The sequence below is a fragment of the Denticeps clupeoides genome, unplaced genomic scaffold (genome assembly GCF_900700375.1).
Source record: "Denticeps clupeoides unplaced genomic scaffold, fDenClu1.1, whole genome shotgun sequence".
NCBI lineage: Eukaryota > Metazoa > Chordata > Actinopteri > Clupeiformes > Denticipitidae > Denticeps > Denticeps clupeoides.
The window spans coordinates 904622-1036738 of NW_021629971.1; the positions used below are offsets into that span (position 1 = coordinate 904622).

The window sequence follows — 132117 nt, forward strand, 5'->3', positions numbered from 1 at the left end:
AAACACATCTAGCACATATGATAGATCACATTAGATTACATTAGCACAATCATTCTAAAGTCACAAGGACCTCTGGGTAGGGTCCCACAAACACACCCAAACACACCTTAATGAAAAATATATATTTGCGTGTGGCAAAAGTATGTGGAGAAAAGAATGCGGTTCTCTTCTTTTAGGATGTTTCAGGTTAACTGAATTCACCTGGTATGGTGACTGGTTATTTTCGCATCTCAGGTAATCGAAGTTCCGTTCTTCTTGGAACCTGTTGAGATGAGTCTGAAGCAATGCTAAGAAAACCCAGCAATACCCTAAACTAAACAATACTAATACTTAGTGGTAGCAGCAATATTTGATTAATTCTTCCAGCTGAAAAAATATACAGCATGTACAAAAATAGCTGAATAGAGCTGACATTATCAGTGTAAAAAGTGTAAACTGATCGACCACTTTTGTTGTTTTCCATGTACTCTGCTAAAGCAAAAGATTTGCAATTTAGTCATTTGTTAATAAAGGTGTCACGGGTGGGGCTGGACATGGCAATGAAGGAGGACACATTCGCACGATTTCACGCGACGGGTTTAATATAGACCACACACGAGACAAGGGAACATAAACACGCACAATGACCCGACTGCGAACAGACACAAACAGGATAGCTTTATATGCTTTATACAATTATATAAATAGACACCAGGTGAACACGATCAGGGAACATTACACGAGAATAACATGAAACTCCGGTCCGGACTGCGGATTCGGAGTAACCCCTGCCTGTCCGGATCATGACAAAAGGATTGCATCAGCACTTTGGACATTGAATTGCCATTTGCAAAATGAATTTCCTTTTGAATAAATATGTAGAAAACCCATGGCAAAACGGAATGCAATTGAGTGAATTGTTATTATATTTTTTATTAAAAAACCTTGAAATGATCTAAAGATTACATCAGTTTACATGCACTAATTGAATATTGCATTGGCAATTGCCCATTGAACTTACATTTCAATAGTTGTGCTTAAAACCGTCCATATTAAACTGGTTTTCTGATCATGACAGTGAGTGTACTGCAGAAGGCAAAATGGTCTAATGTGGTACTGTTAAGGTGTACCTAATAAAATGGCCGGTGAGTGTATAATGTCACTAAATATAAATGTATATATTTTTAATAATATTCAATATTATTAATATAATATTATTAATATAATAGCAATATTCAAGCTGGGGATCGTCATCATACATCATAGTTATATATACATATTTCACACGTGAAAAGCAGTAGCGCCTGTATTTCTCTCTTGTGGGAGTTTACTCACAAATTTCCGAGGGCAGAACGAATATTGATTGATTCAGAGAGAGAACCAATCAAATCGTAGAGGAGGCGGGTCTAACGAAAGTGATGGGGCAGGTGGGAGTTTAAAAAATAAATGTCTCTGTGGCAAGATCCGTGAATGGATTTTTCACTGCGCTTAGTACAAAAGTAAGATTATTTAAAATGTATTTAATGTACAGGCTTTACTTTGAGAAATTGGTTTAAGGCTTTGAGCATTATTGTTTTGCTTAAAGCAGGTTAGCATTCACTTTGCATTAGCTATTAGCTAGCATTATTAGTAAACCAACCACGAAAATTCTGATGAAATGCTGATTGCATGTGATGCATGACTCATATTTGCCTATTTATAACCAATTATGAAAATCAAAGTTTGCTGTAAAAACGGAGATATTATGTTTTTCATTTTGCCTGCAGCCATCACTTCAGGTCAGGTTTGGTATTTGAAATGGCTTTTTTGCTACATTATTATGATCTCTTATTAGTGGTGTAGGGTTTTGAAGGTCTGGGGAAGACTGTTTGTAGCAGTAGTTAATATTAGTAATGTAGGGCAAAGCTGTTCTGTCAGCATTATTACTGCTGGTGGTTCAGATTAGTTATACAGTAACGTTATTGCCCTCGAATAAAGAAGGTTAAAGATCCTGGGGTGACACACAATAGAAATGTTCTGTATGTTGCGCTATGAACAATGATAAATAACTGTACATAACAGAAGCATTAAGGGGCATACCTTTAAGAAGTGTGTGAGGTGATAATGGTTGATTTGGAGGGATGTCAGGAGATCAAAAGAAGGACAGCTTTGGGAACCAAGGTGATTTTCCTCCTCTGTGTTTTCCAGTCAGCAACATCGGAGTCTGCGTTTGAAGGGGAGCCTGACAGCGTTCTTTTGCCGGTTTGTGTGCTGCGTGCTGGTGGAATGGATTCAGCAGATGATTGAGAATGATACGACACTCTCTAGGAAGGAGTAGTAAAAAGTCCGTAAAATTTCTTTCCTGACTACAAAGGATATGAGCTGCCTGGTGACACTTTCTGAGAATCTCCTCTGTGTTGGAGGAGAACTTCAGCAGGGGATCGAAAATGATGCCCAAGTATTTATAATCCTCAACTAGCTCTACTGGCTTCCTGTGGATGGAGGTAACTGCTGCAGCCAGGTCCCCCTGCTTGGTGGTGAAGATCACCACCATCTCCTTGGTTTTACTGATGTCCAGTTCCAGACATGAGGTGTCACACCAGTCCAGAAACTCATGCAGAAGTGTCACACCAGTCCACAAACTCCTGCAGAAGCAGACCATGGTTGTGTGAGGGGCCTGACAGTCTGGAGGACTGTGTCCTTGGCGTCCTTCACCGGGTGTCTGTGCCTGCAGTCATCTGTATATAAGATGAGGAGCAGAGGAGAGTGCCGACCAGGTGGCGGTATAACAGATGGCGGTATAACAGAGGTCAGAGAGAGTTTTGTTAAGCAGTACTCTCTGTGATCTGTTGGTCAGAAAGTCCAATATCCACAGGATTGTCTCGTTGTCCAGATGAAAGTTGGAGGAAAGTTTATTAGCCAGGATGTGGGGGTGCAGGGTGTTGAAAGATGAGGACAAGTCAGCAAATAAGAGTCTTAGTGAAGAAATAGATTTATGTATACAAAGAAATTAGATCATTGATTTTCAGTTGTCAGATATAAATATATTTTTAATGTATTAATTATTTAAATTCTGGTTATTCATATATATGCACATATCAATACTGAAGACATGATCCTTACTAGAGCTTAATACTTGCAATGTCTGTTGCAAAAAGGTTCATTGTCCACTTTGTCCACCAACACTATTTAAACATGCACTACTTGTCCATCTTAAAAATTGAAGGTTATGTTTTATTACTTTTTAACAGCAATGTACAATTAGATAACTAACTTTACCAACTGTTTCACTGCTCAAAGGATCCAAAATATGCAGATGCAACCTCAAGTGCAGAACCCAGAGACGTTTCCCATGATATTAGAAGACAATGCTGTGAAGGGACAACATGGTAGACCGTATACGGTAGACTATAGACCAACTCCTGATGCTCTGCAGGCATCATGGAAGCGCTTACAAACTGTTGAGAATTTGCCTGCTAATGTTTACTTTATTACAGTGTAATACAATTTAAATTTGGTACAATACATTAATGTTGATGTCCTGTGTTTCTTCTTGCCTGGAACAGGTCATCAGCCAGGAGAGAGACATCCGCGCCAGAGAAAGAATACAGGAAGCAGCGAGAGGTCAGTACGCCACCCAACATCCCCAGACCAGGAAAGAGGTGCACTGGTCCGAATCTTGGACTCACCCAATCAGTTCCTCCACTCTTGTCTGTCCCCGTGCAGATCAGCGGTATGTCATGCAGCAAAGTCCTCAGTTCAGGCTGCACTCTTTCCCTCCTCTCTTCCGCTATGTGGAGCAAAGTGAGGAAACTCGGGGTGCGGTGGCAGCAGTGGGGTCAGTGAAGATGGACTGCTGTTTAAATGGAGTAACCTTAAAGATGCAGTTTTTTTATTCTGGATGACATTAATCGTCCATTTCAATGTTTTTGTAAAATCTGGCGCATGGGAACGCACGCTCCTTGTTGCTGGTGGGAACTCAAAGGCGATGCAGCTAGACTGCTCTGCCCTGTCCATTTGAACGCACTTATTATAGGGAACCTGTTGTCCCCAGCATGCGGATTAACCTGAGGGAGGAAGATAAACGGCGCTTCTGACCCCAAGAAGAGCACAGCAGGAGGACCCGTCCCTGCTAGCCCTGTTGGATTGAGCAAGATACGCCGTTAAGTACAAAAAACCATATACAGATACAGTACCCACCTTAAAGTATCACTGACAATTTGCTATATTGAAGGACTCAGGCTCCTGTATAAAATACAACTGGAAGACAGAAATGTTGCAGATTGATGAGCTCTGGAGCCCTTTTTAATAGACATATCCAAAATTAAACAGAGGAAACAATTTTTTTAACTTACTTGTGACTGTAGTTATTCATTCCAACTAATTACAGATGTTTTGGGACAGTTTTGAAAATATCACATCATATGTATATTCCCCCATTTTTATGTTTATATTTTCCAATCAAAAGAACAACTTACAAAAAAAACTGGCTAAACAAGAACAAAATGTATTGATTTGAAATTTGAAAAATAATAAAAGTAATACTAAAACGATATAAAATATAAAATAACTATGTTAAATTCCAATAATCGCTGGGATAAATTAACTGTATCCACATTATTGTGTATCATGGCATTGCTTGAAGCAGTTTTTTTTTTTGACGTGTGGCTCCTGGCACTTTCTGCAGTGTTTTCACCCTTTGATCACCTCGTCTTGCAGTATCTCATCGCCGCTTGGCAGAGAGGTGGGGGTAGAAAAAATATGAAGTAAAATGTATTCATTTATTAGCCAGCAATTTCGATTATATAACTAATTTGAAATAAACAATGCTGTACTCAGCAAATAAACAAAGAACATCACACAATTAGAGGGAGAAAACATAAAAAATATATAACTGAAAAAATATGAAAAATATCGTAAAATAAATTATACAACAGAGAGTACATACCTTTCAGAAGAAGGGATCCGAAAATACCTCAACCTCTTCTGCACACAGGAGATCCTCTTCATCAGATGAAGATTGAACAGTACAAATAGCTGGACTGCTGTGTTGCACCAGAATGTCCAGCACTTCCTCAGTCGTAAAAAACTTGCTTCTTTGCTGCGCCATCATAGTTTGGTCTTCTTTCTGAATCTACAGAAACAGCGGCGCCTGTCTTGTGTTGTGGACTGTTTTGCCTGTAATTCTGTACAATACGCGCAGGCATATCTCACGATCGCATTGATCGATTTGAATAGTTTGTTTTAATCGTCTGAGCCTGTAGAATTGTGGGAGCATTTGTGGAAATAACACCATTCACCACACACCATACGTGCGGGCATGAAGGCTGTGTTACGGTATGTTACGTCCCTGGTCTAGGGTCAGGGACATAACAAATGGGACATAGGAGCAGCAACAACACTTATGGCTAACCGTTTATTACAAACAAGGACATTGAAACAACAAAACACACACAAAACAGGTCTGGGCAGTCTAAGTTATTCTTGTCTTCTGGTCACAATCCTTCTTGCTTCACACCAACACTCTCTTCGCATCACCAACAACAACATTCTCTCCTCACACCACATCCTCCTCTTGTCCCAAAGCAGACGCCATTTTGAGTCCTCTTCCCTATTACAGCCCACCAATCATGGCAGGAAGTGGGAGGAGTCCAATCATGGAGCCACCTGCAACATTACGGAGAGAGAGAGAGACAGCAAGAGAGAGAGAGAGAGAGAGAGAGAGAGAGAGACACACAAACAGAACACACCCATACTCTGCCACGGGACGTCACAGGTAATGTCTTTGCCCTTTTTAGGCGTGCGGCAGGTGTGCGATTTTTACGCTGTGTATCGGGCTGCCGATTTATTTGGAATTTATTAATCGTCAGACATGGTCAAGCAGAGTTTTTTGGTAATATTTGTTTATGTGCGTGCTTTAAATGTGTGTTTTGTTTACGTAGTTTTGATATAAAATAATTTTTAAATAAATAAGTTTTTCCTTGATAAAATTGTGATAACCACATATATTCATTTCCTGTTTCTCTGTAGGATGATGAGTCTCAGCTTGTGGAGAAACTACAGCAGCAGATGGTGGATCAGGAAGAGGTACGTTTACACCCGCCCACTCCCCGACACACCCACCCACTCCCCGATATTCTTCAAGTCTTGTGTAAAAATCACCTACTTTCTGAAAATGCTGAGTGATTCTTGAGGTGATTATTTCATTTTTTTGCTTTTATATCAGTGTTAGTGTCCCCTAATACTGTATCTGAAGTCCCTTTGTGCATAATTACAACCACTTTGATCCAGTCCAAAAATGAGATTTCTGTTTGAATGTCTGTAGCTTTCAAATGCTAATGAGGAGGAGAGAGGCGGGACGAGGAGGGGAGCGACCTATAGAAGTTGAGTGGACATTAGTGGAAATGACATCCTCACACCATTCACCAATTACAATGTCTGGTGCAGACAGTTTTAATTCTCTTCATTATTCTAAAATCACTGTTTTTACAGCCTTTTGCATGAAGTAACTAAACAAATACATTTGTGCTCATTTTCAGAGAGCAACTGCAATGATGACATAAGGGAACAAATTCCAGATCAGACTGTTTGAACTGCCGCTCTCTTCTTCATCATCTGGAAACGACTCTCTTGCTGCTCATTTTTCTGTTCCAGCAACATCCTGAGTGTCGCAGATATGCTGGACAATCTAGGGATAAACTAAACATCTAGGTCACCATCCCACATGCCTCACATCCTCTTTGCATTGTGGTCTATCCATATCAGCTATGGCTCATGTTTTTCTTCAGCCAATTAACATTTATTTGTTCAATTTCAGGTTGACAATTTTTTTTTTGTGAAGTGATTGTCAATGTGAAACCACAGCACAGCACATGGTGACACAACAAAATGTGTCCTCTGCTTTTAACCATCACCCTTGGTGAGCAGTGGGCAGCCAGTAGTGCATGCCTGCAGGAAAGTTCCATTTGCACTGAGAGAGAAATTTAAGAAACAAACTTGCATGCATGGAAAGTTATTGAACGTTATAAAGGAAGATTGATGAACTGACTGATTGGGTGAGATCTCATACTGCAGAAGACAAATGATGAATTACAAATATGTTTGGATGCTAGAGATGCTGTGACGCTAGCTGTGATTTCTTATTTTTCCTCTCCGCTGCTCTTAGTTCCCTTCGACTGCTGTGCAACGTCTCAGATAGCCAGAGAGCAGGGGGAGAAGTTCTTTTGGGTGTGGAAGAAAGAGGGCAGAGATGATCCATAGAAAGGAAAAGTGAGGAGAATGTTAGTGGCGGTTTTCAGGGGTAAGGAGCAGAACGAGTCAGAGATATGAAAGATGTGAAAGAGTGCAGGAAGGTGAGACCGAGTGAAGGTTATGTAGAATGAGTAATTAATGGTGGTCAGTCTTGGATCCGATAGGTAAAGTGAGGGTGAAGGACAGAATGTGGTGGTCAGAGATGTGAAGTGGAGTGGAAGAAAGGACGGTAGGTGGAGAGGGACGAATGAAGACCAGGTCCAGGTCCATTCCCTTTCCTCTTTTGTTGCTGTTGGCCCAGGATAAAGAGTGGAGATTAATGAGGCCCAATATATGGTGCGAGGCATGTAAGACATAAAATATCCGTACAGGTTGCATCAACAGAAAAAAATGCTCACATTCCCTTTAAATGTTAGTTACTTTTACCTGAGCATGCATGTCATACGAATATGTGAAGCGCTATAATAAAATTTCATACTGCATCACATGAACTAATATAAAGTTATTCCGTCAGGTGTTTGTTTTTTTTCTAGCAAACTCCATGCAGGATTTCATGTGTCTTGCTCCGAGGAGAGGCTTTTGTCGGGCCACTCTTCCTTAAAGCACTGTATATGGAGAAGATCCGTAGAGAGGATCGTGAGGTCCTGGACGTAGCTGAGTTGGTCACTGTAACATGGATGAGATGCTGCTGCTGGGGTCTCTGCTGTCTCCCAGTGAAAACCCTCAGGTCTAGCAGAACTACATGATGGACCTCCTCCCTCCTGCTGTAATCCAAGACAAGTTGACAAGTTAGGCCTTATCAGGGCTCTTAGTTTTTGTAACCTCAATAGAAATCGAACGAGAATTGCTGGTGTCTTCCTCCTGTAAGTCGCTTTGGATAAAAGCGTCTGCAAAATAAAGTAAATTAAAGTAAAGTAATCCTCCACTTGACATAGGAACAGGATGATGCTGAGTTGATGTTAAAACTCACTGGCGTTTTAAACTCTTCAGCGTTTACAGCGGTGATCCCCTAATTCTTTATCCCCCTAATTACAGAATTTCAATAATCAACCAATGTCAGTATGTAACTTAATCATTCAAATGTTACATGAAGCACCAGGTTCCGGAGAAACGTTATTTCCTTTCACTATGTACTGTCTTAACATGTATATAGCTGAAATGAGAATAAAGCTCAACTTCAACTTCAATGTAGTTGCATTCAGTGACATGTAAGTTCTGTATGTTACTTTATAGTTTTATTGTGGCGTCAGGATGATAAGACAGGAGACGCTTCAGTTGTCTTGAGGTCCGTAGATGGAGCCAACAGACAACTTTTACCCCCTGCTGCTGCACATCTATCCCACGATGTCCCGCTTCCAACACACACACACACACACACACACACACACACACACACACACTAAAAGCAAATTCCCTTTACATACAAACCCGCAAGGCATGCTGGTCTCATTCACTTGGCCGACCCTTTTCAAATCATCCTGCTCTACACAGAACAAGCTGCGCTGTAAAGAGCTGTGTACACACACAAACACACTCACACACACCCGGACAAACACATAAACACGTTGGCACACACACACACACACACACACACACTTGTAAAGCATCTCATAATACCAATGTCTGGTAATTTCTTTTAATCTTTTAGATGAAATAGTTTAAGTAATGAGAGGAGATTTGGAGATTTTCTGCTCTAATGTTTCACTTGATATTAAATTACCTTATACTTATAAATGTTCACCTAACCTGCATATGGTCTGAAATTTTTTCAGAAAACATATTTCACGTGACCACCTATCAACTCCCATATCTGACCCAGGACTGTATGTAGAGGCATCAAGTTCAGGCTATATCCAGTGCCAGCAGAAATTAAGGAGCCCTGTGTAGGACTTTATCTTGTCTTCAGATCATCAAAAAGGACTATCTCTCAGAACATCCTCCATATTCTCAATGTCATACATCATTAGTGGGGAGCAAAATTCATAATAATCTGAATTGTTGTGAAGTTTTTTTTTTTTTTGACAAAACATGCAAGTTCTCTGGTACATTTATACAGGGTGTCCACAAAACATCTATACAAATTAAAAAGTGTATTACAAGTAGCAATCAAATTGTAACTCGGACAGGTACTCAAGCAAAATGATGCACAGAGGTGTATCACCACAGGGTGGTGCCTGCTTGGCACGTGCAGAGTTATCTGAATACTTAAGACCGTTTTAAGACCATACTACCATATGAGTGTTTGAAAGTGAAGGTCATTGTGAAACGCAGCACAGCACACGATGACAGTGTATGGAGCAGTGTGTGAGGACGGTGCTTTGTTCAGTGGGACCACAGTGGAGTGAGACACCTAGTGGACATAAGAAGTCATTGCATTTAAGAATGCTTAAAGTTGTACTTTCCCTCTTTTGAGTAGATATTTTAAAATAGATATTTCAATCCATGAATCTATGAAACCTCTAATAGTTTTAGATCACAGTAAAACTAAATAAACGAAATAACATTGAGTGACTAAAGGTTTATTTCATTTATTTGAACATGTAAAATAAACATGTAAAATAAAGTGAAGTGATTGTCACATGTGATACACAGCAGCACAGCACACGGTGCACACAGTGAAACTTGTCCTCTGCATTTAACCCATCACCCTGAGTGAGCAGTGGGCAGCCATGACAGGCGCCCGGGGAGCAGTGTTTGGGGACGGTGCTTTGCTCAGTGGCACCTCAGTGGCACCTTGGCGGATCGGGATTCAAACCGGCAACCTTCTAATTACAGGGCCTCTTCTTTAACCGCTAGGCCACCACTGCCCCAAATGTTGAACATTTGTTTGCAAAAAAGATATACATTTTCAGTTCTGATGTGTAATTGTGCAAATGTGAATAAATAAAATATTTCTGCTTTAATATGTGGCTCCTGATTGGCTGCTCAGTGCTGTTACATGTGAAGGTATGTTTACAACATACAGTTGCTAGGCAACACCGAATGAGCCAGTTGTTATTTCATTACTCCTGCTTTCTTTAGACAACGAATAGAATTTTTTACCCCAAAAGCCTTTTTAAAGGCTAACTTCTTATACTTTTTTAGCATTGTTATTAATTAGTGTTACTGTTTAGACTTAAATTAACTTAATTTAGTCAGTAGTTTCTTCATTTTAGCTTCTGGTTGAGAGATTAGCTTAGCATAATTTAGCTTAGCATAACTTAGTTATAAAGAGATATTTTTCCAGGTGAAGGATGGGCCGCCCTCGGAAGGCCAAGGAACCACCAGTCGCCAGGAGGCCACCGCGCAAGATCCTGCCAAAAATACCAGCTCACATGCTTCACACTGGTAAGACATTACATAACATCACACTGGTAAGACTCCACATAATACTGTGTTTTCTCTTGACTATTCTACTGATTTCCTCATAATTCATAACTCAGGATCAATAAGAAAAACAAACAACAGTTGCAGCTCACTGTAAATCCTGTATTTGTGTATCCAGTAAACATATATGGTCCATTGTAAGGTATCAAAGTCAGTAAATTATCACCAAAAATCTCAATGTATTCATGTCAGTGTGTTTCTCAGGTATACCGTGGGCATGTGTGAGGGACACTAACTCCCCTCCAGCTCTGCTGTGGAGCATTCCCTGTATGCAGCAGCTGCAGGCTACTCCACAGCCACCCCAGCAGGAAGACACTCAGGAGGTTGTTCTTCCAGAAGACGTTGTGGACGAGCTGAGTTCTGTTCCTGGAATCTGGGACCTGGCTGTGGAGATGGGCATCTTGCTTCCATGGAGCAGGCCGCAGGTCCAGGATGGTCCTGCCTCCCCTCTGCCCGGTGTGGTCCCTGTCACCTCCGTCACCAGCGCTCATCAGCCCTCCACTAGCACATCATCCATGGAGTTTGAGAGCATCGAGGACCGCTGGATTCTTCAGGACCAGATGGAGGTAGAAATGATGACCAGCGACCCAGCAGCAGACAGTCCACAGGGACCCCAACAGGAAGCCAGTCTGGAGGACTTTGTGGAGGAGCTGAACAACATTCCTGTCATCTGGGACATGGATTTCGAGATGTCCCTCCTCCCTCCACCTTACTAGTACCACTATTAGTAGCACAGCAGCACCAATAGTGATCACTAGTACAGGTAAGCATGAAGGTAAGTATGAAGGTAAGTACTTAGTGACGGGCGGCACGGTGACATTGTGGTTAGCACCTTGTCTCACAGCAAGAAGATCTGAGTTTCGGTCCCTTCTGTGTGGAGATTTGCAAATTTGCATGTATCTCCCCGTGTCAGCGTGGGTTTTCTCCGGGTTCTCCGGTTTCCCCCACAAAACAACTAGGCCAATTGGAGATGAATTGGACACAAATTGGCACCAATTTAACCTGTAGTTCCTTAAACAGTTTAATAATTAACAGTAGAAGCAAAAAAAAAGCCAAATAAAAAGGCTCCAGTGGTGGCACTCTTGACCTTCAGGATCAGGGCGGGGTTCAACTCCCTGTGGAGTCTGTTTTCAGAATGGCTGCTTATCTAATGTCTAAATGTTTAAAAAAAAACCTTGCTGTTTATTAAATGATCTAATCTTGCGTCCTTTAACTTCAGCAAAGATTCATACTGTCCTCTGTATCTGTGAAATTCTTTTACGTTGCTATTCAGCAGGTTGATGGATTATAAAACCAGCAGTTAACGCTAATAATGTTGATCACTTGCCTGATTTTATGTCCCCCTGGCCCACCCATTTCAGCAGTTCTGTAGGCGGTCCTGGGACATGTCCCTGAGGTGCGCCAGCCAGCTGGTCAGCACTAATTTTGAGGGAGAAAGAGGAGACCCCGTCTATTGAAAAAACAAGTATTCACTACATATAATGTGTGTTTTAATTTAAACCTGCTAAAAAATCTTAGCTGCCTGAGCACATGTTGAATTGTAGTTAAAGGTAGGGCATTTTTGGAAAACACCACTTTCAGAGTTCAATTAAGCAAAGCTGAAGAATTTTATGCATGAAAAAGCACATTCATTACTTTTGAAACATATATGTGTCAATAAATATATTCAGACAGATTTTACTTTAACTTTATATTTTGTGATATGAAGATGACAGAAGTTCCTCTCAGATACCACAAGGGAACACGTGTGACTCCAATGGCTCTCTAGTACACCCTGCATGGCTATATATCCCTCCACCAGATTGTGAAATCAGACTCCATACAAGTATTTCAAAGTGACTTTTGTGACTTCAAATCACAGATTGTACAGTCTGTGTAAAGTCAAAGATGACAGGAAGAAAGTATGAACCAGTGGTTGGATTTCTCAACAATTTGAGGAGAAAAAGAAGGAATCAAGGACTCACAGCTCCCATTCCGAACCAAAATGTCCACATGACCAATACTTCACACTGGCCAATAATGTTTGACAAGAAGGGAAGGTGCAGGGTTCCTGGGTGCACAGAAAAAAAACAAAAATGCAAAATACACCTTTTGTTTCACAGCACAGTAAAATGTATGTAAAACCATAACATATTATGCTCTACAAGTCTTGTAACAATGGAACAAATGGAATATTTGTATATCTACGGCCGCGGCCTGGAGTGTCTGTACGTGCTGATAGAGCAAGGCCACTTTAAACTGAAGGGCCTGCATGACCTGATCTTGACGCTGCTGCTGCACCTGCTGCTGTTGTAGATTTCAATAAGGAGGTTTGCCTTTTTACTTCTTTACCAAAGGAAAAGTACAGCAGGCATCTTAGACAAGGTATTTTAGGCGGTGGTGGCCTAGTGGTTAAGGAAGCAGCCCCATAATCAGAAGGTTGCTGGTTCAAATCTTGAACTGCTAAGGTGCCACTTAGGAGCCACTGAGCAAAGCACCGTCCCCACACACTTGCGCCTGTCATGGCTGCACACTTTGTGAGCGAACATCCTCTTCAGGGTTTTCATGTCCGCTGCCCCCTGCTGTCAAGGCCGGGCCGGGGGGGCGCATTCACCGACATGGGGCTGGAGCTGAAAGCAGACTGTGGTTTGACGATACGTGCAGGCAGAGATTCGTGGAAATGAGGCAGGCGCAGAGGTGATCTGGAATACTTATGTTTGCCATGTTGGTGCTCGTGCAGCACGGCAGGTACGTGAAAGAGTTCAGTAGCAGGCAGCGGCACGCACCAGAAACAGGTGGAAAAGAGTAGCTGGTTACCGTGGTGATGTGCAGGCTGAGGTGTGCGCTGCAGCGAGGAGCCGGGCAGGAGATGAGGTAAGAAGGCGAGTTGTGGGGGTATTAGGTGCCACAGCTACAAATAGAAAAGTTTCATTGTTCTTTCTAGAGCCATTCATCCTCCATTCATATTTAATATTACTAAAAAAAAAGAATGTGGATGTCTTACTTCAGTATTAGGTGCCTTTTTTGTTAAGTACATAACTCCACATGTGTTCATTCATAGTGTTGATGCCTTCAGTGAGAATCTACCAATGTAAATGGTCATGAAGAAAACATTGAAAGAGAAGGTGTGTCCAAACGTTTGGCCTGTACTGTATGTGAAGTTATGACTGGAACGTCTGGATTTCTCAACTTTAAATGTTAATCACAAAACATTTTTTGTTAATCACAAAACAATTTTTTATATCAGATTACAGTGTCCCTGAGCAAATCCTAGATTCTCATAAATCCAATATGTTGAACTCATATACCACATATGCATGTGGTATGGCAGATTGAAAAAGCACTGACAAAACATCTCCATCAAGTGTCAGGACATCTTTGAACCTGTACCTGGACAAGATAAACTCATCAGAACTGTTGAAGACCAAGGGTTCATTCTGGGCAGAAGCAGCATCAAACAAAGACATATAGCTCATGCTTGTGCTCCCTTTCTGGGAAATGTATTTGGTTGTCTTAGTCAGCTTCTGCTGAACTTCCACAAAAATGAGTTCTTCATGAAGAGGATCGGTGATGAGGCTCAAGCAAACAGAATAATCTCCTGCATGAGATAAAGGAGCTTCTACATTATGTGGCAGCGTTGCATGAGAAAGACAGTAAATAAATCCCCAGAAATCTGACTGAGATGTTCGCCCACTTCTTTATCATCCAGACCTGCATGAAGAACCAGAATTATGATGCCATTATCTTGAAATTTAAACAACGTCTGATTATATGAAGCAGACCTGAGAAAATATGGCATAGACGTCACTGCTGCATCGGTCTATGTGTGACGCAAACACAAGTTCAAGTGTAATGTTTAGGTGTGCGTTTTCATTAAGGTTTAAATGCATTATGTCTGTATAAGATGGAAGGACACTTGACACCACTTGAAAGGAGATGAAGGACACTTGAAAGGAAAGGAAGTAAAAACTGGGTGTCACAGGCAAATTTAATCTAGGTATGTGACTGGGATCCATGTACCAATGACCGCTGCTGACAGGGTGGCCTTGATAGTGGGCAAGCAGCTTTCGTAGGCCTCACAAAGAACATGGACCATGCGGTTCTTCAGGAGGTTCTTGGCCATAATGCTCTGCAGACCTTTCAGGATGTCCACCCATTTTCTCGTTTCTGTCACACCCTCCGCCAGCACCAGCTGTGAAGCGGCCTTTGCTGGTGAACTCAGCAGAGATGGGGTCACCTGATACAGAAATGGCCACCTCTCCAGGCTGGGTGGGCGTCCCTTCTGGCGTTCCTTCTTTACTCCAGTGGGCTCTGGAATAAATAAACAGCATGAATTTATAAAAATGTTATTTTGCCTAGCAATTTTTAAAAGTTACTGACCATTTCTTTTCATGGATTTTAATGAAGAAAGCAAGAAGCATAATCCACCATGATTCATAACTTTTATGAAGAAGAATTTTCCAAGAATTATATTAATAATCAAATTATGATTTTTATCTTTCAGGGGAATACTGAAAACATTATCTTTTAAGGAGAAATCTGGAAGTTTGGGAAATAACCAATAATGAATGTCAATCCAGAAGGCCTTATTATAAATGCACTCCCAGAATAAACAATCTGTTGTTTCAAGAACAATTTAACAAAAAGAACAACTTGAGCTAAACTGACCTATCCTAGCCTTAGTGAGAGAGGTAAAGAAGAACCCAAAGATCACTGTGGCTGAGCTCCAGAGATGCAGTCAGGAGATGGGAGAAAGTTGTAGAAGGCAAGCATTACTGCAGCCTTCCACCAGTCGGAACTTTATGGCAGAGTGGCCTGACAGAAGCTACTCAGTGCAAGACTGCATGGAGTTTCCTAAAATGAGAAATAAGTTACTCTGGTTTGCCGAGACCAAGACACAACATTTTGGCCTTAAATCTAAGAGGTATGTGTGGAGAAAACCAGGCACTGTCCAATTCAGTCCCAACACTGAAGCATGGTGGTGGCAGCATCATGCTGTTGGGCAGTTTTGCAGCTGCAGGGGAAGACGACTGGTTGCAATCAAGGGAAAGAGAAATGCAGCCAAGTACAGGGATATCCTGGACAAAAACCCTCTCCAGAGTGCTCAGAAACGCAGAATGCGCCTACGGTACTGCTCATCACCTGTCCAATACAGTCCCAACAGTGAAGCATGGTGGTAGCAGCATTCTAACAAGACAATGACCCTGAGCACACAGCTACAATTACGAAGGAGTGGCTTCACAACAACTCTGTGCCTGTTCTTGAATGGTCCAGCCAGAGCCCTGACTTAAACCCAATTGAACATCTCTGGAGAGACTTAAAATTAGCTGTCCACCAACGTTTACCATCCAACCTGCCGGAACTGGAGAGGATCTGCAAGAAGGAATGGCAGAGGACCCGTACCCACTGTGTTCTGGCCAATGCATGTCTCGGTCTACACTCCTTCTGCAGTTCTCTGTAGCCCAGACACCTCATCAACCTCGGTCTTATCCTGAAGTCACAGATACACAGAGTGTACGAACCATCAGCTTGGTTAAAATTTCAAGTGAAAGTGAATTGATCGTTGAGCACAAATTCATTACATTACATTTACGGCATTTATCAGACGCCCTTAACCAGAGCGAATTACAATCAGTAGTTACAGGGACAGTCACCCTGGAGACACTCAGGGTTAAGTGTCTTGCTTAGGGTCACAATGGTAGTAAGAGGGGTTTTAACCTCGGTCTTCTGGTTTATAGGCAAGTGTATTACCCACTAGGCTACTAACACCTTATTGTCATTGTGATACGTTGCAGCACAGCACATGGTGACACAACGAAACGCGTCCTCTGCTTTTAACCATTTACCATTAGCAGTGTGCAGCCATGACAGGCGCAAGTGTGTGGGGACGGTGCTTTGCTCAGTGACTCCTAAGTGGCACCTTAGCAGTTCAAGATTTGAACCAGCAACCTCCTTATTGAAAACTATTTCCTCGTTGCACAGACGTTCTTCAGGGTTCTTTGGTGGGTTCTCATCTCTCTTTGCTGCATTGTCCCTGTTCAGACAGTACAGACTGGCGTTTCTCCAGTGCCGTAGTCTGGATAATCGTACTTAGATCGCCGTTCCTGGTGCAGCAGACATGAACAGCAGCCTCTGTGGAAAAGTCAAAGAGTTTCCCATGAGCGTACTGTGACCTTGTCATGACCTGCTTCTGCTACACAGAGATTAATGTGCCAGCCACTCGCATCACCGAGTCACTGCTGCCATCTAGGAGCGGAAATGAATGTCGCTCTTTAGGGTACTGAAATAGGAGCAGGTGGAGATCTCTCTCTACTCCTGGAGCAAGAAGTATTTTGAACATGAACCCCCCCCCCAAAAAAATCTGAATATAACGATGGGGAGACAACAACACACACACACACACACACACACACACACTACCTCTGTTATATGGAGTAATATTAATGTTTAGCGCTGTCTGTCTCATTGTTGTCTACATGTTTTTTGTTAAATATTACTCTTGCACTGCCTCTGTCCCGTTTGCACTTTATGTAGCCCAGTTTGTCTGTATTGCACATGTGCACTTTATGTCAGTATGTAACTTTGTTTAAATGTTTGAATGTTACATGTAGCACCAGGTTCCAGGGAAACGTTGTTTCGTTTCACTATGTACCGTCTAACATGTATGCAGCTGAAATGACAATAAAGCTCAACTTGAACTTGAACCTGATTCAATGATGCAGTTGATTTAGATTCAGGTTGGGGCGGTGGTGGTCCAGCGGGTAAGGAAGTGGACCCGTAAACAGAAGGTTGTGGGTTTGAATCCTGAATCGCCAAGGTACCACTGAGCAAAGCAGTGTTCCCACACACTGTTAAATGGGCGCCTTTCATGCTCACTAAGGGTGATGGTTAAAAGCAAAAGACACATTCCATTGTGTACACCATGTGCTGTGCTGCAGTGTTTCACAATGACAATCACTTTGATTTCACTTGTCAACTGTAAAGAATAAAAGAGCAGTTGGTACATTACCAACCAGACTGGTTTTGTTGCCACAGTAAAAGCAGTTCTAGGTAATAAATTACCGGTGTTGCATGAATGTGGTACCGGCCCCTTGTCCGCATGCACCCGCCGCTCACGGTCAATCTCCAGCACGCCCCGCTGAATGGCCGCTCCTCACTTTCAACGCCACCAGACACAGGACCGAATTAAGGACACAGAATTAAGCCATGGAAGGGCATGGACAAGGAAGCTGGGGGCGTCCTCCCGGCGAGTCGCGGCTCCTTTGATCTCAGCGAGGCTGCGTCAGCGGCGTCCAAATTGTCACAACCATGCTGGCATGACGAGGCAGGTGCATGGAGGAGAGGACGAAGAGGTGACTAGAAGACGAGGAAGGAAGGACCCAATCGCGCAATGTAACGAAATCAGGGTTTAATGGTGAAGCACAATACAGGGGACACATCCGAGACACTGGTCAACATGGAACAAAACTTCAAACAGAACAGAAACGAACAGCTTTATACATTTTAGAGAGGTGAAAACCATTAGGGAACATTACACAGGACAACAGTGAATCTCCGGTCCGCATCCCCGTAACCCTGTAATTAGTTCAAATGAATACTTATAGTCACAAGTAAGTTAAATAGTTTTCTCTGTTTAATTTTGGGTATGTCCATATAACACACTCGCCTATGAACCAGAAGACTCGGGTCCAGAGCTCATCAATCAGCAACACTTCTGTCTTCCAGTTGTATTTTATACAGGTGAGGAGCCTGAGTTCTTTAATATAGCAAATTGTCAGTGATACTTTAGTGTGGGTACTGTATCTGTATCTATAGTTTTTTTGTACTTACCGGTGTATCTTGCTCCTTCCAACAGGGCTTCCTGCTGTTTGCTTCCTGGGTTCAGAAGCGCCGTTTATCTACCTCCCTCAGGTTAAGCAGTGTAGCTGCATTGCCTTTGCCTTCCCACCAGCAACAGTGCATTTCCATGCGCCAGATCATAAAAAAAGATGGAAATATAAGATCACTGTCGTCCAGAATAAAAAAATGCATCTTTAAGGAATGGAGGAACTGATTGGGTGAGTCCAAGATTCCGACCAGTGGACCTTTTTCCTGGTCTGGGGATGTCGGGTGGTGTACTGACCTCTCGCTGCTTCCTGTATTCTGTCTCCGGCGCGGATGTCTCTCTCCTGGCTGATGACCTGTTCCAGCCAAGAAGAAACACAGGACATCAACATTAATGTATTGTACCAAATTTAAATTGTATTACACTGTAATAAAGTAAACATTAGCAGACAAATTCTCAACAGTTTGAAAGCACTTTCATGATGCCTGCAGAGCATCAGGAGTTGGTCTATAGTCTACCGTATACAGTCTACCATGTTGTCCCTTCACAGCATTGTCTTCTTATATCGTGGGAAATGTCTATGGGTTCTGCACTTGAGGTTGCATCTGCAACCCTAACCCTACTTTTGGTTCTAGCATAATCTATGTAAACCACCACACATTTACACCATTACATTTACACACATTTACACCATTACATGGGGCAGTGCTGGCCTAGCGGTTAAGGAAGCGGCCTCGTAATCAGAAGGTTGCCGGTTCGAATCCCGATCCGCCAAGGTGCCACTGAGGTGCCAATGAGCAAAACACCGTCCCCACACACTGCTCCCCGGGCGCTGGTCATGGCTGCCCACTGCTCACTCAGGGTGATGGGTTAAATGCAGAGGACAAATTTCACTGTGCACCGTGTGCTGTGGTGCTGTGTATCACATGTGACAATCACTTCACTTTCTTCTTTCTTCTTCTACCTCCAAGTCAATGCCTTTTTTTTTTCGACCTCTGCCCTGGAATGATCTTCACTGCCAGATTCCTTTTTTGACAATAGATTCACAAGTTAAGAGACATCATCTTGATTGGTGTGAAGAGTTCATTGCTAATAGCACCAACTTTAAGTACAGGCCTTAGGAACACGGCCTGGACACAATTTACAGAATATAAAAGTACAGTCACACGCTCACAATTGGCTAATGTGTATCCCACACAGCAATTTCAGTTTTATTTTAAGGTTGACATTTATAATTTCTAAGATGATTTTAGTGGTATTTTATGTTAAACACTAGGATAATTGGGGGGCGCTGCTGAGCATGTTATGGAGTAGATGCATTAGTGTGGAGCTCCGCCGAGCGTGATTTAAATTGTAGAATTTTAGGCATTTTTCATTGGTGAACCGTCGGTTTTGCTTTGGTCAGAAAGGAATCTACACACATATAACCCGGAAAAATGGCTGGTAAATCGACCAGAGGAAAGCAAACTACTCTTCAGACTACGAGGCCTGCGGCGCCACCTCTGACCTCGGGCTCGCCTGTTCAGGGCCGCGTGGAAGATTCTGGAACGGGCGCAGCCGCGTTAGCAATTAACGTTGAGTCTTTTAAAGCTGAACTTCTGTCCGCGCTGCGAGTGGATCTGGTCGATGCCTTAAAAACCGAGGTCCGGGCGGTGTTGGAGAGTGAGCTGGCTTCTATTAAATCGGACATAAGAGCGGTCCGGTCCGAGCTGAAGGAATACAGGGAGACTGTTACTACGGAGCTGTCCGGACTCAGCGTTAAAGTGAACAACGTGGAAGAAAGCCTCTCGACATGCACTGACGATATTACACATCTGCAGAAAGAAGTAGGTCGCCTTACAACACTGACTGAAATGTTGCAGAATAAGTGCGATGACGCGGAGGAACAACGTCAGAATAATAGGAGTTCCTGAGGCTCAGATCTGCTCCACAACTTTCGTCTCGTCACTACTTCAGCAGGCTTTTGAGTTGAAAGAAGCGCCACTGCTGGACAGGGCGCACCGATCTTTTCTTCCGGGGCCCAGGCAGGGGAATCCACCCCACGTCATCGTGGCCCGCTTCCACTACTACCAGGACTGTGAAAATATCCTGCGTCTTGCCAAAGAGAAGCATCGTATAAAGATAAACGACATGTCCATCTCGGTCTTCCCAGACTTCACGGCTAAAGTAGCTGAGGCTCGGGCTGCATTTAATGACATCAGAAGGCAGCTCCGCGGGATGGAGGGGGTGAAGTTCGGCATCCTGTATCCTGCTCGACTCAGAATCACCCATCTGAATACAGAGAAAACTTTTACCTCTCCAGAGGAGGCCCGAGCCTTCATCTCTCGACGTTTTGAGGGACATCCAGGTGGTGAATGACTTTTCTTTTCGCCTGTTTTGAATAAGAAATTCAGCTGATCCTGTAAGGTATTTATCTTTTACATATAGGAAATACAGTATTCCCTATTTAGGTATTTTCTATAAAACTGGTCTGATTCATGATTGACAAAATTCTGGTTAAAATATCACAGTTTCAGTACATGTTCAATTTCAGTTGATTTATTGGTGTGCTCAGTTATTACTGCTTACTGACTGTTTATTGTTATTGATGGCGTTACCATAATTGGCATAATTTTTTTTTATTTTGCTGTTACTGCTCGGCGGTGCTTATTAGAGCGTGCTAGTTCACCCTGAGCACTGTTGTGCTATGTTTATTGCTCACTAGGAGTGTTGATGCGGTCCCCTGCTTTATGGGAGGCCAGCATAGGTTTTGGGGTTTGAAGTTTGCTCAGAATTCCTTTCTTTTTTTTAGCATTATTTTTTTATTTATTTACTTTCTTTTTCTCCCTCCCCTTCTCCTTCTCAGTGTGTGGGACTGCTTAGGCTATCTACGATATGGCTGGTCTTAACAGGTCAGGGCCGGGCTCACTGCGTTTTGTAAACTGGAATATTAAAGGGTTGCACCACCCAATAAAACGTTGCAGAATTTTTTCCCATCTGAAAGCCCTGGCCCCTGAGGGTATATTTCTACAGGAGACTCATCTTCGAGTTAATTAACACTCAAAATTAAAGAGAGGCTGGGTAGATCACATCTTCCACTCTGAATTTGGGGACAGATCAAGAAGCGCAGCGATATTGATAAGAAAGGGGGGTTCCGTTTGTAAATGAGTCTGTAATATCAGATACCAAAGGCAGGTTTGTCATAGTTATAGGGAAGCTGTGTGGACTTAATGTAGTTTTAGCAAATGTCTACGGCCCCAACTGGGATGACCCACAGTTCTTTTGCACCTTTTTTGCTAAGCTCCCACACCTAGACACATATCACTTAATTCTGGGGGGGGACTTCAACCTGGTCCTGCAGCCAAATCTAGACAGATCGAATCCCACACTGTCCAAGATTGTGTCCAAGCCTGCATCAGCTGTTTTGTCATTTATGGAATCCTACAAATTGTTTGACCCCCGGAGGTATACTAACCCCACCTCCCAGCAATATTCATTTTTCTCACCTGTCCATCATTCATACTCAAGAATAGACATTTTTTTGATTGATAGTAGGTTTCTCTCTTGCGTCACAAATAGTCAATACCATCCTATCGTGATCTCGGATCACTCCCCTGTGCAACTCGATATGTGCTTTCCTAGCAACATCGCAACTCGTCAAATGTGGCGCCTCGACCCTTTACTGCTTTCTCATAAATCATTTCGAGACCATATTTTGAAGCAAATTGACCTTTTTCTTGATGTTAACCTCACGCCTGGTATGTCCTTAGGGAGGCTCTTAGAGCATTTCTTAGGGGACAAATAAATTCATATACAGCCCATGTGAGGAAAATGCATAATCGCCAGCTAGTAGACCTGTCCAAAAAAATTCTGGAAATAGACAAAAAATGTGTTGGTTCCTCTAATCCAGAGTTGTACAAGGACAGGCTGCTTTTGCAAGCAGAATTTAACAATCTTTCTATTGCTGAGAAATAAAGGCTGCTTTTGAAGACTAGATGCACATATTATGAACACAGTGATAAATTCGGCAGGTTATTATCTCATCAGCTTAAGCAAATTCAGGCTAGCCACACAATATCTGAGATCCATACGACGCATGGCACTGTATCAAACCAGCCAACAGCCATAAATGAACAATTCAAGGAATATTATACAAAACTATACACTTCTCAGGTGGTAGTAGCCTAGTGGGTAACACACTCGCCTATGAACCAGAAGACTTGGGTTCGAATCCCGCTTACTACCATTGTGTCCCTGAGCAAGACACTTAACCCTAAGTTGCTCCAGGGAGACTGTCCCTGTAACTACTGATTGTAAGTCGCTCTGGATAAGGGCGTCTGATAAATGCTGTAAATGTAAATGTAAAATGTAAATGTAAAAATGTAAATGTAGGTCCATGTCAGTCCATCTGAAATACATACATTTCTTGATCAGTTAGAAATTCCTAAGATTACCTGTGAAGACCGGTCACGTTTAGACCTTGGAATATCTTGCAAAGATATAACACAAGCTATAAATTCCATGCAAAATGGTAAATCTCCTGGCCCAGTTGGTTTCCCAATTGAGTTTTATAAAGTTTTTTCAGCCAAGCTGACCCCTCCTTTAAACAAACTTTTCGAGGAAATTCTCTCCCAAAAGAAACTGCCCTGTACAATGACCCAGGCAGTCATAGTGGTTTTACTAAAAAAAGATAAGGACCCAGGTAAATGTGGTTCATACCGGCCAATAAATCTCCTTCCATGTGATTATAAAATTCTTTCAAAGGTCCTGTCCTGCCGCCTGGATTCAGTGATACCTAAAATAATTGACTTGGACCAAACAGGTTTTATACCAGGCAGGCAATCATTCTTTAATTTGCGCCGTTTGTTCAATATATTATATTCTTCACACTCTACTGTCCAGCCTGAAATCGTTATCTCTTTAGATGCCGAAAAGGCGTTTGACCGGGTTGAGTGGGACTATTTATTCGAGGTCTTGGAAAGATTTGGTTTTGGTCCGACATTTATATCTTGGGTTAAAATTATGTATAATTCACCACTGGCCTCTGTATGAACTAACTCTGTAATATCAGATTATTTCCCTTTGCATCGTGGTACAAGACAGGGTTGCTGTCTGTCACCTTTCCTTTTTGACTTATCTATAGAGCCTTTGGCGATTGCCCTTAGGAAAGAGGAGAGGATTACAAGTGTAACCAGGTTCAATAAAACTCATAAGGTGTCACTTTATGCAGATGACCTTCTAATATATTTGTCTAACCCTTTAGAATCTATACCAGTCCTCATGGAACTATTACAATCATATAGTTTTATTTCAGGCTATAAACTGAATTTTTCTAAAAGCACCGTTTTGCAGGTTAATCAGCTAGCACTGTCACTGGATCTTAGTTCTTCTCCATTTAAGCAGGCTGTGGAATTTACTTATCTGGCAATTAATGTCCCCCGTTCTTATAAGGACCTTTATGCGTGAAATTTTAAAACTCTACTTGAGCGTACAAAAAACGATTTCTCACAAAGGTCTTCATTGCCCATTTCTTTGGCTGGAAGAGTGAATACTATTAAGATGGTAGTCCTACCACGCTTTCTGTATTTATTCCAAATGATTGTCCTACCCAGGTCTATCTTCAAGGAGTTAGGTTCTTTGATTTCTTCATTTCTGTGGAATAAATCTGTCCCGCGGATGAGGAATATTTTCCTTGAAATGCCTAAAGCAGCAGGTGGTATGGGTTTGCCAAACTTCATGTATTACTATTGGGCAGCAAACATAAGTAAATTAATATACTGGATCTTTGCGTGACGTGATAATCCTGGCCCTGCTTGGGCAGACATGGAATTGCGAGGTGATTCAGGGCTTTGTCCTATTTCCTTAATGAGCGCTCCTATATCTATGCAGAGGTTTTCACGCCTCCTTAATCCTGTAGTAAAACACTCACTTAAGATTTGGCTCCAGTTTAGGAAACATTTTCGTATAAAGCAACTAAGCTTATTTTCACCCCTTTTGAATAACCATCTTTTCTTACAGTCCCAAACGGATGCAGCCTTTCAAACCTGGCACAACAATGGTTTGATCTTTATCAAAGACCTTTTCGCTGAAGGAACGTTTATGACATTCGAATTATTGCAAAAAAGTTACAATATTCCCAAATGTCATTTCTATAGATTCCTACAGATTAGAAGTTTTGTGAGCAAACACTTTAGATCTTTAAATTCACCATCTAAAAATGCTGCAGATGAAATTCTTGCTCTGGACCCCTTTATGAGAGGCAATATATCAAAATTATATACACTGATCCAGAACATTTATTCACCCTCATGGGAGAAAACTAAAGTGGCATGGGAACAGGATCTTAACATTGTAGTTACGGGTGAGAGCTGGCAACAGTGCCTAGAAGCTACTTATACCTCCTCGGTCTGTATCAGACAATGTTTGATCCAGTTTAAAGTACTACATCGCCTACACTACTCATTAGATAAACTAGCAAAAATGTTTCCTAATACCAGCTCGGAGTGCCTACGATGTCACCAAGGGCCAGCTACTTTAGGCCACATGTTCTGGAACTGCCAGTCATTGTCCAACTTCTGGGAAAATATTTGCATAGTCTTGTCATCTTTATGTAATAGAACGATTGAACCTACACCATACATTTCTATTTTTGGGATTCCCCCTCCAGATATAATTCTTACGAAATCTCAGGCCAAGGTGGTAGCTTTCGCCTCATTAATGGCCAGAAGACTTATTCTTCTGTTGTGGAAATCAGACAAGCCCCCCTCTTTCAATAGTTGGATTAAGGAAATGCTCTCCATGTTGCAGTTGGAAAAACTGCGATGCAATCAAGCTAATCGTCAGGAAAAGCTCAAGGAGATATGGTCACCATTTATTGATTATGTTAAATCATCCAGTTAAAGTCCAGCATAGACATTATTTCTTAACACTGAGAGGAGACAGCTTCCCTTCCCTTCCCCCTTTTTTCTTATTTTTTTTTTTTTTTCTGTTTTGTTTTGTTTTTTTGTTTTGTTTATTATTATTATTTATTTATTTCCCTTCTTGCTGTTTGATGGGTGGGTCTGAGGGTGGGGTTGGATATTGGTCAACAGCTGTTATTTGATTGTTGTTGAAAATTTGAAAATCACAAATAAAGCATTAAAAAAAAAAAAAAAACACTAGGATAATTTTTGAGACTCATCTAAAGACAGGTAATTTAATCAGAATGTTCAAAAGAGAAAATGAATAAAAAGTGATACATCATGCAATGTGAAGTGAGCATGTGAATGTCCTGTAAGTGTGAACACTAGATCAACAGAACATGATCTAGCATGCACTTAACCTGGAACAACGAACAAGTTCCAGCATTTATCAGACGGCCTTATCCAGAGTGCTTTACAGTCAGTAGTGACAGGGACAGTCCCCCTGGAGCAGCTCAGGGTTAAGTATTGTTAATATTCCGTATTGACTTTGAGATTGACTAATTCATCACTAACTCACTCTTCTACTTTCTCTATCCTTCACCATCCACTCCACTGTGGAGGACAGAGGATGAAGGTGGACGCTGTAATACAGCTGGACCTAGATGTGACATAGTCACCGAATTCCACACGTCACATGCCACAAAATATATGTCGGTTTGTGATTTACTTCTTTACCTGCTATAACTGATCTATGTGACGATTTTAGGCCAAATGTGTTAAGTCCTTTGTGCACTAGGCCAGTAATATTTTCATCTGCTGGTTTTCACTACTTTAATTTAAATACAATTATGTTCATTTTTTTTTTTTCATCATCTAACCTTTGGTTTTCCACATGGTGAAAGATAACACACATTTAAAGATTCAAACATTTTATTTTTTCTTATTTAGATGTCATTTCTTCCACAAATAGGCAGTAAAGCATCGGGTCTAGACGATGTCTCCTCTTCCTCCTTCAAAACCTGTGCTGACCAGCTGGCTCCAGGTTTCACTCACTGACTGTGAGTACCGGGGCTCCTCAGGGACATGTCTTCTCCCCACAATTTTCCAGGACCGTCTAAAAGAACCGCTGAAATGGGTGGGCCAGAGGGACATAAAATCAGGCAAGTGATCAATATTATTAGCATTAACAGCTGGTTTTATAAAGCAATCACCTGCTGGGGGTGTCTGTGTAGTTCAATAGCAGCGTAAAAGAATTTCACAGATACAGGAGATGGTATGAATATTTGTTGAAGGTAAATCACGCTAGATTAGGGAATAGCCTCATGTAATGCATATAAGCAGTAAGTGATTAAACATGTATTAAACATTTAGACACTAGATAAGCAGCCATTCTGAAAACAGACTCCACAGGGAGTTGAACCCCGCCCTGATCCTGAAGGTCAGGTGTGCCACCACCGGAGCCTTTTTTTGGCTTTAATTTTTGGCTACTACTGTTAATTATTAAACTGTTTAAGGAACTACAGGTTAAATTAGTGCCAATTTATGTCCAATTCATCTCCAATTGGCCTAGTTGTTTTGTGGGGGAAACCGGAGAACCCGGAGAAAACCCACGCTGACGCGGGGAGATACATGCAAATGTGCAAATCTCCACACAGAAGGGACCGAAACTCAGATCTCCTTGCTGTGAGACAAGGTGCTAACCACAATGTCACCGTGCCGCCCGTCACTAAATACTTACCTTCATACTTACCTTCATGCTTACCTGTACTAGTGATCACTATTGGTGCCGCTAGTGCTACTAATAGTGATACTAGTAAGGTGGAGGGAGGAGGCACATCTCAAAATCCATGTCCCAGATGACAGGAATGTTGTTCAGCTCCTCCAAAAAATCCTCCAGACTGGCTTCTTGTTGGGGTCCCTGTGGACTGTCTGCTGCTGGGTGGCTGGTCATCATTTCCTCCTTCGTCTGGTCCTGAAGAATCCAGCGGTCCTCGTTGCTCTCAAACTCCATGGATGATGTGCTGGTGGAGGGCTTGTAAGCGCTGGTGATACTGGGCAGAGGTGTGGCAGGACCATCCTGTACCTGCGGCCTGCTCCATGGAGGCAGGAAGCCCATCTCCACAGCCAGGTCCCAGATTCCAGGAACAAAGCTCAGCTCGTCCACCACATTATCTGGAAAAACAACCTCCTGAGTGTCTTCCTGGTGGGGTGGCTGTGGAGTAGCCTGCAGCTGCTGCATACAGGGAATGCTCCACAGCAGAGCTGGAGGGGAGTTAGTGTTGCTCACACATGCCCACGGTATACCTGAGAAGTGCAGTGACATGAATACATTGAGATATTTGGTGATAATTTACTGACTTTGATAACTTACAATGGACCATATCTGGATACACAAAACTGGATACACAAATACTGAATTTACAGTGAGCTGCACCTGTGGGTTTTTTTTCTGATTGATCTTGAGTTATGAATTATGAGGAAAGCAGTATAATACCGAAGAGAAAATACAGTATTATGTGGAGTTTCTTAATGTCTTACCAGTGTGAAGCATGTGAGCTGGTATTTTTGGCAGGATCCTGCGAGGTGGCCTTCTGGTGACTGGTGGCTCCTTGGTCTTTTTCCGAGGGCGGCCCATCCTTCACCTGGAAAAATCTCTCTCTCTGTTCTAAAAAAGAAAACTGTGCAGGTAATAAATTATGCTAACCTAAGTTATACTAAGCTAAGTTTTGCTACGCTAAATTATGCTAAGCTAATCTGTCAACCATAAGCTAAAATTAAGAAACTACAAAATAAATAATAAGTCTAAATAGAAACACTAACTAATAACAGTGCTAAAACAGTAAAAGAAGTTAGCCTTTAAAAAGGCTTTTGGTGTGAAAAGTTGAATTTTTTGTCTGAAGAAAGCAGGAGTAATAAAAATACAACTGGCTCCTTCAGTGTTGCCTAGCGACTGTATGTTGTAAACATATGTTCACATGTAACAGCACTGAGAAGCCAATCAGGAGCCACATATTAAAGCAGAAACATTTTCTCTATTCATATTTGAACCTTTGCATATTAGAACTGAAAATCTCTTTCTGGTCAAAATACGTGTTTGATATATTTTTGAATAGCCAAATTATTTACATTTACTGTCCAAATGAATAAAATTTAGCAACATTTAGCAACTGAATTTTATTTAGTTAAATTATTTTATTTTATTTTACTGTTTACTAATACTGCTAGAGGATGCATAGAGGTTCATTCTTGAAGAATATATTTTAAAATATATACTTTCAATGTTCAAGAGAGGAAAAGTACAACTTCAAGCATTCCTAATTGCAATGATTTCTTATGTCCAAAAGATCTCACTCAATCATTTACAAGGTCTACTGATGTTTACTTAGACGTCAGTAGATTTATTTCTGTTTATTTAATATGGTGGCAACATTCACTCCTTTAAAACAATTGCGTTTTAATAAGTGGAAATTATGAATTCAAATCAAATCAATCTTCAGAAAGGTCAGCGACTGTGTCAAGTGCTGGAACATCTACTCGTCATGGAGCGGGTGGAACGCGGGGAAAAATGATTCACGAAGAGGTTTCAGGTGTAGCTTATTTAACTTTTTAAAATGTATAGGCTGTTTAACCAAAGGCCAATGTTTACACTGTAAAAAGGTTTTGTTATTTTGTCACTCAATAACCAGAACAGTATTTTTCACTTACAGATAAATTTTGCACTTTTGCTGAATTTACCAGTGTGTTACTGTCTCATTACCGAACATTTGCAGTGATTGATTGCCCCAGTAATGGGTACACAACACAGTATTTATGCACATCAGGCAACATTTACTTTTATGTTAACAGATTGGATGAATGTGAAATAGCCTGTGGGATGTGGAAGTTGAGGGCAAACCTAAAACCTGCCTTAATAAAGCACAGGTATAACCATCATACTTATATACGTTCTTTATCTAATTATACTACGTCTATGTTACTAGACATGATTACTTGCAAAAGATTTAGGTATAGACACTGGGGGGGTTCTAAATGCACTATTTATATATCTTAAAGAAGTCTGTGTTGTGTACTGCATTTATTTGATTAGTTAATTTTTTTTTTTAAAGGACAAGACTTTCTCATTACAGTCTCATACAGACACTGAAGGATAAGCCACTAACACAGTGCATGGTGACTTGTATGTTCTGTGGCCAGAATTCCATGATGAACCATGTTGACCATGTTGATGTCTGTGAAACGTAAGTAACCATCTGATAATCTACCATGTACAAACTACAGTGGTGATGTGGCTGCTTCATTCATCTCTATACTTTTACTTACAGTGCTCGTCCAGCATCTCAGGCCTCTGCTTCATCTTCACCCTCCACCCATCCAGCATCTCAGACCAAAATCAAATCTAATCAAATCTTATATACACACATTATAAACATTAATGATTGCTAAGATAATACAGGTACACATAAAATAGTACAATAGTGATGTGCTAGATGGTCCTAGTCTACACGGTCTCCAGAGTACCAGCAGCTCAGCTTTATGTCTCTATGCAGATTAGTCACCATCCTGAATGTGTCCAGTGATGGTGGTGTCATCTTCAAACTTCAGGAGTTTTCGGGGGTTGTTGTCTCTGGGGTGGGGTGGGTGACATGTATAAATATGAATTATTAAAATTTATGGTCATATGCCAGGGGTCTGTTGTCTGTAGCTGGTAATGTCTCTCCACACTGACGCCGGGTTGTTGACCAAAAACTATTCATTCCACTTCTCAGAGTAGCTTCTTCTGATTTCCCTGGTCAGTGTGTGTTTTATTGATCCAATGTTTTTACCATGGTATTAAACACTCAATGACCTTGATGTTATGGACATTGTTACACTTGTAAGTGCAAATGTAGAATATATTTATAGATATTTCATATTCAGTCAACAGAATTCAACACAAGTTGTACAGTTATATCATCATTTTTTATATCTTGTCTGTGTTTAAATGCATATGTATCTAAGTGTTTTTATGTCTTTTTTATGTCTTTTAGGCATGATCAGTTTTGCATGTTTACTGTGATTTCACAGCTTGAAAAGAACAACGACTTAACTGCTGAACGAGACCAAGTTAACCACTTGCCGATCAGTTGGGACCTTCCCATGATGACAGTGTCCAACAGACGGTGTTTGGCTGAAAAAAGGTTCCTCATGTAGAATGTAATTGACATATATTATGTGCGCTTATTCAGCTGCTCAGAATGTGCAGCTAAATGTTATCCATGTCTGGTGCCATCTTGTTTCTACAAGATGTGAAAGGCAGGTGGCACAGATATGAACTGGGTTGAAAGACACTGGGGTCCTAAGGATGTTAAAGGAACGGCCTGATTTGGTAACAATGCTTTTCCCCTCACTGTTCTTGACACACAGTTGAGATTTATGACATTTCGGTTGAGACCTTTATCAGAATTCTACATTGTATTTAGCATTTACAACTCTTTTATGCTTTTACTGCTATTTTAGATTCAGTGTATTCATTGGTGTTATGTACTTTCAGTCTTAAGTCATTCATAAATTGAGTTTCAAAAGATTCTGTGTGTGATTTTGTGCTCTATTAGAGTAGACTGTATTAGACAATATGCATTACTTAATTCCTGACATCCTATTTGTACTTCAGGCAGCCTAAAGGAATGTTAGTCTGGGAATAGGTATTCCAGTTGTTCTACTGTTGAGTTGTAAACTTCCTGTGCTTCACTCATAGAAACATCATGATTGGGCAGTCTTGCAAGCTCCTCTGGCGTAAGCTGACGGGTTAACTTGACATCAGGGACTTCAATTCCAGCCACATCTGCCAAGTCTGGGCCATTGCACCATAAAGCTCATCAACCTAAAAATAATTCTGCATCTCGATTCTGCATCATCACAGAGATGTTTCATGGTAAACACATCTAGCACATATGATAGATCACATTAGATCACACTAGCACAATCATTCTAAAGTCACAAGGACCTCTGGGTAGGGCCCCACAAACACACCCATACACACCTTAATGAAATATATATATTTGCGTGTGGCAAGAGTATGTGGGGGAAAGAATGCGGTTCTCTTCTGAATTCAGCTGGTATGGTGACTGGCTATTTTCGCATCTCAGGTAATGGAAGTTCCGTTCTTCTTGGAACCTGCTGAGATGAGTCTGAAGCAATGCTAAGAAAACCCAGCAATACCTTAAACTAAACAATACTAATACTTAGTGGTAGCAGCAATATTTGATTCATTCTTCCAGCTTAAAAAATATACAGCATGTACAAAAATAGCTGATTAGAGCTGATATTATCAGTGTAAAAAGATACTGTAAACTGGTCGACCACTTTTGTTGTTTTCCATGTACTCTTCTAAAGCAAAAGATTTGCAATTTAGTCATTTGTTATTCAAAAATTAATAAAGGTGTTTAGGGGTTTAATACAGATTACACACGAGACAAGGGAACATAAACACGCACAATGACTGCGAACAGACACAAACAGGATAGCTTTATACAATTATATAAATAGACACCAGGTGAACACGATCAGGGAACATTACACGAGAATAACATGAATCTCCGGTCCGGACTGCGGATTCGGAGTAACCCCTGCCGGTCCGGATCATGACAAAAGGATTGCATCAGCACTTTGGACATTGAATTGCCATTTGCAAAATGAATTTCCTTTTGAATAAATATGTAGAAAACCCATGGCAAAACAGAATGCAATTGAGTGAATTGTTATTATATTTTTTATTAAAAAACCTTGAAATGATCTAAAGATTACATCAGTTTACATGCACTAATTGAATATTGCATTGGCAATTGCCCATTGAACTTACATTTCAATAGTTGTGCTTAAAACCGTCCATATTAAACTGGTTTTCTGATCATGACAGTGAGTGTACTGCAGAAGGCAAAATGGTCTAATGTGGTACTGGCAAGGTGTACCTAATAAAATGGCCGGTGAGTGTATAATGTCACTAAATATAAATGTATATATTTTTAATAATATTCAATATTATTAATATAATATTATTAATATAACAGCAATATTCAAGCTGGGGATCGTCATCATACATCATAGTTATATATACATATTTCACACGTGAAAAGCAGTAGCGCCTGTATTTCTCTCTTGTGGGAGTTTACTCACAAATTTCCGAGGGCAGAACGAAAATTGATTGGTTCAGAGAGAGAACCAATCAAATCGTAGAGGAGGCGGGTCTAACGAAAGTGATGGGGCAGGTGGGAGTTTAAAAAATAAATGTCTCTGTGGCAGGATCCGTGAATGGATTTTTCACTGCGCTTAGTACAAAAGTAAGATTATTTAAAATGTATTTGATGTACAGGCTTTACTTTGAGAAATTGGTTTAAGGCTTTGAGCATTATTGTTTTGCTTAAAGAAGGTTAGCATTCACTTTGCATTAGCTATTAGCTAGCATTATTAGTAAACCAACCACGAAAATTCTGATGAAATGCTGATTGCATGTGATGCATGACTCATATTTGCCTATTTATAACCAATTATGAAAATCAAAGTTTGCTGTAAAAACGGAGATATTATGTTTTTCATTTTGCCTGCAGCCATCACTTCAGGTCAGGTTTGGTATTTGAAATGGCTTTTTTGCTACATTATTATGATCTCTTATTAGTGGTGTAGGGTTTTGAAGGTCTGTGGAAGACTGTTTGTAGCAGTAGTTAATATTAGTAATGTAGGGCAAAGCTGTGCTGTCAGCATTATTACTGCTGGTGGTTCAGATTAGTTATACAGTAAAGTTATTGCCCTCGTATAAAGAAGGTTAAAGATCCTGGGGTGACACACAATAGAAATGTTCTGTATGTTGCGCTATGAACAATGATAAGTAACTGTACATAACAGAAGCATTAAGGGGTATACTTTTAAGAAGTGTGTGAGGTGATAATGGTTGATTTGGAGGGATGTCAGGAGATCAAAAGAAGGACAGCTTTGGGAACCAAGGTGATTTTCCTCCTCTGTGTTTTCCAGTCAGCAACATCGGAGTCTGCGTTTGAAGGGGAGCCTGACAGCGTTCTTTTGCCGGTTTGTGTGCTGCGTGCTGGTGGAATGGAACCAGCAGATGATTGAGAATGATACGACACTCTCTAGGAAGGAATAGTAAAAAGTCCGTAAAATTTCTTTCCTGACTAAAAAGGATATGAGCTGCCTGGTGACACTTTCTGAGAATCTCCTCTGTGTTGGAGGAGAACTTCAGCAGGGGATCGAAGATGATGCCCAAGTATTTATAATCCTCAACTAGCTCTACTGGCTTCCTGTGGATGGAGGTAACTGCTGCAGCCAGGTCCCCCTGCTTGGTGGTGAAGATCACCACCATCTCCTTGGTTTTACTGATGTCCAGTTCCAGACATGAGGTGTCACACCAGTCCAGAAACTCATGCAGAAGCAGACCATGGTTGTGTGAGGGGCCTGACAGTCTGGAGGACTGTGTCCTTGGCGTCCTTCACCGGGTGTCTGTGCCTGCAGTCATCTGTATATAAGATGAGGAGCAGAGGAGAGTGCCGACCAGGTGGCGGTATAACAGATGGCGGTATAACAGAGGTCAGAGAGAGTTTTGTTAAGCAGTACTCTCTGTGATCTGTTGGTCAGAAAGTCCAATATCCACAGGATTGTCTCGTTGTCCAGATGAAAGTTGGAGGAAAGTTTATTAGCCAGGATGTGGGGGTGCAGGGTGTTGAAAGCTGAGGACAAGTCAGCAAATAAGAGTCTTAGTGAAGAAATAGATTTATGTATACAAAGAAATTAGATCATTGATTTTCAGTTGTCAGATATAAATATATTTTTAATGTATTAATTATTTAAATTCTGGTTATTCATATATATGCACATATCAATACTGAAGACATGATCCTTACTAGAGCTTAATACTTTCAATGTCTGTTGCAAAAAGGTTCATTGTCCACTTTGTCCACCAACACTATTTAAACATGCACTACTTGTCCATCTTAAAAATTGAAGGTTATGTTTTATTACTTTTTAACAGCAATGTACACTTAGATAACTAACTTTACCAACTTTTCCTGTTTCACTGCTCAAAGGATCCAAAATATGCAGATGCAACCTCAAGTGCAGAACCCAGAGACGTTTCCCATGATATTAGAAGACAATGCTGTGAAGGGACAACATGGTAGACCGTATACGGTAGACTATAGACCAGCTCCTGATGCTCTGCAGGCATCATGGAAGCACTTACAAACTGTTGAGAATTTGCCTGCTAATGTTTACTTTATTACAGTGTAATACAATTTAAATTTGGTACAATACATTAATGTTGATGTCCTGTGTTTCTTGTTGCCTGGAACAGGTCATCAGCCAGGAGAGAGACATCCGCGCCGGAGACAGAATACAGGAAGCAGCGAGAGGTCAGTACGCCACCCAACATCCCCAGACCAGGAAAGAGGTGCACTGGTCCGAATCTTGGACTCACCCAATCAGTTCCTCCACTCTTGTCTGTCCCCTTGCAGATCAGCGATATGTCATGCAGCAAAGTCCTCAGTTCAGGCTGCACTCTTTCCCTCCTCTCTTCTGCTATGTGGAGCAAAGTGAGGAAACTCGGGGTGCGCTGGCAGCAGTGGGGTCAGTGAAGATGGACTGCTGTTTAAATGGAGTAACCTTAAAGATGCAGTTTTTTTATTCTGGATGACATTAATCGTCCATTTCAATGTTTTTGTAAAATCTGGCGCATGGGAACGCACGCTCCTTGTTGCTGGTGGGAACGCAAAGGCGATGCAGCTAGACTGCTCTGCCCCGTCCATTTGAACGCACTTATTATAGGGAACCTGTTGTCCCCAGCATGCGGATTAACCTGAGGGAGGAAGATAAACGGCGCTTCTGACCCCAAGAAGAGCACAGCAGGAGGACCCGTCCCTGCTAGCCCTGTTGGATTGAGCAAGATACGCCGTTAAGTACAAAAAACCATATACAGATACAGTACCCACCTTAAAGTATCACTGACAATTTGCTATATTGAAGGACTCAGGCTCCTGTATAAAATACAACTGGAAGACGGAAATGTTGCAGATTGATGAGCTCTGGAGCCCTTTTTAATAGTCATATCCAAAATTAAACAGAGGAAACAATTTTTTTTAACTTACTTGTGACTGTAGTTATTCATTCCAACTAATTACAGATGTTTTGGGACAGTTTTGAAAATATCACATCATATGTATATTCCCCATTTTTATGTTTATATTTTCCAATCAAAAGAACAACTTACAAAATAAACTGGCTAAACAAGAACAAAATGTATTGATTTGAAATTTGAAAAATAATAAAAGTAATACTAAAACGATATAAAATAACTATGTTAAATTCCAATAATCGCTGGGATAAATTAACTGTATCCACATTATTGTGTATCATGGCATTGCTTGAAGCAGTTTTTTTTTTGACGTGTGGCTCCTGGCACTTTCTGCAGTGTTTTCACCCTTTGATCACCTCATCTTGCAGTATCTCATCGCCGCTTGGCAGAGAGGTGGGGGTAGAAAAAATATGAAGTAAAATGTATTCATTTATTAGCCAGCAATTTCGATTATATAACTAATTTGAAATAAACAATGCTGTACTCAGCAAATAAACAAAGAACATCACACAATTAGAGGGAGAAAACATAAAAAATATATAACTGAAAAATATATGAAAAATATCGTAAAATAAATTATACAACAGAGAGTACATACCTTTCAGAAGAAGGGATCCGAAAATACCTCAACCTCTTCTGCACACAGGAGATCCTCTTCATCAGATGAAGATTGAACAGTACAAATAGCTGGACTGCTGTGTTGCACCAGAATATCCAGCACCTCCTCAGTCGTAAAAAACTTGCTTCTTTGCTGCGCCATCATAGTTTGGTCTTCTTTCTGAATCTACAGAAACAGCGGCGCCTGTCTTGTGTTGTGGACTGTTTTGCCTGTAATTCTGTACAATACGCGCAGGCATATCTCACGATCGCATTGATCGATTTGAATGGTTTGTTTTAATCGTCTGAGCCTGTAGAATTGTGGGAGCATTTGTGGAAATAACACCATTCACCACACACCATACGTGCGGGCATGAAGGCTGTGTTACGGTATGTTACGTCCCTGGTCTAGGGTCAGGGACATAACAAATGGGACATAGGAGCAGCAACAACACTTATGGCTAACCGTTTATTACAAACAAGGACATTGAAACAACAAAACACACACAAAACAGGTCTGGGCAGTCTAAGTTATTCTTTTCTTCTGGTCACAATCCTTCTTGCTTCACAGAGAGAGAGAGAGAGAGAGACACACAAACAGAACACACCCATACTCTGCCACGGGACGTCACAGGTAATGTCTTTGCCCTTTTTAGGCGTGCGGCAGGTGTGCGATTTTTACGCTGTGTATCGGGCTGCCGATTTATTTGGAATTTATTAATCGTCAGACATGGTCAAGCAGAGTTTTTTGGTAATATTTGTTCATGTGCGTGCTTTAAATGTGTGTTTTGTTTACGTAGTTTTGATATAAAATAATTTTTAAATAAATAAGTTTTTCCTTGATAAAATTGTGATAACCACATATATTCATTTCCTGTTTCTCTGTAGGATGATGAGTCTCAGCTTGTGGAGAAACTACAGCAGCAGATGCTGGATCAGGAAGAGGTACGTTTACACCCGCCCACTCCCCGACACACCCACCCACTCCCCGATATTCTTCAAGTCTTGTGTAAAAATCACCTACTTTCTGAAAATGCTGAGTGATTCTTGAGGTGATTATTTTATTTTTTTGCTTTTATATCAGTGTTAGTGTCCCCTAATACTGTATCTGAAGTCCCTTTGTGCATAATTACAACCACTTTGATCCAGTCCAAAAATGAGATTTCTGTTTGAATGTCTGTAGCTTTCAAATGCTAATGAGGAGGAGAGAGGCGGGACGAGGAGGGGAGCGACCTATAGAAGTTGAGTGGACATTAGTGGAAATGACATCATCACACCATTCACCAATTACAATGTCTGGTGCAGACAGTTTTAATTCTATTCATTATTCTAAAATCACTGTTTTTACAGCCTTTTGCATGAAGTAACTAAACAAATACATTAGTGCTCATTTTCAGAGAGCAACTGCAATGATGACATAAGGGAACAAATTCCAGATCAGACTGTTTGAACTGCCGCTCTCTTCTTCATCATCTGGAAACGACTCTCTTGCTGCTCATTTTTCTGTTCCAGCAACATCCTGAGTGTCGCAGATATGCTGGACAATCTAGGGATAAACTAAACATCTAGGTCACCATCCCACATGCCTCACATCCTCTTTGCATTGTGGTCTATCCATATCAGCTATGGCTCATGTTTTTCTTCAGCCAATTAACATTTATTTGTTCAATTTCAGGTTGACAATTTTTTTTTTGTGAAGTGATTGTCAATGTGAAACCACAGCACAGCACATGGTGACACAACAAAATGTGTCCTCTGCTTTTAACCATCACCCTTGGTGAGCAGTGGGCAGCCAGTAGTGCATGCCTGCAGGAAAGTTCCATTTGCACTGAGAGAGAAATTTGAGAAACAAACTTGCATGCATGGAAAGTTATTGAATGTTATAAAGGAAGATTGATGAACTGACTGATTGGGTGAGATCTCATACTGCAGAAGACAAATGATAAATTACAAATATGTTTGGATGCTAGAGATGCTGTGACGCTAGCTGTGATTTCTTATTTTTCCTCTCCGCTGCTCTTAGTTCCCTTCGACTGCTGTGCAACGTCTCAGATAGCCAGAGAGCAGGGGGAGAAGTTCTTTTGGGTGTGGAAGAAAGAGGGCAGAGATCCATAGAAAGGAAAAGTGAGGAGAATGTTAGTGGTGGCTTCCAGGGGTAAGGAGAAGAACGAGTCAGAGATATGAAAGATGTGAAAGAGTGCAGGAAGGTGAGACCGAGTGAAGGTTATGTAGAATGAGTAATTAATGGTGGTCAGTCTTGGATCCGATAGGTAAAGTGAGGGTGAAGGACAGAATGTGGTGGTCAGAGATGTGAAGTGGAGTGGAAGAAAGGACGGTAGGTGGAGACGGACGAATGAAGACCAGGTCCAGGTCCATTCCCTTTCCTCTTTTGTTGCTGTTGGCCCAGGATAAAGAGTGGAGATTAATGAGGCCCAATATATGGTGCGAGGCATGTAAGACATAAAATATCCGTACAGGTTGCATCAACAGAAAAAAATGCTCACATTCCCTTTAAATGTTAGTTACTTTTACCTGAGCATGCATGTCATACGAATAAGTGAAGCGCTATAATAAAATTTCATACTGCATCACATGAACTAATATAAAGTTATTCCGTCAGGTGTTTGTTTTTTTTCTAGCAAACTCCATGCAGGATTTCATGTGTCTTGCTCCGAGGAGAGGCTTTTGTCGGGCCACTCTTCCATAAAGCACTGTATATGGAGAAGATCCGTAGAGAGGATCGTGAGGTCCTGGACGTAGCTGAGTTGGTCACTGTAACATGGATGAGATGCTGCTGCTGGGGTCTCTGCTGTCTCCCACAGTGAAAACCCTCAGGTCTAGCAGAACTACATGATGGACCTCCTCCCTCCTGCTGTAATCCAAGACAAGTTGACAAGTTAGGCCTTATCAGGGCTCAAAATCAATAGAAATCGAACGAGAATTGCTGGTGTCTTCCTCCTGTAAGTCGCTTTGGATAAAAGCGTCTGCAAAATAAAGTAAATTAAAGTAAAGTAAAGTAATCCTCCACTTGACATAGGAACAGGCCAGATGATGCTGAGTTGATGTTAAAACTCACTGGCGTTTAAAACTCTTCAGCGTTTACAGCGGTGATCCCCTAATTCCCCTAAATGCTGTAAATGTAATTCTTTATCCCCCTAATTACAGAATGTCAGTATGTAACTTAATCGTTCAAATGTTACATGAAGCACCAGGTTCCGGAGAAACGTTATTTCCTTTCACTATGTACTGTCTTAACATGTATATAGCTGAAATGAGAATAAAGTTCAACTTCAATGTAGTAGCATTCAGTGACATGTAAGTTCTGTATGTTACTTTATAGTTTTATTGTGGCGTCAGGATGATAAGACAGGAGACACTTCAGTCGTCTTGAGGTCCGTAGATGGAGCCAACAGACATCTTTTACCCCCTGCTGCTGCACATCTATCCCATGATGTCCCGCTTCCAACACACACACACACACATTTACATTTATGGCATTTATCAGACGCCCTTATCCAGAGCGACTTATTATCAGTAGTTTCAGGGGACATTTCCCCCTGGAGCAACTTAGGGTTAAGTGTCTTGCTCAGGGACACAATGGTAGTAAGCAGGATTTGAACCTGGGACTTCTGGTTCATAGGCGAGTGTGTTACCCACTAGGCTACTACCACCCCCTACCCACTACCACACACACACACACACACACACACTAAAAGTAAATTCCCTTTACAAACAAACCCGCAAGGCATGCTGGTCTCATTCACTTGGCCGACCCTTTTCAAATCATCCTGCTCTCCACAGAACAAGCCGCGCTGTAAACAGCTGTGTACACACACAAACACACTCACACACACCCGGACAAACACATAAACACGTTGGCACACACACACACACACTTGTAAAGCATCTCATAATACCAATGTCTGGTAATTTCTTTTCATCTTTTAGATGAAATAGTTTAAGTAATGAGAGGAGATTTGGAGATTTTCTGCTCTAATGTTTCACTTGATATTAAATTACCTTATACTTATAAATGTTCACCTAACCTGCATATGGTCTGAAATTTTTTCAGAAAACATATTTCATGTGACCACCTATCAAACTCCCACATCTGACCCAGGACTGTATGTAGAGGCATCAAGTTCAGGCTATATCCAGTGCCAGCAGAAATTAAGGAGCCCTGTGTAGGACTTTATCTTGTCTTCAGATCATCAAAAAGGACTATCTCTCAGAACATCCTCCATATTCTCAATGTCATACATCATTAGTGGGGAGCATAATTCATAATAATCTGAATTGTTGTGAAGTTTTTTTTTTTTTTTGACAAAACATGCAAGTTCTCTGGTACATTTATACAGGGTGTCCACAAATCATCTATACAAATTAAAAAGTGTATTACAAGTAGCAATCAAATTGTAACTCGGACAGGTACTCAAGCAAAATGATACACAGAGGTGTATCATCACAGGGTGGTGCCTGCTTGGCACGTGCAGAGTTATCTGAATACTTAAGACCGTTTTAAGACCATAGTACCATATGAGTGTTTGAAAGTGAAGGTCATTGTGAAACGCAGCACAGCACACGATGACAGTGTACGGAGCAGTGTGTGAGGACGGTGCTTTGTTCAGTGGGACCACAGTGGAGTGAGACACCTAGTGGACATAAGAAGTCATTGCATTTAAGAATGCTTAAAGTTGTACTTTCCCTCTTTTGAGTAGATATTTTAAAATAGATATTTCAATCCATGAATCTATGAAACCTCTAATAGTTTTAGATCACAGTAAAACTAAATAAACGAAATAACATTGAGTGACTAAAGGTTTATTTCATTTATTTGAACATGTAAAATAAACATGTAAAATAAAGTGAAGTGATTGTCACATGTGATACACAGCAGCACAGCACACGGTGCACACAGTGAAACTTGTCCTCTGCATTTAACCCATCACCCTGAGTGAGCAGTGGGCAGCCATGACAGGCGCCCGGGGAGCAGTGTTTGGGGACGGTGCTTTGCTCAGTGGCACCTCAGTGGCACCTTGGCGGATCGGGATTCGAACCGGCAACCTTCTAATTACAGGGCCTCTTCTTTAACCGCTAGGCCACCACTGCCCCAAATGTTGAACATTTATTTGCAAAAAAGTTCTGATGTAAAATTGTGCAAATGTGAATAAATAAAATATTTCTGCTTTAATATGTGGCTCCTGATTGGCTGCTCAGTGCTGTTACATGTGAAGGTATGTTTACAACATACAGTTGCTAGGCAACACCGAATGAGCCAGTTGTTATTTCATTACTCCTGCTTTCTTTAGACAACGAATAGATTTTTTTTACCCCAAAAGCCTTTTTAAAGGCTAACTTCTTATACTTTTTTAGCATTGTTATTAATTAGTGTTACTGTTTAGACTTAATTTAGTCAGTAGTTTCTTCATTTTAGCTTCTGGTAGAGAGATTAGCTTAGCCTAATTTAGCTTAGCATAACTTAGTTATAAAAAGATATTTTTCCAGGTGAAGGATGGGCCGCCCTCGGAAGGCCAAGCAACCACCAGTCGCCAGGAGGCCACCGCGGAAGATCCTGCCAAAAATACCAGCTCACATGCTTCACACTGGTAAGACATTAAGAAACTCCACATAATACTGTGTTTTCTCTTGACTATTCTACTGATTTCCTCCTAATTCATAACTCAGGATCAATAAGAAAAACAAACAACAGGTGCAGCTCACTGTAAATCCTGTATTTGTGTATCCAGTAAACATATATGGTCCATTGTAAGGTATCAAAGTCAGTGAATTATCACCAAAAATCTCAATGTATTCATGTCAGTGTACTTCTCAGGTATACCGTGGGCATGTGTGAGGGACACTAACTCCCCTCCAGCTCTGCTGTGGAGCATTCCCTGTATGCAGCAGCTGCAGGCTACTCCACAGCCACCCCAGCAGGAAGACACTCAGGAGGTTGTTCTTCCAGAAGACGTTGTGGACGAGCTGAGTTATGTTCCTGGAATCTGGGACCTGGCTGTGGAGATGGGCATCTTGCTTCCATGGAGCAGGCCGCAGGTACAGGATGGTCCTGCCTCCCCTCTGCCCGGCGTGGTCCCTGTCACCTCCGTCGCCAGCGCTCATCAGCCCTCCACTAGCACATCATCCATGGAGTTTGAGAGCATCGAGGACCGCTGGATTCTTCAGGACCAGATGGAGGTAGAAATGATGACCAGCGACCCAGCAGCAGACAGTCCACAGGGACCCCAACAGGAAGCCAGTCTGGAGGACTTTGTGGAGGAGCTGAACAACATTCCTGTCATCTGGGACATGGATTTCGAGATGTCCCTCCTCCCTCCACCTTACTAGTACCACTATTAGTAGCACAGCAGCACCAATAGTGATCACTAGTACAGGTAAGCATGAAGGTAAGTATGAAGGTAAGTATTTAGTGACGGGTGGCACGGTGACATTGTGGTTAGCACCTTGTCTCACAGCAAGAAGATCTGAGTTTCGGTCCCTTCTGTGTGGAGATTTGCAAATTTGCATGTATCTCCCCGTGTCAGCGTGGGTTTTCTCCGGGTTCTCCGGTTTCCCCCACAAAACAACTAGGCCAATTGGAGATGAATTGGACACAAATTGGCACCAATTTAACCTGTAGTTCCTTAAACAGTTTAATAATTAACAGTAGAAGCAAAAAAAAAGCCAAATAAAAAGGCTCCAGTGGTGGCACTCTTGACCTGCAGGATCAGGGCGGGGTTCAACTCCCTGTGGAGTCTGTTTTCAGAATGGCTGCTTATCTAATGTCTAAATGTTTAAAAAAAACCTTGCTGTTTATATGCATTAAATGAGGCTATTCCCTAATCTAGCGTCCTTTAACTTCAGCAAAGATTCATACTGTCCTCTGTAGCTGTGAAATTCTTTTACGTTGCTATTCAGCAGGTTGATGGATTATAAAACCAGCAGTTAACGCTAATAATGTTGATCACTTGCCTGATTTTATGTCCCCCTGGCCCACCCATTTCAGCAGTTCTGTAGGCGGTCCTGGGACATGTCCCTGAGGTGCGCCAGGCAGCTGGTCAGCACTAATTTTGAGGGAGAAAGAGGAGACGCCGTCTAGACACGATGCTTTACTGCTCCTGTTTGGAGAAGAAATTACATCTAAATAAGGAAAAATAAAATGTTTAAATCTTTAAATGTGTGTTGTCTTTCACCATGTGGACAACCTATGGTTAGATGATGAGCAAAAATGAACATAATTGTATTTAAATTAAAGTAGTTAAAACAGGCAGAAGTAAATATTACTGTAATATTATTTTTTTCTCTTCTGAACATTCTGATTAAATTACCTGTCTTTAGATGAGTCTCAAACATTAATAAACCTTTCAAAATCTCCTTGTGTTTAACGTAAAAAAAAAAAAACACTAAAATCATCTTAGAATTTATATATGTCAACCTTAAAATAAAACTGAAATTGCTGTGTGGGATACACATTAGCCAATTATGAGCATGCGACTTACTTTTATATTCTGTTAATTGTGTCCAGGCCGTGTTCCTAAGGCCTGTACTTAAAGTTGGTGCTATTAGCAATGAACACTTCACACCAATCAAGATGATGTCTCTTAACTTGTGAATCTATTGTCAAAAAAGGAATCTGGCAGTGAAGATCATTCCAGGCATTGACCTGGAGGTATGTAACGGTGTAATGTGTGTTGGTTTACATAGATTATGCTAGAACCAAAAGGAGTATCTACACTCTGGGAACATAAAGTATCAGGAACCTGATTACGGGCCTGACTAAGAGCCTCCATTACTGGGCTTCTAGATAGAACTTCACCTGGTTGTCGTGGATGGGATTGGATAACAGCATCTGCTCACTGCTCCTCGGGCGCCTGTCATAACTGCCCACTGCTCCCTCAGGGGATGTGTTAAATGCAGAGACCACATTTCACTGTGTGCACTTGGTGCTGTGCTGTCATGAAAGTGTTAACTAATCCCTTTCACTTCACTTCAAAATTCAACAATTCAGTGTCATCAGAAATTCTTTTTATTGAAAAAACAAGTATTCACTACATATAATGTGTGTTTTAATTTAAACCTGCTAAAAAATCTTAGCTGCCTGAGCACATGTTGAATTATAGTTAAAGGTAGGGCATTTTTGGAAAACACCACTTTCAGAGTTCAATTAAGCAAAGCTGAAGAATTTTATGCATGAAAAAGCACATTCATTACTTTTGAAACATATATGTGTCAATAAATATATTCAGACAGATTTTACTTTAACTTTATATTTTGTGATATGAAGATGACAGAAGTTCCTCTCAGATACCACAAGGGAACACGTGTGACTCCAATGGCTCTCTAGTACACCCTGCATGGCTATATATCCCTCCACCAGATTGTGAAATCAGACTCCATACAAGAATTTCAAAGTGACTTTTGTGACTTCAAATCACAGATTGTACAGTCTGTGTAAAGTCAAAGATGACAGGAAGAAAGTATGAACCAGTGGTTGGATTTCTCAACAATTTGAGGAGAAAAAGAAGGAATCAAGGACTCACAGCTCCCATTCCGAACCAAAATGTCCACATGACCAATACTTCACACTGGCCAATAATGTTTGACAAGAAGGGAAGGTGCAGGGTTCCTGGGTGCACAGAAAAAAAACAAAAATGCAAAATACACCTTTTGTTTCACAGCACAGTAAAATGTATGTAAAACCATAACATATTATGCTCTACAAGTCTTGTAACAATGGAACAAATGGAATATTTGTATATCTACGGCCGCGGCCTGGAGTGTCTGTACGTGCTGATAGAGCAAGGCCACTTTAAACTGAAGGGCCTGCATGACCTGATCTTGACGCTGCTGCTGCACCTGCTGCTGTTGTAGATTTCAATAAGGAGGTTTGCCTTTTTACTTCTTTACCAAAGGAAAAGTACAGCAGGCATCTTAGACAAGGTATTTTAGGCGGTGGTGGCCTAGTGGTTAAGGAAGCAGCCCCATAATCAGAAGGTTGCTGGTTCAAATCTTGAACTGCTAAGGTGCCACTTAGGAGCCACTGAGCAAAGCACCGTCCCCACACACTTGCGCCTGTCATGGCTGCACACTTTGTGAGCGAACATCCTCTTCAGGGTTTTCATGTCCGCTGCCCCCTGCTGTGGCTCGTTCATGCTGTCAAGGCCGGGCCGGGGGGCGCATTCACCGACATGGGGCTGGAGCTGAAAGCAGACTGTGGTTTGACGATACGTGCAGGCAGAGATTTGTGGAAACGAGGCAGGCGCAGAGGTGATCTGGAATAACTTCTGTTTGCCATGTTGGTGCTCGTGCAGCACGGCAGGTACGTGAAAGAGTTCAGTAGCAGGCAGCGGCACGCACCAGAAACAGGTGGAAAAGAGTAGCTGGTTACCGTGGTGATGTGCAGGCTGAGGTGTGCGCTGCAGCGAGGAGCTGGGCAGGAGATGAGGTAAGAAGGCGAGTTGTGGGGGTATTAGGTGCCACAGCTACAAATAGAAAAGTTTCATTGTTCTTTCTAGAGGCATTCATCCTCCATTCATATTTAATATTTCTAAAAAAAAAAGAATGCGGATGTCTTATTTCAGTATTAGGTGCCTTTTTTGTTAAGTACATAACTCCACATGTGTTCATTCATAGTGTTGATGCCTTCAGTGAGAATCTACCAATGTAAAATGGTCATGAAGAAAACATTGAAAGAGAAGGTGTGTCCAAACGTTTGGCCTGTACTGTATGTGAAGTTATGACTGGAACGTCTGGATTTCTACATTCTCAACTTTAAATGTTAATCACAAAACATTTTTTGTTAATCACAAAACAATTTTTTATATCAGATTACAGTGTCCCTGAGCAAATCCTAGATTCTCATAAATCCAATATGTTGAACTCATATACCACATATGCATGTGGTATGGCAGATTGAAAAAGCACTGACAAAACATCTCCATCAAGTGTCAGGACATCTTTGAACCTGTACCTGGACAAGATAAACTCATCAGAACTGTTGAAGACCAAGGGTTCATTCTGGGCAGAAGCAGCATCAAACAAAGACATATAGCTCATGCTTGTGCTCCCTTTCTGGGAAATGTATTTGGGTGACTTAGTCAGCTTCTGCTGAACTTCCACAAAAATGAGTTCTTCATGAAGAGGATCGGTGATGAGGCTCAAGCAAACAGAATAATCTCCTGCATGAGATAAAGGAGCTTCTACATTATGTGGCAGCGTTGCATGAGAAAGACAGTAAATAAATCCCCAGAAATCTGACTGAGATGTTCGCCCACTTCTTTATCATCCAGACCTGCATGAAGAACCAGAATTATGATGCGATTATCTTGAAATTTAAACAACGTCTTATTATATGAAGCAGAGAGAGAATATGGCATAGACGTCACTGCTGCATCGGTCTATGTGTGACGCAAACACAAGTTAAAGTGTAATGTTTAGGTGTGCGTTTTCATTAAGGTTTAAATGCATTATGTCTGTATAAGATGGAAGGACACTTGACACCACTTGAAAGGAGATGAAGGACACTTGAAAGGAAAGGAAGTAAAAACTGGGTGTCACAGGCAAATTTAATCTAGGTATGTGACTGGGATCCATGTACCAATGACCGCTGCTGACAGGGTGGCCTTGATAGTGGGCAAGCAGCTTTCGTAGGCCTCACAAAGAACATGGACCATGCGGTTCTTCAGGAGGTTCTTGGCCAGAATGCTCTGCAGACCTTTCAGGATGTCCACCCATTTTCTCGTTTCTGTCACACCCTCCGCCAGCACCAGCTGTGAAGCGGCCTTTGCTGGTGAACTCAGCAGAGATGGGGTCACCTGATACAGAAATGGCCACCTCTCCAGGCTGGGTGGGCGTCCCTTCTGGCGTTCCTTCTTTACTCCAGTGGGCTCTGGAATAAATAAACAGCATGAATTTATAAAAATGTTAAACAAAAAGGGGTTTATTGAGCCGATTTAGATCTTGAGCAATTTTTAAAAGTTACTGACCATTTTCTTTTCATGGATTTTAATGAAGAAAGCAAGAAGCATAATCCACCATGATTCATAACTTTTATGAAGAAGAATTTTCCAAGAATTATATTAATAATCAAATTATGATTTTTATCTTTCAGGGGAATACTGAAAACATTATCTTTTAAGGAGAAATTGTGAGGTTACTTGACGTAACCCCGGTTCTCTGATAACATGAGTGAGGTATCTCACTATGGGAACGCCCTCAGCGTGACCGATCGCGGAAGCACCAATGACACCACGTCCGTCGCAGACGGACCAATGGCAGCAGCACCCCGGGAGGCACGCCTCCCTATATCAGGTGCCGCCGCCCACCGGAACGGCCTTCTCTAGCATGCTCTTCCCCGTGCAAGGAGGGGAAAGCAGTGAGATACCTCACTCATGTTATCAGAGAACCGGGGTTACGTCAAGTAACCTCACGTTCTCTTTCAAACATTCGCTCGGTATCTCACTATGGGAAAGATATGGCCAACTCCCGTATTGCATGCTTTCCGAAGTACCTCCGTCCGGACGCACACGTTGCCGAAACAACTCTAATCAGCGGCACCGACACTAAGCACAGCGTGCGCGAGCGGCGGAGCTGTGACGTCGAGTCGGTAAAACCTAATAAATGTGTGTGGCGTAGCCCAGCTAGCAGCAGCACAAATATCACGTACAGAAACACCCCTGAATAAAGCCCAAGAGGTAGCCGTGGCTCTAGTGGAATGAGCCCTAAGCCCCTACGGGGGCGGGAAACCCCGTGCATGGTAGGCCATGCTGATACCCTCCACCAGCCAGCGTGATAACCGCTGAGATGAAATCGGCTTACCTCTGTATGGAGGAGCCCAGGACACAAACAGCTGGTCACTCCTCCTGAAAGCTCTGGTTCTGTCCGTGTAAACCCGCAAAGCACGTACCGGACACAAACAATGCAGCCTCCGATCTTCTTCTGAAGCAAATGGAGGGGGGTGAAAAGCGCTCAGCTCCACAGCGCTACAATTATAAGCAGAGTTAACAACCTTGGGAACAAATGCAGGGTTAGGTAACAGCACAACTCTAGCATCGCCCAGGCCGAAGTTCATACAAGAAGGATGAACAGAGAACGCATGAATCTCACTCACCCGCTTCGCTGAGGACAGCGCGAGAAGCAAAGCTGTCTTGAGGTTCAGGAGTTTCACACTCACTTGTTCCAGAGGCTCAAAAGGAGGTTCTGAGAACATCTGCAGGACCAGGGGCAAGTCCCACGAAGGGACGAAAAGCTGACTAGCCGGCCGGAGCCGGCGGGCGCCTTTCATAAAACGGCGCACGAGAGGATGCTGACCAACAGACGTGTTGTCAAACCCCACGTGGCACGCTGCTATAGCAGCTAGATACACTTTAACAGTGGAAAATGCCCTGCCCTTGTCCAACATGTCCTGCAGGAAACATAACACATCCGTAACCGAACACACAAAGGGCACAACCCGCCTCTGTTCGCACCACTGTTCAAAAACGCGCCACTTGCTGTCATACAGTGTGCGCGTGGATGGAGCCCTGGCACTCTGGATGGTGGTGACATATGCTACCGCGGTTGTATTGTCCGCCGCTACAGTAGAAGCCATGAGCCCCAGCAGGCGCAGGCAGGTCCTGAACTGGACCGCTCTGCCGCTGCTGAACAGACTAACGCACTGTTTTAACGACAGTACGCGTCTCTCGGACAGTGAAGCGCGAAAAGACACAGAATTTATCTGGAGGCCCAGATATTCTACGGTCCGGGACGGAACCAGTGCGCTCTTGGCGTAGTTTATACTGAAACGTCAGAGGGCATGAGCGGGGTCCCGAGGATCTGAGCGGGGTCAGAGCTGCTTCTATGCATTTGCTGAACACACGGGGCGCGAGGCTCAGGCCGAACGGAACCGTGAGAAACTCGTAAGCCACACCGTGGAAACAGAACCGGAGATACCGCCTGTGGGCAGGATAGATTCCGATGTGAAAATACGCGTCCTGCAGGTCCACTGTAGTAAACCAGTCGCCGGGACGAACCGAGCGAAAAAGGCCCTTGTGAGTGAGCATTCTGAATCTGAACTGCCTGAGGTGTTTGTTGAGAACACGCAGATCCAGAATAGGGCGGAGCCCTCCGTCCCGTTTTGGAACCAGGAAATAGCGAGAATAAAAACCCCGCTGCATTTCCTCCATGGGGACGGGCCTTATTGCCCGTTTGCTCAGAAGGGAGGTTATTTCTGCCTCCAAAACCTGAGCGGCATCCCCAGTTGCCAGCGACGAAACCACCCCGTTGAACGCGGGGGGACGTGCCGCAAACTGCAGCCTGTAACCTTTCTCCACCGTCGCCAGGACCCAGGGGTGAACTGCGCATGCGCGCCAGCTGTCGACACGGCGCGCAAGGGGGTTCATCTGCCCCACCAGCGGCGCGTGAGCACCATCTGGTGGAGGCGCAGAGGCATGACACTCTCCGCTTAAGTTTCGTTTTCGTTCGTGCGCCTGCGCTCTCAGCCATAGGCGTGGATGCGGCAGCGCAAGTTTTAATGAACCCCCGCTCCACTCTCAAGCTCGACCGAACAAGCTGAGGGGAGGGCGTAAGAGGAAGCACGGTGTGAACTGGTGCTTTGGTCCTGCAATGAAGCGGGGGAACAAAAGTGGCCGCTGAACATTGAACAGAACGTACTGCCGACGTGCACACCGTCGCCCGTTTTGCTGGGGGAGGGGCGAGTGTGACGTCGGTCAAGGGAGGGGGGAGGCCAGAGACCACGTGGTGCTGGCGACGCCCCTGCTGTGAGGGAAACGAATCCCTAGGTCTGCCGGCGCTTCTTACCGCTGGGGGGAGGAGCCGGGCGGTGCTGTGCAGCGACCGCCGCGTATGACGGCTTTGTCCCCTGTCTGAAGCTGGTAGCCCGGTGTTGAGCTCGGGGTTCAGCTGCCCTCCCCGTGGCCCGCGGGCCAGGTGACCTGAAGTCAGATCGGAAACCCCGGTGTTGAGGCGGGGGTCCCGGGCAAGGGGGGGGAGGGGCGCGCGGCGCCGGCTTGCGAGGCAGACAGAAGTCGAAGGCTTCTCCTTTCTTCTGGAGATCGCACCTCTGCCGCATTGCCTCGACTGTTGGGCCGAAAAGGTTCTTACAGTCCACCGGCGCGTCGAGAAATTCAACCTTCTCCCGGTCGGTGAGACTGGATAAGTTTAACCACAACGAGCGCTCACCCGCGACGGCGAGACCCATTGTACGGCCACAACTCTGAATCGCGCCGCGTGAAGTGCGCAGATTCAGGTCCGAGATCATGCAGATCTCCACCCAGGTCGCTGGATCGGGGTTGCCAGAGTCCAGCTGCTTTCCCAGCTCCTCGAGCAGTTCGGCTTGGTACGCCGTCAGGAGCGAGGTCACGTTAAGCGCCCTGGCGGAAAGCGTGTGTTGGAAAATGTATATAAGTTATCATGCTATTAACCTTTACTACCTTTTTGACATATATATCCCACATGTATTAAACTCTATTAATCCTTTTGACATATATATATATCTCGCATGCATTAAACTATATTAATCTTTTTAATATGCGCACTACATTGAATCATTGGTCTCTTCAGAAACTGGTGGGCTAAAGGCTGTTTGCAGAACAGAATGACCGCGACTTGATAAGAGGAGGCCTGCAGCCGCGGAGAAGCAAGAAAAACAAGAAGACCTTGGCGATGGAGCGTCTACCAAAGAGACAACCCTACATGCAAATTATAAGCTTATTTGGTGTGATCCTGTGATGAATGTACCGCCCTATTATTGAATAAAAAGAGAGGAAGCGGAAGAGACGGCAGAGCTTTTTGGAGGCTGCTGTATTGGTCATCTCTGATCGCTCTCCTTGCAAGTAAAAGAACTCAACTTCTTCGTGTCATTCTTCTCTGGTTTATAAGTGTTGGAACGGCGTACAACTCTAACATTTTATTGGTCCTTCGAGCCGGATTCCAAGACACCAAAGGACTCCAGCGGACGGGACGGATACCAGGAAATCCTTGGCCAAGGCTGACTCCTTAGTAGGGGTCAGAGACAGACCCCTTTGGGGACTGGGAGGCCGACCCGTCGGTTGGGATCTGGAGGTTGACGGAATCTTACGAGTGAGAGAAGGCACGGGGGTAAGTTGACTTCTGTTTAAAAGAAATGGAATGAATGGTAACAAGAGGTTACAAGAGGTTACAAGAGGTAACAAGAGGTTACAAGAGGTAACAAGAGTAACAAGAGGTTACTTAAAGGAAACAAACCCTGGGTATTCTAGACTCTGGCAGGTAACAAAGACAGTTAAATTCCGTGGGGGGGGCGGACCCCTCCCGTAAAGGGTTAAAATCCGCGGGGAGGACGGACTCCTCTGTCAGTGAAAAGGAACGTTCAATAGTAAAATAAGTGATTTAAAACTCATACAGGTGTATGAGAGTGCGCGCGGGTGTGAGTGTGTGGATGAGTGGGGGTGAAAGTCACTAGACGGACACTCCATACAAAACCTCACAGGGAAGGAAACAGCGACCCCTCGTGGACGCAGAGGCAAGGTATTTCCACCCCAAATGATTTGAGGTAGAAGTGAAATACACCACGAGAGGAATTTTGATACGCTGTCCTGTGAACAAATACCAGTGTTTTAGGATACCCCAGGTACGACACACTGGCCCAAATTTAGGTCAAAATGGGTAAGGGATCCAGTAAACCAGATCCGAAAGAAGAACTAAAATGTAAAGACTGGAGGTATGTAGAGCAGATTAACAAAGCCTACGTCGAGCCGTTAAATAAATGGATAACAAAGTACGGGTTTGATGGACAACTGAGATTAAAAAGTCTAATTGAGTTACAGGCAGCCATAAAACATACATGTAAAAATAAGGAGAAGCAAATGAAGCGAGAAGGGGTTGAGGCTTTAATACAGTGGATAAAGATAGCAGGAAAGAGAGAAGAGGGGGAGAGGAAGATAAGACAGGCTAGAGAGAATGCAGCACGTGAGGAGGAAAGGGAGAGAGAGGATCAGGCAGTTAAAGTGATGGAAGTGGAGAAAACTATTCTGTTTCTCCGCAAAGAAGACCATGAAGAAACTGGAAGTAGGGGAAGTCAGAGGGAAGGGGTGCGTAGGGCTGACGAGGAAGGAGTAGGGGAGGAGGGGGCAATGTGCCTGCAGCTCCCCCCCTGTATCTGGATATGGGATATGGCATATCCACGCCATGCACATAGACAAACTGATAAGAACTAAAAGGAAAAGACAAACCTATAAAAAAAAATGACACCTTTTGGGAAAACACTATGCGGGATACAGACACATTTTACCATGGAGGCGGAGGTAGAGGGAGACAGGGAGGATGCAGGGGATGAAGAAGAGGGGGTGTCCAAGGACGAGGGTGGAACACACAGGGCCAATGGAGAGCAGGCTGTTGGTCCTGTGGGAAGGTTGGGCACATAACCAGAGACTGTCTAGCAGGACCGGGAGATAACACGGCATGACTGGAGGAGAAGAATTAGTAGGGAGTAGTAGGGAGATCAGCAAATGGGGGTACAACAATAGTCACTGCTTCTAAACCAGTATGGGTGAGAGACCCCAAAGGAGCATCATGTAAAACGTGTCCATCCTTTTTATCCCAGAATGCCCTGTTAATTTGCTGGGAAGAGACGGCTTACTTAAATTAGGTTTGGCACTCGTCTCCACTCCGTAACAGGTGTGGAGCTCATGCCCTCTGACGAACTACATGTCACCATGTGGTATAAAAACTCTCCTTGGCCTGATCCAATATACGAAAAGAAATTGTCACGACTCACGCCAACAACCATAGTCATTCTTTATGTTTACTCGGACGGGCAAGGACGGGCGGGGGTCGCTTTACCTAGCAATGCTCCGGGTTGGTATCCACTGCACATCTCACTGTATAAAAACAGAGAGAGGAAGTCGTTGGGCACCATAGTTCAAGAAGGTGACAGCGCAACGGATTTGGGCAGACATGTGGGACAAATTAGAGCATAATTTGGAAATGGCTGTATTGGACAATACAGACCAAGACTGGAGTACATCCAGAAACCAGTGACATTTTCTGCTCACTGAAGAAGATGAAGATGAACTAGCACAAATCCCTCAATCATTGTGGTCACAAGGACCGTCTGATGTAGGACTGATAAAAGGAATTTTGCCGGTATAAGGCACGCCAAAACAGAATATCGGCCTTGCATAAGACAATATCCGCTTAAACCTGACACACTAGAAGGCATAACACCAGGGATACGTGACTTACAGCAAGCAGGGGTTATTATAGAGAGAGATTATTCCCCCTGCAATACACCTATATTCCCGGTGAAAAAGCAAGCTCCCTCGGTGGGATGGAGAATGGTGCAGGATCTGCAGGCAGTAAATGCTGCAGTAGTACAGCGAGCTCCGTGTGTGCCTGACGCACACACATTACTAAATTCCTTAAGACCAGATGCGTGAATGTTTACTGTGGTCGACATTAGCAATGCCTTTTTCTCCATTCCCATAGACCCAGACAGCCAATTTTGGTTCGCTTTTACATTTAAGGGGAAACGATACACCTATACTAGGCTTCCCCAGGGCTATTGCGAAAGCCCTACTATATATTCCCAAGCCAGGCATGCCAGCATGTCCAAATTTCAACCACCGGGGGGAAGTCAGATTCTACTTTACGTTGATGGTATATTAGTGGCTTCTCCGAGTCTGGAAGCATGTAAAATTGACACTGTGGCCCTTTTAAATCACCTAGCTATAGAGGGGCTACATAGTTAGTAAAAACAAATTGCAATTGTGGAATCCACAAGTCAAATACCTGGGTCACCATCTCAGTGCAGGCGGCAGAACTATTCTAGAAGAACGGAAAACAGCGGTCCTACAGGCGCCAAAACCAATTAATAAAAAACAAATGATGTCATTCTTAGGATGAACTAATTATTGTAGAAGTTGGGTACCAAATTACGCTGAGATTACTTCCCCACTCACGGCTTTAATTTACACTGAAGACCTGAAAATGACATCACCGCTAAATTGGACGTCAGAAGCAGAAAAAGCTTTTTGTGATATTAAACAGGCGCTGACCTCCAATTTAGCTCTAGCCTTGCCAAATTATAGTAAACCGTTTATACAAATGGTGGACTGCAAAGACAAATATATGACTTCTGTCCTAGGCCGACAACATGGAGACAACCTGAGGCCGATAGCATATTTTTCATCCAAATTAGATAGTGTAGCCCGCACAATGCCACACTGTGTGAGGGCGGTGATAGCAGCGTCGATGGCAGTAGAAGCAAGTGCCGGAATAGTTTTATTCCACCCATTGACCCTTAAGGTCCCACATGCAGTGGCTGCTTTACTACTGCAAACCAATATGATCTTTTTATCACCTGCAAGGCACCTCTCCTGCATGGCCACGTTGCTGTCACAGCCACATCTCACTATCGAACGATGCACCACATTTAACCCAGCCACATTGTTAACTTTACCCGATGACGGAGAATAACACGAACACACAGCTAAATCTAGATTAGATTTAAGTGACCAACCTTGCCTCAGGGTGAGTTAATATTCATCGATGGCTCTTCAAAGAAAAATTATTTGGGAAAAACATAAACGGGCTACGCCATGGTGACAGCAGTGATTAAAGCTGACAACTTACCATCGACTTTTTCAGCGCAAGCAGCCAAAATAATTGCTCTAACTGAGGCTTGTAAATTAATGAAAGGGAAAGATGTTACTATATATACTGATAGCCAATATACATTTGCTCAGTACTGGCGGAATAGGGGAATGGTTACATCTACAGGAAAATACAAGTGCAGGACAGGAGTTCTAATGAGACACTCCAGCCTCTGTGTGTGTGTGTGTGTGTGTGTGTGTGTGTGGGTATGTGCGTCTACACGCATTGGCAGACCTTATCTCTCTGGTATGTGTGTGTGTGTGTGTGTGTGGGGCCTATCTCTCTCTCTCTCTCGTTTTGTTTTGGAACTCTTAGCAATAGATAAATCAGCACAGCGATTTACAACGGGTCTCCACCTTATTCAGATTTAAAGGGAATATGGGAAATATTTTGAATTAACATTTTGTGTATCTTGTTTGTTTGTTTTCTTTTGTTTCTGAGAGTTTTAAAATTAAGTTTGTGAAAAGCTGGGGAAAATATATACATTACATCTAAACTGTGCAATTTTAAATTAATATTGTACTGTTGTATGTACACTTTGGGTTCTTTTTTCTGGGTTTTTTGTTGTTTTATTTTATTTAAGAAGGGAGATTTCCCAACGGCTGCACTGTCTGCCTCTGTTACTGTGTCTTTGAATAAGGTCCATCACACCTACACTGACCTACACTGACACTCACGCTGAATACGAAGACATAACACACTGATACGCATCCCTCTGACAAGTGAATTTTTTTCTTTTCTCATTGTTGATTCTAGTGCAGCCATGTAAAAGAAAAACAGTGGAAGACATATAAAAAAAAAAAAAAAAGGGCTTCACATTTATATTGTACTGTGGATTTTATTTCATTTCATTGTGTTGCCCCAGCCAATGACCGATATGATACTGTCATGGCCAACGCGCCTCCAGCCCGCTAGAGGGCACCTCACCAGCCTGGGAGATGGCAACCCGGAAGAGGAAATGGAAGCGGGCGGTGGCAAGTATAAAAGGGAGGTAACACCAAGGAGACACGCCCGCTCTTTGTATGAGTTGTATGAGTTAAATGAGTTGTATGAGTTTACTCGCCAGAGACGCTAGCTCTCTCACCCACAACCTACGATAATTGAGATTCCCGTAATACGACCTTCGCCTGCCCACGACTTCGAGAATTGCCTGATCCCCTGGAAACCACGAAAGGAACCCCGACCGGAACTTCCTGACTACAACCTCTTCCTGCCCCTGACCTTGAACCTACCTGACCCCTCGGTTAAGACGGGATTCCATGCTCCCCTACCTTTCTGCCGCCCAAGACCTACTCCCGTCCTCCCAAAGATACCGAACCATCCTGAAACCCGCCGTCTTCCGGTTCTCCTCTGCCCCGGTCCTTCCCAAAGATCCCGAACTGACTCCCCGCTGCGTTGCAGCGCGTCCATTACTTCCTCATTCCTCGCCGGCCAGGCGCCCCCGGTCCTCCTGCCCCGCTCGCCCAGTGTCCTCTACCGGTACGACGGCTCATCCCTACGCCGAAAGTATGTCTGCAAGTGCGTCATCGAATTCCCCCTGTGACAGATACTGTATTGTTCTTTATTTAAATGGTAGCATTGGGATGACTACATTATTCTGGTTATATCTTGCGCTGTGCACTTTTTGTTTCCTTGAACCCAGACCGAGAGCATTTAGAGAATAATTATTATTATTATTATTTACAGCAATAGGGTTATTGTCTCAGTTTTGGTTTGGATTTCAGTTGCATTTTTGCTGTTACATTTCCGTTATATTTCTGGGTCGCATTATTAGTGGAAGATGACAAGGACCTGTCATCCAAACTCCTCACATCCATTACTGTAAAACAGTTGTTGTTATTTATTGCCTTTTGTTCCTACCATTGAGTATTTCTTCCAAGGTTCAGCAAGCCTTTAACTGCCCTCACTCATTATAAATCGATGTCTTCTCAGGTGCTGTGGAACCCTGATGCAGAGCAGGCCCTCTTAGCTTTAAACAGACTCCCCACCCACATTAGGCCTCCAAAATTGTGACCGTCTCACCTCTGTTCTCCTTCACTATGTCCTGAAGCTGATTTTTCATGCATTCTTTTTTTATTTATTTTTGGGAGGTGCAAATTTTTGTGTAAAGACGAATCGGGTGCGTAACGGATGTTGGATGATACTGCTGTAGTAGTCTTTGATTTTCAGCATGACTGAGGATGTGTTTCTACGCGGGTTTTTGATGCAATTTGGATGTTACCTTATCGACAACTGTTAATTTCATTTTTTATTATTTACAATTTTTTAGAAAAAAAAAAAGATGGGCTGCGATTTTGAGCCATGGGAAAACACATATCTCAACAGGGGGGTTGGTGGTACAGCTACATATGGCTTTAGCCTATATAAAAAAAATTAAAAAAAATAATTGATACATGCTTGATGTGGTAAAAACAACAATTGGCTTCTTTAAGTGGAGCAAGCAGCTATTGTCACTCAACAAGATTGCGTGCTTTGTATGGGGCCATGACCATTATTACAGGTAAAACCAGCGGTTATAACTCAACCAGATTGTCGTTGCAGAAGTTGGGATCAAGTTTGGGATCAGGTTGTTTGATCGATTGCCCACAAACACCACCGGGTTGTGTGTCTTAGTAACCCTTTTATTACCAGTGTCCATATATCCAACAACAATAAGTAACCTATTATTCAAAATAGACAGCCTGGTGCCTGCAGACTGGCACCAGACGAAGCGGTCAACCCCGCCCTGGGAGAAGCTAACAGATCCAACTTACATAGATGCAATTGGGGTTCCCAGGGGGGGTGCCTGACGAATATAAAATAGCAAATCAAATAGCAGCAGGATTAGAATCAACCTTGTGTTGGTGGTGTACGATTAATAAGAACGTAGACAGGATCAACTACATCCATTACAATGTTCAGAAATTAGGAAATTGGACACAAGACGGTTTTGAGGCCGTGCATGGGCAATTATCCGCCACTTCCCTAATGGCTTTTCAGAACAGAATAGCGCTTGATATGCTCTTGGCTGAGAAAAATGGGGTTTTGCGCCGTGTTTGGAGAGCAATGCTGCTCGTTCATACCAAACAACACAGCTGCAGGAGGCAGTCTGACATTGGCCATTGACGGCCTGCGCACCCTCAACCGGAAGATGAAGGAGCATTCAGGGGTGGAAACTACGATGTGGGATTCCTGGATGAATGTATTCGGGAAATACAAAGCCCTAGTTCAATCTGTTTTAACATCTATGGCTGTATTTGCAGCAATTCTGACCTTGTGTGGATGTTGTTGTATTCCTTGTCTGCGCAGTCTTGTGAACCGTCTCATCACTACGGCCTTATCACCCAGGGAGGTTGATCCCACACAGTTATACCCGCTCTTGGAAAATAAAATCCACGATGAGGGCTTTGAGATGTCCATGGAGCCCAGTGACTTACAGTTGAGCCAACTGTTCTGAGAATCTATCTTCGAGAATTGAAGCAACATCCCTTTGAGTGTAAATGTATTGCTCAGTTTATGAACTAATAGTCGAAAATCCTACCGGAAGAGGTTATTAGGGAAGTACTATAGAAAAAAAAAAAAAAAAAAAGTTCAATACATGATAAACAGGGGGGAAATATTGGGGGACATATGCTTGACTCATTATGTTTTAAATGTATTTTTTGTTGTTTTAATTCTGAATTTCCTGAATTTATCAGGCTTTTTTGTTGTTTTAATTCTGTATTTCCTGAATTTATCAGGCTTTTTGTTGTTTTAATTCTGAACTTCCTGTATTTATCAGGCAAGGTGCTGTTTGGATAAGGCTGGAAACGACGTTCGGAAATATGGTGACTTATGGTGATAGGATGGTAGAATATGGATCTCTCAGCAGACTTGAATCTGCTGATTCAAAGAAAAAAAAAAAAAAAAAAAAAAAAAAAAAAAGGAGCAGCGTTTTGAATCGGCAGGGTAGCATTTATTCTGTCCTCTCCTGAACAGCGACACCACGTTTTTGTTCTCTTGAATGCTTGGTTGGTTGCATTGTGGTTTCGATTCGGTGCGTCATGTGGCCTGTTCTCAGCACCGTACTACAGTCCCTATGTGGTCCAGAAGGGCATTATCACTCTGTGTGGTACTCACGATTTTTTCTATTATTATTATTGTTGTTGTTATTATTAAGAAAAAAAAAAAAGATATATGTATATATATCACTATACTCACGATTTTTTCTATTATTATTGTTGTTATTATTAAGAAAAAAAAAAAAAAAAAAAAAGAATTAGAAAAAGGTTTGATACATGATAAACAGGGGGGAAATGTTGGAAAATGTATATAAGTTATCATGCTATTAACCTTTACTACCTTTTTGACATATATATCCCACATGTATTAAACTCTATTAATCCTTTTGACATATATATATATCTCGCATGCATTAAACTATATTAATCTTTTTAATATGCGCACTACATTGAATCATTAGTCTCTTCAGAAACTGGTGGGCTAAAGGCTGTTTGCAGAACAGAATGACCGCGACTTGATAAGAGGAGGCCTGCAGCTGCGGAGAAGCAAGAAAAACAAGAAGACCTTGGCGATGGAGCGTCTACCAAAGAGACAACCCTACATGCAAATTATAAGCTTATTTGGTGTGATCCTGTGATGAATGTACCGCCCTATTATTGAATAAAAAGAGAGGAAGCAGAAGAGACGGCAGAGCTTTTTGGAGGCTGCTGTATTGGTCGTCTCTGATCGCTCTCCTTGCAAGTAAAAGAACTCAACTTCTTCGTGTCATTCTTCTCTGGTTTATAAGTGTTGGAACGGCGTACAACTCTAACAATTGGTCAACAGCTGTTATTTGATTGTTGTTGAAAATTTGAAAATCACAAATAAAGCATTAAAAAAAAAAAAAAACACTAGGATAATTTTTGAGACTCATCTAAAGACAGGTAATTTAATCAGAATGTTCAAAAGAGAAAATGAATAAAAAGTGATACATCATGCAATGTGAAGTGAGCATGTGAATGTCCTGTAAGTGTGAACACTAGATCAACAGAACATGATCTAGCATGCACTTAACCTGGAACAACGAACAAGTTCCAGCATTTATCAGACGGCCTTATCCAGAGTGCTTTACAGTCAGTAGTGACAGGGACAGTCCCCCTGGAGCAGCTCAGGGTTAAGTATTGTTAATATTCCGTATTGACTTTGAGATTGACTAATTCATCACTAACTCACTCTTCTACTTTCTCTATCCTTCACCATCCACTCCACTGTGGAGGACAGAGGATGAAGGTGGACGCTGTAATACAGCTGGACCTAGATGTGACATAGTCACCGAATTCCACACGTCACATGCCACAAAATATATGTCGGTTTGTGATTTACTTCTTTACCTGCTATAACTGATCTATGTGACGATTTTAGGCCAAATGTGTTAAGTCCTTTGTGCACTAGGCCAGAAATATTTTCATCTGCTGGTTTTCACTACTTTAATTTAAATACAATTATGTTCATTTTTTTTTTCATCATCTAACTTTGGTTTTCCACACGGTGAAAGATAACACACATTTAAAGATTCAAACATTTTATTTTTTCTTATTTAGATGTCATTTCTTCCACAAACAGGCAAGCAGTAAAGCATCGGGTCTAGACGATGTCTCCTCTTCCTCCTTCAAAACCTGTGCTGACCAGCTGGCTCCAGGTTTCACTCACTGACTGTGAGTACCGGGGCTCCTCAGGGACGTGTCTTCTCCCCACAATTTTCCAGGACCGTCTAAAAGAACCGCTGAAATGGGTGGGCCTGAGGGACATAAAATCAGGCAAGTGATCAATATTATTAGCATTAACAGCTGGTTTTATAAAGCAATCACCTGCTGGGGGTGTCTGTGTAGTTCAATAGCAGCGTAAAAGAATTTCACAGATACAGGAGATGGTGTGAATATTTGTTGAAGGTAAATCACGCTAGATTAGGGAATAGCCTCATGTAATGCATATAAGCAGTAAGTGATTAAACATGTATTAAACATTTAGACACTAGATAAGCAGCCATTCTGAAAACAGACTCCACAGGGAGTTGAACCCCGCCCTGATCCTGAAGGTCAGGTGTGCCACCACCGGAGCCTTTTTTTGGCTTTAATTTTTTGCTACTACTGTTAATTATTAAACTGTTTAAGGAACTACAGGTTAAATTAGTGCCAATTTATGTCCAATTCATCTCCAATTGGCCTAGTTGTTTTGTGGGGGAAACCGGAGAACCCGGAGAAAACCCACGCTGACGCGGGGAGATACATGCAAATGTGCAAATCTCCACACAGAAGGGACCGAAACTCAGATCTCCTTGCTGTGAGACAAGGTGCTAACCACAATGTCACCGTGCCGCCCGTCACTAAATACTTACCTTCATACTTACCTTCATGCTTACCTGTACTAGTGATCACTATTGGTGCCGCTAGGGCTACTAATAGTGATACTAGTAAGGTGGAGGGAGGAGGCACATCTCGAAATCCATGTCCCAGATGACAGGAATGTTGTTCAGCTCCTCCAAAAAATCATCCAGACTGGCTTCTTGTTGGGGTCCCTGTGGACTGTCTGCTGCTGGGTGGCTGGTCATCATTTCCTCCTCCGTCTGGTCCTGAAGAATCCAGCGGTCCTCGTTGCTCTCAAACTCCATGGATGATGTGCTGGTGGAGGGCTGGTGAGCACTGATGATACTGGGCAGAGGTGTGGCAGGACCATCCTGTACCTGCGGCCTGCTCCATGGAGGCAGGAAGCCTATCTCCACAGCCAGGTCCCAGATTCCAGGAACAAAGCTCAGCTCGTCCACCACATTATCCGGAAAAACAACCTCCTGAGTGTCTTCCTGGTGGGGTGGCTGTCGAGTAGCCTGCAGCTGCTGCATACAGGGAATGCTCCACAGCAGAGCTGGAGGGGAGTTAGTGTTGCTCACACATGCCCACGGTATACCTGAGAAGTACAGTGACATGAATACATTGAGATATTTGGTGATAATTTACTGACTTTGATAACTTACAATGGACCATATCTGGATACACAAAACTGGATACACAAATACTGAATTTACAGTGAGCTGCACCTGTGGGTTTTTTTTCTTATTGATCTTGAGTTATGAATTATGAGGAAAGCAGTATAATACCGAAGAGAAAATACAGTATTATGTGGAGTTTCTTAATGTCTTACCAGTGTGAAGCATGTAAGCTGGTATTTTTGGCAGGATCCTGCGAGGTGGCCTTCTGGTGACTGGTGGCTCCTTGGTCTTTTTCCGAGGGCGGCCCATCCTTCACCTGGAAAAATCTCTCTCTGTGTTCTAAAAAAGAAAACTGTGCAGGTAATAAATTATGCTAACCTAAGTTATACTAAGCTAAGTTTTGCTACGCTAAATTATGCTAAGCTAATCTGTCAACCATAAGCTAAAATTAAGAAACTACAAAATAAATAATAAGTCTAAATAGAAACACTAACTAATAACAGTGCTAAAACAGTAAAAGAAGTTAGCCTTTAAAAAGGCTTTTGGTGTGAAAAGTTGAATTTTTTGTCTGAAGAAAGCAGGAGTAATAAAAATACAACTGGCTCCTTCAGTGTTGCCTAGCGACTGTATGTTGTAAACATATGTTCACATGGAACAGCACTGAGAAGCCAATCAGGAGCCACATATTAAAGCAGAAACATTTTCTCTATTCATATTTGAACCTTTGCATATTAGAACTGAAAATCTCTTTCTGGTCAAAATACGTGTTTGATATATTTTTGAATAGCCAAATTATTTACATTTACTGTCCAAATGAATAAAATTTAGCAACATTTAGCAACTGAATTTTATTTAGTTAAATTATTTTATTTTATTTTACTGTTTACTAATACTGCTAGAGGTTGCATAGAGGTTCATTCTTGAAGAATATATTTTAAAATATATACTTTCAATGTTCAAGAGAGGAAAAGTACAACTTCAAGCATTCCTAATTGCAACGATTTCTTATGTCCACTAGATGGCGGTAAAGATCTCACTCAATCATTTACAAGGTCTACTGATGTTTACTTAGACGTCAGTAGATTTATTTCTGTTTATTTAATATGGTGGCAACATTCACTCCTTTAAAACAATTGCGTTTTAATAAGTGGAAATTATGAATTCAAATCAAATCAACCTTCAGAAAGGTCAGTGACTGTGTCAGGTGCTGGAACATCTACTCGTCATGGAGCGGGTGGAACGCGGGGAAAAATGATTCACGAAGAGGTTTCAGGTGTAGCTTATTTAACTTTTTAAAATGTATAGGCTGTTTAACCAAAGGCCAATGTTTACACTGTAAAAATGTTTTGTTATTTTGTCACTCAATAACCAGAACAGTATTTTTCACTTACAGATAAATTTTGCACTTTTGCTGAATTTACCAGTATGTTACTGTCTCATTACCGAACATTTGCAGTGATTGATTGCCCCAGTAATGGGTACACAACACAGTATTTATGCACATCAGGCAACATTTACTTTTATGTTAACAGATTGGATGAATGTGAAATAGCCTGTGGGATGTGGAAGTTGAGGGCAAAGCTAAAACCTGCCTTAATAAAGCACAGGTATAACCATCATACTTGTATACATTCTTTATCTAATTATACTACGTCTATGTTACTAGACATGATTACTTGCAAAAGATTTAGGTATAGACACTGGGGGGGTTCTAAATGCACTATTTCTATATATATTTTATATATATGTAAATAAAGACTTTCTCATTACAGTCTCATACAGACACTGAAGGATAAGCCACTAACACAGTGCATGGTGACTTGTATGTTCTGTGGCCAGAATTCCATGATGAACCATTGTTACGTCCCCGGTCTAGGGTCAGGGACATAACAAATGGGACATATGAGTATAAACTCCAAAACGACGCAACAACACTTAATACTAATCTTTTATTACAACAAAGACATTTAAACAACAACAGAAACACAAAACAGGTCTGGGCAGTCTAAGTCCTATCTTCTCGTCCTAATCCTTCACTTCACCAACAACATTCTTCTCTACCAACAACAGTCTATCTTCCACAAACACTCTCCTCCTCTTTTCACCAACTCTCTTCTTCTTCACCAAAGCAGCCACCATTTTGAATCCTCTTCCCGACTACAGCCCACCAATCACAGCAGGAAGTGGGAGGAGTCCAATCATGGGCTGATGAGGAGCCACCCTGCAACATTACACAGAAAGAAAGAGAGAGACACACACACAAACACAACAGAAAACACCCATAGTCTGCCACGGGACGTCACAACCATGTTGACCATGTTGATGTCTGTGAAACGTAAGTAACCATCTGATAATCTACCATGTACAAACTACAGTGATGATGTGGCTGCTTCATTCATCTCTATACATTTACTTACAGTGCTCGTCCAGCATCTCAGGCCTCTGCTTCATCTTCACCCTCCACCCATCCAGCATCTCAGACCAAAATCAAATCTAATCAAATCTTATATACACACATTATAAACATTAATGATTGCTAAGATAATACAGGTACACATAAAATAGTACAATAGTGATGTGCTAGATGGTCCTAGTCTACACGGTCTCCAGAGTACCAGCAGCTCAGCTTTATGTCTCTATGCAGATTAGTCACCATCCTGAATGTGTCCAGTGATGGTGGTGTCATCTTCAAACTTCAGGAGTTTTCGGGGGTTGTTGTCTCTGGGGTGGGGTGGGTGACATGTATAAATATGAATTATTAGAATTTATGGTCATATGCCAGGGGTCTGTTGTCTGTAGCTGGTAATGTCTCTCCACACTGACGCCGGGTTGTTGACCAAAAACTATTCATTCCACTTCTCAGAGTAGCTTCTTCTGATTTCCCTGGACAGTGTGTGTTTTATTGATCCAATGTTTTTACCATGGTATTAAACACTCAATGACCTTGATGTTATGGACATTGTTACACTTGTAAGTGCAAATGTAGAATATATTTATAGATATTTCATATTCAGTCAACAGAATTCAACACAAGTTGTACAGTTATATCATCATTTTTTATATCTTGTCTGTGTTTAAATGCATATGTATCTAAGTGTTTTTATGTCTTTTTTATGTCTTTTAGGCATGATCAGTTTTGCATGTTTACTGTGATTTCACAGCTTGAAAGGAACAACGACTTAACTGCTGAACGAGACCAAGTTAACCACTTGCCGATCAGTTAGGACCTTCCCACGATGACAGTGTCCAACAGACGGTGTTTGGCTGAAAAAAGGTTCCTCATGTAGAATGTAATTGACATATATTATGTGCGCTTATTCAGCTGCTCAGAATGTGCAGCTAAATGTTATCCATGTCTGGTGCCATCTTGTTTCTACTAGATGTGAAAGGCAGGTGGCACAGATAAGAACTGGGTTGAAAGACACTGGGGTCCTAAGGATGTTAAAGGAACGGCCTGATTTGGTAACAATGCTTTTCCCCTCACTGTTCTTGACACACAGTTGAGATTTATGACATTTCGGTTGAGACCTTTATCAGAATTCTACATTGTATTTAGCATTTACAACTCTTTTATGCTTTTACTGCTATTTTAGATTCAGTGTATTCATTGGTGTTATGTACTTTCAGTCTTAAGTCATTCATAAATTGAGTTTCAAAAGATTCTGTGTGTGATTTTGTGCTCTATTAGAGTTGACTGTATTAGACAATATGCATTACTTAATTCCTGACATCCTATTTGTACTTCAGGCAGCCTAAAGGAATGTTAGTCTGGGAATAGGTATTCCAGTTGTTCTACTGTTGAGTTGTAAACTTCCTGTGCTTCACTCATAGAAACATCATGATTGGGCAGTCTTGCAAGCTCCTCTGGCGTAAGCTGACGGGTTAACTTGACATCAGGGACTTCAATTCCAGCCACATCTGCCAAGTCTGGGCCATTGCACCATAAAGCTCATCAACCTAAAAATAATTCTGCATCTCGATTCTGCATCATCACAGAGATGTTTCATGGTAAACACATCTAGCACATATGATAGATCACATTAGATCACACTAGCACAATCATTCTAAAGTCACAAGGACCTCTGGGTAGGGCCCCACAAACACACCCAAACACACCTTAATGAAATATATATATTTGCGTGTGGCAAGAGTATGTGGGGGAAAGAATGCGGTTCTCTTCTGAATTCAGCTGGTTCAGCTGGCTATTTTCGCATCTCAGGTAATGGAAGTTCCGTTCTTCTTGGAACCTGCTGAGATGAGTCTGAAGCAATGCTAAGAAAACCCAGCAATACCTTAAACTAAACAATACTAATACTTAGTGGTAGCAGCAATATTTGATTCATTCTTCCAGCTTAAAAAATATACAGCATGTACAAAAATAGCTGATTAGAGCTGATATTATCAGTGTAAAAAGATACTGTAAACTGGTCGACCACTTTTGTTGTTTTCCATGTACTCTTCTAAAGCAAAAGATTTGCAATTTAGTCATTTGTTATTCAAAAATTAATAAAGGTGTTTAGGGGTTTAATACAGACTACACACGAGACAAGGGAACATAAACACGCATAATGACCCGACTGCGAACAGACACAAACAGGATAGCTTTATACAATTATATAAATAGACACCAGGTAAACACGATCAGGGAACATTACACGAGAATAACATGAAACTCCGGTCCGGACTGCGGATTCGGAGTAACCCCTGCCGGTCCGGATCATGACAAAAGGATTGCATCAGCACTTTGGACATTGAATTGCCATTTGCAAAATGAATTTCCTTTTGAATAAATATGTAGAAAACCCATGGCAAAACAGAATGCAATTGAGTGAATTGTTATTATATTTTTTATTAAAAAACTTCTAAGGATTACATCAGTTTACATGCACTAATTGAACATTGCATTGCCAATTGCCCATTGAACTTCCATTTGAATATTAAACTGGTTTTCTGATCATGACAGTGAGTTGACTGCACTGCAGTGTCCTCCACAGTCACCAGATCTCAATCCAATCAGACATCTTTCTGATAGGGTGTGACGAGAGATTCGAATCATGGATGTGTAGCCATAAAATTTGTAAGGGATGTTTCCGTCATCTTGTTGAATCTATGCTTTGAGAATTAAGGCACTTCAGAATCAGAAAACTTCATTGATTTAGGAAAAAAATGATTACATAATGACAAACACACAAAGACACAAGAATGTGAAATAAAATATGTCTCAATAACATCTATAGAAAGAAAATTCTGCTGAGTGAAAAAATTTAAAACTACAGAAGGCAAAATGGTCTAACGTGGTACTGGCAAGGTGTACCTAATAAAGTGGCCGGTATAATGTCACTAAATATAAATGTATATATTTTTAATAATATTCAATATTATTAATATAATATTATTAATATAATAGCAATATTCAAGCTGGGGATCGTCATCATACATCATAGTTATATATACATATTTCACATCGGACGTGAAAAGCAGTAGCGCCTGTTTAACTTACTCACAAACGTCCGAGGGCAGAACGAAAATTGATTGGGTCAGAGAGAGAACCAATCAAATTGTAGAGGAGGCGGGTCTAACGAAATGGAGGGAAGAGGTGGGAGTTTAAAAAATAAATGTCTCTGTGGCAGGATCCGTGAATGGATTTTTCACTGCGCTTAGTACAAAAGTAAGATTATTTAAAATGTATTTGATTTACAGGCTTTACTTTGAGAAATTGGTTTAAGGCTTTGAGCATTATTGTTTTGCTTAAAGCAGGTTAGCATTCACTTAGCATTAGCTATTATCTAGCATTATTAGTAAAATCAACCACGACAATTCTAATGAAATGCTGATTGCATGTGATGCATGACTCATATTTGCCTATTTTATAACCACTTCAAAGTTTGCTGTAAAAACGGAGATATTATGTTTTTCATTTTTCCAGCAGCCATCACTTCAGGTCAGGTTTGGTATTTGAATTGGCTTTTTTGCTACATTATTATGATCTCTTATTAGTGGTGTAGGGTTTTGAAGGTCTGGGGAAGACTGTTTGTAGCAGTAGTTAATATTAGTAATGTAGGGCAAAGCTGTGCTGTCAGCATTATTACTGTTGGTGGTTCAGATTAGTTATACAGTAAAGTTATTGCCCTCGAATAAAGAAGGTTAAAGATCCTGGGGTGACACACAATAGTAAATAGTAAAAAGTCCGTAAAATGTCTTTCCTGACTACAAAGGATTTGAGCTGCCTGGTGACACTTTCTGAGAATCTCCTCTGTGTTGGAGGAGAACTTCAGCAGGGGATCGAAGATGATGCCCAAGTATTATACTCCTCAACTAGCTCTACTGGCTTCTCGTGGATGGAGGTAACTGCTGCAGCCAGGTCCCCCTGCTTAGTGGTGAAGATCACCAACATCTCCTTGGTTTTACTGATGTCCAGTTCCAGACATGAGGTGTCACACCAGTCCACAAACTCCTGCAGAAGCGGACCATGGTTGTGTGAGGGGCCTGACAACAGAGACTGGAGGACTGTGTCGTTGGCGTCCTTCACCGGGTGTCTGCCTGCAGTCATCTGTATATAAGATGAGGAGCAGAGGAGAGAGCATGCAGCCTTGTGGTGACCAGGTGGAGGTATAACGGAGGTCAGTTTTTTTAACCAGTACTCTCTGTGATCTGTTGGTCAGAAAGTCCAATATCCACAGGATTGTCTGGTTGTCCAGATGAAATTTGGAGGAAAGTTAATTAGCCAGGATGTGGGGGTGCAGGTTGTCGAAAGCTGAGGACAAGTCAGCAAATAAGTCTTATTGAAGAAATAGATTTATGTATTCAAAGAAATTAGTTCATCGATTTTCAGTTGTCAAATATAAATATATTTTTAATGTATTAATTATTTAAATTCTGGTTATTCATATATATGCACATATCAATACTGAAGACATGATCCTTACTAGAGCTTAATACTTTCAATGTCTGTTGCAAAAAGGTTCATTGTCCACTTTGTCCACAAACACTATTTAAACCTGCATTACTAGTGCATCTTAAAAATTGAAGGTTATGTTTTATTACTTTTTAACAGCAATGTACAATTAGATAACTAACTTTACTAATTTTTCCTGGTTCTCTGCTCAAAGGATCCAAAATATGCAGATGCAACCTCAAGTGCAGAACCCAGAGACGTTTCCCATGATATTAGAAGACAATGCTGTGAAGGGACAACATGGTAGACCGTATACGGTAGACTATAGACCGACTCCTGGTGTTCTGCAGGCATCATGGAAGCGCTTACAAACTGTTGAGAATTTGCCTGCTAATGTTTACTTTATTACAGTGTAATACAATTTAAATTTGGTACAATACATTAATATTCATGTCCTGTGTTTTTTGTTGGCTGGAGCAGGTCATCAGCCAGGAGAGAGACATCCGCGCAGGAGACAGAATACAGGAAGTAGCGAGAGGTCAGTACACCACCCGACATCCCTAGACCAGGAAAGAGGTGCACTGGTCCGAATCTTGGACTCAACCAATCAGTTCCTCCACTCTTGTCTGTCCCCGTGCAGATCAGCGATATGTCATGCAGCAAAGTCCTCAGTTCAGGCTGCACTCTTTCCCTCCTCTCTTCCGCTATGTGGAGCAAAGTGAGGAAACTCGGGGTGCGCTGGCAGCAGTGGGGTCAGTGAAGGTGGACTGCTGTTTAAATGGAGTAACCTTAAAGATGCAGTTTTTTTATTCTGGATGACATTAATCGTCCATTTCAATGTTTTTGTAAAATCTGGCGCATGGGAACGCACGCTCCTTGTTGCTGGTGGGAACGCAAAGGCGATGCAGCTAGACTGCTCTGCCCCGTCCATTTGAACGCACTTATTATAGGGAACCTGTTGTCCCCAGCATGCGGATTAACCTGAGGGAGGAAGATAAACGGCGCTTCTGACCCCAAGAAGAGCACAGCAGGAGGACCCGTCCCTGCTAGCCCTGTTGGATTGAGCAAGATACGCCGTTAAGTACAAAAAACCATATACAGATACAGTACCCACACTAAAGTATTACTGACAATTTGCTATATTGAAGGACTCAGGCTCCTGTATAAAATACAACTGGAAGACGGAAATGTTGCAGATTGATGAGCTCTGGAGCCCTTTTTAATAGTCATATCCAAAATTAAACAGAGGAAACAATTTTTTTTAACTTACTTGTGACTGTAGTTATTCATTCCAACTAATTACAGATGTTTTGGGACAGTTTTGAAAATATCACATCATATGTATATTCCCCATTTTTATGTTTATATTTTCCAATCAAAAGAAAAACTTGCAAAAAAAACTGGCTAAACAAGAACAAAATGTATTGATTTGAAATTTGAAAAATATTAAAAGTAATACTAAAACGATATAAAATAACTATGTTAAATTCCAATAATACCTGGAATAAATGAACTGTATCCACATTATTGTGTATCATGGCATTGCTTGAAGCTGTTTTTTTTTTTGACGTGTGGCTCCTGGCACTTTCTGCAGTGTTTTCACCCTTTGATCACCTCATCTTGCAGTATCTCATCGCCGCTTGGCAGAGAGGTGGGGGTAGAAAAAATATGAAGTAAAATGTATTCATTTATTAGCCAGCAATTTCGATTATATAACTAATTTGAAATAAACAATGCTGTACTCAGCAAATAAACAAAGAACATCACACAATTAGAGGGAGAAAACATAAAAAATATATAACTGAAAAATATATGAAAAATATCGTAAATAAATTATACAACAGAGAGTACATACCTTTCAGAAGAAGGGATCCGAAAATACCTCAACCTCTTCTGCACACAGGAGATCCTCTTCATCAGATGAAGATTGAACAGTACAAATAGCTGGACTGCTGTGTTGCACCAGAATGTCCAGCACCTCCTCAGTCGTAAAAAACTTGCTTCTTTGCTGCGCCATCATAGTTTGGTCTTCTTTCAGAATCTACAGAAACAGCGGCGCCTGTCTTGTGTTGTGGACTGTTTTGCCTGTAATTCTGTACAATACGCGCAGGCATATCTCACGATCGCATTGATCGATTTGAATGGTTTGTTTTAATCGTCTGAGCCTGTAGAATTGTGGGAGCATTTGTGGAAATAACACCATTCACCACACACCATACGTGCGGGCATGAAGGCTGTGTTACGGTATGTTACGTCCCTGGTCTAGGGTCAGGGACATAACAAATGGGACATAGGAGCAGCAACAACACTTATGGCTAACCGTTTATTACAAAGAAGGACATTGAAACAACAAAACACACACAAAACAGGTCTGGGCAGTCTAAGTTATTCTTGTCTTCTGGTCACAATCCTTCTTGCTTCACACCAACACTCTCTTCGCATCACCAACAACACTCTCTCCTCACACCACATCCTCCTCTTGTCCCAAAGCAGACGCCATTTTGAGTCCTCTTCCCTATTACAGCCCACCAATCATGGCAGGAAGTGGGAGGAGTCCAATCATGGAGCCACCTGCAACATTACGGAGAGAGAGAGAGAAAGAGAGAGAGAGAGAGAGAGAGACACACAAACAGAACACACCCATACTCTGCCACGGGACGTCACAGGTAATGTCTTTGCCCTTTTTAGGCGTGCGGCAGGTGTGCGATTTTTACGCTGTGTATCGGGCTGCCGATTTATTTGGAATTTATTAATCGTCAGACATGGTCAAGCAGAGTTTTTTGGTAATATTTGTTCATGTGCGTGCTTTAAATGTGTGTTTTGTTTACGTAGTTTTGATATAAAATAATTTTTCAATAAATAAGTTTTTCCTTGATAAAATTGTGATAACCACATATATTCATTTTCCGTTTCTCTGTAGGATGATGAGTCTCAGCTTGTGGAGAAACTACAGCAGCAGATGCTGGATCAGGGAGAGGTACGTTTACACCCGCCCACTCCCCGACACACACACCCACTCCCCGATATTCTTCAAGTCTTGTGTAAAAATCACCTACTTTCTGAAAATGCTGAGTGATTCTTGAGGTGATTATTTTATTTTTTTGCTTTTATATCAGTGTTAGTGTCCCCTAATACTGTATCTGAAATCTCTTTCTGAAATTCAGCCTTTTGCATAATTACATCCACTTTGATCCAGTCCAAAAATGAGATTTCTGTATGAATGTCTGTAGCTTTCAAATGCTAATGAGGAGGAGAGAGGCGGGACGAGGAGGAGAGCGACCTATAGAAGTTGAGGGGACATTAGTGAAAATAACATCATCACACCATTCACCAATTACTGTCTGGTGCAGAGAGTTTTAATTCTATTCATTATTCTAAAATCACTGTTTTTACAGCCTTTTGCATGAAGTAACTAAACAAATACATTAGTGCTCATTTTCAGAGAGCAACTGCAATGATGACATAAGGGAACAAATTCCAGATCAGACTGTTTGAACTGCCGCTCTCTTCTTCATCATCTGGAAACGACTCTTTTGCTGCTCATTTTTCTGTTCCAGCAACATCCTGAGTGTCGCAGATATGCTGGACAATCTAGGGATAAACTAAACATCTAGGTCACCATCCCACATGCCTCACATCCTCTTTGCATTGTGGTCTATCCATATCAGCTATGGCTCATGTTTTTCTTCAGCCAATTAACATTTATTTGTTCAATTTCAGGTTGACACTTTTTTTTGTGAAGTGATTGTCAATGTGAAACCACAGCACAGCACATGGTGACACAACAAAATGTGTCCTCTGCTTTTAACCATCACCCTTGGTGAGCAGTGGGCAGCCAGTAGTGCATGCCTGCAGGAAAGTTCCATTTGCACTGAGAGAGAAATTTAAGAAACAAACTTGCATGCATGGAAAGTTATTGAACGTTATAAAGGAAGATTGATGAACTGACTGATTGGGTGAGATCTCATACTGCAGAAGACAAATGATGAATTACAAATATGTTTGGATGCTAAAGATGCTGTGACGCTAGCTGTGATTTCTTATTTTTCCTCTCCACTGCTCTTAGTTCCCTTCGACTGCTGTGCAACGTCTCAGATAGCCAGAGAGCAGGGGGAGAAGTTATTTTGGGTGTGGAAGAAAGAGGGCAGAGATGATCCATAGAAAGGAAAAGTGAGGAGAATGTTAGTGGTGGCTTCCAGGGGTAAGGAGAAGAACGAGTCAGAGATATGAAAGATGTGAAAGAGTGCAGGAAGGTGAGACCGAGTGAAGGTTATGTAGAATGAGTAATTAATGGTGGTCAGTCTTGGATCCGATAGGTAAAGTGAGGGTGAAGGACAGAATGTGGTGGTCAGAGATGTGAAGTGGAGTGGAAGAAAGGACGGTAGGTGGAGACGGACGAATGAAGACCAGGTCCATTCCCTTTCCTCTTTTGTTGCTGTTGGCCCAGGATAAAGAGTGGAGATTAATGAGGCCCAATATATGGTGCGAGGCATGTAAGACATAAAATATCCGTACAGGTTGCATCAACAGAAAAAACTGCTCACATTCCCTTTAAATGTTAGTTACTTTTACCTGAGCATGCATGTCATACGAATAAGTGAAGCGCTATAATAAAATTTCATACTGCATCACATGAACTAATATAAAGTTATTCCGTCAGGTTTTTGTTTTTTTTCTAGCAAACTCCATGCAGGATTTCATGTGTCTTGCTCCGAGGAGAGGCTTTTGTCGGGCCACTCTTCCATAAAGCACTGTATATGGAGAAGATCCGTAGAGAGGATCGTGAGGTCCTGGACGTAGCTGAGTTGGTCACTGTAACATGGATGAGATGCTGCTGCTGGGGTCTCTGCTGTCTCCCACAGTGAAAACCCTCAGGTCTAGCAGAACTACATGATGGACCTCCTCCCTCCTGCTGTAATCCAAGACAAGTTGACAAGTTAGGCCTTATCAGGGCTCTTAGTTTTTGTAACCTCAAAATCAATAGAAATCGAACGAGAATTGCTGGTGTCTTCCTCCTGTAAGTCGCTTTGGATAAAAGCATCTCATGTAAAAGCATCTCATGTACTTGTAAAGCATCTCATAATACCAATGTCTGGTAATTTCTTTTCATCTTTTAGATGAAATAGTTTAAGTAATGAGAGGAGATTTGGAGATTTGATATTAAATTACCTTATACTTATAAATGTTCACCTAACCTGCATATGGTCTGAAATTTTTTCAGAAAACATATTTCACGTGACCACCTATCAAACTCCCATATCTGACCCAGTACTGTATGTAGAGGCATCAAGTTCAGGCTATATCCAGTGCCAGCAGAAATTAAGGAGCCCTGTGTAGGACTTTATCTTGTCTTCATATCATCAAAAAGGACTATCTCTCAGAACATCCTCCATATTCTCAATGTCATACATCATTAGTGGGGAGCATAATTCATAATAATCTGAATTGTTGTGAAGTTTTTTTTTTTTTTTGACAAAACATGCAAGTTCTCTGGTACATTTATACAGGGTGTCCACAAAACATCTATACAAATTAAAAAGTGTATTACAAGTAGCAATCAAATTGTAACTCGGACAGGTACTCAAGCAAAATGATACACAGAGGTGTATCACCACAGGGTGGTGCCTGCTTGGCACGTGCAGAGTTATCTGAATACTTAAGACCGTTTTAAGACCATACTACCATATGAGTGTGAACGTCATTGTGAAACGCAGCACAGCACACGATGACAGTGTACGGAGCAGTGTGTGAGGACGGTGCTTCCCTCTTTTGAGTAGATATTTTAAAATAGATATTTCAATCCATGAATCTATGAAACCTCTAATAGTTTTAGATCACAGTAAAACTAAATAAACGAAATAACATTGAGTGACTAAAGGTTTATTTCATTTATTTGAACATGTAAAATAAACATGTAAAATAAAGTGAAGTGATTGTCACATGTGATACACAGCAGCACAGCACACGGTGCACACAGTGAAACTTGTCCTCTGCATTTAACCCATCACCCTGAGTGAGCAGTGGGCAGCCATGACAGGCGCCCGGGGAGCAGTGTTTGGGGACGGTGCTTTGCTCAGTGGCACCTCAGTGGCACCTTGGCGGATCGGGATTCGAACCGGCAACCTTCTAATTACAGGGCCTCTTCTTTAACCGCTAGGCCACCACTGCCCCAAGTGTTGAACATTTGTTTGCAAAAAAGATATACATTTTCAGTTCTGATGTGTAATTGTGCAAATGTGAATAAATAAAATATTTCTGCTTTAATATGTGGCTCCTGATTGGCTGCTCAGTGCTATTACATGTGAAGGTATGTTTACAACATACAGTTGCTAGGCAACACCGAATGAGCCAGTTGTTATTTCATTACTCCTGCTTTCTTTAGACAACGAATAGAATTTTTTACCCCAAAAGCCTTTTTAAAGGCTAACTTCTTATACTTTTTTAGCATTGTTATTAATTAGTGTTACTGTTTAGACTTAAATTAACTTAATTTAGTCAGTAGTTTCTTCATTTTAGCTTCTGGTTGAGAGATTAGCTTAGCATAATTTAGCTTAGCATAACTTAGTTATAAAGAGAAGGTGAAGGATGGGCCGCCCTCGGAAGGCCAAGGAACCACCAGTCGCCAGGAGGCCACCGCGCAAGATCCTTCCAAAAATACCAGCTCACATGCTTCACACTGGTAAGACATTAAGAAACTCCACATAATTCTGTGTTTTCTCTTGACTATTCTACTGATTTCCTCATATTCATAAGTCAGGATAAATAAGAAAAACAAACAACAGGTGCAGCTCACTGTAAATCCTGTATTTGTGTATCCAGTAAACATATATGGTCCATTGTAAGGTATCAAAGTCAGTTAATTATCACCAAAAATCTCAATGTATTCATGTCAGTGTACTTCTCAGGTATACCGTGGGCATGTGTGAGGGACACTAACTCCCCTCCAGCTCTGCTGTGGAGCATTCCCTGTATGCAGCAGCTGCAGGCTACTCCACAGCCACCCCAGCAGGAAGACACTCAGGAGGTTGTTCTTCCAGAAGACGTTGTGGACGAGCTGAGTTCTGTTCCTGGAATCTGGGACCTGGCTGTGGAGATGGGCATCTTGCTTCCATGGAGCAGGCCGCAGGTACAGGATGGTCCTGCCTCCCCTCTGCCCGGCGTGGTCCCTGTCACCTCCGTCACCAGCGCTCATCAGCCCTCCACTAGCACATCATCCATGGAGTTTGAGAGCATCGAGGACCGCTGGATTCTTCAGGACCAGATGGAGGTAGAAATGATGACCAGCGACCCAGCAGCAGACAGTCCACAGGGACCCCAACAGGAAGCCAGTCTGGAGGACTTTGTGGAGGAGCTGAACGACATTCCTGTCATCTGGGACATGGATTTCGAGATGTGCCTCCTCCCTCCACCTTACTAGTACCACTATTAGTAGCACAGCAGCACCAATAGTGATCACTAGTACAGGTAAGCATGAAGGTAAGTATGAAGGTAAGTACTTAGTGACGGGCGGCACGGTGACATTGTGGTTAGCACCTTGTCTCACAGCAAGAAGATCTGAGTTTCGGTCCCTTCTGTGTGGAGATTTGCAAATTTGCATGTATCTCCCCGTGTCAGCGTGGGTTTTCTCCGGGTTCTCCGGTTTCCCCCACAAAACAACTAGGCCAATTGGAGATGAATTGGACACAAATTGGCACCAATTTAACCTGTAGTTCCTTAAACAGTTTAATAATTAACAGTAGAAGCAAAAAAAAAGCCAAATAAAAAGGCTCCAGTGGTGGCACTCTTGACCTTCAGGATCAGGGCGGGGTTCAACTCCCTGTGGAGTCTGTTTTCAGAATGGCTGCTTATATAATGTCTAAATGTTTAATGTGCAATAAAAAAAAAAACCTTGCTGTTTATATGCATTAAATGAGGCTATTCCCTAATCTAGCGTCCTTTAACTTCAGCAAAGATTCATACTGTCCTCTGTATCTGTGAAATTCTTTTACGTTGCTATTCAGCAGGTTGATGGATTATAAAACCAGCAGTTAACACTAATAATGTTGATCACTTGCCTGATTTTATGTCCCCCTGGCCCACCCATTGCAGCAGTTCTGTAGGCGGTCCTGGGACATGTCCCTGAGGAGTGCCAGCCAGCTGGTCAGCACTAATTTTGAGGGAGAAAGAGGAGACGCCGTCTAGACACGATGCTTTACTGCTCCTGTTTGGAGATGAAATTACATCTAAATAAGGAAAAATAAAATGTTTAAATCTTTAAATGTGTGTTGTCTTTCACCATGTGGACAACCAATGGTTAGATGATGAGCAAAAATGAACATAATTGTATTTAAATTAAAGTAGTTAAAACAGGCAGAAGTAAGTATTACTGTAATATTATTTTTTTCTCTTCTGAACATTCTGATTAAATTACCTGTTTTTAGATGAGTCTCAAACATTAATAAACCTTTCAAAATCTCCTAGTGTTTAACGTAAAAAAAAAAAAAACACTAAAATCATCTTAGAATTTATATATGTAAACCTTAAAATAAAATTGAAATTGCTGTGTGGGATACACATTAGCCAATTGTGAGCATGCGACTGTACTTTTATATTCTGTTAATTGTGTCCAGGCCGTGTTCCTAAGGCCTGTACTTAAAGTTGGTGCTATTAGCAATGAACACTTCACACCAATCAAGATGATGTCTCTTAACTTGTGAATCTATTGTCAAAAAAGGAATCTGGCAGTGAAGATCATTCCAGGCATTGACCTGGAGGTATGTAACGGTGTAATGTGTGTTGGTTTACATAGATTATGCTAGAACCAAAAGGAGTATCTACACTCTGGGAACATAAAGTATCAGGAACCTGATTACGGGCCTGACTAAGAGCCTCCATTACTGGGCTTCTAGATAGAACTTCACCTGGTGAAGTCCCCACACACTGCTCCTTGGGCGCCTGTCATAACTGCCCACTGCTCCCTCAGGGGATGTGTTAAATGCAGAGACCACATTTCACTGTGTGCACTTGGTGCTGTGCTGTCATGAAAGTGTTAACTAATCACTTTCACTTCACTTCAAAATTCAACAATTCAGAATTTCTTTGTATTGAAAAAACAAGTATTCACTACATATAATGTGTGTTTTAATTTAAACCTGCTAAAAAAGCATAAAAAAAAAACATAAAAGAATGCAGATGTCTTATTTCAGTATTAGGCGCCTTTATGGTTAAGTACATAACTCCACATGTGTTCATTCATAGTTTTAATGCCTTCAGTGACAATCTACCAATGTAAAATGGTCATGAAGAAAACATATTGAAAGAGAAGGTGTGTCCAAACGTTTGGCCTGTACTGTATGTGAAGTTATGACTGGAACGTCTGGATTTCTACATTTTGTTAATCACAAAACATTTTTTGTTAATCACAAAACAATTTTTTATATCAGATTACAGTGTCCCTGAGGAAATCCTAGATTCTCATAAATCCAATATGTTGAACTCATATACCACATATGCATGTGGTATGGCAGATTGAAAAAGCACTGACAAAACATCTCCATCAAGTGTCAGGACATCTTTGAACCTGTACCTGGACAAGATAAACTCATCAGAACTGTGAAGACCAAGGGTTCATTCTGGGCAGAAGCAGCATCAAACAAAGACATATAGCTCATTCTTGTGCTCCCTTTCAGGGAAACGTATTTGGTTGTCTTAGTCAGCTTCTGCTGAACTTCCACAAAAATGAGTTCTTCATGAAGAGGATCGGTGATGAGGCTCAAGAAAACAGAATAATCTTTTGCATGAGATAAAGGAGCTTCTACATTATGTGGGAGCCTTGCATGAGAAAGACAGTAAATAAATCCCCAGAAATCTGACTGAGATGTTCGCCCATTTCTTTATCATCCAGACCTGCATGAAGAACCAGATTTATGATGCGATTATCTTGAAATTTAAACAACGTCTAATTATATGAAGCAGACCTGATGCATCGGTCTATGTGTGACGCAAACACAAGTTCAAGTGTAATGTTTAGGTGTGCGTTTTCATTAAGGTTTAAATGCATTATGTCTGTATAAGATGGAAGGACATTTGACAGCACTTGAGAAAAGATGACAGGGTGGCCTTGATAGTGGGCAACCAGCTGTCGTGGTCTCACAAAGAACATGGACCATGCGGTTCTTCAGGAGGTTTTCTGGTGAACTCAGCAGAGATGAGGTCACCTGATACAGAAATGGCCACCTCTCTAGGCTGGGTGGGCGTCCCTTCTGGCGTTCTTTCTTTACTCCAGTGGGCTCTGAAATAAACAAACAGCATGAATTTATAAAAATGTTAAACAAAAAGTGGTTTATTGAGCCGATTTAGATCTTGAGCAATTTTTAAAAGTTACTGACCATTTTCTTTTCATGGATTTTAATGAAGAAAGCAAGAAGCATAATTCACCATGATATGGTGGACGTGTCTTTTTCCATTTACTTTTATGAAGAAGAATTTTCCAAGAATTATATTAATAATCAAATAATGATTTTTATCCTTCAGGGGAATACCGAAAACATTAGCTTTTAAGGAGAAATCAGGAAGTTTGGGGAATAATGAATGTCAATCCAGAAGGCCTTATTATAAATGCACTCCCAGAATAAACAATCTGTTGTTTCAAGATCAGTTTAACAAAAAGAACAACTTGAGGTAAACTGACCTATCCTATCCATGGTGAGAGAGGTAAAGAAGAACCCAAAGATCACTGTAGCTGAGCTCCAGAGATGCAGTCAGGAGACTTCCCACCAGCAACAGTGCATTTCCATGCGCCAGATCATACAAAAAGATGGAAATATAAGATCACTGTCGTCCAGAATAAAAAAAATGCATCTTTAAGGAGTGGAGGAACTGATTGCGTGAGTCCAAGATTCCGACCAGTGGACCTTTTTCCTGGTCTGGGGATGTCGGGTGGTGTACTGACCTCTCGCTGCTTCCTGTATTCTGTCTCCGGCGTGGATGTCTCTCTCCTGGCTGATGACCTGTTCCAGCCAACAAGAAACACAGGACATCAACATTAATGTATTGTACCAAAATTAAATTGTATTACACTGTAATAAAGTAAACATTAGCAGGCAAATTCTCAACAGTTTGTAAGCGCTTTCATGAAGCGCTTTTTGGTCTATAATCTACCGTATACGGTCTACCATGTTGTCCCTTCACAGCATTGTCTTCTGATATCGTGGGAAATGTCTATGGGTTCTGCACTTGAGGTTGCATCTGCAACCCTAACCCTACTTTTGGTTCTAGCATAATCTATGTAAACCACCACACATTTACACCATTACATTTACACACATTTACACCATTATATACCTCCATGTCAATGCCTTTTTTTTCGACCTCTGCCCTGGAATGATCTTCACTGCCAGATTCCTTTTTTGACAATAGATTCATAAGTTAAGAGACATCATCTTGATTGGTGTGAAGAGTTCATTGCTAACAGCACCAACTTTAAGTACAGGCCTTAGGAACACGGCCTGGACACAATTAACAGAATATAAAAGTACAGTCACACGCTCACTATTGGCTAATGTGTATCCCACACAGCAATTTCAGTTTTATTTTAAGGTTGACATATATAAATTCTAAGATGATTTGAGTGTTTAACACTCAAAATGAGTGATTTGAGCAGTTAAACACTAGCAGATTTTGAAAAGTTTATTCCTGTTTGAGACTCATTGTCTTCTAATATCATGGGAAACATCGCTGGGTTCTGCACTTGAGGTTGCATCTGCGTATTTTGGATACTTTGAGCAGAGAACCAAGAGAAGTTAGCAAAGTCAGTTATCTAATTGTACATTGATGTTAAAAAATAATAAAACAACCTTTTAAGATGGACTAGTGGTGCAGGACTAGTGGTCACAGTGTTGGTGGACACAGTGAACAATGACATTGCAAGTATTAAGCTCTAGTTAGGATCCTGCCTTCAGTATTTATTTGTGTATCTATATGAAAAACCAGAAATAAATAAGTAAATTACTTAAAAACTGTCTACATGACTAACGATGATCTCATTTCTTTGTATACATAAATGTATTTCTTCACCAAGAATCTTATTTGCTGACTTGTCCTCAACTTTCAACACCCTGCAACCCCACATCCTGGCTAATAAACTTTCCTCCAAATTTCATCTGGACAACCAGACAATCCTGTGGATATTGGACTTTCTGACCAACAGATCACAGAGAGTACTGCTTAACAAAACATACTCTGACTTCTCCACCTGGTCACCACAAGGCTGCGTGCTCTCTTCTCTTATCTTCATCTTATACACAGATGACTGCAGGCACAGACACCCGGTGAAGGACTCTGATGACACAGTCCTCCAGTCTCTGCTGTCAGGCCCCTCACACAACCATGGTCCGCTTCTGCAGGAGTTTGTGGACTGGTGTGACACCTCATGTCTGGAACTGAACGTCAGAAAACCAAGGATTCTCTCACCAACAAGCAGAGAAACCTGACTACAGTAGTTACCACCTCTATCCACAGAAAGCCAGTAGAACTAGTTGAGAATTATAAATACCTGGGCCAAGAATCGAACCGGGTCAACTGCTTGGAAGGCAGCTATGCTCACCACTATACAACCAAAGCACAAACCAGGAAGTTTTCCATGTTGTGGTATGACCAATGGCATCTAGACCCAAAAGTGGTAATCCTTCTGAGCAATTGTCACAGTTTTTCCTACAGAGAGCATGGCACTGGTGAGGAAACAATCTCGTGCTGGATGCCTGAAAGAGACCATGCTCAGGGCAACAGCAGCAATGCATGGCCAGATAAAAAAAAGTGTGTCTGTGACATGACAGACCATGAACTTTACAGAATGCATGCTTTGTGCTTATTAATTTATAACTTTCACTGCTGTTTTAATCATAAAGGCAGTTGTGGGATTTGTAAAAAGATAGAGCATTAATGTTACTGATTGTGAGTTGAGCACCTTCAACTGTGTGCTGTGGGTGTATGTGTTTGGCTTGGCTGCTTGATGAACACTTTAAAAAAAACACTACAATTAGTTACTTGTACTTTAAAACATAATGGCAGTGGTGGGATTTGAACCCACACCTCCAGAGAGACTGGAGCCTAAATCCAGCGCCTTAGACTGCTCGGGCACACTACCATTCAACAGCTGGTTACAGATCCGGATGTGTTACAGAACGCTTGAGGTGAAGATATGAACTTAGTCTGAATTTGGCTTAAAAAGTTCCACGGCATAAAAGCAGGATAAAAAAAGGGGACTGCGTTGGCCGGGAATCGAACCCGGGTCAACTGCTTGGAAGGCAGCTATGCTCACCACTACCCCACTATGGGGCAGTGGTGGCCTAGCGGTTAAGGAAGCAGCCCTGTAATCAGAAGGCTGCTGGTTCGAATCCCGATCCACTGAGGTGCCACTGAGCAAAGCGCCGCCCCCCCACACACTGCTCCCCGGGCGCCTGTCATGGCTGCCCACTGCTCACTCAGGGTGATGGGTTAAATGCTGAGGACAAATTTCACTGTGTGCTGTGTATCAAATGTGACAATCACTTCACTTTATTATTATTACCATAAATCAGGAAGTTTTCCATGTTGTGAAGAACTTCAGCATGATGTTTACAACAGTCTGCTAATTCCTCTGAGTAATTGTAACAGTTTTTCCTACAGAGAACATGGCACTGGTGAGGAATCAGTCTCGTGCTGGATGCCTGAAAGAAACCATGCTCAGGGCAACAGCAGCCAAATACTTGAAATGATCTAAGGATTACATCAGTTTATGACTGCCACAAACACACAAGAATGTGAAATAAAATGTCTAAATAAATCTGTAGAAAGAAACTGCTGCTGAGTGAAAAAATTAAAACTACAGAAGGCAAAATGGTCCAACGTGGTACTGGCAAGGTGTACCTAATAAAGTGGCCGGTGAGTGTGTAATGTCACAAATTATAAATGTATATATTTTTTAATAATGCTGTCATTAAATCATTATGTAGCGGTTCTTCTTCTGCGTTGTGTAATTTTTTGATTTCTTTTCTTGAACCGTAATGACGAGCCGACACACACGAGACTTTCCGTGCAAACTGTATTCTGTACAAAATCAAAGTCGCGTCAGAACATCGCCTCACAAACCGCGTCTCTCTGCACCTCTCTCTCTCACAGCTCATGCCATGTGTCTAAGAGAACTGAACAATAACATAAAGTATTCACAATTTATAATACCGCATACCTGTACAAAAGCAAGGTCGCGTCAGAACATTGCGTCACAAACTGCGTCTCTCTGCACCTTTCTCTACAATATACAGTAATAAAAGAACATAAAAAAATATTCACAAAATAACACACATGCAAAATATTCCGAATATGTACATAAATTAAAATAGAAGAAATAACTTTTTACACACAAACCCCACGCACCTCTCACAGCTCATGCCATGTGTCTAAGAGGACTAAACCGGGTCTCCAACCCACTAACCCAAGGGCACGGCCGCATCCAACCACTTTTCGGGGGGGTGATCAAGTTTTAGAACCCACATAACTTCTTATAATTACCATAAATTGAACAATCAAAAATACAGAAACATATTTAACATAACCAGAAACATTAACACATTTTAACATTCTACAATTAAACAAACACCCGGATTATCATTATAATTCCCTTACCCACATCAGAATACAGGTAAACAAAATAAAAGTCTTTAGAAAATAAGAAAACAAAAAACACAAGAAAGAAGAAATACACTTATAAATCTAGTGTAACCATTTAACTCCGGCACATCTACATATTTGGGTATAGAAGATGGGGAGAAAGTTAAAGAGTTATTATCTGAAGCTCACATTGGACATTTGCTAATCGTACATTTGGAAAAATGGGAATCCATAAAAAGGATCCAGCGACGTTCCTCCTGTCTCGATCCTGAAACCACACAGAGACAACCAGCACCAGGCCTCAGTATATTGTGTTAACTTCAGGCAATAAGCCTACACAGCAATGTACCAGTAAGTTGCAAAGCTAATTTACCTTTTGTGCTAAGCTGGAGATTGTCATACATCATAGTTATATTTACATATTTCACATCTGACGTGAAAAGCAGTAGTGCCTGTATTTCTCTCTTTTAGGGCAGAACGAAAATTGATTGGTTCAGAGAGAGAACCAGTCAAATCGTAGAGGAGGCGGGTCTAACGAAATGGAGGGGCAGATGGGAGTTTTTTTTTTTTAAATGTCTCTGTGGCAGGATCCGTGAATGGATTTTTCACTGCGCTTAATACAAAAGTAAGATTATTTAAAATGTATTTGATGTACAGGCTTTACTTTGCGAAATTGGTTTGAGGCAATGAACACACTCACCAGATAATGTTGATTAAAGCAGGTTAGCATTAACTTACCATTAGATATTAGCTAGCTTTAGTAATTAAACAACCATAAAGATTCTGATTAAATGCTGATTGCATGTGATGCATAACTCATATTTGTGTATTTTATAACCACTTTTGAAATCAGAGCTAGCTGATTATATTTTTCATTTTGCCAGCAGCCATCACTTCAGGTCAGGTTTGGTATTTGAAATGGCTTTTTTCTACATAATTATGATCTCTTATTAGTGTTGTAGAGTTTTTAAAGTCTGGGGAAGACTGTGTTGCAAGCAGTTACTATAAGTAATGTAGGGCAAAGATGTGCTGTCAGCTTTATTACTGCTGGTGGTTAAGATTAGTAATACAGTAACGTTATTGCCCTCGAATGAAGAAGGTTAAAGATCCTGAGGTCATCCAAGCAGTTGTTGTTTTTTAGGAGGAGGAGGAGGATTTTGTGCATTCCTATATCAAGCTATTTTAAATCTCATGTCTGGCTTGGCACAAATTATTACATGAATGCTCTTATTTTTCCTGATGTAAAAGACAGTATCAGAGTGGACATACTATGCACATCACAGTTAAAGCAAACATTTGTTTTGATCAGCCATTAAGTGATGACCAACCGCTGATCACTGTAGTACAGACACTCTGTCAAAAACAACTACTTAAAGAACATCCACATCTCATGATGCTTATGGACGCCATCTACGAAGGCATGATCTTAGTGCAGCTTTTATGAATAAAATGTAAAACAGACAGAGATTTGCACATTGAACTCAGTTCAAAGAACTTTATTTGTCCCCGAGGGGCAATTTAAAAGGCGCAGTGGCGCAGCACACACATATAACAGTTAAACAACATAAAAATAGCAATTGTCTGTATATTGCTATGAACAATGATAAATAACTGTACATAACAGAAGCAGTAAGGTGCATACTTTTAAGAAGTGTGTGGGGTGATAGTGGTTGATTTGGAGGGATGTCAGGAGATCAAAAGAAGAACAACTTTGAGAACCAAGGTGACCTTCCTTCTCTGTGTCCTGCAGCCGAGGGCATCGAAACCGGCATTTGGAGGGGAGCTACTCAAAGGCAGAATTCAAAGGGTGTGAGGGGTCTTTAATGACCCTAAGTTAGTCAGTCCAATAATACAGCGCTCTTTATCCGATTTGCGTGCTGCGTGCTGGTGGAATGGAACCAGCACATGATTGAGAATGATATGACACTCTCTATGAAGGAGTAGTAAAAAGTCTGTAAAATATATTTCCTGATTCCAGAGGATTTGATCTGCCTAAGGAGGTTTTGCTGTTGATGACACTTTCTGAGAAACCCCTCTGTATTGCAGGAGAACTTCAGCAGGGGGTCGAGGATGGTGCCCAGGTATTTACAGTACAGGCCAAAAGTTTGGACACACCTTCTCATTCAATGTACTTTTTTTATTTTCATGACCATTTACATTGGTAGATTCTCACTGAAGGCATCAAAACTATGAATGAACATATGTGGAGTTATGTACTACAATGAAAACATGTTTTACATTGTAGTTTCTTCAAAATAGCCACCCTTTGCTCTGATTACTGCTTTGCACAGGCTTGGCATTCTCTCGATGAGCTTCAAGAGGTCGTCACCTGAAATGGTTTTCCAACAGTCTTGAGTTCCCAGAGGTGTTTAGCACTTGTTGGCCCCTTTGCCTTCACTCTACGGTCCTGCTCACACCAAACCATCTCGACTGGGTTCAGGTCCTGTGACTGTGGAGGCCAGAGCTTAATACTTGCAATTTCATTGTCCACTTTGTCCACCAACACTATTTAAACCTGCACCACTAGTCCATCTTAAAAATTGAAGATTATATTTTAGTACTTTTTAACAGCAATGTACAATTAGATAACTAACTTTGCTAACTTCTCCTGGTTTTCTGCTCAAAGGATCCAAAATATGCAGATGCAACCTCAAGTGCAGAACCCAGAGACGTTTCCCATGATATTAGAAGACAATGCTGTGAAGGGACAACATGGTAGACCGTATACGGTAAACTATAGACCAACTCCTGATGCTCTGCAGGCATCATGGAAGCGCTTACAAACTGTTGAGAATTTGCCTGCTAATGTTTACTTTATTACAGTGTAATACAATTTAAATTTGGTACAATACATTAATGTTGATGTCCTGTGTTTCTTGTTGCCTGGAACAGGTCATCAGCCAGGAGAGAGACATCCGCGCCGGAGACAGAATACAGGATGCAGCGAGAGGTCAGTACACCACCCGACATCCCCAGACCAGGAAAAAGGTCCACTGGTCCGAATCTTGGACTCAACCAATCAGTTCCTCCACTCTTGTCTGTCCCCGTGCAGATCAGCGGTATGTCATGCTGCACCGTCCCCAATTCAGGCTGAACTTTTTCCCTCCTCTTTTGCGCTACGTGGAGCAAAATGAGGAAACTCTGAGTGCGCTGGCAGCGGTGGGGTCAGTGAAGGTGGACTGCAGTTTAAATGGAGTAACCTTAAAGATGCAGTTTTTTTATTCTGGACGACAGTGAGCTTAGATTTCCATGTTTTTGTAAGATCTGCAGCATGGGAACGCACATAAAAACCATACAGTACCCACACTAAAGTATCACTGACAATTTGCTATATCGAAGGACTCAGGCTCCTTACCTGTATAAAATACAACTGGAAGACAGAAGTGTTGCTGATTGATGAGCTCTGGAACCCTTTTTTTAATGGACATGCCCAAAATGAAACGGAGAAAACTATAAGTATTCATTTCAACTAATTACTGTTGTTCTGGGACAGTTTTGAAAATCAAATTTCAATCAAAAGTAAAACTAAAATGAAAACATGAATATAACTATTTTCTATTCCAATAATCTCTGGAATAAATGCACTGTATACACATTATTGTGTGTCATGGCATTGCATTTTTTTTGGATGTGAGGCACCGTGGCGCCTGGCACTTTCTGCAGTGTAGACGTGTTTTCACCCTATAGATTCCGCATCCTGCAGTATCCCGTCGCCGCTTGGCAGAGAGGTGGGTGTACAAAATATATGAAGTAAAAAATTTTATCATGTAACTGATTTGAAATAAACAATACTGTACTCAGCAATTCAACAAAGAACATCAAGTATAGGGAGAAAACATAAAAAATATATGAATAATCTTTCTTTAATAATAAATTCTAAAACAGAGAGTACATACCTTTCAGAAGAAGGGATCTGAAAATGCCTCAACCTCTTCTGCACACAGGAGATCCTCTTAATCAGATGAAGATTGAACAGTGCAAATAGCTGGACTGCTGTGTTGCACCAGAATGTCCAGCACCTCCTCAGTCGTAAAAAACTTGCTTCTTTGCTGCGCCATCATAGTTTGGTCTTCTTTCAGAATCTACAGAAACAGCGACGCCTGTCTTGTGTTGTGGACTGTTTTGCCTGTAATTCTGTACAATACGCGCAGGCATATCTCACGATCGCATTGATCGATTTGAATAGTTTGTTTTAATCGTCTGAGCCTGTAGAATCGTGGGAGCATTTGTGGAAATAACTCCATCAACACCATTCACCACACACCATACTTTCGGGCATGAAGGCTGCATTAAGGCTGCTGATTTATTTGGAATTTTTTGGTGAAGTTCGTTTATGTGCGTGTCTTTGGAATTGTGTTTTGTTTAGGTAGTTTTGATTTAAAGCCTTATTTAAAGGAGGCTAAATATTTTTTTTTCTTTGAATATATGTGGTTATCACAATTTTTTTCATGTCCTGTTACTCTGTGGGATGATGAGTCTCAGCTTGTGGAGAAACTACAGCAGCAGATGCTGGATCAGGAAGAGGTACGCCTGCGTGAACGCTTGCTTGTGTTCTGTTCTGTAGAAACCACCTACTTTCTGAAAATGCTGAGTGATTTTTTATTTTACACACACAAACACTTACACGTGTAACTAAACTCAGAGTCAATGACTTTAAGGATTCCATACAGCACGCCATCATATTTAAACGTCTCCTGAGGTAATTAATTTTTTTTGCTTTTATATCGGTCTTGTTGGTCCCCTAATACTGAATCTAAAGTCTCTATCTGAAATTGAGCCTTGGTGCAGAATAACTACTTTGATCCAGTCCCACAATGAGATTTCCCCATGATGTGCCGTTTCCGTGTCTGTAGCTTTAAGGAAGCAGCCCCGTATTCAGAAGGTTGTCGGTTCAAATCCCGATCCGCGAAGGTGCCACTGAGGTGCCACTGAGCAAAGCACCATCCCCACACACTGCTCCCCGGGTGCCTGTCATGGCTGCCCACTGCTCACTAAGGGTGATGGTTAAAAGCAGTGGGTAACACACTCACCTATGAACCAGAAGACACAGGTTCAAACCCCTCTTGCTACCATTGTGTCCCTGAGCAAGACGCTTAACCCTGAGTTATCTCCAGGGTTACTGTCCCTGTAAATACTGATTGTAAGTTGCTCTGGATAAGGGTGACTGATAAATGCTGTTAATGTAATGTAATGTAATGAATTTGTGCTCAACGATCTCTTCACTTTCACTTCAAATTTTAACCAAGCGTATGGTTCGTACGCTCTGTGTATCTGTGACTTCAGGATAAGACCGAGGTTGATGAGCGAGTGGGAAAAGATGACCAAGGTGGCAAGGAGTTGTGTCTGGGCTACAGAGAACTGCAGAGGGAGTGTAGAGTGAGACACGCATGGGCCAGAACCATTCATACACAGTGGGTACGGAAATTTTTCACTCTTTGTTATATTGCAGTCATTTGCTAAAATGATTTAAATACATTTTTTCCTCATTAATGTACATACAGCACCGTATATTGACAGAAAAATACTGATATTTTTGCAGATTTATAAACAATGAAAAACTGAAATATCACATGGTCCTAAGTATTCAGTATTTAGTAGAAGTGTCTTTTTGATCTAATACAGCCATGAGTCTTTTTGGGAAAGAACAAAACAAGGTTTTCAAACCTGGATTTGGGGATCCTCTGCCATTCCTTCTTGCAGATCCTCTCCAGTTCTGGCAGGTTGGATGGTAAACTCTGGTGGACAGCTAATTTTAAGTCTCTCCAGAGATTCTCAATTGGGTAAGTCAGGGCTCTGGCTGGATCATTCAACAGGCACAGAGTTGTTGTGAAGCCACCCTTTCGTAATTTTAGCTGTGTGCTCAGGGTCATTGTCTTGTTAGAATGCTGCTACCACCATGCTTCACTGTTGGGACTGTATTGGACAGGTGATTCTGCGTTTCTGAGCACTCTGGAGAAGGTTTTTGTCCAGGATATCCCTGTACTTGTCACATGACTCAATCATGTGACTAGGAGCAACACGGAAACGAGGTAACGTGTGCCCTATAAATTGACGAGAGAGCAGCTGCCGGCTGCTCGGTCATTGATTGGCACTTGTGTCAGACCCGGCTCCGCACTCCTCGAACCAAGTAAGCCCGTTCCAGTTTCTCTGTAACCCCGACACCTGATCTCCGTCCTGTCGCCCCGTTCTGTCCTGTCCTGTCCTTTTTGCCTTAGACGCGAACGACAATATCAGCGTGGTGTTGCGGCTCGCGCCGCCCGCGTTCGCAGAGTAACGCGGAGGAGCTTACCTGCCTCCGTGCGTCCCGCAGCACCGAGGTCTCTCGTCTCCTCCTACACGCCTCTCTCATTCTGGTCCCGGTTCGCGTGTCAGTACTTGGCTGCATTTCTCTTTCCCTTGATTGCAACCAGTCGTCTTCCCCTGCAGATGCAAAACCGCCCCACTGCATGATGCTGCCACCACCATGCTTGGGACTGGATTGGACAGTGCCTGGTTTTCTCCACACATACCTCTTAGATTTAAGGCCAAAATGTAGAAGCTTCTGGCAGGCCACTCTGCCATAAAGTCCCGACTTGACTTTCTACAACTTTCTTCCATCTTCTGACTGCATCTTTGGGTTCTTCTTTACCTCTCTCACCAACGCTCCCAGTGCCAGAAGGGACGCCCACCCAGCCTGGAGAGGTGGCCATTTCTGCATCAGGTGACCTCATCTCACCAGCAAAGACAGGTTTCACAGAAAGCGGGTGGACATCCTGAAAGGAAGCATTCTGGCCAAGAACCTCCTGAAGAACCGCATGGTCCATGTTCTTTGTGAGGCCACGACAGCTGCTTGCCCACTATCAAGGCCACCCTGTCAGCAGCATTCATTGGTACATGTATCCCAGTCACATACCTAGATTAAATTTGCCTGTGACACCCAGTTTTTACTTCCTTTTTTTTCTTTTCAAGTGTCCTTCCATCTTATACAGACATAATGCATTTAAACCTTAATGAAAACGCACACCTAAACATTAAACTTGAACTTGTGTTTGCATCACACATATCCCAGAGTAGACCGATGCAGCAGTGACGTCTATGCCATATTCTCTCCTGACACTGTCCAGATGTCCTGACACTTATGAGTTCAACATATTGGATTTATGAGAATCTAGGATTTGCTCAGGGTTACTGTAATCTGCTATTAAAAAAAAAACCCACAAATGTTTTGTGATTAACATTTAAAGTTGAGAATGTAGAAATCCAGACGTTCCAGTAATAACTTCACATACATTACAGGCCAAACGTTTGGACACCTTCTCATTCAATATGTTTTCTTCATGACCATTTACATTGGTAGATTCTCACTGAAGGCATCAAAACTATGAATGAACACGTGGAGTTATGTACTTAACAAAAAAGGCACCTAATACTGAAATAAGACATCCACATTCTTTTGTGTTATTTTAATGCTTTAGTAATATTAAATATGAATGGAGGATGAATGCCTCTGGAAAGTTAAATGAAAAAAAAACCTTATGCCTCTTTTTCTATTTGTAGCTGTGGCACCTAATACCCCCACAACTCATCTCCTTACCTCATCTCCTGCCCGGCTCCTCGCTGCAGCGCACACCTCAGCCTGCACATCACCATGGTAACCAGATGCTTGCTACTCTTTTCCACCGGGTTCTGGTGCGTGCCGCTGCCTGCTACTGAACACTTTCACGTACCTGCCAGTTTTTTTGCACACAACTTTGGGTTTTCCTGTGCATCCTGGAACCCTGCACCTTCCCTTCTTGTCAAACATTATTGGCTAGTGGACATTGGCCATGTGGACATTTTGGTTTGGAATGGGTGACGTGGTGCTGTCTGTAGTGCACAAGAACACCCGTAAGACTGTTGATCATGTTGGGGCCAATCAGTAAATGTTCATTAAGACAGGTACCTTTGTGTTTGGCGGAGCAGTCGAAGACCACACGTAACCTGTCAGGGAGTCCGATATCATCAGTCTCTTCTGCATCACCTCTTTCGATGATGTCATTCATGTATTTCATGTAATCCTCCTTGTATTTTTCGTCTTTCATGAGTTTGCGTTTGAACTGGTTTGGTCTGTTTTCAGCAAGTTTGTGGCTTTTCTCTAAATGGCAATGGCATCTCCAAATGTCCCTTTTCCATCTGTGTTATGCCTTGCTCAAGCTCTCTTTGAAATCTCTTTCCAGAGCAAGTATTGCATCTGTTGGAGTGGAGTGAGGGATTTCTTTAACTGTGACTCTGTGGCAGAGGCTGCTGTCTATATCCGTTTCAATGTACAGTGCTGAGTTGCCTACTATGCTCCATCCTAAGTCTGTGCGAATAGCATAGGGCTCACCATCTTTTCCTAAGATTACTTGTTTAGGTGCAAGAGCTCTGGGACAGGTATAACCTATAAGGAGACTTACTTCACAACTGAGGAGTGGAGGGATCTCATCTACAATAGGCAGTAAATGACTGTTTGGCTGTTTCACATGTGGGTATGTGTTCCCTGTTAGCAGGTAAGCAGTCCTTGGAGTATGCCGTGGGGAGCTTTATGACTGTGGCTGAGTTATAAACTCTCACCAAGAGATCAGACACCCTTCCACTACTTATGACAGCATTTTTACCCAGCATGTTAGTCAATTTCAGCTTTACTGGACAAACATCTGCCTGCAGCTCATGCGTTACATCCTGATCCACAAAGACAGCATCGCTCTGAGTGTCTAATAATGAATAGACCAATTTTTCCTTGAGTGGAATTTGTGGTGGTTGACAGCCATACTGGGACTGTCATTGAGGTGCTGACGGTCTGTTCTGATCTGGCAACATTAAGTGACATGGCTGTTGCAGTTTCAGGTGATTTGCATTCTCCGTACTCACACGTGTTTGTCTTTGCAAACTGTTACTGTAATTTTCATCATGAAGACACACAGGATGTCTCTTTGTGCAGGTTTCGCAAGTGAGGCGGCGTCTGCAGTCCATAACACATATTTCTCTCACATATTTCTTTCTATTTTCTAGAGACATCTTTAAGAAGTCTGGGCATTTGTGAAGCTTATGTGCGTCCTGGCACAACATGCATGGGGAACTGTTAGGTGTGTTTGTTATTGTCGGTTTGTCACGTTGTACAGTTGCATTTGTGTTAAATACACCTGCTTTATTCCCTCTGATTACCCTTGTAGTCTTTTTATCAATTTGTTTCAGTGCGGCGAAGTGCATGAATGGATGTGACTGGGTTGCTTCCGCTTCTAGGAAGGAAGCAAAATCACAGAAACTTGGAAACTCACCACCCTCCATTAAAGTTTTTGTTACCTGTCTATTCCATCTTGCATTTATCCTGTCCAGTAGTTTGTGCTACAATCTTTGATTTTCTTCACAGTTGTTGAGTATTTGTAATCCCTTTACGTGAGGCATAGCAAGCTTGCATGCATTTATGAAATCTGCAAGGTTCCTTAATCCATCAGCGTCTCTGGACTGCACCTTTGGCCAATTCGATACCTTCTCTCTAAATGCCTTTTGTATCATGAATGGTTGACCGTATCTTTGGTTTAGTATATCCCAAGCATCATTGTATGCCTCTTCATCGTAAGAATGCACTTAACCTGGAACACCGAACAGGTTCCAACGTTTATCAGACGGCCTTATCCAGAGTACTTTACAGTCAGTAGTGACAGGGACAGTCCCTGGGTAAAGTATTGTTAGTATTCCATATTGACTTTAACATTGACTAACTCATCACTAACTCACTCTTCTCTTTTCTCTATCCTTCACCATCCACTGTGGTGGACAGAGGATGAAGGTGGATGCTGTAATACAGCTGGACCTAGATGTGACATAGTCACCGAATGCCACACGTCACATGCCACGAAATATATGGCGGTTTGTGATTTGCTTCTTTACCTGCTATAACTGATCTATGCGACGGTTTAAGGCCAAATACATTAAGCCCTTTGTGTACTGGGCCAGTAATATTTTCATCTGATGGTTTTCACTACTTTAATTTAAATACAATTATGTTAATTTTTGTTCATCATCTAACCTTTGGTTTTCCACATGTTGAAAGATAAAACACACTTAAAGATTTGAACATTTTATTTTTTCTTATTTAGATGTCATTTCTTCCACAAACAGGAGAGCAGTAACGCATCAGGTCTAGACGATGTCTCCTCTTCCGCCCTCAAAACCTGTGCTGACCAGCTGGCTCCAGGTTTCACTCACTGACTGTGAGTACTGCGGCTCCTCAGGGACGTGTCTTCTCACCACAATTTTCCAGGACCGTCTACAGAACCGCTGAAATGGGTGGGCCAGAGGAACATAAAATCAGGCAAGTGATCAATATTATTAGCATTAACAGCTTGTTTTATAAAGCAGTCACCTGCTGGGGGTGAAGGTAAATCACGCTAGATTAGGGAATAGCCTCATGTAATGCATATGAGCAGTAAGCAATTAAACGTATATTAAACATTTAGACACTAGATAAGCAGCCATTCTGAAAACAGACTCCACAGGGAGTTGAACCCCGCCCTGATCCTGAAGGTCAGGTGTGCCACCACCGGAGCCTTTTTTTTGGCTTTAATTTTTTTCTACTACTGTTAATTATTAAACTGTTTAATGAACTACAGGTAAAATTAGTGCCAATTCATGTCCAATTCATCTCCAATTGGCCTAGTTGTTTTGTGGGGGAAACCGGAGAACCCGGAGAAAACCCACGCTGACACGGGGAGATACATGCAAATGTGCAAATCTCCACACAGAAGGGACCGAAACTCAGATCTCCTTGCTGTGAGACAAGGTGCTAACCACAATGTCACCGTGCCGCCCGTCACTAAATACTTACCTTCATACTTACCTTCATGCTTACCTGTACTAGTGATCACTATTGGTGCTGCTAGTGCTACTAATAGTGGTACTAGTAAGGTGGAGGGAGGAGGGACATCTCGAAATCCATGTCCCAAATGACAGGAATGTTGTTCAGCTCCTCCAAAAAATCCTCCAGACTGGCTTCTTGTTGGGGTCCGTGTGGACTGTCTGCTGCTGGGTCGCTGGTCATCATTTCCTCCTTCGTCTGGTCCTGAAGAATCCAGCGGTCCTCGTTGCTCTCAAACTCCATGGATGATGTGCTGGTGGAGGGCTGGTGAGCACTGGTGACACTGGGCAGAGGTGTGGCAGGACCATCCTGTACCTGCGGCCTGCTCCATGGAGGCAGAAAGCTCATCTCCACAGCCAGGTCCCAGATTCCAGGAACAAAGCTCAGCTTGTCCATCACATCTACCGGAAAAACAACCTCCTGAGTGTCTTCCTGCTGGGGTGGCTGTGGAGTAGCCTGCAGCTGCTGCATACAGGGAATGCTCCACAGCAGAGCTGGAGGGGAGTTAGTGTCCCTCACACATGCCCACGGTATACCTGAGAAGTACACTGACATGAATACATTGAGATATTTGGTGATAATTTACAGACTTTGATACCTTACAATGGACCATATATGTTTACTGCATACACAAATACTGGATTTACAGTGAGCTGCACCTGTGGTTTGTTTTTCTTATTGATCTTGAGTTATGAATTATGAGTAAAGCAGTAGAATACCGAAGAGAAAACACAGTATTATGTGGAGTTTCTTAATGTCTTACCAGTGTGAAGAATGTGAGTTGGTATTTTTGGCAGGATCCTGCGAGGTGGCCTTCTGGTGACTGGTGGCTCCTTGGTCTTTTTCCGAGGGCGGCCCATCCTTCACCTGGAAAAATCTCTCTATGTGTCCTAAAAAACAAAAGTGAGCAGGTAATAAATGATGCTAACCTAAGTTATACTAAGCTAAGTTTTGCTACGCTAAATTATGCTAAGCTAATCTCTCAACCATAAGCTAAAATTAAGAAACTACAAAATAAATTAAGAGTTATCAAGTCTAAACAGAAACACTAACTAATAACAGTGCTAAAACAATAAAAGAGGTTAGCCTTTAAAAAGGCTTTTGGTGTGAAAAGTAGAATTTTTTGTCTGAAGAAAGCAGGAGTAATAAAAATACAACTGGCTCCTTCAGTGTTGCCTAGCAACTGTATGTTGTAAACATATGTTCACATGGAACAGCACTGAGAAGCCAATCAGGAGCCACATATTTAAGCAGAAACATTTTCTCTATTCATATTTGCACCTTTGCATATTAGAACTGAAAATCTCTTTCTGGTCAAAATACATGTTTGATATATTTTTGAATAGTCAAATTATTTACATTTACTGTCCAAATAAATAAAATTTAGCAACATATAGCAACTGAATTTTATTTAGTTTAATTATTTTATTTTATTTTACTGTTTAATAATACTGCTAGAGGATGCATAGAGGTTCATTCTTGAAGAATATATTTTAAAATATATACTTTCAATGTTCATGAGAGGAAAAGCAACGATTTCTTATCTCCACTAGATGGCGGTAAAGATCTCACTCAATCATTTACAAGGTCTACTGATGTTTACTTAGACGTCAGTAGATTTATTTCTGTTTATTTAATATGGTGGCAACATTCACTCCTTTGAAACAATTGTGTCAAGCAAACATGTCTGGTGCCATCTTGTTTCTACTAGATGTGAAAGGCAGGTGGCACAGATATGAACTGGGTTGAAAGACACTGGGGTCCTAAGGATGTTAAAGGAACGGCCTGATTTGGTAACAATGCTGTTCCCCTCACTGTTCTTGACATGCAGTTAAGATTTATGACATTTTGGTTGAGACCTTTGTCAGAATTATATGTTGTAATTAGCGTTTACAACTCTTTTATGCTTTTACTGCTGTTTTAGATTCAGTATATTCATTGTTATGTACTTTCAGTCTTAAGTCATTCATAAATTGAGTTTCAAAAGATTTTGTGTGTTTTTGTGCTGTATTAGAGTTGACTGTATTAGACAATATGCATTACTGAATTCCTGACATCCTATTTGTACTTCAGGCAGCCTAAAGGAATGTTAGTCTGGGAATAGGTATTCCAGTTGTTCTACTGTTGAGTTGTAAACCTGTGCTTCACTCATAGAAACATCATGATTGGGCAGTCTTGCAAGCTCCTCTGGCGTAAGCTGCCGGGTTAACTGGACATCAGGGACTTCAATTCTGGCCACATCTGCCAAGTCTGGGCCATTGCACCATAAAGCTCATCAACCTAAAACAAAATTCTGCATCTCGATTCTGCATCATCACAGAGATGTTTCATGGTAAACACATCTAGCACATATGATAGATCACATTAAATTACATTAGCACAATCATTCTAAAGTCACAAGGACCTCTGGGTAGGGCCCCACAAACACACCCAAACACACCTTAATGAAAAATATATATTTGCGTGTGGCAAAAGTATGTGGAGAAAAGAATGCGGTTCTCTTCTTTTAGGATGTTTCAGGTGAACTGAATTCAGCTGGTATGGTGACTGGTTATTTTCGCATCTCAGGTAATGGAAGTTCAGTTCTCCTTGGAACCTGTTGAGATGAGTCTGAAGCAATGCTAAGAAAACCCAGCAATACCCTAAACTAAACAATACTAATACTTAGTGGTAGCAGCAATATTTGATTAATTCTTCCAGCTGAAAAAATATACAGCCTGTACAAAAATAGCTGATTAGAGCTGACATTATCAGTGTAAAAAGATACTGTAAACTGATCGACCACTTTTGTTGTTTTCCATGTACTCTGCTAAAGCAAAAGATTTGCAATTTAGTCATTTGTTAATAAAGGTGTCACGGGTGGGGCTGGACATGGCAATGAAGGAGGACACATTCGCACGATTTCACGCGACGGGTTTAATATAGACCACATACGAGACAAAGGAACATAAACACGCTCAATGACCCGACGGCGAACAGACACAAACAGGATAGCTTTATATGCTTTATACAATTATATAAATAGACACCAGGTGAACACGATCAGGGAACATTACACGAGAATAACATGAATCTCCGGTCCGGACCATGACAAAAGGATTGCATCAGCACTTTGGACATTGAATTGCCATTTGCAAAATGAATTTCCTTTTGAATAAATATGTAGAAAACCCATGGCAAAACGGAATGCAATTGAGTGAATTGTTATTATATTTTTTATTAAAAAACCTTGAAATGATCTAAAGATTACATCAGTTTACATGCACTAATTGAATATTGCATTGGCAATTGCCCATTGAACTTACATTTCAATAGTTGTGCTATTGATCAGAAAACCAAATTAAACTGGTTTTCTGATCATGACAGTGAGTGTACTGCAGAAGGCAAAATGGTCTAATGTGGTACTGGCAAGGTGTACCTAATAAAATGGCCGGTGAGTGTATAATGTCACTAAATATAAATGTATATATTTTTAATAATATTCAATATTATTAATATAATATTATTAATATAATAGCAATATTCAAGCTGGGGATCGTCATCATACATCATAGTTATATATACATATTTCACACGTGAAAAGCAGTAGCGCCTGTATTTCTCTCTTGTGGGAGTTTACTCAGAAATTTCCGAGGGCAGAACGACAATTGATTGGTTCAGAGACAGAACCAATCAAATCGTAGAGGAGGCGGGTCTAACGAAAGTGTTGGGGCAGGTGGGAGTTTAAAAGATAAATGTCTCTGTGGCAGGATCCGTGAATGGATTTTTCACTGCGCTTAGTTCAAAAGTAAGATTATTTAAAATGTATTTGATGTACAGGCTTTACTTTGAGAAATTGGTTTAAGGCTTTGAGCATTATTGTTTTGCTTAAAGCAGGTTAGCATTCACTTTGCATTAGCTATTAGCTAGCATTATTAGTAAACCAACCACGAAAATTCTGATGAAATGCTGATTTCTGCCTATTTATAACCAATTATGAAAATCAAAGTTTGCTGTAAAAACGGAGATATTATGTTTTTCATTTTGCCTGCAGCCATCACTTCAGGTCAAGTTTGGTATTTGAAATGGCTTTTTTGCTACATTATTATGATCTCTTATTAGTGGTGTAGGGTTTTGAAGGTCTGGGGAAGACTGTTTGTAGCAGTAGTTAATATTAGTAATGTAGGGCAAAGCTGTGCTGTCAGCATTATTACTGCTGGTGGTTCAGATTAGTTATACAGTAACGTTATTGCCCTCGAATAAAGAAGGTTAAAGCTCCTGGGGTGACACACAATAGAAATGTTCTGTATGTTGCGCTATGAACAATGATAAATAACTGTACATAACAGAAGCATTAAGGGGCATACTTTTAAGAAGTGTGTGAGGTGATAATGGTTGATTTGGAGGGATGTCAGGAGATCAAAAGAAGGATAGCTTTGGGAACCAAGGTGATTTTCCTCCTCTGCGTTTTCCAGTCAGCAACATCGGAGTCTGCGTTTGAAGGGGAGCCTGACAGCGTTCTTTTGCCGGTTTGTGTGCTGCGTGCTGGTGGAATGGAACCAGCAGATGATTGAGAATGATACGACACTCTCTATGAAGGAATAGTAAAAAGTCCGTAAAATGTCTTTCCTGACTAAAAAGGATATGAGCTGCCTGGTGACACTTTCTGAGAATCTCCTCTGTGTTGGAGGAGAACTTCAGCAGGGGATTGAAGATGATGCCCAAGTATTTATAATCCTCAACTAGCTCTACTGGCTTCCTGTGGATGGAGGTAACTGCTGCAGCCAGGTCCCCCTGCTTGGTGGTGAAGATCACCACCATCTCCTTGGTTTTACTGATGTCCAGTTCCAGACATGAGGTGTCACACCAGTCCAGAAACTCATGCAGAAGCAGACCATGGTTGTGTGAGGGGCCTGACAGTCTGGAGGACTGTGTCCTTGGCGTCCTTCACCGGGTGTCTGTGCCTGCAGTCATCTGTATATAAGATGAGGAGCAGAGGAGAGAGCCGACCAGGTGGCGGTATAACAGATGGCAGTATAACAGAGGTCAGAGAGAGTTTTGTTAAGCAGTACTCTCTGTGATCTGTTGGTCAGAAAGTCCAATATCCACAGGATTGTCTCGTTGTCCAGATGAAAGTTGGAGGAAAGTTTATTAGCCAGGATGTGGGGGTGCAGTGTGTTGAAAGCTGAGGACAAGTCAGCAAATAAGAGTCTTAGTGAAGAAATAGATTTATGTATACAAAGAAATTAGATCATTGATTTTCAGTTGTCAGATATAAATATATTTTTAATGTATTAATTATTTAAATTCTGGTTATTCATATATATGCACATATCAATACTGAAGACATGATCCTTACTAGAGCTTAATACTTGCAATGTCTGTTGCAAAAAGGTTCATTGTCCACTTTGTCCACCAACACTATTTAAACATGCACTACTTGTCCATCTTAAAAATTGAAGGTTATGTTTTATTACTTTTTAACAGCAATGTACAATTAGATAACTAACTTTACCAACTTTTCCTGTTTCACTGCTCAAAGGATCCAAAATATGCAGATGCAACCTCAAGTGCAGAACCCAGAGACGTTTCCCATGATATTAGAAGACAATGCTGTGAAGGGACAACATGGTAGACCGTATACGGTAGACTATAGACCAACTCCTGATGCTCTGCAGGCATCATGGAAGCACTTACAAACTGTTGAGAATTTGCCTGCTAATGTTTACTTTATTACAGTGTAATACAATTTAAATTTGGTACAATACATTAATGTTGATGTCCTGTGTTTCTTGTTGCCTGGAACAGGTCATCAGCCAGGAGAGAGACATCCGCGCCGGAGACAGAATACAGGAAGCAGCGAGAGGTCAGTACACCACCCGACATCCCCAGACCAGGAAAGAGGTGCACTGGTCCGAATCTTGGACTCACCCAATCAGTTCCTCCACTCTTGTCTGTCCCCGTGCAGATCAGCGATATGTCATGCAGCAAAGTCCTCAGTTCAGGCTGCACTCTTTCCCTCCTCTCTTCCGCTATGTGGAGCAAAGTGAGGAAACTCGGGGTGCGCTGGCAGCAGTGGGGTCAGTGAAGATGGACTGCTGTTTAAATGGAGTAACCTTAAAGATGCAGTTTTTTTATTCTGGATGACATTAATCGTCCATTTCAATGTTTTTGTAAAATCTGGCGCATGGGAACGCACGCTCCTTGTTGCTGGTGGGAACGCAAAGGCGATGCAGCTAGACTGCTCTGCCCCTTCCATTTGAACGCACTTATTATAGGGAACCTGTTGTCCCCAGCATGCGGATTAACCTGAGGGAGGAAGATAAACGGCGCTTCTGACCCCAAGAAGAGCACAGCAGGAGGACCCGTCCCTGCTAGCCCTGTTGGATTGAGCAAGATACGCCGTTAAGTACAAAAAACCATATACAGATACAGTACCCACCTTAAAGTATCACTGACAATTTGCTATATTGAAGGACTCAGGCTCCTGTATAAAATACAACTGGAAGACAGAAATGTTGCAGATTGATGAGCTCTGGAGCCCTTTTTAATAGTCATATCCAAAATTAAACAGAGGAAACAATTTTTTTTAACTTACTTGTGACTGTAGTTATTAATTCCAACTAATTACAGATGTTTTGGGACAGTTTTGAAAATATCACATCATATGTATATTCCCCATTTTTATGTTTATATTTTCCAATCAAAAGAACAACTTACAAAAAAAACTGGCTAAACAAGAACAAAATGTATTGATTTGAAATTTGAAAAATAATAAAAGTAATACTAAAACGATATAAAATAACTATGTTAAATTCCAATAATCGCTGGGATAAATTAACTGTATCCACATTATTGTGTATCATGGCATTGCTTGAAGCAGTTTTTTTTTTGACGTGTGGCTCCTGGCACTTTCTGCAGTGTTTTCACCCTTTGATCACCTCATCTTGCAGTATCTCATCGCCGCTTGGCAGAGAGGTGGGGGTAGAAAAAATATGAAGTAAAATGTATTCATTTATTAGCCAGCAATTTCGATTATATAACTAATTTGAAATAAACAATGCTGTACTCAGCAAATAAACAAAGAACATCACACAATTAGAGGGAGAAAACATAAAAAATATATAACTGAAAAAATATGAAAAATATTGTAAAATAAATTATACAACAGAGAGTACATACCTTTCAGAAGAAGGGATCCGAAAATACCTCAACCTCTTCTGCACACAGGAGATCCTCTTCATCAGATGAAGATTGAACAGTACAAATAGCTGGACTGCTGTGTTGCACCAGAATGTCCAGCACCTCCTCAGTCGTAAAAAACTTGCTTCTTTGCTGCGCCATGATAGTTTGGTCTTCTTTCTGAATCTACAGAAACAGCGGCGCCTGTCTTGTGTTGTGGACTGTTTTGCCTGTAATTCTGTACAATACGTGCAGGCATGTCTCACGATCGCACTGATCGATTTGAATGGTTTGTTTTAATCGTCTGAGCCTGTAGAATTGTGGGAGCATTTGTGGAAATAACACCATTCACCACACACCATACGTGCGGGCATGAAGGCTGTGTTACAGTATGTTACGTCCCTGGTCTAGGGTCAGGGTCATAACAAATGGGACATAGGAGCAGCAACAACACTTATGGCTAACCGTTTATTACAAACAAGGACATTGAAACAACAAAACACACACAAAACAGGTCTGGGCAGTCTAAGTTATTCTTGTCTTCTGGTCACAATCCTTCTTGCTTCACACCAACACTCTCTTCGCATCACCAACAACACTCTCTCCTCACACCACATCCTCCTCTTGTCCCAAAGCAGACGCCATTTTGAGTCCTCTTCCCTATTACAGCCCACCAATCATGGCAGGAAGTGGGAGGAGTCCAATCATGGAGCCACCTGCAACATTACGGAGAGAGAGAGACAGAAAGAGAGAGAGAGAGAGAGAGAGAGAGACACACAAACAGAACACACCCATACTCTGCCACGGGACGTCACAGGTAATGTCTTTGCCCTTTTTAGGCGTGCGGCAGGTGTGCGATTTTTACGCTGTGTATCGGGCTGCCGATTTATTTGGAATTTATTAATCGTCAGACATGGTCAAGCAGAGTTTTTTGGTAATATTTGTTTATGTGCGTGCTTTAAATGTGTGTTTTGTTTACGTAGTTTTGATATAAAATAATTTTTAAATAAATAAGTTTTTCCTTGATAAAATTGTGATAACCACATATATTCATTTCCTGTTTCTCTGTAGGATGATGAGTCTCAGCTTGTGGAGAAACTACAGCAGCAGGGGTGGGGCAGGGGTGGCCTAGCGGTTAAGGAAGCGACCCCGTAATCAGAAGGTTGCCGGTTCGAATCCCGAGCCGCCAAGGTGCCACTGAGGTGCCACTGAGCAAAGCACCGTCCCCACACACTGCTCCCCGGGCGCTGGTCATGGCTGCCCACTGCTCACTAAGGGTGATGGGTTAAATGCAGAGGACAAATTTCACTGTGTGCACCATGTGCTGTGCTGCTGTGTATCACATGTGACAATCACTTCACAATTTAATTTAATTTAATTTAGATGGTGGATCAGGAAGAGGTACGTTTACACCCGCCCACTCCCCGACACACCCACCCACTCCCCGAAGTCTTGTGTAAAAATCACCTACTTTCTGAAAATGCTGAGTGATTCTTGAGGTGATTATTTTATTTTTTTGCTTTTATATCAGTGTTAGTGTCCCCTAATACTGTATCTGAAGTCCCTTTGTGCATAATTACAACCACTTTGATCCAGTCCAAAAATGAGATTTCTGTTTGAATGTCTGTAGCTTTCAAATGCTAATGAGGAGGAGAGAGGCGGGACGAGGAGGGGAGCGACCTATAGAAGTTGAGTGGACATTAGTGGAAATGACATCATCACACCATTCACCAATTACAATGTCTGGTGCAGACAGTTTTAATTCTATTCATTATTCTAAAATCACTGTTTTTACAGCCTTTTGCATGAAGTAACTAAACAAATACATTTGTGCTCATTTTCAGAGAGCAACTGCAATGATGACATAAGGGAACAAATTCCAGATCAGACTGTTTGAACTGCCGCTCTCTTCTTCATCATCTGGAAACGACTCTCTTGCTGCTCATTTTTCTGTTCCAGCAACATCCTGAGTGTCGCAGATATGCTGGACAATCTAGGGATAAACTAAACATCTAGGTCACCATCCCACATGCCTCACATCCTCTTTGCATTGTGGTCTATCCATATCAGCTATGGCTCATGTTTTTCTTCAGCCAATTAACATTTATTTGTTCAATTTCAGGTTGACACTTTTTTTTGTGAAGTGATTGTCAATGTGAAACCACAGCACAGCACATGGTGACACAACAAAATGTGTCCTCTGCTTTTAACCATCACCCTTGGTGAGCAGTGGGCAGCCAGTAGTGCATGCCTGCAGGAAAGTTCCATTTGCACTGAGAGAGAAATTTGAGAAACAAACTTGCATGCATGGAAAGTTATTGAATGTTATAAAGGAAGATTGATGAACTGACTGATTGGGTGAGATCTCATACTGCAGAAGACAAATGATAAATTACAAATATGTTTGGATGCTAGAGATGCTGTGACGCTAGATGTGATTTCTTATTTTTCCTCTCCGCTGCTCTTAGTTCCCTTCGACTGCTGTGCAACGTCTCAGATAGCCAGAGAGCAGGGGGAGAAGTTCTTTTGGGTGTGGAAGAAAGAGGGCAGAGATGATCCATAGAAAGGAAAAGTGAGGAGAATGTTAGTGGTGGCTTCCAGGGGTAAGGAGAAGAACGAGTCAGAGATATGAAAGATGTGAAAGAGTGCAGGAAGGTGAGACCGAGTGAAGGTTATGTAGAATGAGTAATTAATGGTGGTCAGTCTTGGATCCGATAGGTAAAGTGAGGGTGAAGGACAGAATGTGGTGGTCAGAGATGTGAAGTGGACTGGAAGAAAGGACGGTAGGTGGAGACGGACGAATGAAGACCAGGTCCAGGTCCATTCCCTTTCCTCTTTTGTTGCTGTTGGCCCAGGATAAAGAGTGGAGATTAATGAGGCCCAATATATGGTGCGAGGCATGTAAGACATAAAATATCCGTACAGGTTGCATCAACAGAAAAAAATGCTCACATTCCCTTTAAATGTTAGTTACTTTTACCTGAGCATGCATGTCATATGAATAAGTGAAGCGCTATAATAAAATTTCATACTGCATCACATGAACTAATATAAAGTTATTCCGTCAGGTGTTTGTTTTTTTTCTAGCAAACTCCATGCAGGATTTCATGTGTCTTGCTCCGAGGAGAGGCTTTTGTCGGGCCACTCTTCCATAAAGCACTGTATATGGAGAAGATCCGTAGAGAGGATCGTGAGGTCCTGGACGTAGCTGAGTTGGTCACTGTAACATGGATGAGATGCTGCTGCTGGGGTCTCTGCTGTCTCCCACAGTGAAAACCCTCAGGTCTAGCAGAACTACATGATGGACCTCCTCCCTCCTGCTGTAATCCAAGACAAGTTGACAAGTTAGGCCTTATCAGGGCTCAAAATCAATAGAAATCGAACGAGAATTGCTGGTGTCTTCCTCCTGTAAGTCGCTTTGGATAAAAGCGTCTGCAAAATAAAGTAAATTAAAGTAAAGTAAAGTAATCCTCCACTTGACATAGGAACAGGCCAGATGATGCTGAGTTGATGTTAAAACTCACTGGCGTTTAAAACTCTTCAGCGTTTACAGCGGTGATCCCCTAATTCCCCTAAATGCTGTAAATGTAATTCTTTATCCCCCTAATTACAGAATGTCAGTATGTAACTTAATCGTTCAAATGTTACATGAAGCACCAGGTTCCGGAGAAACGTTATTTCCTTTCACTATGTACTGTCTTAACATGTATATAGCTGAAATGAGAATAAAGTTCAACTTCAATGTAGTAGCATTCAGTGACATGTAAGTTCTGTATGTTACTTTATAGTTTTATTGTGGCGTCAGGATGATAAGACAGGAGACACTTCAGTCGTCTTGAGGTCCGTAGATGGAGCCAACAGACATCTTTTACCCCCTGCTGCTGCACATCTATCCCATGATGTCCCGCTTCCAACACACACACACATACATTTACATTTATGGCATTTATCAGACGCCCTTATCCAGAGCGACTTATTATCAGTAGTTTCATGGGACATTTCCCCCTGGAGCAACTTAGGGTTAAGTGTCTTGCTCAGGGACACAATGGTAGTAAGCAGGATTTGAACCTGGGACTTCTGGTTCATAGGCGAGTGTGTTACCCACTAGGCTACTACCACCCCCTACCCACTACCACACACACACACACACACACACTAAAAGTAAATTCCCTTTACAAACAAACCCGCAAGGCATGCTGGTCTCATTCACTTGGCCGACCCTTTTCAAATCATCCTGCTCTCCACAGAACAAGCCGCGCTGTAAACAACTGTGTACACACACAAACACACTCACACACACCCGGACAAACACATAAACACGTTGGCACACACACACACACACTTGTAAAGCATCTCATAATACCAATGTCTGGTAATTTCTTTTCATCTTTTAGATGAAATAGTTTAAGTAATGAGAGGAGATTTGGAGATTTTCTGCTCTAATGTTTCACTTGATATTAAATTACCTTATACTTATAAATGTTCACCTAACCTGCATATGGTCTGAAATTTTTTCAGAAAACATATTTCATGTGACCACCTATCAAACTCCCACATCTGACCCAGGACTGTATGTAGAGGCATCAAGTTCAGGCTATATCCAGTGCCAGCAGAAATTAAGGAGCCCTGTGTAGGACTTTATCTTGTCTTCAGATCATCAAAAAGGACTATCTCTCAGAACATCATCCATATTCTCAATGTCATACATCATTAGTGGGGAGCATAATTCATAATAATCTGAATTGTTGTGAAGTTTTTTTTTTTTTTGACAAAACATGCAAGTTCTCTGGTACATTTATACAGGGTGTCCACAAAACATCTATACAAATTAAAAAGTGTATTACAAGTAGCATTAAAATTGTAACTCGGACAGGTACTCAAGCAAAATGATACACAGAGGTGTATCACCACAGGGTGGTGCCTGCTTGGCACGTGCAGAGTTATCTGAATACTTAAGACCGTTTTAAGACCATACTACCATATGAGTGTTTGAAAGTGAAGGTCATTGTGAAACGCAGCACAGCACACGATGACAGTGTATGGAGCAGTGTGTGAGGACGGTGCTTTGTTCAGTGGGACCACAGTGGAGTGAGACACCTAGTGGACATAAGAAGTCATTGCATTTAAGAATGCTTAAAGTTGTACTTTCCCTCTTTTGAGTAGATATTTTAAAATAGATATTTCAATCCATGAATCTATGAAACCTCTAATAGTTTTAGATCACAGTAAAACTAAATAAACGAAATAACATTGAGTGACTAAAGGTTTAATTCATTTATTTGAACATGTAAAATAAACATGTAAAATAAAGTGAAGTGATTGTCACATGTGATACACAGCAGCACAGCACACGGTGCACACAGTGAAACTTGTCCTCTGCATTTAACCCATCACCCTGAGTGAGCAGTGGGCAGCCATGACAGGCGCCCGGGGAGCAGTGTTTGGGGACGGTGCTTTGCTCAGTGGCACCTCAGTGGCACCTTGGCCACTGAGGTTGGCAACCGGCAACCTTCTAATTACAGGGCCTCTTCTTTAACCGCTAGGCCACCACTGCCCCAAATGTTGAACATTTATTTGCAAAAAAGATATACATTTTCAGTTCTGATGTAAAATTGTGCAAATGTGAATAAATAAAATATTTCTGCTTTAATATGTGGCTCCTGATTGGCTGCTCAGTGCTGTTACATGTGAAGGTATGTTTACAACATACAGTTGCTAGGCAACACCGAATGAGCCAGTTGTTATTTCATTACTCCTGCTTTCTTTAGACAACGAATAGAATTTTTTACCCCAAAAGCCTTTTTAAAGGCTAACTTCTTATACTTTTTTAGCATTGTTATTAATTAGTGTTACTGTTTAGACTTAAATTAACTTAATTTAGTCAGTAGTTTCTTCATTTTAGCTTCTGGTAGAGAGATTAGCTTAGCCTAATTTAGCTTAGCATAACTTAGTTATAAAAAGATATTTTTCCAGGTGAAGGATGGGCCGCCCTCGGAAGGCCAAGCAACCACCAGTCGCCAGGAGGCCACCGCGGAAGATCCTGCCAAAAATACCAGCTCACATGCTTCACACTGGTAAGACATTAAGAAACTCCACATAATACTGTGTTTTCTCTTGACTATTCTACTGATTTCCTCATATTCATAACTCAGGATCAATAAGAAAAACAAACAACAGGTGCAGCTCACTGTAAATCCTGTATTTGTGTATCCAGTAAACATATATGGTCCATTGTAAGGTATCAAAGTCAGTAAATTATCACCAAAAATCTCAATGTATTCATGTCAGTGTACTTCTCAGGTATACCGTGGGCATGTGTGAGGGACACTAACTCCCCTCCAGCTCTGCTGTGGAGCATTCCCTGTATGCAGCAGCTGCAGGCTACTCCACAGCCACCCCAGCAGGAAGACACTCAGGAGGTTGTTCTTCCAGAAGACGTTGTGGACGAGCTGAGTTATGTTCCTGGAATCTGGGACCTGGCTGTGGAGATGGGCATCTTGCTTCCATGGAGCAGGCCGCAGGTACAGGATGGTCCTGCCTCCCCTCTGCCCGGCGTGGTCCCTGTCACCTCCGTCGCCAGCGCTCATCAGCCCTCCACTAGCACATCATCCATGGAGTTTGAGAGCATCGAGGACCGCTGGATTCTTCAGGACCAGATGGAGGTAGAAATGATGACCAGCGACCCAGCAGCAGACAGTCCACAGGGACCCCAACAGGAAGCCAGTCTGGAGGACTTTGTGGAGGAGCTGAACAACATTCCTGTCATCTGGGACATGGATTTCGAGATGTCCCTCCTCCCTCCACCTTACTAGTACCACTATTAGTAGCACAGCAGCACCAATAGTGATCACTAGTACAGGTAAGCATGAAGGTAAGTATGAAGGTAAGTATTTAGTGACGGGCGGCACGGTGACATTGTGGTTAGCACCTTGTCTCACAGCAAGAAGATCTGAGTTTCGGTCCCTTCTGTGTGGAGATTTGCAAATTTGCATGTATCTCCCCGTGTCAGCGTGGGTTTTCTCCGGGTTCTCCGGTTTCCCCCACAAAACAACTAGGCCAATTGGAGATGAATTGGACACAAATTGGCACCAATTTAACCTGTAGTTCATTAAACAGTTTAATAATTAACAGTAGAAGCAAAAAAAAAGCCAAATAAAAAGGCTCCAGTGGTGGCACTCTTGACCTGCAGGATCAGGGCGGGGTTCAACTCCCTGTGGAGTCTGTTTTTAGAATGGCTGCTTATCTAATGTCTAAATGTTTAAAAAAAAACCTTGCTGTTTATATGCATTAAATGAGGCTATTCCCTAATCTAGCGTCCTTTAACTTCAGCAAAGATTCATACTGTCCTCTGTAGCTGTGAAATTCTTTTACGTTGCTATTCAGCAGGTTGATGGATTATAAAACCAGCAGTTAACGCTAATAATGTTGATCACTTGCCTGATTTTATGTCCCCCTGGCCCACCCATTTCAGCAGTTCTGTAGGCGGTCCTGGGACATGTCCCTGAGGTGCGCCAGGCAGCTGGTCAGCACTAATTTTGAGGGAGAAAGAGGAGACGCCGTCTAGACACGATGCTTTACTGCTCCTGTTTGGAGAAGAAATTACATCTAAATAAGGAAAAATAAAATGTTTAAATCTTTAAATGTGTGTTGTCTTTCACCATGTGGACAACCTATGGTTAGATGATGAGCAAAAATGAACATAATTGTATTTAAATTAAAGTAGTTAAAACAGGCAGAAGTAAGTATTACTGTAATATTATTTTTTTCTCTTCTGAACATTCTGATTAAATTACCTGTCTTTAGATGAGTCTCAAACATTAATAAACCTTTCAAAATCTCCTTGTGTTTAACGTAAAAAAAAAAAAAACACTAAAATCATCTTAGAATTTATATATGTCAACCTTAAAATAAAACTGAAATTGCTGTGTGGGATACACATTAGCCAATTGTGAGCATGCGACTTACTTTTATATTCTGTTAATTGTGTCCAGGCCGTGTTCCTAAGGCCTGTACTTAAAGTTGGTGCTATTAGCAATGAACACTTCACACCAATCAAGATGATGTCTCTTAACTTGTGAATCTATTGTCAAAAAAGGAATCTGGCAGTGAAGATCATTCCAGGCATTGACCTGGAGGTATGTAACGGTGTAATGTGTGTTGGTTTACATAGATTATGCTAGAACCAAAAGGAGTATCTACACTCTGGGAACATAAAGTATCAGGAACCTGATTACGGGCCTGACTAAGAGCCTCCATTACCGGGCTTCTAGATAGAACTTCACCTGGTTGTCGTGGATGGGATTGGATAACAGCATCTGCTCACTGCTCCTCGGGCGCCTGTCATAACTGCCCACTGCTCCCTCAGGGGATGTGTTAAATGCAGAGACCACATTTCACTGTGTGCACTTGGTGCTGTGCTGTCATGAAAGTGTTAACTAATCACTTTCACTTCACTTCAAAATTCAACAATTCAGTGTCATCAGAAATTTTTTTTATTGAAAAAACAAGTATTCACTACATATAATGTGTGTTTTAATTTAAACCTGCTAAAAAATCTTAGCTGCCTGAGCACATGTTGAATTGTAGTTAAAGGTAGGGCATTTTTGGAAAACACCACTTTCAGAGTTCAATTAAGCAAAGATGAAGAATTTTATGCATGAAAAAGCACATTCATTACTTTTGAAACATATATGTGTCAATAAATATATTCAGACAGATTTTACTTTAACTTTATATTTTGTGATATGAAGATGACAGAAGTTCCTCTCAGATACCACAAGGGAACACGTGTGACTCCAATGGCTCTCTAGTACACCCTGCATGGCTATATATCCCTCCACCAGATTGTGAAATCAGACTCCATACAAGAATTTCAAAGTGACTTTTGTGACTTCAAATCACAGATTGTACAGTCTGTGTAAAGTCAAAGATGACAGGAAGAAAGTATGAACCAGTGGTTGGATTTCTCAACAATTTGAGGAGAAAAAGAAGGAATCAAGGACTCACAGCTCCCATTCCGAACCAAAATGTCCACATGACCAATACTTCACACTGGCCAATAATGTTTGACAAGAAGGGAAGGTGCAGGGTTCCTGGGTGCACAGAAAAAAAACCAAAAATGCAAAATACACCTTTTGTTTCACAGCACAGTAAAATGTATGTAAAACCATAACATATTATGCTCTACAAGTCTTGTAACAATGGAACAAATGGAATATTTGTATATCTACGGCCGCGGCCTGGAGTGTCTGTACGTGCTGATAGAGCAAGGCCACTTTAAACTGAAGGGCCTGCATGACCTGATCTTGACGCTGCTGCTGCACCTGCTGCTGTTGTAGATTTCAATAAGGAGGTTTGCCTTTTTACTTCTTTACCAAAGGAAAAGTACAGCAGGCATCTTAGACAAGGTATTTTAGGCGGTGGTGGCCTAGTGGTTAAGGAAGCAGCCCCATAATCAGAAGGTTGCTGGTTCAAATCTTGAACTGCTAAGGTGCCACTTAGGAGCCACTGAGCAAAGCACCGTCCCCACACACTTGCGCCTGTCATGGCTGCACACTTTGTGAGCGAACATCCTCTTCAGGGTTTTCATGTCCGCTGCCCCCTGCTGTGGCTCGTTCATGCTGTCAAGGCCGGGCCGGGGGGCGCATTCACCGACATGGGGCTGGAGCTGAAAGCAGACTGTGGTTTGACGATACGTGCAGGCAGAGATTCGTGGAAACGAGGCAGGCGCAGAGGTGATCTGGAATAACTTCTGTTTGCCATGTTGGTGCTCGTGCAGCACGGCAGGTACGTGAAAGAGTTCAGTAGCAGGCAGCGGCACGCACCAGAAACAGGTGGAAAAGAGTAGCTGGTTACCGTGGTGATGTGCAGGCTGAGGTGTGCGCTGCAGCGAGGAGCTGGGCAGGAGATGAGGTAAGAAGGCGAGTTGTGGGGGTATTAGGTGCCACAGCTACAAATAGAAAAGTTTCATTGTTCTTTCTAGAGGCATTCATCCTCCATTCATATTTAATATTTCTAAAAAAAAAGAATGCGGATGTCTTATTTCAGTATTAGGTGCCTTTTTTGTTAAGTACATAACTCCACATGTGTTCATTCATAGTGTTGATGCCTTCAGTGAGAATCTACCAATGTAAAATGGTCATGAAGAAAACATTGAAAGAGAAGGTGTGTCCAAACGTTTGGCCTGTACTGTATGTGAAGTTATGACTGGAACGTCTGGATTTCTACATTCTCAACTTTAAATGTTAATCACAAAACATTTTTTGTTAATCACAAAACAATTTTTTATATCAGATTACAGTGTCCCTGAGCAAATCCTAGATTCTCATAAATCCAATATGTTGAACTCATATACCACATATGCATGTGGTATGGCAGATTGAAAAAGCACTGACAAAACATCTCCATCAAGTGTCAGGACATCTTTGAACCTGTACCTGGACAAGATAAACTCATCAGAACTGTTGAAGACCAAGGGTTCATTCTGGGCAGAAGCAGCATCAAACAAAGACATATAGCTCATGCTTGTGCTCCCTTTCTGGGAAATGTATTTGGTTGTCTTAGTCAGCTTCTGCTGAACTTCCACAAAAATGAGTTCTTCATGAAGAGGATCGGTGATGAGGCTCAAGCAAACAGAATAATCTCCTGCATGAGATAAAGGAGCTTCTACATTATGTGGCAGCGTTGCATGAGAAAGACAGTAAATAAATCCCCAGAAATCTGACTGAGATGTTCGCCCACTTCTTTATCATCCAGACCTGCATGAAGAACCAGAATTATGATGCGATTATCTTGAAATTTAAACAACGTCTTATTATATGAAGCAGAGAGAGAATATGGCATAGACGTCACTGCTGCATCGGTCTATGTGTGACGCAAACACAAGTTAAAGTGTAATGTTTAGGTGTGCGTTTTCATTAAGGTTTAAATGCATTATGTCTGTATAAGATGGAAGGACACTTGACACCACTTGAAAGGAGATGAAGGACACTTGAAAGGAAAGGAAGTAAAAACTGGGTGTCACAGGCAAATTTAATCTAGGTATGTGACTGGGATCCATGTACCAATGACCGCTGCTGACAGGGTGGCCTTGATAGTGGGCAAGCAGCTTTCGTAGGCCTCACAAAGAACATGGACCATGCGGTTCTTCAGGAGGTTCTTGGCCAGAATGCTCTGCAGACCTTTCAGGATGTCCACCCATTTTCTCGTTTCTGTCACACCCTCCGCCAGCACCAGCTGTGAAGCGGCCTTTGCTGGTGAACTCAGCAGAGATGGGGTCACCTGATACAGAAATGGCCACCTCTCCAGGCTGGGTGGGCGTCCCTTCTGGCGTTCCTTCTTTACTCCAGTGGGCTCTGGAATAAATAAACAGCATGAATTTATAAAAATGTTAAACAAAAAGGGGTTTATTGAGCCGATTTAGATCTTGAGCAATTTTTAAAAGTTACTGACCATTTTCTTTTCATGGATTTTAATGAAGAAAGCAAGAAGCATAATCCACCATGATTCATAACTTTTATGAAGAAGAATTTTCCAAGAATTATATTAATAATCAAATTATGATTTTTATCTTTCAGGGGAATACTGAAAACATTATCTTTTAAGGAGAAATTGTGAGGTTACTTGACGTAACCCCGGTTCTCTGATAACATGAGTGAGGTATCTCACTATGGGAACGCCCTCAGCGTGACCGATCGCGGAAGCACCAATGACACCACGTCTGTCGCAGACGGACCAATGGCAGCAGCACCCCGGGAGGCACTATATCAGGTGCCGCCGCCCACCGGAACGGCCTTCTCTAGCATGCTCTTCCCCGTGCAAGGAGGGGAAAGCAGTGAGATACCTCACTCATGTTATCAGAGAACCGGGGTTACGTCAAATAACCTCACGTTCTCTTTCAAACATTCGCTCGGTATCTCACTATGGGAAAGATATGGCCAACTCCCGTATTGCATGCTTTCCGAAGTACCTCCGTCCGGACGCACACGGAGCCGAAACAACACTAATCAGCGGCACCGACACTAAGCGCAGCGTGCGCGAGCGGCGGAGCTGTGACGTCGAGTCGGTAAAACCTAATAAATGTGTGTGGCGTAGCCCAGCTAGCAGCAGCACAAATATCACGTACAGAAACACCCCTGAATAAAGCCCAAGAGGTAGCCGTGGCTCTAGTGGAATGAGCCCTAAGCCCCTGCGGGGGCGGGAGACCCCGTGCATGGTAGGCCATGCTGATACCCTCCACCAGCCAGCGTGATAACCGCTGAGATGAAATCGGCTTACCTCTGTATGGAGGAGCCCAGGACACAAACAGCTGGTCACTCCTCCTGAAAGCTCTGGTTCTGTCCGTGTAAACCCGCAAAGCACGTACCGGACACAAACAATGCAGCCTCCGATCTTCTTCTGAAGCAAATGGAGGGGGGTGAAAAGCGCTCAGCTCCACAGCGCTACAATTATAAGCAGAGTTAACAACCTTGGGAACAAATGCAGGGTTAGGTAACAGCACAACTCTAGCATCGCCCAGGCCGAAGTTCATACAAGAAGGATGAACAGAGAACGCATGAATCTCACTCACCCGCTTCGCTGAGGACAGCGCGAGAAGCAAAGCTGTCTTGAGGTTCAGGAGTTTCACACTCACTTGTTCCAGAGGCTCAAAAGGAGGTTCTGAGAACATCTGCAGGACCAGGGGCAAGTCCCACGAAGGGACGAAAAGCTGACTAGCCGGCCGGAGCCGGCGGGCGCCTTTCATAAAACGGCGCACGAGAGGATGCTGACCAACAGACGTGTTGTCAAACCCCACGTGGCACGCTGCTATAGCAGCTAGATACACTTTAACAGTGGAAAATGCCCTGCCCTTGTCCAACATGTCCTGCAGGAAACATAACACATCCGTAACCGAACACACAAAGGGCACAACCCGCCTCTGTTCGCACCACTGTTCAAAAACGCGCCACTTGCTGTCATACAGTGTGCGCGTGGATGGAGCCCTGGCACTCTGGATGGTGGTGACATATGCTACCGCGGTTGTATTGTCCGCCGCTACAGTAGAAGCCATGAGCCCCAGCAGGCGCAGGCAGGTCCTGAACTGGACCGCTCTGCCGCTGCTGAACAGACTAACGCACTGTTTTAACGACAGTACGCGTCTCTCGGACAGTGAAGCGCGAAAAGACACAGAATTTATCTGGAGGCCCAGATATTCTACGGTCCGGGACGGAACCAGTGCGCTCTTGGCGTAGTTTATACTGAAACCCAGGCTGGTGAGGTGGGTCACCAGTACTTTCGTTTCGTGCACTGCCTGCTCGCGCGATCGGGCGCAGAGCAGGTAATCGTCCAGATAAGCCAGAACCCTGACGCCCGAGGATCTGAGCGGGGTCAGAGCTGCTTCTATGCATTTGCTGAACACACGGGGCGCGAGGCTCAGGCCGAACGGAACCGTGAGAAACTCGTAAGCCACACCGTGGAAACAGAACCGGAGATACCGCCTGTGGGCAGGATAGATTCCGATGTGAAAATACGCGTCCTGCAGGTCCACTGTAGTAAACCAGTCGCCGGGACGAACCGAGCGAAAAAGGCCCTTGTGAGTGAGCATTCTGAATCTGAACTGCCTGAGGTGTTTGTTGAGAACACGCAGATCCAGAATAGGGCGGAGCCCTCCGTCCCGTTTTGGAACCAGGAAATAGCGAGAATAAAAACCCCGCTGCATTTCCTCCATGGGGACGGGCCTTATTGCCCGTTTGCTCAGAAGGGAGGTTATTTCTGCCTCCAAAACCTGAGCGGCATCCCCAGTTGCCAGCGACGAAACCACCCCGTTGAACGCGGGGGGACGTGCCGCAAACTGCAGCCTGTAACCTTTCTCCACCGTCGCCAGGACCCAGGGGTGAACTGCGCATGCGCGCCAGCTGTTGACACGGCGCGCAAGGGGGTTCATCTGCCCCACCAGCGGCGCGTGAGCACCATCTGGTGGAGGCGCAGAGGCATGACACTCTCCGCTTAAGTTTCGTTTTCGTTCGTGCGCCTGCGCTCTCAGCCATAGGCGTGGATGCGGCAGCGCAAGTTTTAATGAACCCCCGCTCCACTCTCAAGCTCGACCGAACGAGCTGAGGGGAGGGCGTAAGAGGAAGCACGGTGTGAACTGGTGCTTTGGTCCTGCAATGAAGCGGGGGAACAAAAGTGGCCGCTGAACATTGAACAGAACGTACTGCCGACGTGCACACCGTCGCCCGTTTTGCTGGGGGAGGGGCGAGTGTGACGTCGGTCAAGGGAGGGGGGAGGCCAGAGACCACGTGGTGCTGGCGACGCCCCTGCTGTGAGGGAAACGAATCCCTAGGTCTGCCGGCGCTTCTTACCGCTGGGGGGAGGAGCCGGGCGGTGCTGTGCAGCGACCGCCGCGTATGACGGCTTTGTCCCCTGTCTGAAGCTGGTAGCCCGGTGTTGAGCTCGGGGTTCAGCTGCCCTCCCCGTGGCCCGCGGGCCAGGTGACCTGAAGTCAGATCGGAAACCCCGGTGTTGAGGCGGGGGTCCCGGGCGAGGGGGGGGAGGGGCGCGCGGCGCCGGCTTGCGAGGCAGACAGAAGTCGAAGGCTTCTCCTTTCTTCTGGAGATCGCACCTCTGCCGCATTGCCTCGACTGTTGGGCCGAAAAGGTTCTTACAGTCCACCGGCGCGTCGAGAAATTCAACCTTCTCCCGGTCGGTGAGACTGGATAAGTTTAACCACAACGAGCGCTCACCCGCGACGGCGAGACCCATTGTACGGCCACAACTCTGAATCGCGCCGCGTGAAGTGCGCAGATTCAGGTCCGAGATCATGCAGATCTCCACCCAGGTCGCTGGATCGGGGTTGCCAGAGTCCAGCTGCTTTCCCAGCTCCTCGAGCAGTTCGGCTTGGTACGCCGTCAGGAGCGAGGTCACGTTAAGCGCCCTGGCGGAAAGCGTGTGTTGGAAAATGTATATAAGTTATCATGCTATTAACCTTTACTACCTTTTTGACATATATATCCCACATGTATTAAACTCTATTAATCCTTTTGACATATATATATATATATCGCATGCATTAAACTATATTAATCTTTTTAATATGCGCACTACATTGAATCATTGGTCTCTTCAGAAACTGGTGGGCTAAAGGCTGTTTGCAGAACAGAATGACCGCGACTTGATAAGAGGAGGCCTGCAGCCGCGGAGAAGCAAGAAAAACAAGAAGACCTTGGCGATGGAGCGTCTACCAAAGAGACAACCCTACATGCAAATTATAAGCTTATTTGGTGTGATCCTGTGATGAATGTACCGCCCTATTATTGAATAAAAAGAGAGGAAGCGGAAGAGACGGCAGAGCTTTTTGGAGGCTGCTGTATTGGTCATCTCTGATCGCTCTCCTTGCAAGTAAAAGAACTCAACTTCTTCGTGTCATTCTTCTCTGGTTTATAAGTGTTGGAACGGCGTACAACTCTAACATTTTATTGGTCCTTCGAGCCGGATTCCAAGACACCAAAGGACTCCAGCGGACGGGACGGATACCAGGAAATCCTTGGCCAAGGCTGACTCCTTAGTAGGGGTCAGAGACAGACCCCTTTGGGGACTGGGAGGCCGACCCGTCGGTTGGGATCTGGAGGTTGACGGAATCTTACGAGTGAGAGAAGGCACGGGGGTAAGTTGACTTCTGTTTAAAAGAAATGGAATGAATGGTAACAAGAGGTTACAAGAGGTTACAAGAGGTAACAAGAGGTTACAAGAGGTAACAAGAGTAACAAGAGGTTACTTAAAGGAAACAAACCCTGGGTATTCTAGACTCTGGCAGGTAACAAAGACAGTTAAATTCCGTGGGGGGGGCGGACCCCTCCCGTAAAGGGTTAAAATCCGCGGGGAGGACGGACTCCTCTGTCAGTGAAAAGGAACGTTCAATAGTAAAATAAGTGATTTAAAACTCATACAGGTGTATGAGAGTGCGCGCGGGTGTGAGTGTGTGGATGAGTGGGGGTGAAAGTCACTAGACGGACACTCCATGCAAAACCTCACAGGGAAGGAAACAGCGACCCCTCGTGGACGCAGAGGCAAGGTATTTCCACCCCAAATGATTTGAGGTAGAAGTGAAATACACCACGAGAGGAATTTTGATACGCTGTCCTGTGAACAAATACCAGTGTTTTAGGATACCCCAGGTACGACACACTGGCCCAAATTTAGGTCAAAATGGGTAAGGGATCCAGTAAACCAGATCCGAAAGAAGAACTAAAATGTAAAGACTGGAGGTATGTAGAGCAGATTAACAAAGCCTACGTCGAGCCGTTAAATAAATGGATAACAAAGTACGGGTTTGATGGACAACTGAGATTAAAAAGTCTAATTGAGTTACAGGCAGCCATAAAACATACATGTAAAAATAAGGAGAAGCAAATGAAGCGAGAAGGGGTTGAGGCTTTAATACAGTGGATAAAGATAGCAGGAAAGAGAGAAGAGGGGGAGAGGAAGATAAGACAGGCTAGAGAGAATGCAGCACGTGAGGAGGAAAGGGAGAGAGAGGATCAGGCAGTTAAAGTGATGGAAGTGGAGAAAACTATTCTGTTTCTCCGCAAAGAAGACCATGAAGAAACTGGAAGTAGGGGAAGTCAGAGGGAAGGGGTGCGTAGGGCTGACGAGGAAGGAGTAGGGGAGGAGGGGGCAATGGGGGCCGCTAGTGCAGCCACCAGCGCTTCCCTCTGTGCCTGCAGCTCCCCCCCTGTATCTGGATATGGGATATGGCATATCCACGCCATGCACATAGACAAACTGATAAGAACTAAAAGGAAAAGACAAACCTATAAAAAAAATGACACCTTTTGGGAAAACACTATGCGGGATACAGACACATTTTACCATGGAGGCGGAGGTAGAGGGAGACAGGGAGGATGCAGGGGATGAAGAAGAGGGGGTGTCCAAGGACGAGGGTGGAACACACAGGGCCAATGGAGAGCAGGCTGTTGGTCCTGTGGGAAGGTTGGGCACATAACCAGAGACTGTCTAGCAGGACCGGGAGATAACACGGCATGACTGGAGGAGAAGAATTAGTAGGGAGTAGTAGGGAGATCAGCAAATGGGGGTACAACAATAGTCACTGCTTCTAAACCAGTATGGGTGAGAGACCCCAAAGGAGCATCATGTAAAACGTGTCCATCCTTTTTATCCCAGAATGCCCTGTTAATTTGCTGGGAAGAGACGGCTTACTTAAATTAGGTTTGGCACTCGTCTCCACTCCGTAACAGGTGTGGAGCTCATGCCCTCTGACGAACTACATGTCACCATGTGGTATAAAAACTCTCCTTGGCCTGATCCAATATACGAAAAGAAATTGTCACGACTCACGCCAACAACCATAGTCATTCTTTATGTTTACTCGGACGGGCAAGGACGGGCGGGGGTCGCTTTACCTAGCAATGCTCTGGGTTGGTATCCACTGCACATCTCACTGTATAAAAACAGAGAGAGGAGTTGGAAGTCGTTGGGCACCATAGTTCAAGAAGGTGACAGCGCAACGGATTTGGGCAGACATGTGGGACAAATTAGAGCATAATTTGGAAATGGCTGTATTGGACAATACAGACCAAGACTGGAGTACATCCAGAAACCAGTGACATTTTCTGCTCACTGAAGAAGATGAAGATGAACTAGCACAAATCCCTCAATCATTGTGGTCACAAGGACCGTCTGATGTAGGACTGATAAAAGGAATTTTGCCGGTATAAGGCACGCCAAAACAGAATATCGGCCTTGCATAAGACAATATCCGCTTAAACCTGACACACTAGAAGGCATAACACCAGGGATACGTGACTTACAGCAAGCAGGGGTTATTATAGAGAGAGATTATTCCCCCTGCAATACACCTATATTCCCGGTGAAAAAGCAAGCTCCCTCGGTGGGATGGAGAATGGTGCAGGATCTGCAGGCAGTAAATGCTGCAGTAGTACAGCGAGCTCCGTGTGTGCCTGACGCACACACATTACTAAATTCCTTAAGACCAGATGCGCGAATGTTTACTGTGGTCGACATTAGCAATGCCTTTTTCTCCATTCCCATAGACCCAGACAGCCAATTTTGGTTCGCTTTTACATTTAAGGGGAAACGATACACCTATACTAGGCTTCCACAGGTCTATTGCGAAAGCCCTACTATATATTCCCAAGCCAGGCATGCCAGCATGTCCAAATTTCAACCACCGGGGGGAAGTCAGATTCTACTTTACGTTGATGGTATATTAGTGGCTTCTCCGAGTCTGGAAGCATGTAAAATTGACACTGTGGCCCTTTTAAATCACCTAGCTATAGAGGGGCTACATAGTTAGTAAAAACAAATTGCAATTGTGGAATCCACAAGTCAAATACCTGGGTCACCATCTCAGTGCAGGTGGCAGAACTATTCTAGAAGAACGGAAAACAGCGGTCCTACAGGCGCCAAAACCAATTAATAAAAAACAAATGATGTCATTCTTAGGATGAACTAATTATTGTAGAAGTTGGGTACCAAATTACGCTGAGATTACTTCCCCACTCACGGCTTTAATTTACACTGAAGACCTGAAAATGACATCACCGCTAAATTGGACGTCAGAAGCAGAAAAAGCTTTTTGTGATATTAAACAGGCGCTGACCTCCAATTTAGCTCTAGCCTTGCCAAATTATAGTAAACCGTTTATACAAATGGTGGACTGCAAAGACAAATATATGACTTCTGTCCTAGGCCGACAACATGGAGACAACCTGAGGCCGATAGCATATTTTTCATCCAAATTAGATAGTGTAGCCCGCACAATGCCACACTGTGTGAGGGCGGTGATAGCAGCGTCGATGGCAGTAGAAGCAAGTGCCGGAATAGTTTTATTCCACCCATTGACCCTTAAGGTCCCACATGCAGTGGCTGCTTTACTACTGCAAACCAATATGATCTTTTATCACCTGCAAGGCACCTCTCCTGCATGGCCACGTTGCTGTCACAGCCACATCTCACTATCGAACGATGCACCACATTTAACCCAGCCACATTGTTAACTTTACCCGATGACGGAGAATAACACGAACACACAGCTAAATCTAGATTAGATTTAAGTGACCAACCTTGCCTCAGGGTGAGTTAATATTCATCGATGGCTCTTCAAAGAAAAATTATTTGGGAAAAACATAAACGGGCTACGCCATGGTGACAGCAGTGATTAAAGCTGACAACTTACCATCGACTTTTTCAGCGCAAGCAGCCAAAATAATTGCTCTAACTGAGGCTTGTAAATTAATGAAAGGGAAAGATGTTACTATATATACTGATAGCCAATATACATTTGCTCAGTACTGGCGGAATAGGGGAATGGTTACATCTACAGGAAAATACAAGTGCAGGACAGGAGTTCTAATGAGACACTCCAGCCTCTGTGTGTGTGTGTGTGTGTGTGTGGGTATGTGCGTCTACACGCATTGGCAGACCATATCTCTCTGGTATGTGTGTGTGTGTGTGTGTGGGGCCTATCTCTCTCTCTCTCTCGTTTTGTTTTGGAACTCTTAGCAATAGATTTTACCGTCTGGGCATCAGCACAGCGATTTACAACGGGTCTCCACCTTATTCAGATTTAAAGGGAATATGGGAAATATTTTGAATTTACATTTTGTGTATCTTGTTTGTTTGTTTTCTTTTGTTTCTGAGAGTTTTAAAATTAAGTTTGTGAAAAGCTGGGGAAAATATATACATTACATCTAAACTGTGCAATTTTAAATTAATATTGTACTGTTGTATGTACACTTTGGGTTCTTTTTTCTGGGTTTTTTGTTGTTTTATTTTATTTAAGAAGGGAGATTTCCCAACGGCTGCACTGTCTGCCTCTGTTACTGTGTCTTTGAATAAGGTCCATCACACCTACACTGACCTACACTGACACTCACGCTGAATACGAAGACATAACACACTGATACGCATCCCTCTGACAAGTGAATTTTTTTCTTTTCTCATTGTTGATTCTAGTGCAGCCATGTAAAAGAAAAACAGTGGAAGACATATAAAAAAAAAAAAAAAAGGGCTTCACATTTATATTGTACTGTGGATTTTATTTCATTTCATTGTGTTGCCCCAGCCAATGACCGATATGATACTGTCATGGCCAACGCGCCTCCAGCCCGCTAGAGGGCACCTCACCAGCCTGGGAGATGGCAACCCGGAAGAGGAAATGGAAGCGGGCGGTGGCAAGTATAAAAGGGAGGTAACACCAAGGAGACACGCCCGCTCTTTGTATGAGTTGTATGAGTTAAATGAGTTGTATGAGTTTACTCGCCAGAGACGCTAGCTCTCTCACCCACAACCTACGATAATTGAGATTCCCGTAATACGACCTTCGCCTGCCCACGACTTCGAGAATTGCCTGATCCCCTGGAAACCACGAAAGGAACCCCGACCGGAACTTCCTGACTACAACCTCTTCCTGCCCCTGACCTTGAACCTACCTGACCCCTCGGTTAAGACGGGATTCCATGCTCCCCTACCTTTCTGCCGCCCAAGACCTACTCCCGTCCTCCCAAAGATACCGAACCATCCTGAAACCCGCCGTCTTCCGGTTCTCCTCTGCCCCGGTCCTTCCCAAAGATCCCGAACTGACTCCCCGCTGCGTTGCAGCGCGTCCATTACTTCCTCATTCCTCGCCGGCCAGGCGCCCCCGGTCCTCCTGCCCCGCTCGCCCAGTGTCCTCTACCGGTACGACGGCTCATCCCTACGCCGAAAGTATGTCTGCAAGTGCGTCATCGAATTCCCCCTGTGACAGATACTGTATTGTTCTTTATTTAAATGGTAGCATTGGGATGACTACATTATTCTGGTTATATCTTGCGCTGTGCACTTTTTGTTTCCTTGAACCCAGACCGAGAGCATTTAGAGAATAATTATTATTATTATTATTTACAGCAATAGGGTTATTGTCTCAGTTTTGGTTTGGATTTCAGTTGCATTTTTGCTGTTACATTTCCGTTATATTTCTGGGTCGCATTATTAGTGGAAGATGACAAGGACCTGTCATCCAAACTCCTCACATCCATTACTGTAAAACAGTTGTTGTTATTTATTGCCTTTTGTTCCTACCATTGAGTATTTCTTCCAAGGTTCAGCAAGCCTTTAACTGCCCTCACTCATTATAAATCGATGTCTTCTCAGGTGCTGTGGAACCCTGATGCAGAGCAGGCCCTCTTAGCTTTAAACAGACTCCCCACCCACATTAGGCCTCCAAAATTGTGACCGTCTCACCTCTGTTCTCCTTCACTATGTCCTGAAGCTGATTTTTCATGCATTCTTTTTTTATTTATTTTTGGGAGGTGCAAATTTTTGTGTAAAGACGAATCGGGTGCGTAACGGATGTTGGATGATACTGCTGTAGTAGTCTTGGATTTTCAGCATGACTGAGGATGTGTTTCTACGCGGGTTTTTGATGCAATTTGGATGTTACCTTATCGACAACTGTTAATTTCATTTTTTATTATTTACAATTTTTTAGAAAAAAAAAAAAAAAAAAAAAAAAAAAACAATCTACATATGTACATATCTACATACAGATGGGCTGCGATTTTGAGCCATGGGAAAACACATATCTCAACAGGGGGGTTGGTGGTACAGCTACATATGGCTTTAGCCTATATAAAAAAAATTAAAAAAAATAATTGATACATGCTTGATGTGGTAAAAACAACAATTGGCTTCTTTAAGTGGAGCAAGCAGCTATTGTCACTCAACAAGATTGCGTGCTTTGTATGGGGCCATGACCATTATTACAGGTAAAACCAGCGGTTATAACTCAACCAGATTGACGTTGCAGAAGTTGGGATCAAGTTTGGGATCAGGTTGTTTGATCGATTGCCCACAAACACCACCGGGTTGTGTGTCTTAGTAACCCTTTTATTACCAGTGTCCATATATCCAACAACAATAAGTAACCTATTATTCAAAATAGACAGCCTGGTGCCTGCAGACTGGCACCAGACGAAGCGGTCAACCCCGCCCTGGGAGAAGCTAACAGATTCAACTTACATAGATGCAATTGGGGTTCCCAGGGGGGGTGCCTGACGAATATAAAATAGCAAATCAAATAGCAGCGGGATTAGAATCAACCTTGTGTTGGTGGTGTACGATTAATAAGAACGTAGACAGGATCAACTACATCCATTACAATGTTCAGAAATTAGGAAATTGGACACAAGACGGTTTTGAGGCCGTGCATGGGCAATTATCCGCCACTTCCCTAATGGCTTTTCAGAACAGAATAGCGCTTGATATGCTCTTGGCTGAGAAAAATGGGGTTTTGCGCCGTGTTTGGAGAGCAATGCTGCTCGTTCATACCAAACAACACAGCTGCAGGAGGCAGTCTGACATTGGCCATTGACGGCCTGCGCACCCTCAACCGGAAGATGAAGGAGCATTCAGGGGTGGAAACTACGATGTGGGATTCCTGGATGAATGTATTCGGGAAATACAAAGCCCTAGTTCAATCTGTTTTAACATCTATGGCTGTATTTGCAGCAATTCTGACCTTGTGTGGATGTTGTTGTATTCCTTGTCTGCGCAGTCTTGTGAACCGTCTCATCACTACGGCCTTATCACCCAGGGAGGTTGATCCCACACAGTTATACCCGCTCTTGGAAAATAAAATCCACGATGAGGGCTTTGAGATGTCCATGGAGCCCAGTGACTTACAGTTGAGCCAACTGTTCTGAGAATCTATCTTCGAGAATTGAAGCAACATCCCTTTGAGTGTAAATGTATTGCTCAGTTTATGAACTAATAGTCGAAAATCCTACCGGAAGAGGTTATTAGGGAAGTACTATAGAAAAAAAAAAAAAAAAAAGTTCAATACATGATAAACAGGGGGGAAATATTGGGGGACATATGCTTGACTCATTATGTTTTAAATGTATTTTTTGTTGTTTTAATTCTGAATTTCCTGAATTTATCAGGCTTTTTTGTTGTTTTAATTCTGTATTTCCTGAATTTATCAGGCTTTTTGTTGTTTTAATTCTGAACTTCCTGTATTTATCAGGCAAGGTGCTGTTTGGATAAGGCTGGAAACGACGTTCGGAAATATGGTGACTTATGGTGATAGGATGGTAGAATATGGATCTCTCAGCAGACTTGAATCTGCTGATTCAAAGAAAAAAAAAAAAAAAAAAAAAAAAAAGGAGCAGCGTTTTGAATCGGCAGGGTAGCATTTATTCTGTCCTCTCCTGAACAGCGACACCACGTTTTTGTTCTCTTGAATGCTTGGTTGGTTGCATTGTGGTTTCGATTCGGTGCGTCATGTGGCCTGTTCTCAGCACCGTACTACAGTCCCTATGTGGTCCAGAAGGGCATTATCACTCTGTGTGATACTCACGATTTTTTCTATTATTATTGTTGTTGTTATTATTAAGAAAAAAAAAAAAGATATATGTATATATATCACTATACTCACGATTTTTTCTATTATTATTGTTGTTATTATTAAGAAAAAAAAAAAAAAAAAAAATTAGAAAAAGGTTTGATACATGATAAACAGGGGGGAAATGTTGGAAAATGTATATAAGTTATCATGCTATTAACCTTTACTACCTTTTTGACATATATATCCCACATGTATTAAACTCTATTAATCCTTTTGACATATATATATATCTCGCATGCATTAAACTATATTAATCTTTTTAATATGCGCACTACATTGAATCATTAGTCTCTTCAGAAACTGGTGGGCTAAAGGCTGTTTGCAGAACAGAATGACCGCGACTTGATAAGAGGAGGCCTGCAGCTGCGGAGAAGCAAGAAAAACAAGAAGACCTTGGCGATGGAGCGTCTACCAAAGAGACAACCCTACATGCAAATTATAAGCTTATTTGGTGTGATCCTGTGATGAATGTACCGCCCTATTATTGAATAAAAAGAGAGGAAGCGGAAGAGACGGCAGAGCTTTTTGGAGGCTGCTGTATTGGTCGTCTCTGATCGCTCTCCTTGCAAGTAAAAGAACTCAACTTCTTCGTGTCATTCTTCTCTGGTTTATAAGTGTTGGAACGGCGTACAACTCTAACAATTGGTCAACAGCTGTTATTTGATTGTTGTTGAATATTTGAAAATCACAAATAAAGCATTAAAAAAAAAAAAAACACTAGGATAATTTTTGAGACTCATCTAAAGACAGGTAATTTAATCAGAATGTTCAAAAGAGAAAATGAATAAAAAGTGATACATCATGCAATGTGAAGTGAGCATGTGAATGTCCTGTAAGTGTGAACACTAGATCAACAGAACATGATCTAGCATGCACTTAACCTGGAACAACGAACAAGTTCCAGCATTTATCAGACGGCCTTATCCAGAGTGCTTTACAGTCAGTAGTGACAGGGACAGTCCCCCTGGAGCAGCTCAGGGTTAAGTATTGTTAATATTCCGTATTGACTTTGAGATTGACTAATTCATCACTAACTCACTCTTCTACTTTCTCTATCCTTCACCATCCACTCCACTGTGGAGGACAGAGGATGAAGGTGGACGCTGTAATACAGCTGGACCTAGATGTGACATGCCACAAAATATATGTCGGTTTGTGATTTACTTCTTTACCTGCTATAACTGATCTATGTGACGATTTTAGGCCAAATGTGTTAAGTCCTTTGTGCACTAGGCCAGTAATATTTTCATCTGCTGGTTTTCACTACTTTAATTTAAATACAATTATGTTCATTTTTTTTTTCATCATCTAACTTTGGTTTTCCACACGGTGAAAGATAACACACATTTAAAGATTCAAACATTTTATTTTTTCTTATTTAGATGTCATTTCTTCCACAAACAGGCAAGCAGTAAAGCATCGGGTCTAGACAATGTCTCCTCTTCCTCCTTCAAAACCTGTGCTGACCAGCTGGCTCCAGGTTTCACTCACTGACTGTGAGTACCGGGGCTCCTCAGGGACGTGTCTTCTCCCCACAATTTTCCAGGACCGTCTAAAAGAACCGCTGAAATGGGTGGGCCTGAGGGACATAAAATCAGGCAAGTGATCAATATTATTAGCATTAACAGCTGGTTTTATAAAGCAATCACCTGCTGGGGGTGTCTGTGTAGTTCAATAGCAGCGTAAAAGAATTTCACAGATACAGGAGATGGTGTGAATATTTGTTGAAGGTAAATCACGCTAGATTAGGGAATAGCCTCATGTAATGCATATAAGCAGTAAGTGATTAAACATGTATTAAACATTTAGACACTAGATAAGCAGCCATTCTGAAAACAGACTCCACAGGGAGTTGAACCCCGCCCTGATCCTGAAGGTCAGGTGTGCCACCACCGGAGCCTTTTTTTGGCTTTAATTTTTTTGCTACTACTGTTAATTATTAAACTGTTTAAGGAACTACAGGTTAAATTAGTGCCAATTTATGTCCAATTCATCTCCAATTGGCCTAGTTGTTTTGTGGGGGAAACCGGAGAACCCGGAGAAAACCCACGCTGACGCGGGGAGATACATGCAAATGTGCAAATCTCCACACAGAAGGGACCGAAACTCAGATCTCCTTGCTGTGAGACAAGGTGCTAACCACAATGTCACCGTGCCGCCCGTCACTAAATACTTACCTTCATACTTACCTTCATGCTTACCTGTACTAGTGATCACTATTGGTGCCGCTAGGGCTACTAATAGTGATACTAGTAAGGTGGAGGGAGGAGGCACATCTCGAAATCCATGTCCCAGATGACAGGAATGTTGTTCAGCTCCTCCAAAAAATCATCCAGACTGGCTTCTTGTTGGGGTCCCTGTGGACTGTCTGCTGCTGGGTGGCTGGTCATCATTTCCTCCTCCGTCTGGTCCTGAAGAATCCAGCGGTCCTCGTTGCTCTCAAACTCCATGGATGATGTGCTGGTGGAGGGCTGGTGAGCACTGGTGATACTGGGCAGAGGTGTGGCAGGACCATCCTGTACCTGCGGCCTGCTCCATGGAGGCAGGAAGCCCATCTCCACAGCCAGGTCCCAGATTCCAGGAACAAAGCTCAGCTCGTCCACCACATTATCCGGAAAAACAACCTCCTGAGTGTCTTCCTGCTGGGGTGGCTGTGGAGTAGCCTGCAGCTGCTGCATACAGGGAATGCTCCACAGCAGAGCTGGAGGGGAGTTAGTGTTGCTCACACATGCCCACGGTATACCTGAGAAGTACAGTGACATGAATACATTGAGATATTTGGTGATAATTTACTGACTTTGATAACTTACAATGGACCATATCTGGATACACAAAACTGGATACACAAATACTGAATTTACAGTATTTTTTCTTATTGATCTTGAGTTATGAATTATGAGGAAAGCAGTATAATACCGAAGAGAAAATACAGTATTATGTGGAGTTTCTTAATGTCTTACCAGTGTGAAGCATGTAAGCTGGTATTTTTGGCAGGATCCTGCGAGGTGGCCTTCTGGTGACTGGTGGCTCCTTGGTCTTTTTCCGAGGGCGGCCCATCCTTCACCTGGAAAAATCTCTCTCTCTGTTCTAAAAAAGAAAACTGTGCAGGTAATAAATTATGCTAACCTAAATTATACTAAGCTAAGTTTTGCTACGCTAAATTATGCTAAGCTAATCTGTCAACCATAAGCTAAAATTAAGAAACTACAAAATAAATAATAAGTCTAAATAGAAACACTAACTAATAACAGTGCTAAAACAGTAAAAGAAGTTAGCCTTTAAAAAGGCTTTTGGTGTGAAAAGTTGAATTTTTTGTCTGAAGAAAGCAGGAGTAATAAAAATACAACTGGCTCCTTCAGTGTTGCCTAGCGACTGTATGTTGTAAACATATGTTCACATGTAACAGCACTGAGAAGCCAATCAGGAGCCACATATTAAAGCAGAAACATTTTCTCTATTCATATTTGAACCTTTGCATATTAGAACTGAAAATCTCTTTCTGGTCAAAATACGTGTTTGATATATTTTTGAATAGCCAAATTATTTACATTTACTGTCCAAATGAATAAAATTTAGCAACATTTAGCAACTGAATTTTATTTAGTTAAATTATTTTATTGGGTCTGTCAGGAAGACAGACCATTTATTATTGTGCTATGAATGACAAAAAAGAACATGTCTCACGTTAAAGACCGCCACGCGAAGACCGTCAAACGTAAAGAAACAACGGAGTGGTCAGGCCGAAGGCCTGACCGCTCCGCACACGATGATATATTTTTTGTTTTTGTAGGTCGTACGGCCCGGCCACAAATCGGGTTAAAACGTGTAAAAAGTACCGTTTACCATCGTGCCGGGAACGCGTTTTTGGCTCCCCGAGGCTAACCGTTGAAGCTAGCGACCCGAAAATCGAGGCGAGGCCGAAGGCCTCGCCGAGTCTTACGATCCGACGTATGGTACGAGTCGGTGGCACCAACGGGGGTTTGGAAAACCCAGAAAAAGCCGGAAAACCGGGAAAAAGGCAATAAAAGGACACGTCTTACGTCCAAGGCCGCCACGATAAGACCGCGAAACGCACAGAAACAACGGAGTGGTCAGGCCGAAGGCCTGACCACTCCGCACACGATGATATGATTTTTGTTTTGGTAGGTCGCACGGCCCGCCCACAAATCGGCTTCAAAGCGTAAAAAGTACGGTTTACTGTTGCGCAGAGGAAGAGGTTTTCAGCTCCCTGTGACCAGCCGTAAAAGCTAGAGACACGGGAGTCGAGGCGAGGCCGAAGGCCTCGCCGAGACACACGATCTGACATATTGGATGTGTTGCTACCGCCAACAGTGGTCAGGAACACATGAGAAATAGGGAAGAAGGCCAAAAAGGCCATGTCTCGCATTTGTGGCTGCCACGCTAAGGCCGTGAGACGCACAAAAAAAACGGAGAGGTCAGGCCGAAGGCCTGACCTCTCCACACACAATGACGTATTGGTTGCTTCTTTGGGGATTACAGGAGGGCCACAAATCACGTCCAAAACATTAAAAGTGTGAAAAAATCTGGTTTCCAAGAATTTGCGATGAAACGCTTCACAGCACACACACGATTCTCGTATCAAATCGTGCAGCTTGTCGTTACGCACGGTTTGACGTATGGCTCGGCTCGGCCGGATTTACGGTCCGCGCGCAATTAGCCAAAAAGCGTTTTCGGAACGCGTTTAATATTCTAGCCCAAAATTGGACTTTTTTGGAGTTTGTGTCCAGACGGTTTGACATACAAGAAGATATTGATGTCGTCTCGTAGATCTCGCCATGGCCGACGATTTGACGTATGGTTTATCTCCGTCTGACTTACGGATCATGCACAAATTTGGGAAAACAAAAAAGTGTAAATGCGCGAAAAAAATTTATTTATTGGGTCTGTCAGGAAGACAGACCATTTATTATTGTGCTATGAATGGCAAAAAAGAACATGTCTCACGTTAAAGACCGCCACGCGAAGACCGTCAAACGTAAAGAAACAACGGAGTGGTCAGGCCGAAGGCCTGACCACTCCGCACACGATGATATATTTTTTGTTTTGGTAGGTCGTACGGCCCGGCCACAAATCGGGTTAAAACGTGTAAAAAGTACCGTTTACCATCGTGCCGGGAACGCGTTTTTGGCTCCCTGGGGCTAACCGTTGAAGCTAGCGACCCGAAAATCGAGGCGAGGCCAAAGGCCTCGCCGAGTCTTACGATCCGACGTATGGGACGAGTCGGTGGCACCAACGGGGGTTTGGAAAACCCGGAAAAAGCCGGAAAACCGGGAAAAAGGCAATAAAAGGACACGTCTTACGTCCAAGGCCGCCACGATAAGACCGTGAAACGCACAGAAACAACGGAGTGGTCAGGCCGAAGGCCTGACCACTCCGCACACGGTGATATATTTTTTGTTTTGGTAGGTCGCAAGGCCCGTCCACAAATCGGGTTCAAAGCGTAAAAAGTGTGGTTTACTGTTGCGCAGAGGAAGAGGTTTTCAGCTCCCTGTGACCAGCCGTAAAAGCTAGAGACACGGGAGTCGAGGCGAGGCCGAAGGCCTCGCTGAGACACACGATCTGACATATTGGACGTGTTGCTACCGCCAACAGTGGTCAGGAAAACATGAGAAATAGGGAAGAAGGCCAAAAAGGCCATGTCTCGCATTTGTGGCTGCCACGCTAAGGCCGTGAGACGCACAAAAAAAACGGAGAGGTCAGGCCGAAGGCCTGACCTCTCCACACACAATGACGTATTGGTTGCTTCTTTGGGGATTACAGGAGGGCCACAAATCGCGTCCAAAACATTAAAAGTGTGAAAAAATCTGGTTTCCAAGAATTTGCGATGAAACGCTTCACAGCACACACACGAATCTCATATCAAATCGTGCGGCTTGTCGTTACGCACGGTTTGACGTATGGCTCGGCTCGGCCGGATTTACGGTCCGCGCGCAATTAGCCAAAAAGCGTTTTCGGAACGCGTTTATTATTCTAGCCCAAAATTGGACTTTTTTGGAGTTTGTGTCCAGACGGTTTGACATACAAAGAAGATATTGATGTCGTCTCGTAGATCTCGCCATGGCCGACGATTTGACGTATGGTTTATCTCCGTCTGACTTACGGATCATGCACAAACTTGGGAAAACAAAAAAGTGTAAATGCGCGAAAAAAGTTTATTTATTTATTATTATAGCCTTTTTTCGGCAATTAATGCGGGTCGTACCGAAGCACGCACACCGGCGTGCTATATATCAAAAATTAGAACTTTGTTGTGTGAGGTGTGCTATTACTTTTATAAGCGATCGGACTGGGCCTGGCCGAGCTATTAACGCTGAAACAGGGTCATTTCCCATTGGAATGTATTGATCGCTAATTTTAGCATTGGTAGCATTTGTAAAATAAAACTTCTTTGAAGTGATACTGCAGTACCACAGTAAAGAAGCCCCATTTTACAATCCCATGCCCGCAGCTGTGACCAATGCCCGGACAGACCCATCAAAATTTCCCCTGGAATTTGGCTTCTAGTTGGGGTCTGTCAGGAAGACAGACCATTTATTATTGTGCTATTAATGGCAAAAAAGAACATGTCTCACGTTAAAGACCGCCACGCGAAGACCGTCAAACGTAAAGAAACAACGGAGTGGTCAGGCCGAAGGCCTGACCACTCCGCACACGATGATATATTTTTTGCTTTGGTAGGTCGTACGGCCCGGCCACAAATCGGGTTAAAACGTGTAAAAAGTACCGTTTACCATCGTGCCGGGAACGCGTTTTTGGCTCCCTGAGGCTAACCGTTGAAGCTAGCGACCCGAAAATCGAGGCGGGGCCGAAGGCCTCGCCGAGTCTTACGATCCGACGTATGGGACGAGTCGGTGGCACCAACGGGGGTTTGGAAAACCCGGAAAAAGCCGGAAAACCGGGAAAAAGGCAATAAAAGGACACGTCTTACGTCCAAGGCCGCCACGATAAGACCGTGAAACGCACAGAAACAACGGAGTGGTCAGGCCGAAGGCCTGACCACTCCGCACACGATGATATATTTTTTGTTTTGGTAGGTCGCACGGCCCGCCCACAAATCGGGTTCAAAGCATAAAAAGTACGGTTTACTGTTGCGCAGAGGAAGAGGTTTTCAGCTCCCTGTGACCAGCCGTAAAAGCTAGAGAGACACGGGAGTCGAGGCGAGGCCGAAGGCCTCGCCGAGACACACGATCTGACATATTGGATGTGTTGCTAGCGCCAACAGTGGTCAGGAAAACATGGGAAATAGGGAAGGAGGCCAAAAAGGCCATGTCTCGCATTTGTGGCTGCCACGTTAAGGGCCTGAGGACGCACAAAAAAAACGGAGAGGTCAGGCCGAAGGCCTGACCTCTCCACACACAATGACGTATTGGTTGCTTCTTGGGGATTACAGGAGGGGCCACAAATCACGTCCAAAACATTAAAAGTGTGAAAAAATCTGGTTTCCAAGAATTTGCGATGAAACGCTTCACAGCACACACACGACTCTGATATCAAATCGTGCGGCTTGTCGTTACGCACGGTTTGACGTATGGCTCGGCTCGGCCGGATTTACGGTCCGCGCGCAATTAGCCAAAAAGCGTTTTCGGAACGCGTTTATATTTTCTAGCCCAAAATTGGA

At 42.4% G+C, this 132117-nt stretch overlaps 5 long non-coding RNA genes across 6 annotated transcripts; all 5 read left to right on the forward strand.

Annotated features, from left to right (window-relative positions):
* Window positions 1-34604: 34604 nt before the first annotated feature.
* LOC114778600 (uncharacterized) lies at window positions 34605-35287 on the forward strand. The gene is made up of 3 exons (XR_003746421.1): window positions 34605-34655; window positions 34758-34869; window positions 35086-35287. It is a non-coding gene; the product is annotated as an uncharacterized LOC114778600 (long non-coding RNA).
* A 29428-nt stretch (window positions 35288-64715) lies between these two features.
* Window positions 64716-65647, forward strand: LOC114778588 (uncharacterized). The gene is made up of 3 exons (XR_003746412.1): window positions 64716-64815; window positions 64922-65003; window positions 65373-65647. It is a non-coding gene; the product is annotated as an uncharacterized LOC114778588 (long non-coding RNA).
* Window positions 65648-69086: 3439 nt separating this feature from the next.
* On the forward strand, window positions 69087-71072 carry LOC114778587 (uncharacterized). Its single transcript, XR_003746411.1, has 3 exons — window positions 69087-69188; window positions 69405-69512; window positions 71038-71072. It is a non-coding gene; the product is annotated as an uncharacterized LOC114778587 (long non-coding RNA).
* A 14882-nt stretch (window positions 71073-85954) lies between these two features.
* Window positions 85955-100430, forward strand: LOC114778585 (uncharacterized). 2 transcript variants are annotated; one of them, XR_003746409.1, is made up of 3 exons: window positions 85955-86011; window positions 99864-99975; window positions 100192-100430. It is a non-coding gene; the product is annotated as an uncharacterized LOC114778585 (long non-coding RNA). The 2 variants fall into 2 exon arrangements; XR_003746408.1 differs by lacking the exon at window positions 85955-86011 and adding an exon at window positions 99711-99761.
* LOC114778586 (uncharacterized) lies at window positions 87536-90652 on the forward strand. Its single transcript, XR_003746410.1, has 4 exons — window positions 87536-87585; window positions 88345-88476; window positions 89711-89930; window positions 90598-90652. It is a non-coding gene; the product is annotated as an uncharacterized LOC114778586 (long non-coding RNA).
* Window positions 100431-132117: the final 31687 nt, after the last annotated feature.